Here is a 121,896-nt window from a genome sequence, read left to right on the forward strand (position 1 = left end):
AAAACTGTTGTTAGAAACCGTTGTTACCAGATTTACTCTACAAACCACTTTGACACCTATAAACTATTTCAGTGTGCAATTGAAATTTGTTTGTACGCTGATAAACCTCAAACGGCCCGATACGTCCCCTTATAAGATCAAGCATATGTGGAAGTAAGTAGGGGTGGCTGTGGACTACTTTTAAAACAATGCCACGTTGTCCGATACATGTTTGAAACAAGGTCGAAATTACACCCGGCCGGCATTATTTCGTAGGGGTCATTCCTATATTTACCCTATGTAAATATTTACGATGCGTTTTCTTATGTTAAAGTTTCGGTACTTGTTATACCGGTAAGTAAGAAATTCTTCCTGTGAAAGGCTACTAGTCACCTATCGATCTCCAGCATTTAATAATGGAGAACAGATCGACGATCAACTGGGATAGCATAGCGACTTTTATTTCGGGTTTTTCGCTCTAAACTACATCTTCTATGACCAACTCACTCACTCACTCACTCACTCACTCACTCACTCACTCACTCACTCACTCACTCAATCAATCAAACAATCAATTAATCAATCAATCGATCAATCAATCAGTCAGTCAGTCAGTGACACATATACAAACTATTGTGAAAATATAAATTTGGTATATCACACTGTTCCTATTCATTGTACTCATACAATCCATTGCAGTATTTATAAGCGCATAGGATTAACATTCACAGTTATCGCTATCGTTGTCATATCCAATTTCATACTTGGCCAAACATTCGGATAGTACATACCTATCACTCCTACTTCGATCAACGTTTTATTTTCATGGCACACTTTACAAGGGGAAAGTTTAACATTTATAGGAATTGCACCGCAAGTATATTCTACATGATATACAACCTTCACTTGTTATCATTAAAATAAATGCGACTGTTTGCACGTAGTCAGGACACTAATCGCCTACCTTTGCTTTGGTGGACACACTATACCATACGACGGTCGTATCACCAGTGATATCACTTTACCGTTCATATCACAATTCTTTATATACACGGACAACGATGAAGTTTCTCGTTGCAGCTATATTGTTTGTACCACTCCTAACATTAAGCATGGCGTTTCCGTCGTCAAGAAAGGTAGATGTACATCTTATTTACCGTTTGATTACGTTTAAAGGCACTGGAAAGTTTTGGGGCGCTAATATATAGGGTGAATTCAATGAAAGATAGTGTCGGGGATTGTTACACATACTTACGAAAACTTACAAATCACAGTTTTATAGTTCATCTATGGTTCTCATGCAATAAAGATAGTATTCGATGGCTACAACTGGAACATCTTTTTTGCATGAAAACGTCTTCTGTTAGTTGTCTTAATTGTTGAGTTTGTAGTCCCGTAACAACGTTTGTCAAAAATATAGAGACAGCCAGTAATAGAGCATTGGAATGTCTCAGGCTACTACCAACAACATTTTATTCCCTTATCAGGATAACCAGACGGGAAAAGCTGTTCCCGAGAAGGACAACTTTGATCCAACAAAAAAAGAAACAGTTTTCTCTGACAATACTGTGGAAGGCGATATGAGGTTGTCTGGTATTCAGAAAGAGGTATACGAAGAACTTACTATCACCAAAGGCGAGAAGAGTAAGCGCAAAGCTGTTAACACCCTGAGCGCTTTTCAGTTGTGGCCAGATGGCATAATCCCGTTCGAATACACTTCTCTCGGTAATCATTTCATCTTTTGACTTAAGTTTCTTCTTCTGAGTTGCACAAAATGCGTATATTACTTTGCTCGTTTTCATCATTGCATAATTGTTTGATTTGTTTGAAACTATCTAATTTGTTCGTTCGTACCAACCTAGTTTCCGCGCCCTTTCTCTTCTTTTTATTCGACGCCGTCGCGAACAAGTCGTTTCTATACCTTGGTACACTTGCTCGTTCTCTGTCAATAATCAAAATGTTGACGAAGTAAACTAAATAATCATATTTTCAGGGCATTGCGGAATTCAGTTTTGACTTGCTATAAATTGTAATGAAAACGTTGTATATAACTTATATGACCGAGTTTATTAAAACCGTCGACGGTTTTATTCGTATTTGCCGGCAGTCATCGATACTAAAACAAAAGCTTATATTTCTGGAAAATTCTACTTTGAAATTATTTTTGTTCTCCTTTTCATCCTTGAAGATGACAGTGTTAAGCCAAAAGTTGAAGAGGCTATGGCCACATGGGAGTCACACACCTGTATTCAATTTGTTGATTTTTCATCGTCTGGCGTCACTCACCAAGGAAAACTGTCATTGATAGAAGGAAATGGGTAGGTGACATTAAAATACACGAGTTTAATATTTTAAACTTCTGTCTGCATCATAACTATAGATGGTGGGTGACCCACTGTCGATCATTGATAGGATCCGAGGAAAAATATATTATTTCTGGGAGTTGTCAAATCGACAGGCGAACTATGGAAAATTCCTGGCAGCGTAGTATCACTGCGATACGAAAAGGGTATCGCAAAATGTATGATAATGTCAACGCACACAAACGTTTAATTGTCAAAAGTGAAAACTTGTGATTTTTATTACTCGGCTTACTGGCAAACTTCTACGTTGCTAAGTAGCAAGTATTACATAAATTATATTCAGAACTAGTATACAATAAACTTATAGACAAGTATACAAGCGATCTATTTCAGATCAAAATCGTGACGTAAGAAACGATTTTGGACCATTTCAATATAGTAAGAAATCCTCGGAAAAGTTAACAAGTGGAGTGAAAGAAATGTCGTTTTTTACAATAGTATGAATATACAAACTATACTCAACAACAAGGGTAGAAATGATGTACGCTGGTATTCAAGCATGAAACAGATGAAAGGTTAACTCTAACAGTTGATAAATAAATCTTATTTCGGTGATGTTAATCCTGTGGACTTTGCACTAATCCAGTCATGAAAACTATGAACAATTTGTAGCAGAGACGACACACCGAACGACCAATAATCCGAACAAGTATGATTCAGACTACATGATACCAAGGCGTAATATACCTGGCTGCTTTGTTTACAATAAACAAACTTCAACATCTGTGAAATATATACATTGTACATACATACATACATACATACATACATACACACACACACACACACACACACACACACACACACACACACACACACACACACACACACACACACACACACGCACCGATTAACGATTTTCTATCGGGGGGTGGGCAACTGGAGGTGGTGCCACCCAGCAGTGAACGACCAACGAATTCCAGAATTCCACACTATATATGCTTGATTTATATGATTTTTGTGTTCGAGATTTATCTTTCATTTGAAGATTGAAGACATTTCTTGAGCATGAAATAGGTACACCACTTTATCAATCGCATGTTTAAGGAATTTATAGACGAAAAATAGATCAATGTTTAGAGATTTGTATCGTTTTGGGCGGAACGTCCCTGTTCACCCCCCCCCCCCCCTTGTTAAACGTTCACTTGTCTACAAACAAGTGTCTAACAATCTCCGCAATACCTATCAAATTTAATGATAGTAATAAAAACCCTGACTTTGCCAAGTACTGCAGACATGCACATATCCGAGAATTCTTTCTCCAGGTGGTCTGTATTTACTCTTATGTCATGATCACTCTCCAGATCGTTATTGTCAAAGGTTGCTCAATTTATGTTGAATGGCTACAAAAGTACACATTTGCAAGAAGTTGTAAGTCACTACTCTTACAAATACACCGCTCAGTTATAGCCCGCACATTACGTAGTATTAAAGGTAGCTAAATGACTGTATGTTTCGGTTTCTTGTTAAATATTACAATGATATGATATCGATATGTTCGGTTGGTTGTTGGTACCTAGGCCAACACAGAGGTCTACTGAACACTCTGCACCTAGATGAGATGGGTCGATTGATGGCGTACACACATGTCCATTCTAAAATTCTGTTATGACAACGGTGTCAGAAAACAATGACAAAATACCCTAAGTACTACTTGTACTAAATATGCCAAACTTCAGTCATACGATAAACTACAGCATTTAATGATAACATTTCCCATTGACACTGCAAACTTTTTACATGAGGCCTCATGTAAAAGGTTTGCAGTGTCAATGTAGTGAGTCAAAGTCGAGAGCCGATTTGCAAAATGTTACCCCTCCCTGTAATTACTGAAGGCTCCCTTAGTTTCGTTTGAGAGATTCGTTTAAACAATTTGTCGGACGACTACGGTAGGTAAAAGTAGGTTTGGGTTAAAGATTGCAGTGTGCCTGATAATTTGCAGTCTGTAATTGCGTGATTTGTCGTCAAAAAGCTCACTAACACTGAAGAGTTATGAGTTTGATATCGGTGGTAAGCAACCAAGGACATAAAACCATGATTTATCACAATAGACCGACGTTGGAGAAAGAAAGTTAAATTTCAACCCACATCATTCGAGTAAACAATTGCCTTCTTTTGATGTTTGCGGCAGTTTCCTGTCTTTCTTTCTCTAACGACTATGGATAAATCAATTTAATAGTTCTCCACTTTTACTTAAACTATTTTGTTAAAAAGCTATTGTAAAAGTCCCACAATAAATACCACATTGATCAATATTTCCATTCCAATGTTTGGATTATACAGTGCGATTTTGCCGAACAAATCTTTATGATGATTATTCTACTATGGCACGCGCGCACGCACAGACATACATATACATACATACATACATACATACATACATACATACATACATACATACATACATACATACATACATACATACATACATACACATACATACATACATACATACATACATACATACATACATACATACATACATACATACATACATACATACATACATACATACATACATACATACATACATACATACATACATACCGACAGAAAGACCGACAGCAGACAGACAGACAGACAGACAGACAGACAGACAGACAGACAGACAGACAGACAGACAGACAGACAGACAGACAGACAGACAGACAGACACACACACACACACACACACATACATACATACATACACACATACATACACACACAAACAAACAAACACACATATTTGGCGACCTTGGTTGTTAGTAGTCATTTTGAGAACAAAAGTTTGATACCCTGTGAAATACGAAATTACTGGAACATATCCATAGAAACATTTATAAGTGTTGGAATTTGCACACTTTTCATCATATATAATATGTTGATATACATGAATATACATAATTATGTGATTTATATCTGCTACATAGCTGATATACGTGTAAAAAGGATATGAACTATATGTAGACATTAGGTACACACAGATTGAGTAAACGGTAACGACGTATGTGTTCTTGTTGTTCAGGTGTTGGTCAGATGTTGCCTTTATCAACGGTACTCAGGAAACATCTCTCAGTGTGAATGGATGCAAATCGGTAAGATAGTTGTAAAATTGTTGGAAAACTATAATAAGTAAATTCTTTTAATTAGAAAACCTTTTAGAAAACAATACATGATTTATGTACCTATGTTAAAGACACATACTTTTTATAGTTTTTTAATTTATTGCATTAAAAGTGATTAATCATTTAACATTAAAAAACATTTTAAAAACTGCAAATTTATATTATAGAAATGAGGCCATTGTAGCTGACTAAACTAAACTGTACCTGAAAATGAACCCCCAAAATTACCGAAAATCACTTCTAAAGTGCTTTCAATGATTAAAGTACAGTTGACTTAGTATTTGTGCCAACAGTGATGTATGAATTACATGTAATATTTTCTATTGTATGTATTAGACTAGGGTAGCTACACATGAACTTGGTCACATCATTGGACTCTGGCATGAACACACTCGTCCTGACAGAGATACGTACATCACAGTCAATGAAGAAAACATCGAGACTGGTGAAGCCAGCAACTTTGAAATGAAGGACTGGTCAGCTGTAGATGTCCATGATGTACCATATGACGTCAGCTCCATAATGCACTACGGCCCAAAGGTGGAGCACATAATTAACTAAGTGATATATCGAGCAACATGTACCACCATTGTGGGAAAGAGTTACATTCAAGGCGCAGAGGGCGCTAACATAACACATTTCAGTACAATTATAGTAGTACAGAAAAACGCATTTGTTCTCAAATAATATGAGAGGAGCGATAGAATTTATTGATCAATTATAACCATGACCATATTACATGTAAGCAATGACAGTTTCTCACTATGGTACACACTATACTATCATTTCATCTGCCTAACAATACTTTCACATCATGCACATAGAGAGTGTAGATGACAGGTAGTGTTCAAGTTCATTATTTGTAGATAATTAGTCAAGAAAATTGTGGTTTATGTGCCAAATTCTGATTGACGAATTCTACAACATATTTAGTTACAATTGAATTTTCCTGGTGTGATGGTTTTTAGTCTTCATTTCATTCTTTCAATTTGGTCCTCTCCCATTCTCTTTTTATCCGCCCTTCCATCTCTGACAGTCACTCTTTCTGTCACCCTTTGTTTCGCTCCCCTCTCTCCTTCCAACTCTCCGCCCGGTATCGAAGGAATTTATACAGTTATTGATCAAACCATATTAGAATGTACATCGTTCTAATACAACTGAAATGATTTATTGACTGTTTTTGTACACAATTGACAGGCTTACAGTAAGGACTCTACTAATACGATTACAGCCGTTGATCCTTTAGACCAGTCTTCTATGGGATTGCAGTTGGAACTTTCACATTTAGACCACAAGATCGTCAATTTAATGTATGGATGTAGTGGTAAGCTTTATTTATGTAGAGTTATGGGATAGTGGAGTCATGATGGGCGAATGGTTAGAGTGGCTTTGAATCTGCAAGTTGCAGATTCGAGCCCCGTCGCTGCCGTTTGTTTCTGAATGGCTAAAGTCCTTGGGCAAGATTTGAACCACGATTGTGCCCCAGTCAACCCAGCTGTATAATTGGGGACCTGGTAGGATAGAGGTTGCAATGTGAATGCTTTAATCCTATGCGCTTATAGAGCCTGCAATGGATTGTATTCTCCCAAGGGAGTTGAGGAAGTATAAAGGGCTGTTGTGCTGCTATAGATCAGAGCCAGGGATGATAATTGTGAAGTGCTTTGAGCACAGAGTCGGAAAGCACTATATAAAAACTAACATTATTATTATTATTATTATTATTATTATTATTATTATTATTATTATTATTATAGCAGATTTGTTTTTGTTTCTGAGCTCGTTCCGAGGTTTACAGCTGAAAAAAAGTAACGTTTAAATTCTTGCAGTTAATGTGTATATAGAAAGTACATTATATGTCTCTGTGTTAGTTTTTCGGAATATTCCAAACATCATGATTTTATATTTTGCTTCATTTCGTACTATTCGAGGTAATCTGCATTTATTATGAGTACACACCCCTCCCACACAGGAAAAAGGGCAAAAATCATTCATTAAAGTGGCAATATGGATGTGAAGTTGGTATTTATTTTGGATTTTAATTTACTTTACTATATTTTCTACTACAAACTACTTGAGAAAACATATACCAAGCTCTTGTTTCTGACTCAATAAATTGCAAAAAAAAATTAAAAAGTGCAAAATGTTTTCATATTTACACTTTTTTTTAGCTTTTTGCAATTTATCGAATTCAAACATGGACTTTGCCAATGCTGTTTCACATTTTTTCCAGTAAGAAAACCCATGGTACCTTAAATGTAAAAATCCAAAATAAATACCCCTTTGTCATCCAATGATTGACTCACAATGTGATCTAATCTCGCGTTCTATCTGTTTTTAATCAGATCATTGCACTTCACCCCCTACATGTTCTTGTGGAGGATACGTCGGGAAAGATTGCACATGTCTCTGTCCTTATGGATTTACCGGTCCGACATGTGACGATCTCACAACCCAACCAGGTAAGATTTTTTTTTGTTAGTGTGACTAGAGCAATTGGTCTGAAATGAATATAGTGATCAAACTAATGAGAGTCTGAGCAAGTGAATCACAGAACGTCGGAATTTGTATGATTTACAATGTGCTACCTACAATTTACAATTTCTGAACAAATTACAAAATGTAAAATTTAGATTTCGGTGAAAAATCTACAAGATTTGACATTTATTTTGTACAAATTTTAACATGTTTAATGCCAATTGTTATGTCAACTCCTCTAAACCTGCCTTTGTTCTTATAGACTGTGGGGGCAGAATCATGGTTACGTCATCAGGGACATTGACTTCACCTGGATATCCATCTAAGTATGGAAATAACAGAGAGTGTCATTGGTTTCTGGAGGTTAGTAACGGTTTAATAACAATATACAAAATTAATGTACAAATGTACACAAATGTATAAGAATCATTCTATGGTTAATGCATTTCTTAAGCTATCAGTACAACAATTAATACCTTCTACTGTAATGGTTTACATGATGTCGTTTTTATCTTGTCTGTCGACAGGCTGCGGAAGGTTCCATCATTTCCGTAACTTTTGACGATTTCCTGGTTGAGGCTGGAGGCTCTTCTTGTCCATTTGACCGGGTTGAAATACGGCACGTTGCACCCTACTATGATGGGCATCCTGCCAGGTAGGTACATGTATTTGACTGTGACATGACCAGATAAAACCATCTCTTCACAGACATATGTGTGGTTTTTTTTACCCAATTGAATCACTAAGAGCATCATGGGCATCCCCAAAGATGGGGTGGTCCCTAATTCAAGGGATATGATAATCCCCTGCTGGGACTGTCCTATTGGGATCCACAGACATGTCAGGCATGGTGGGACAGGAATACCACAGTCCTGATATGACAGGCCTGAATCCATCAGATACCCCCCTGTACATGTCATGTGGGTTAAAAACTGAAATAAAAAAATGTATACTTATTCATCGTCTTTGTAAGCAACCATCATTACTATCATCACTATCATCACTATCATTACCACCACCACCACCACCACCACCACCACCACCACCACCACCACCACCACCACCATCACCACCACCACCATCATCATCATCATCAGGAACACGTTATCATATTTCACCCCCACCCTTTAGCACCATCACCAATCTAATATCTATTATGTGTGTTTTATTTCACAGGTGGTGTTCAAGCTTACTGGATGGACAGTCAGTCAAATCTGTTTACAACACTATGTTTATTAGTTTGTTTTCGGATTCCTCTGTCAGCTACAAAGGTTTTACTGCTACCTATACACTGATCTAAATGATGAGTCTGGATGGACAGTGACTAAAGTCTGTGGCAGCACTATATTTGTTAGTCAAATTTTTCTGTCACCTACAAAGGCTTTATAATACTGTCTTTATGTTAATCTAAACCACAAAGATTTCAACTACCTTACATCTAACATACTATACCAGACCAGTAAAAAGTTGATTTTTATTGAAGTAGACCACCTTATACCCACTACTACCCACATTTGATTATTTTTACTCCAGTTGCAGAAACTTTCAGTTTTCATTGCAGGATTTCCTGGATTGTATACACGTTGGTTTCAATCATAACACACTGTAATTTACATGTGTATATCAATCAATCTTGCAGTCTCACTCTTCTTTTACACATTTTAACTATAACACAATGTACATCAAAAAGATGGTCCTTTCAGATGACGACTACTATCTGAAGTAGGTTAAAACTCACCCTGACCATAGATGCTGTCTATATCTCCAATCGCTATGTCCTGACACTGTATCAAGTAAACCTTTCCAGCATACATCATTTATATGTAAACGGTATAAATACAACAAGCAGGTACTCTGTACACGTGCTTCAAGAATAGACTGCATTAATCTCGACAAAGTACTGATGTAGTTCTGGGAAGTTTAAGTTGACTGAAAACAAATGTAATGTAAATGCACATGTAGTAGTAGTAGTAGTAGTAGTAGTAGTAGTAGTAGTAGTAGTAGTAGTAGTAGTAGTAGTAGTAGTAACTGAAAAGTGTGCTTTCTTCCTATATGTTGAAGCGATAGAATAATTTGAAATTGTTATGTTGTCCTGTGTAACTTAAGGTTATTATACCCCTTTTTACACTTGGCAGCCGGGCTTGGCAGTAGGCTACTCAGTATCAGTATCGGGTCAGTACCGTTAAACTTTACAGCATGTAAGCTGGAGGTAACTAGAAGAGCGCCACCAACGACTATATGTTGAAAGAACAACACATGTACACTGAATTCTGTCATATATTTTTAGACTTGGTAAGTTGGTATCTAGAATTTTCATATATTTTATGAGAGTAATAAACAGATGTGTAACAAATCTTCTACCTTATCTAGGCAGAAATAGTAACTTTCAGGGAAAACTAAATCCATCCATACAGTTAGCTTGAGTCTGTCGTCGTTTCCTCTTAAATAATATAATCCAATGTGAGATAGCGAGTAGTTACATAAGTGAATCAATGACTATATAGTATGTGATCTTTATTTTTAAATGAAGTTTGTGTTTGCAAAACTGAAACAATGGTACAAATTCCATATACACTCTACCTGTTGTTGTTTTTTTATCATATACACTGTACATGTACATTTCTTATGGAAATACCTTACTACTAAATAATTTTCTTGTAAACATAGTTATCAGGAATAAACTGCAGAAGAAACATATAATTATGTTATTGATTATATTAATTTTAAATAGATGCATAATTTGGATTTTGGAATACGTCTTGACACTTGATTTTCAATTGGATGTGAGGAAATGTGCGATGTGTCTTGACACTGGAGTTTGAATAGGATGCAGGGGATTTTGAGTTATACTGTTATACTAAACAGATTTTAAATTGGATGTGTGGATTTTGGCAAGTGTCTTGACTGGAATTTGGATGTGAGATACTCCTCCATGACTGCTGGCATGGAGTGGGTTTGTTGCCATGGCAACTCAAAGTGAGAGAATGGCAGATTTCACTTAAACAGTATATAAACCAGGTGTTGTTTCACATCATGATGCTATATGAAATAAAAAATTTAGATGTAATTTCAGACAATACATATCAGGATTATGTATATGTATTTCTTGCCTGTTGATAAACTAATGACCCCCCCACCCCTACCCCCACCCTCACCCCTTATAAATTATACCTTGTTGGTTTTAGTACACATAATTTTAAAAGAACTGACTGCATAGAGTTATATCTACATATTAATGAAAATACCGGCATCTTGCAAACTGACGTTAAATTGGACTTCTCTATGTGATAATACACAGCATTCCCAAATGTGCTCATTTATAAAGGCCAATGTCAGAATAGGACGAAAATTTGGGTGTGAAAGACAGTTGTCTGGCAGGGCTACACACACTGGGTCCTGAACTAAAAGAGGATCCTATTCAATCCAGGTAAGATAGTAATAATCCAAAACCGTGGGACTCAAATATGGGGTTTAAGATACCTTTGAGAGGAACGTAGATACATATTAATGTAATAAATACTCAGATAATGCCATTTTCTACATACATACATGTACCGATTAATCACACCTTTTCTGTGTCACTAAAGACAAAATATCAATGGAACCATATATAAGCACAATATTGTTGAAATTTCATATTTCGTTGCTGGCAACTCACAAAGTGAAGCAGATTGACATACAAACATCAAATCTAAATATATGTTCATTTATTTTGTAATACTTGTAGAAAACCAAACACTAGTAGTTTAGTTTCCAAGATAATGTATCCAGCCTCATATATCTTCCTTTGTATTCCACATCATGTAATCATAGTACTATTGGTGATTACCCAACATGCACTGCAACAAAAAACTTCTTAAAAACTGTCAAAATACTAGTAGTAAATGTTGTTTTCTATACCCCAGATTACAACAAAAGACAATTATCTATAAATGTATTTATTTTTTTCATCTTAAAAAGTTCAATACAAATATTGTTCTACTTTGCAGTGATGTGTTGTGGCAAGATAAAAGCTACACTTTTTAGCCCCCCCCCCCCCCTCCCCAGATTATGGATATTTGAGAACAGTGAGTGATGTTAGCAAAACAACTGTACAGCTAAAACAGTTAGTGTTCACCAGAAAACTGTACATAAAATACACATGTAATGATCACCACCCAATCATTTGGCAAGTTGGGGTTGTTGTTTTACTCACTAGATAAGAGCACATTTATTGCTGAACATAGCAGGATTGTGATTGAAGACAGTTTTGATTAAATTCTTTGACTTTTTAGACTTCCCTCAATAACAACCATGCTGTTTTCAGCAGTACAAGTGTTGTTATCTACCAAGTACAAAAACAACCAAGAAAACTTACAAAATGATCAACTTGACTGTAAATGCATATGTTACATATAATCTTCTGGTGAATGCTTTAGGTGTAAATAACACATGATACCAGATTCTTAAAATTAATCTAGCTTTCAAAGTAAGTCAAATGTTAAAAAATACAATAAAGAAGTTAATAGAACTTACTTTTGTAAATAGACAACAAAAATACATTTGTCTATAAGTCACTTTCATATCAAAAAGTTTATTATTCCCTACCTAAATACTGAAGAAGTTCTTACAGGAAAACAACAAATCACTTCCATGCACATATAGGCTATTAAATTAAAAAGGGAATGTCAGTGAAGGAAGCATAGTCTGTAAGGTTCACTGTGATGACGTGCCCTCACACATCGGAGAGAGGAGGCTGGTGTGGATAGAGCAATTTTAAAAGTTGAGTTGCCATGGTAAATGTCCACGATTTTGATGTTCAGATAGAGAGAATCATGATTGTGGTCACTCCTTCTCATTCATTTTAGCTGTATCCAGTGAATCTGCAGTGCCAACAGTCATCAATGATGAATTTCTACATCTGTCAGCTGGATCTGATCATAATGTTTGGATGCATCCATAAACTCTGGTTGACATCCAGATAAACAAACTACATTTGTGCATAAAACCTGTCATTACTACTTGGATATTCATCTATTTTATCCCACCTAGGTGTGTAATAAACAGAACAATCACAATCTTCCAATTTCTTGGTCGAAACGATGACCTTTGCTCCAAGTTCTACATAGTTCAAGTTCTACAATAAGTCAACTTTCTTGTAATATTTTGACCCTCTAGCATGAGGTAAAGTGCTATTACAGGTACCAAGGTACCAAGAACTGTTTGCCTTTAATTTCTGAAATTACATAAAATCTCAAGGTTAAGTCTGTACATGATAAATCTTCCTGGTCAGCCAATGAGTGACACCATCGTATTCATGCAACCTCAGTGAGCAAAGAATACCAGTCAATGTTCTTTGCTTGATAACATCTTGTTTTCCACTCACATATTAATAACAGTGAGAGTCAAGTGTGCTAAAATGGTTGTGACCAACTATGGTGGTAAAACTTCACAACTCTGTCATGTCAAAGTTTAGTTTGTGTCAGAACCATTGAAAATGAGTCTTGTTCATGAGATGCATATTGAAATCTACAGCACTGCTAAAGTTTTCACCACAGGCAGAACAAGTAAAAGCTGCCAAGTCACTGTGACATGCTATATGCATCATGTATAATGCAAAACTTTGATAGGTAATTCCACAGTGCTTACACACACTTTGCTCAGTTTCACCATTGGCTGTAATGCCTGTTTGACAATGTGTTGTATCTGGCTGGTGACTCGGACTTGAGCTGTTGTCATTTATTCCAGGGTCACTCTCAGTTGTGGCAGTAGACTGCAATGGTTCCTCCATTGTCTGTTGTTGATTTACCAACTCACTACTTGCATGTAAATCATTGTCTGTATCATGCTGTTCTGCATGTGTCTGATCTTCTGAGTCAAGTGTTTCTATCTTTACAATAATGTTCTGTGTCACTGTGTTTTCTTGAATATTAACAGGGGGTGGTTCTTCTCTTTCCTCAGTATGCACAGGACATCTGAGGTTGTCATAGTGATTAGCTTCATGCATTCTGCAATAAACTTTATTGGTGAATTCTCGTCCACAAGTCTTGCAAGCATAATGTATCCGACTGTGAATTCCAGAATGAACAGAAAGAACAGCAGGAGAAGAAAACTCACGTTCACATTCTGCACACCTGATTGCCATTGTCTTTGTCATTACATCTCTATTATGATTGTTAGGGACGATACTACACAAATGAAAAATACAAATTATGTTAATTAAACAATCCAAAGTATACATGAGCAATTTTTACTTTATGAAAAGGTTCTATTTACTAGAATAGAATTGGAAAGTTTGTCATCTCCTACACAAACACATACTAGTTGCTTTGTCATACCACACACTACAAACTAAGTTTTTGTGACAGAAAAAACAACAATCAGGGGCACAAATTATTCAGTTTTTGGTCAATATATGTAGGGGTATTATTGCCTTAGATACCATGATTTAGATAACTTATATTAATTACAGTGATTCAATACAGTATATTTTTGTCTCGGGCATAGGACCATGTACTGGTACTAGATCATCGAAAGGTATAGCTGTCATCCGGAACAAAATGATAAACGACACAAAACGATGGAAATAACTAGAGGTAAATAAAGACATCTAGCCGCTTTCACAGCATCAGATTGGGTGACATAACTTAAATAACTAAAGGCAGCTAACTCTGGAAGGGTGGTGAGGACAACAATCTGAGACAAGCGACCTGCTAGTTGTAAAACTGCCACCTGCACCTGTACTGTACACAGGGGCGTGTAATATTTCATAGATTGTTGTTTTCCAGGTCTACATACTAAATATAACAACCTTTTGATTAATATATATTCCTACATGTAAAGGGAAGATATATTTCTTAGTAGTATAGAGATTGATACATTTGTAGCAGCAAGATTCGTACGATATTTTCCTAAGAAAACGGCATTCTAAGCAATAACAAAACAACAATCTATGAAATATTACACGCCCCTGTGGTACTGTACTGCAAACTGCATGTACTGGTAAGATTCCACAGAGTGTGCGTTGACCCAAGGTCACATTCACAGGTCACAGATCACGAACAGTACGGTAACGGGGTTGTAATAAAGACAGCTTTTCGAGGCTCCTTCGTGTACGGACTAAAGTGCATGGTATATTCCACTTGGCCAAATCCGATCGCCCTTGTCGACAATAAATTAAAGGCCGAGTCTGCTGACAAGCGCTTGTCACTAGAACAATATGCTGCTGACAAGCGTGACCTTTGACACCCATTATGATGTGTTTTGGCGTCAAGTGTAAAACGTTCTTATTACCCTTGAAATTGATTGCACTTTATCACTTTATCAAACACCATCAGTTCTTAAAACTGTTAATTTACGTGTGATAGCTCCTGTTTTTTCCAACAACCGCGAAGTCCGCCGCGTACACACATTACATGTACACTTCACCGCCTATATGCTCCATGGCCATGGCCGCGTATGTGATGTAGTACTACGTGCAACGTGTCAACAGTAAAGGTAATTAATCTAAAACAACTAAAGTTTGTTGCATCAATAACATTCATTATTGTGAAGGACAGGTAAAATGCGTATAGTTTTTGTGGTGTTGCGTGGTCTTTTTTACTTGTTTTATCCCATGTGCAGTGATGGCCTCAAAGTAATGACATACAGCTGACGACAGCTCACCGGCCGCGCAAGTTAAACGCCGAATCGTGAAATAAACATTAAATCTCAAGTACTATTAAAGCTGGGGTGGGAAACTTGAAACTACTACAGGAAAACGACACGGTGACGGTATAACTCCATTCCGGGCCTTAATTGTGTCAAAGGTACGGGTCAGTACTATAGCGCACATGTTGACGTCGACCAGGCTGTAGTACACATGTACGCTCGGCGCTTGTCACGAGAACAATATGCTGCTGACAAGCGCTTGTCACCAGACACTCCGTAAATTTAAATACCCTAATCTCTAGTATTACGAGAAAATGAGAAATCGAGGCTGACAGGTCGCAGGTGGCAGTTTTCCAACTCGCATGTGGCAGGTGGCAGTTTTGTAACACGCAGGTCGCAGGTCGCTGTCATCACAGGTCTTCCATAGCTTTAATTGCATGCTTACCTGAGCTGCGATCAAAAACTGTTTGAAGCAGGAAAGTTTGAAGTTTATTGCGCAGCGCATATGCGCATGCGGCATATGCGCGCCCTCATTCGGGCATCCCGAAGATGTTCACGTAGATGTATAACTGATATAAGGGAGCGTTCAGTAATTATAAGGGGGAGGGCCAGAGGAAATCAGGCTCTGGGTTTTGCGTAAAATATGACCTTCCCTCGACCACATTGTGCTAAAAAGTGACCCACAATTTCCTTTCTCTAAAACATAGCCCTCCCATGTTTAGATATTTAAAAAAAAACATGGTTTAAATGCTGTTAGACCATGAAAAGGACACCAGTCCCAGAATCAATGGTCGGACTCAATTGACATTTTTACAGACTGTAAAGACATTGGTTATTTCCCAACTACTACCTCAAAAGTGAATTTGTGTGAAATTGGCACTGCATTAATCAATACCGGTGTTTGGATCTCAATGGCTGAGCTGAAAGCCAGAACACTAACTAGCTCATAGGCAATGTCTTACAGTGAAGTGTTGTAATGTGCAGATTATGAGCAATGTCTTACAGTGAAGTATTGTAATGTGCAGATTATGAGCAATGTCTAATTGGTCATGTGAACTATTGTAAGATGCTGTCATGTGAGACGTTGAAATATAAAACTGTTGTTGACAAATAAATCCAATGGTTGCATCTTGCAGTTTATTGATGGGGGGGGGGAGTGGTTGTCAGTTTATTTTCTTTCGGTGTATCATGTAAATGAATTCAACTTCAGCAAATATAACTCACTTTATGAATAAGGATAATCAACCTATTCCACAGACTTCAGACCACTGTTATGTTACAACTTGGCATAACATCACAGCTATGTGTCAAACCACCATCTTTGACGACAAAAAACATCAGTCATTAAATTACTAGTTTTATTCAAACCAACATGATTGGTTGTTACTATTTACATCATTACTCACAGTGATACACAAAGGAAGAATGTTGTACAGAATGACGTAATACAGTTAGCACAAATCTGTCTTTCTGTATGTCGACAGATTAATAATCATCATCAACAAAAAATTCATATATAGTACCACCTTACACCTTATGAATATATATGTAAATAATATAAGACTGAATGGATATTGTCAAAGTATGAAATGATACCCTCTCATGTCAAAATATGAATTTGAAATTTTGCATTCTTGAATCCTTTATAAATAAAATGAAGGATGACAGAGTTCATTCATTCTCCAAAGCATGTCAAATGAACCTCTCAAATCCGTTACATAAATTACTACATTGAGTGACGAGGATTAAAGTATATCATCTCATGGTAAAAATGTTTGACATCAACTTTCAAAAAGGATCCCCTTTTGATTTTAAATCTTGCTAATTTCATTCAGTTTTGTGAAGTTCAAGTCAACTTGACAAAATTTGCCAAATAGCATGCAATCAGCAGCTAACTGTACAAGTCTTTTTTACATTTCACAAAAAGTTAATAAGATGCAGTCCATGGGCATTGATAAAGTCACTCATAATTTGTGATGATGCAGAGTCCTGTCTTTAATTTCATATTCAGTGATTGATCTCAATGTTATGGTAAACATGTGATCCTACATGTTACTCTTGGTCTGTTGAACCCATCTACATCAAAAAGACTTTAGGCATGCAATCACCTACATTGTCCTTGACATATGAAAACATGCTGAGGGCAGCCTTTCCTTTCTCCCAAATTTCTTGCCTAAACACACAAGAACATCGTCTTGGTATGAATAACAAGCATAAGCTCAACTTTTGTGTTGTATAGTGTATTACTAAGATGATTAGCTTTTTAACATGGAAATACTTTGTTAGACTTTCCAGGGATGCAAATGTTTGTAGTGTTGGGTTTTCAGTATAATTAGCAATACTATTTGGCCATCTTAAGTGTGAAGCTAGAATGTAACCCTTTCTCTCTCTTTACCTTGAAAATGTTCATCAAGGTCAAAGGTGAGGGTAAGCATTTGGATGGTGTCCATAGACTTTTTGGAGATAACAGGTAAAATGTGCTTTTCATCACAAATATGGCAGCCATTTTGGTATACACTTCAAGGTCATGAATTTAGGTCAAACCCAAGTCATGATTAAAAATATTATCACTTGAAATGTTTGATTTGAAAAGCTATGGAGAAACCCCAAATTGACTATTTGACCTCAAAGAAGACTTTCAAGGTCAAAGGTCAAGGTCTTTAAAAAAAGCTCATCTTTGATAATGTGGGTGTAGGCACTTGAATGGAGTCACTACATATAACACCTGCAAAGTTATGATGCATATTGTGAAATTTAACAACAAATATGGCCGCCATTCAGACATATTTGAGTCAGTCATAAAAAAGTGATGTGCATATGTCCAACATAGCATGTTACCTTTGTGCCAGGTTTGGTTGAAATCAGTTGGCGCATGCCATAGATATAAGGGTAAACCATTCGACCATATTTGATTCGGTTGCAAAACAAAGTGACGTTCATATGTCTCACATAGCATATTACCATTGTGTCAGGTTTGGTTGAAATTGGTTGGTGCTTGCTAGAGATATGAGGGTGAACACATGCACGGACAGACAGATGGACCCCAACTTTAAGCATTCAAGAAATCTCTCTCGACATGCAATTTATTTATATATTAGCTTGTTTTCTGACATAAAATCTAGTAGAGAGCAAAATATGACATGATAATGATGAGTTTCAGAGCAGACAGACTATCATTGATGACATATCCGCTATCTTGTTGTCGTCTATTCCCAATGGGGTTAGGGAATATGTTCTTTGTTCGAAAACAAGTGTCAGTAATCTCTGGAGGCATGACTGAATACATACAAAGTTCTTCAGTGTTCCAGGAGTTTGTTCATACATCAAGAACAGTGCCCAAATACACATTGCCAGCCTCAGACTTCAGAAACGAACTTACATGTATCTTGGACAATTTTCACAGAGCTACTTTTGGACTATTCGGACATTGATCTTTAGTTGTTAAGATGTGTACATGCAAGATGAAGAATATGATGACTAACACAAGTGCTTATATGGTCAGAACTTTGAAAATAATGAATTTCTCAGATCTTGTGATGTCAAAAAACTTCCTAGTTGAAGGTCAATTTGAGGGTCAAGCACAGCAGTAAACATATGCATGTGTTACATATCAGTTACTTTGTATGACAACCCAAGGGTAGTTTGAAACAAATCAGGTTGAGAAAAGTTAAGAGGATATAGAATGAATTTTGATGGTTTGTCTATTTATTCGTCACTATCAGGAACATCCTCTTTACTTTCTGAGTTTTTTCGATAATTTCGCCTAGACCTAGCTAGACGGTTTTTAAATCTACAAAAGTCTCTCCAATTGCCATCATTTGTGGTACTAGTTCCATTAGTAGTTGATGTTGCAGCCACATCTCCATTGCTGTAACCATTAGCAGCATCAGAGTGCACTGCATCTGATGGTGTAATGCTGCATGTACTGGAACTTGAAGGATTCAAGGAGTTTGTTGTACTGTTTGTTGTGGTAGAATTTGTTGCACTATTGTGGGATTCTTTTGAGAGCGATGTCAAATCTACTTCCCCATTGCTAGTAGATTTTGTAACATTTGATTCAGTTTTACATGTCGGTGGTGATCTGTGTTTTGAATCTGCTGTGACTTTAGTCCTGTCGTTAGACTGTACACAGTCTTCATCTACTTTTTGTTTCTTATGATGACATGGTGGCGGTGAATGGTTAGAATCCTCATTACTTGGACTGGTCCTTTTTAACAAATGTGTTGCAACACTTACAAAATTATCAAAATTATTGTCACTTGATTCACCACCCCCATCTCTATGTGGTGTACTATTTTCATTAATTCCACTACCACTTGGCATATCCTCATTTGTAACCTCATTCCCATCTCCCTCTTCATCATAGATCCGTCGTCTTAGCAACCGAATACTGCGTCTATCAGAAGAAATGGCACTCCTTTGAGAGGTAACAATCTGTAGTTTTGCTTGAGTGTCCTCATCACCTTCATCACTTGTGTCATCATTCTGTTGGCTCCGCTGTGAGTTTCGTCGAGCCATTTTCTCTCTTAGAGCACGCCGACAGGCTATCCGCTGTCGCAGACTGATTAGGCTGTCATGCTCAAGGTGGGGACCACTTGATAAAAGTCGACTACTGCTATTAGAATCACTGTCACTGTGAAGCCAACGTCTGCGCCTTGTTTGTCTCTGATTTCTTGGTGAGCTACTCGGTACACTCTTCGAGGTGGTATGGTTGGAATCCTGATCGGAATCACTGCTGGTATCTCTTGTTTCAGGTACAGATAAAGTCCTGGTTCTCCTCAAGGCTGATGTTAATGAATGAAGCCCTTCTCTGACAGTCCTTTCAGTGCTTGCTTGCTGAGCTGCTAAGAGCCTACTTCTTTCTGTTGACTCATTAGTCTGGGATTGGTTATGCTGTTGACCATCCAAATCAAACAGTTGTCTAGATTCAGCCACAGTGTCACTGTTCTCATCACTGTTAATTTCAAATCTTAATGGATGCCAGGATCCATCGCTATCACTTTCACTTGAAACAAGACTCTCACTAGCAGAACTGCTCAGGTCTCGTTCCATCAACTGCATGTAGTAGAATCCCTCAGCACTTAGTAGACTATCATCTGAATCACTCAGACTACTCCAGCCTTCCACTTCCCTCTGCACCAAAGAATCAAAGAAAGCAATCATACGAGGGTCCTCACTGGTAGAATGATTGGTATAATCATGTGATAATCCCTGTCCACTGTTTAACACCAAATCAATATACTCTTCATGAGAGTACATATTTCTTTCTAATTCTTCCGGGTCTGGACTGCCTGATATATTACCTTTCCCACCTGGTAACTTAAATGGGCTCCATATCTGAAAGGTGGTTAGAAGTTATGAAATTAATACATAATTATGTAATACGCTAATGTTGTAATGCTTCAAGTAATGAAAAATACCACAAATAACACAAATTCATTTGATATCTTGCAAACATGAGTTGAAAGCATAACAATACAGTAACATGCATAAGGATTTGGTACAGACCTTGATGACTTTTTCAACTCCAGATGAAGCAACAAGATGAGTGTCAGGATTAAATCTAACTTGGTTAACTATAGAACGGTGTCCCTTCAGCACCATTTGGGCTTCACTCACCCATGGAACTAAAACAACAACAAAATTGTACATAAATCATCATTGTTTAAACTGGTGGAAAAGACAACAAGCTTGCTACAAGACTCATTGCAGTCAAAGAACAGAAACATCTGGTAGAAACTTGACTTTAAAAGATTATCAATATAATAAACATGTAATGATCATGTATTTGCTGAATGGACTAAAAATGGGCATGAACAAGGGTAAAGTTTGACCAAGCTGAGCCAAAGTTACACTGCCAAGGCCATATCCTAGATGTTTGACTAATGATTCAAAGGATTCAAGTTGACACGTTACACTTGGCTACAATTCCTGAGTCAAAACCCCCAATAAGTTGCAGTTTTTTATGGACCTTATCCCTAGCAACTAATAGCATAAAATGCTATGTATACTGGGAACACTTAAATTAGTTGGTCAGATTTTTCAATATAATATACCCTGCCACCATCCACCTACCCATGGAATCTCTAAATAAAGTAAATATTAGGAAACAATGCACATGTATTTTCACTTCTGTTTACTTTCATTATATATAGCTGCCCCCATCCCTGACACCACCATCATCACCACAGGGGCTTGTCTACCTAAGTTCTACAGAATGAATAGTAAGACAGCACTGCAGCTTGTCTTCAATATCTCTTGTAACACTGAAGTATCCATAAATGTATTACCTTCTAACGTCTCATCAGGTATTCGCCACACATAAAGATTAAAATCATCTGATCCTGACAAAACATACTGGAAATAAACAAAACAGCAATAAGTTTAGTTACCATGGCCTCTAATGGTAATATATCATAGCATACAAGTCTTATATCATAGCATATAAGTCTTATATCATAGCATACAAGTCTTATATCATAGCATACAAGTCTTATATCATAGCATACAAGTCTTATATCATAGCATACAAGTCTTATATCATACCATACAAGTCTTATATCATACCATACAAGTCTTAAAGCATAGCATACAAGTCGTATATCATAGCATACAAGTCTTATATCATAGCATACAAGTCTTATATCATAGCATACAAGTCTTATATCATAGCATACAAGTCTTATATCATAGCATACAAGTCTTATATCATAGCATACAAGTCTTATATCATAGCATACAAGTCTTATATCATACCATACAAGTCTTAAAGCATACCATACAAGTCTTATATCATATCATACAAGTCTTATATCATACCATGCAAGTCTTTGGATATCAGGTATAGGAATGAGTCAAATTACGAAAAATTACAACAGTCTAGCTCAATTTTTTGAATCATTACAATTGAGTTAACTTCAAATTAAATTTCCTAAAAAAAATCTACTTTGTGCAAACTAGCCAGAAATTCAAGCCATTTTTCATACTCAAATTTACCTTAACACTCATACAACTTTTGACTGAAGGGCAGTCATATTTGTCTGAAACAATATACGTTAGTACTCTAGTTGGAAGTATATCTTCAACTAAGACTTGTGTCTGTCCATTCTACTATTAAAACTTTCCTTGTATTCAATCTAAATAATCTTTTGCCTTTACTTACAACCAACGCCAAGATTTACACACACAGACGTGAACTGTTTGTAAATGCTGGACTATAGACTATCTGAATGGTTGAACATGCAGATACCTTGTGCAATATATGGCCAACAATAGAACCTACCGGTAACTAGTTTAAACAGCTGCAGAATAACTTGATCTCTATGTTCATTTATACACGTGCAGAAACTATCCAACCCCATACAGATATGATGAATAGAGTTTGATAACAATTACTGTGTTAGTTACCTGATCTCTATCGCCACCAAAGCAACAACTCTTCATAGTACAGGAGTTATAGTAACCAGAATGATCAAACTGAAGTAGAGGGACAGCATTCGTGATATCATAGAGAACTGGTGGCAGACGTCTTCTCAGAGCTACCAGTCTGTCACCACTGCTGTTGAACTTGACGCTCATAGCACTCTGCTGAGACATACTACCACCATAACGCATCAAACAACTACAGAAGAATAAAAATATATCATAAACATTTCAAAATCATCTCTTTTTTTAAAATTTCAAATGATGCTTTATATATCTGGCCAGAGCTTTCCAATATCTAGTTGCTTTGGCCTTAGTGTATATGTGTGTGAACAAAATGTTGAAGACGCCATATAAATTTGGTTGTTTTTCCATAAATTAACACCCATGGTGCATAATTATGGTCAAATCACAAACATTCATATCAAATTCTAAAGACCTAGATCATACCTGTATATTCACTCAATACTGTGGTTGTGCAATGCTGTGTACTTATGGTTATATTTGAATCATTTTCAGTTCTAAATTAAGCATGGAATATAAACATTGTACAATGCCTAGAGAAGCACTACAGAATTTTCAGTTTCCTTTCAATGAAATGAATAAACATCACCCATGAGCATATACATAATCTGGGAACAAACCAAACGTCATACCTTGCCACACAGAAAATAATAGTATACGTTGACACTGAATTAATATTGTAAATCTACACTATTGAAAAATACATACTGAACTGCAATATTGCAAAAGACTAAAAGACTGTGCTAGTCAGATCTGGCACGAAGATATCGAATCATCTCCTAGGCTTCGTTCCTACCACACTTTCAAATCAATGCTTGAACCAGAGAGATATTTAAGTTGTGTTAAAATGTGTAAATTTAGAACAGCACTGTCAAGATTTCGCTGCTCCTCGCATCCTTTGCAAATTGAGAGGGGACGACATGAAAACATTCCTGCTGACCAAAGATTTTGCAAATACTGTATTACACATAATTTGTACTGTATTGAGGACGAGTACCATTTCTTAGCAATTTGTCCGCTTTACAAGGACCTTCGTAAAGAAATGTTACCAAGGTGGTTTTGTTTAAACCCTTCCTATGATAAGTTTATTTCACTTTTGAATTCAGATAATATAACTTATCTAAATAATTTAGCTTCATTTATTTATTTTGCAATGAAAAATAGAGAGGAATCTCCCTCTATGAACTGAAACGTTTGTATTACTGTTTGCTCTTTGGGCCTGTGGCCTTATTGTTATGAAATAAACTGATTGATTGATTGAATATTGCAAAAGTGAACTATTACCTTCTGGGTGCTCTGATATCCCATAGTCCGACGCCTTCTTTAGAGTTTGCAGTTGCCAGAAGTCGAGGTTCTACTGGGTTGAACATCACAGCATGAAAGGCAGACGTGTAGTTTGCCAACACAAAGGGTTCTTATAAAAAGAGAAAGTAACACAAAAATCCTCAGTCTCATGATTTGTGTATGTTGTTTGTATATAATATGCTAAAAGTAGATATCTTGCATCAAAAAAACTCCCGATGTATCAGTAATTCCACAACAGCTTTCAATACTTACAGTATTTGTTAATTATACAAAATTTCACCTTTTGTGTAAATTACATTCCATAATTATAGTACTAAATGCTTGCAATTGGGAGACTGTATGATAATACTTGATAGAACCATACCTTGGCCACTGCGTTCTCTGATATCCCATATGAGAACACGTCCATCATCACATGCACTGGCAAACACATTATCATTGAAGGGATCCACAGCTAAACCATACACTGTGTCTTCATGCAGGAAAACGTCTAGAGTTTCACGGCTGAAAACAACAACACAATTTGCGATGTGATACAGATTTACAACATGATTTGAAATTTTATCAATTTAATGGGGCACTACGACCACAAGGACTAATTTTAAGGGGCACTTCACATGTGAAATGTGCTATTATGCCATACTCAAACTCTCTAACATGAACACTGCTTATGTATTATATAAATCAGAATTAGGTTCAGTTTATCTCAGAACAGGTCTAGCAGACCTAGAAAGATCAGATCTTGCTTGTCAATATAACCTGGTCTACACCAATTTTTAGACCTATGTGTCCAAAAAGATGCCAAGCAAAACATGAACTGCAACCTGTGGCAAATAATATACAATATACAGGTGCAATATGTTTGAACTCAAGATGGGGATATGACCAAAATTCACATTTCATTAAATGTGTCTTGTTATGCAAATTCTGACAGATCTGTACATCTGTGGTAAACAAGATCCATACATCTGTGGTAAACATGATCTGTACATCTGTGATTAACAAAATCTGTACATCTGTGGTAAACACTATACACACAAGTATACTTTAATATCACTATTCACTATCAAAATTCAAAACTGTGCATTACATTTTGCTTTTGTTCAAAACACAAACTTGAAAATTGTCACCTGAAAGTTTTGACTGCATACTTCAGTCTTTGACAACAGACTGACGTGATCTTACGGACACGTGAGGTTAATAAGGGGTGACAGATACCAATACGTTTGTATTGCCCTCCGATAACAAACACTGAAGTATGCAGTCTAAAAAATTCAGGTAACAATTTTCAAGTTTGTGTTTGGAACAAAAATATAATGTAATACATGGATTACTCAACACGGATGAATTTCATTTGAAAAACTATTTCTTGAATTTCATTAATTTCTTCATCAGTTACACACAAGTTTCAAAATGGTTTTGTACCATTATTATTCTTTTTAAAGGCAGGAAAGAAAGAGCTCACCTCTGAGTGTCATGGACTATGACCTTCTCATCATTGCCTGATGAGAATATTTTGCTATTGGTACTGCTGAATGCCAAACAGAAGATATTAGAATCATGTTCACCCTTCATTATGGCTGGGTCACCAAAGTCAGACAGTGTCTTCTCAATATTCCACACCAACACTCTCCTGTCATCTCCACCTATATATCATACAACATCATAAGAGTTGGTTACAAGAATAGTTAGAGAAAGGTATTTACCCTCAACTTACTTCTCATATGATACATAATGTAATACGCTCTGATAAATCTGAATAAGCAGGGATGTTGGTGATGGCCAGTATAGCCAATAAAAACAATTGGCTACTTTCCTATGTTTTGTTGACTACTTTTTCAGGAATTTATTTGACTAGTTTATTTCCATCAGTGAGTAAATTTATGTGTCTCAGTCATAGATTTTATGGGCTACGTTTCACACTTTACTAGCTACTTTTAAAATAAGCTACAATCAAGATTCTGATTGACTGAGCTAAACAGACAAACACAGACAGCAGATGCTGTAATATATCATGTGAAATACAGACATAATCATATGAAGTAATAGTAAAACTACAAACACTATACATGAACTGTTAATTCAGTTTCTCCTGATGGAATGAATAAAGCCGGACAGTAAAATACATGGTAATTACTTTGAAATGGTATTAAAAGTAGATAGCAACATTTTGATATGTTTCCCATGATCCACAGTAGATGGATCGAAATGTCACATTCGTTTTCAATTTACCATTCCAAAGTAACTATATTTTACTGTTCTATTGATTCAAGGAACCATGCACAATATATTCTCTGATGAATAAGGTGTTTCTCATTCTGTTTCTGACATTATCTGGTGTTTTTATAAAGCAGCATACATGTAGTGTCATTGACAGTAAATAAGATACCAGATACCAGTAATAATAGATGTTTTATTAAAAAAAGGTTTGTACCCACAGGTCAAATTTCATGAATTCACTAAAACAAACAGATTTTGAAAAAGAGAATAACAGAACCCACAAAAGGCTAAATAATTCAAACAAGGGGAATAAAATTTACATCAGACTTGACAAAACACATTTTTTTTTTTTTTTTTTTTTTTTTACATTTTTTTGGATTTGCCTACATGTGTGATCATGTACATATTGATTTGATGACAAAATGATAAAACCATACACTTACTCAGACACGATTTAATAATAAAGTAAATTATACATATACTATATTGATGATACGGCACATCTGATATGTATTAACCACAGACTTAAGACACCTTTTACACGTTCTCCATAATTCATGAGTCTGTATTTTCAAATGAATTTGGATATCATTTCTACAATACTTACCCTAGGCTGTATAAGTTACATTACTTTTATAAACTGAGAATTGTCATACATTCAAAGTAGATTTTGTAATTAACAGACCTGGACAAAATTACGACAACATCTGTGTGCTAGGGTCCCGATCTAAATGTTTATTTTCTTATTTTTGTAATGTTTCATATGAAGATATATCCAGTCTGTTTATGGTATGAATGACTATAATAACTCTCATCTAATTCAGCTTGTCCTACAAACTGTGGAAAGTGGGTAAGTACAGTTTGAAAAACTGATTCAGCTAGCCACACTCCCAAAAGCTGTTTGCAGAGTACCCCATGACTGATTAGATGCAGTGGGGAGTGATTACATTATGTCCGACTGTTTGATTTTTAAAACTTTCCACACCCACTAATCAGCTATTGTAGTACTGGGGTATTACAGGTTTTGGGAGTGTGGCTACCTGAATCAGATTTCAATCTACTTGCTACTGTTAGCAGGACAAGTTGAATGCATATAAGAGTTATCAAAGTCTGTCATTCAATGCCGTAAACAGGCCAAGATATACCATTCTGCTTATTAAAACATATTTTAATGATCACTAAGTAGTATTAGTAACATAGATATCTATGGCATTGCTTCTAGACAAACTAAATAAATGATTTTATTGCATAAAACTTAGGTTCACTCAGTTACCGAGTTCACATTGAACTACATATGATGAAAACACAGCAATACGGTGATTTTGTCCTCACTTGATGGCAGAAAATGACAACAATATACATACAGATGAGTTTTATGTAAGTATTCATTTCAATAAACAAAATGGTGTCTACGGTTGGACTATGTAACTTTAAACTTTGTACACAAATGCCAATCTATTCTTAGAAAAAAATAAAAGATGGCAACATATTTATTCCTATAGTTGAGTCTATGTCAATTGTCAAACTCCTTCAGAAAATCACTCATGAATGTTTGTATTAACATCATAGGCTACATGTGGTCATGGGGTTTTCACTATAAAAAGAGAAGAAATTACCCTAATTTTATAGTTCAAATATCATTCATTTATCTGTATAATTTGCATAATAAACAATCTTTGAATAAAGTCTTCATATTTTGTATATTCCATTTTTGAACAGGAAGTCCCATTTCATATTGTCATGACAACCTTCCATATCACTCCTATAAAGCCACATCAGGCCATTTCTTCAATCAGTGACTACATTGTGTATTATTTTTTAAATTTGCAATCCTTGTCCTATCCTTTTTTACAGAAACTGTCAAATTGTTGGAACTTGTGAAATTTTTCAAATACAACTTTGCAATTTTTGAATTGTAAAATAATTTTTTTTTTCTTCTGACACCATGTGACACAATTAAAATATTGTCAGGCGACTCAAGGGTCTCCCTTCCTCCTATAATGAGGAAACCATTTTTGAAAGAACTTGTCTTGATGCAATCTGATCCAGTTCTATTTTCTGATTGTTCTGTAGTAATATGATTCTGAAAACACAAATGCAAGCTCAGATTTTCAAGAATTATTTTATGCAACTGCATGGACACTGTAGATGAATAGACTCTAACATACAACATTACCTCCCCCCCCACCCCTGAATATTTGTACACTACATTTTACCATGAACATAGCTCATATCACTTGTAGTTGTACACACAACATCCACTCCACTGTACATTAGGCTGCCATGAAGTAGGATAACAAAGAAAGGTGAAAGCTACAGCAATGCAATGACTGTAAATATAGATATCCACTTTGATATCATTCTTGCACTATCATCACAACAATTGTGAACTCATTGATACAAACATTTTTTTGCCATTTTAAAATAATTCATAGTTTCAGCAGACTACAAATTAGAATGACTTATGCATATTCTATTTTTTGTAATTACTTTGAAGTTTGTGAAAAAATTATTGGAGAACTGGCTGATGACTGGGGCAAGACTCGCGTATTAAGTTGGGCAAAGTCACATGACTACACTTCTGAAAAAATTATACATTGATAAAATTGAATCAATATAATATCACTAGTATGAGTAAACAACTAAATGGGTAAAGTATAGGTATTATGTAAAGGGTGACATTTGATTGGGGATTATTCATAAATACCTGATTTGTAGAGCTTTTCAAGTGACAGTTCTACATTCTATTGTTGCCAAACAAGGATAAATAACTGTGCAATGTTAGCTGGGACCGCTCATTATGACAATAAAGTTATTTATGCTTTGTACATATATGTAGATGCATGGATTAGGTTTTGAAGCAGCTGTTTAACAGTTTTTTTCCTTGGCGTTTAGTTTTCCTACAAGTATTAGGAAGTATTTAGATCATGACATGAATACTCATCTCTATCACAACCATGTTTATGTCAAGAGTGAAATTTGAAAACACAGATATCCTTGTTCATCCGCCCTCCCACACGAGTACACACACATGCGAAGAAAAGGGGGAGGGGTATACTTATATATGAGGGGGGGGGGCAGCAAATGGTGATCGGTCGAGCTAAAACAAACTTTATGTACGCATTGGCGAGCGAGCTCAACAATATATCACGAACACCGTAGAGGTTGGAAGAGCTCCAAACAGCCATGTGGAAAAAAACAGCTAGCAGCCCTGTTACACCAACCTGCAGCTGTTGCCGACTACATCAGCATGGCCTGCAAATTGAACACGGGTGTTGAACCATCAATCTCACCCCTTGGCATATATAGAGCATGTTCACAGACGCAGCGTGCTCATAATCAACAAACAGTATTATTGGTTTATCTAGAAACGAGGTTCATGCAACAGAGCATAATGTTTACCTGAAACGAGCAGCTCGCCACCATTGTTGCTGAATTCAATGGCATTTACACATCCATAATGGCCCGTCAAATCTTTCCTGTACAACCCTTTACATCGTCGAAATCGTTCTCTCGTAAACTGTTGCGTGGTGAAGGCACTGTCAGTCTCTTGTCGTCGAAAAGAGTACGGGACTGTGGAAAATCGTGTGATGAGGCGGTCTGTAGGCATCCTGAGCCAATGTTCGCTCAAATTCCGACAAATCGAATAATTATCATCTGATAGCTCCACGAGTGAGCAGCTCTGTCTGAAAATAAATAAAATGGCGATATCGGTTGTACGCAAGTGCGAGCCATGTGACGGATAGCAAGGGTAACTTTCGGGAGCTTAAATGTGTGGCCCTCCCGACATAAAACATATTGTCTATGTTTTTATATATTTTAGAAATGGAGCAGTATCCTCTATTTGTGCACAGATAATATAAAATGTAGTTAAATAACTGTAAACAGTTTTACGACATCTTACTCGTTTTACGGCAAATATTTCCATGTGGGCCTCACGTGGTTTAAAAAGTTATTCAAGAGAGCCAATCAGACAATCTACACACAGTTCATCTTTGTTTGTTATTTCTTTAGACTTTGTTGCCTATTTTTCCATTATAGCACATAACGTTAACATTTTTTTTACCACGGTTAGCCTATAGAAGCGTAAAGAGAGTGGGTAAGCTCTTACGGGCTGGCAATATTACCCGTTTTCAGACTGCTTCCCATTTAGAGAAATTCAACATTCATTTCTATATTAAAGCTTATCAGGTAGTCAATAAGTTTGTCGGAAACTCTAGTACTACAGTACTAAAAATGAAGTAGTAACCTTATGGACGACGGAAACACAATCAACTTAATTTCAAAAAAACTTTTGACACCATCGAACACGAAAATTTATTGCACAAGTTACATATTAACGATATAGTAGCGGTCGGCCGCTAAACTGGACTCATAGTTATCTTTATGTATAAATAGCCTGTTTACATCGCGATCTGTGATTTTGTTTGGCTGTCTTACTAACATATTAACCTGAGTGAGACAGCGACACAGATGGCGATTTAAACAAACTACTTTACAAAGCAAAAATCCGTAATCGGAAAATCATCGAACCCAAAGCAAATCCAGTGTGTGGTGCCTCTGGGACTCAATTCTTGGCCCGAGCCTTTTTCTTATTCTTATTACATTGCAACCCCAGTAACAATGCTAACGTGATATCGAATCATCTCTGACGGTAAAGAAAGATCTCGAGATTCGGTGCAGGATAGCACTAGACTGTTTCTGGACTAGTAACTATTTAAACTCAGTCGGACTCTTTGCAATTGATATAAAGTTGTTTTGATCATTGAATTCCCCAATCACTTTAACCTCAATATTATCAAATAAAGAGTTCATAAATGTCAATAAATGGTGCATGGCTAACAAACTTATACTATTAATGAAGTTGATTTCATATTGATTAAGACACCATAGAGCTGGTAATCTTTATGTTGGTAATACGGTGATAGAGGCTAGAGCGCGTTTTATCAGCAAATTTCTATTGAACCCCCCCCCCTCTCTCTCTCTCTCTCTCTCTCTCTCTCTCTCTCTCTCTCTCTCTCTCTCTCTCCTCTCTCTCCCTCTCTCTCTCTCTCCCTCTCTCTCTCTCTCTCTCTCTCTCTCTCTCTCTCCCTCTCTCTCTCTCTCTCTCTCTCTCTCTCTCTCTCTCTCTCTCTCTCTCTCTCTCTCTCTCTCTCTCTCTCTCTCTCTCTCTCTCTCTCTCTCTCTCTCTCTCTCTCTCTCTCAGAAACAAGTTCTATAAGATATTTATGACAATTACATTGATTCCAGCTACAATCTCATTCCCAGGATGACGTTCGTCTGGTGTTGGATATTAATTGTTGACAATGATACAGAAGTCAGCAAACACAATTAGTACTAACCATTGATCTACAGTGGCAGGCACTATTACTGAATCCAGTATCAACCACAGCTTGAGTTTTAACAATCGAAAGACAGATTCTCGATAATAACATTCTGGAAGTGCCACATAGAAAATAATTTTACCACATTTTACACTATGTTTAGAAATTTTGGCCAATACATATCAAACTCTACTTGAACCAGTATTCCTTATTCCGCTTCATTACATTTTCTCACTTCATTGCACCCTCTGAACCAACTTCCTTCAATTTAATATTTTCAACTCTTCAACAAGTTTAATGTCCTTGTATATATTAAGCACTTTGATTTATCAATATATATGTTTGCGTATATCTGTGTGCATGTATGTGTGTATGTATGTATGTATGTATGTATGTATGTATGTATGTATGTATGTATGTATGTATGTATGTATGTATGTATGTATGTATGTATGTATGTATGTATGTATGTATGTGTGTGTGTGTGTGTGTGTATGTATGTATGTATGTATGTATGTATGTATGTATGTATGTATGTATGTATGTGTGCGTGCGTGTGCGCGTGTTGTAGTGTGAGTCGAGTTAGAGTACATTTATAACGCTGTGTCTATGTATAGTATGTGGGTGGGTGCGATTGTGTGTGTGAACATATAATTATATAGTCCATGGTGCGAGTAAGTATACTTACATTAAAAACTATTTTTTCTGCATCGTATTATGAACACTTTTCATTATGAGTTATGTATATAGATGTATGTATGTATGTATGTATATATATATATATATATATTTGTGTCTGGGGTGGACGGTGCGGTATATACACGGACCACGGTGTGTATGTGTACCTGTGTTTCGTATCTTTAGACTTACTGTCAAAGTGTACACATAACAGGGTCCTTTTACAGGTGTTGACAGGGTGTTTTTATTGTTGTTGGCGGGGCGTCATGACACGACACGTCACGTCACGTCACGTCACGTCACGTCACTTGACTCATCGGCACTATTCTAAATACCTGTCATATTTTATTAATTATATTTCTATCTTAATTTGATAAATAACAATGCTGTATCAAACTAAAATAAACATGATATGTGATCTGGGCCTGTAAGCTTAGATAGATCTCATGTAACAGAGAGAGGGAGAGAGAGAGAGAGAGAGAGAGAGAGAGAGAGAGAGAGAGAGAGAGAGAGAGAGAGAGAGAGAGAGAGAGAGAGAGAGAGAGAGAGAGAGAGAGAGAGAGGGGAGGGAGGGAGGGAGGGAGGGAGGGAGGGAGGGAGGGAGGGAGGGAGAGAGAGAGAGAGAGAGAGAGAGAGAGACCTTCATATTGGGTAGTTGCATAAACCCATTCTAGAATATAGGGGTCAGTAACGCACCTTTACAATATTTTAAATAGTTGAATTTTATATCTTCATTCTTTGGTCATTCACATTTTCATAATAAACCCCCATAATCCATAATCTTGAAGCGCGCATACTGTAGGTAACCCTTTTTACGTCAAATCCTAAGACTTCGCAATGTCAAACTATAAGTATTCATGATATGATTGTTATGATTCTTAACTTTATGTTTCAAAAGGCAAAAGAAAAAGAATTCCCGAAAAAAAGCAGAAATAAATCTTTATTTCATTCATGTTGTCTATTATAAGTCAGTCAAAGTCATACTTTCTTCTCTTTCATTACGTTCATTTTGATATCCATATCTAGAACGCTGTGTTTGGTCTTTTCGCCATCCATTCCCTAATGGAGGGCACATTCTCAATTCTATCCACAAGTGAAGACAATTTGGGATATTTTCCCAGGAAGTCAGGATTGAGTCGTTTGATACTGTCTCCGAGACAACTATGGAACTTCAGATCTGCCCATGTTAACTGCAATAAGTAGAGAAAGATGTATAGAACTTCAGATCAGCAAATGTTAAAGGGTGCGTGGCACTTTAGATCGATCAATGTACTGCGTAAGATAGATATAGGTACTACGTAGAACTTCGATATTTAATCAGTCATTAGTCGAATTCACCATTATAAACTTATACAATTATTATGAACAACTGACATTAGCCCAATGATTGAAGAGTTGAGTGACACTTTAGAATCAAATTGAAGAATAAATGCTGGCCATGATTGTTTTCAATTTATTCGAGAGTATATCATTAACTGATCCACTTATTAAATCTACTACCTAGCCTATCTACTAGTTTGGCAAAGTCCTGGATGGGTTTCTTAGTAATTTAGAGGGGGTAAAGAGAAATGTGTTTGATAAAAAACATTCACCTTATTTCCGACAAAGAATCCATCGCCTCCATTGTTAGCTGTCAACAAACGTTCCAGATTACCCATACAAGTAGAAAGGGTACTTTGAGAGTCGAACACCCTTCTAAAGACTTCCGGCTGAAAGAACAAAAATATAGTACAGTACAGTACAGTACAGTACAGTACAGTGCAGTGCAGTACAGTGCAGTGCAGTGCAGTGCAGTACAGTACAGTACAGTACAGTACAGTACAGTACAGTACAGTACAGTACAGTACAGTACAGTACAGTACATGACATGTCATCGACATACAAAGTTAATAGAGATATATTAGTTGCTGACATTTCTATTTGAAACTTACAGAGTTTTTACACATAATACAAAAGTTCATGTTGTGATTCCAAAGTTTGCGACTTGAATTGTAACTTACAATGAATTGAAGTATTTATTTACACCCCGTACTTTTAACTTTGAATAGTAACCTTAATGTCTCGACTTATTTTTTCACGAATGATCAACACTTCATCAACTTTACATCCAAGCTGTGGCTTAGCACATGAAAATTCCCGATTAGTAAAAATTGATGAAGTCTATACTGAAATCAAAGAAAATGTTTTGAATTTTTATGACGTGCAACAACAATACATTTGAATGATGATTTTATAATTCTTATTTATTTTGAATAATTAATCGCGCACTTACTTTATTTTCCTCAGCAGTAAAGAAATAATTCTTAATTCCTTTGTCAAATCCACCTTCAACAGCATCAACAATCATATCAACTTGTGCCTTTTCCAAGTTATTCTCACCAGCTAGACCTATATACAGTAGATACAGTGCTTGATAAGGGTTCCTCGTGTTTCATTTACAAATTGACCCTCTGAAGATACATGTACGTACATGTTAAATAGTTCAGTTGACGTTCCCAAGGAGTATGTGTAGTATATTATTCCGTGAATAACAAATTTATGATTTGCCAATGGAACAATGTATGATGGGTAAAAAGTAAAAGTATGCTATGTGACGTTGATAACAGCACAGTTTAAGTATATACACACATTTTATTCAAAAATAAGTTATCAAGAAAAAATAACAATGAATGCAAGAACAAAGCTTAATTGTATGCAATGTTTTGCTATGTAATTCAATGGACCTAAAAGTACAGCAAATATACACACTCATTTTATTTAAAACTAAGGTTTCAAAAAAATAATATTGACGACAAGAACAAAGCTTGCGATAGGCTAATTGTCATAGATATTGTGATGCTTTGATGACATTGAAAGTAATCAAATGACCTTAAATTAAAAAAGAACAATTGAAATATTGTCAACTTTCGCTTACCGAATTCATTGGCGACATACCGGGCTATTGCATGACTCTGGTATAGTGTAATGACGCCCTCAACTTCCAACATGGGTACTTTTCGAAAAAGAAAATCTGGAAATTTTAAAGTCAGAGAAGATTACACATGAGAGTTATAAATGATTGAATACAGATACAGATTGAATATAGATTTTGAATACAGTACAAGGAAAGTTACAGTTGATCTGTAAAACTGCTAACATGTCAGCCTGTACCACGGAATTCACTTTTGATAACACTACTCGATCACATGTCAGCCTGTACCACGGAATTCATTTTGAAGCAGTGAAAAGTCAAATTTGAAGAATTTACTTATAAAAAAATTTGCTGTACCCCTACTTGGGAACAAAATTGTTGTCTAGATGTTCTTGAAAAAAAAATTGCTGTGATGGTGGTTGAAAAAAAAGTTGTTGAGTCCAAATCCTCCAGCCCCCCCCCCCTCCCCCAATCAAATCAATTCTGATTGTTAGATCGCAGAGGCATCCCTGATAGCATACAACTAACAGGTTGTCTGTATGTAATTCATTAATTGATTACTGATTATATAAGTTTTTGTTAATTATCATTATTATTGTTGTTGTTGTTGTTGTTGTTGTTGTTGTTGTTGTTGTTGTTGTATACTATTAAAGTGGCACTAATTTGAAAACCTGTTCATTTCGCAAAACATCAGTTGTGATATTTGTGAAATAGAGATATGCCACACAACACAAATATCATGCGCCTGCAGTAATTACAAGTGGGGAAGGCCCCGATGTGATCGGCGGTGGGGTCAGATTTTACAAATCGGTTCTCGGGGAGGAAGACAAAATGAGAGGGAGGGTCACATTTTAACTTTTACTCATTGTATTTTCTAATTTTTCATTATTTTGGAGTGCTACACCACTGCCATCGTCGTACAGTACATGTAATATCATATCGTGAATATCAGAACATATTAATCAAATCATTGCTGACAACCTTGCAATGAATTTAGTTATGTTGTGATCGAGGAAGAGAGTGTGTCACACTGGAGGAGAGAAGGGAGAAACTGTGTGGTAAGACGTTGGGTATAATGCTGCGGAGTCACGTTGGGATGTTGACCTTGGTCCCGACAACGTCGGTAAACAGTTGTCTTTGGGGTCTTCCCTTTAGCTCTCAGACTGCAAAATTTACATCCAAACACATGTATGAATTAAGGCTAGGGTCAGAGTTTACGGCAGGGGGGGGGCTGTGGAGAAATGGGGGAGGGCATGAAAAAAATGAGGGCTGAGAAGCAGGTCACTTTTTTACGCAATATACCGCACTTGCCCCTCCCCCCGTTTCATACTGAAGGTTCCCTAACTGCCAATAAAGTGGGAACACGTTTTAACATGACTATCTTACACATAGGGGCGTGTAGACCGGGCGTGTAGTATTTCTTAGATTGTTGTTTTCCTTGTCTAGAGTCTAGATATGACACCGTTTTGACTTGAATACATTTCCCCTACATCTACGGAAAGAACAGAAAGTTATCTTATTGTATAGAGCATAAATTGATACATTTGATCGTACACTACACGCACTATGCATGCTATGGGTATGGCCAGGCTGAGGTCACATCGAAAGGTCAGTACTCACTTGGTTTTAAGTCCACCCATTCTCCGGTCACGGGAGAAGTTCCTGAGAAATATATACGGCTATCTTCATATTCAACTCCAGCTGCAGCAAATAATAATCTTGTATCTTCTGCACGAGCTTTCAGGTTGAAATAAACGAGTTTGTACTTTGGCATTTTTTTCCGATAGACTTAAATCGACGAAGAGACTGATTAATACGATACAAGGTATGATTTGTGAAAGAGCTATATAGTTGTCAGGTCAGGTGACTATATATACATGGCAGGTACTCATGCCCAATATCAATCAATAAATCAATCCAAATATATATTTTAAATTATAAAAGGGACGTCCTGAAAACTTTTTAATAATCATTTTATAAATTTATGGAAGGTTGTTTGGGTTTGAACTTTAGGTCATTGTACATGCTTCAGCGTGTGTAATAGTAAAAGTATATTGAAAACAGTGAACAAAAATAGAGATAAAATAGTCCCCATTGCAGCTTGAAGGTCTGCACAGCTGTTCGCACTACAGAATTCATATATTGGAAAGTGTTTGCTATAGGAAAAGTCATGGTTGTTTTGGAGTTGTTCACGATTTACTTAAATTATGATATGACATAATTTTGGACTACCTTTGTTATATCATTCTATTAAATCCTGATAAAACCTGATATTCTCAATGAGTAAGCATGGTCATGATTACTTGGGACCACTGCTGCAATTTAATATTTTTAGCACCAAAATAACAAACGGTTTTATGTGTAATTAAAGATTTTGAAATGTTCATCCTACCATGGGATACCCGTATCTATATCCTGTTATTAGTTTCAGTTGGTCACTTTGTGTGATTGTCATCACTATGAACTTTATTTATTGGAGGTAGAACTTGACTTTTTAAATTGTACTTGCATACCATGGTCACAACAGCATCGATATCATAATCCAATTTCAACTATTCTGTATACATACATACATACATACATACATACATACATACATACATACATACATACATACATACATGAAACACATTTTGAATCTTTGCAAAGATAAAGTCGAGGTACAAATGTTTATATTCAATGTATGATAGTTAATTTTGCCATTATGTTTTTAAAAGTCTAGCTTAGAAATTTAGCTATCGTGTTCGACATACAAACGGCCTAAGGCTTGTCAAAGTATTAAGAGCCAAATCTATGAACTAGAGCTTGAAAGAGTATCCTCAGTTCGTATCATGTTGTCAGATAATTAAATTTTCTTCTCTTTCAGGGCATTACTTTTGGTACACAAGACTTGTAAATCTAGAATACCGTGTCTGGTCTTTTGGCGACCCATTCCTTAATAGATGGTACAGCCTCAATTCGTTCCATAAGCGCAGACAGTTTTGGATATTTCCCCAGGTAGTCAGGATTGAGTCGTCTGATGTTGTCCCCGATGCTACTGTGGAACTTAAGATCGGCCCAGGTTAACTGTAATAGGCAGAGAAAGGTGCATAAAACTTCAGATAAACTCATGTTAACTGCAATAGTCAGAGATAGGTAGATAGAACTTGAACTCGACCAATTGTAACTGCAAGATGTAGAGAAAGGTCCCAGAGGAATATACATCTTAGATCTTCATCTATTTGTAATTGGTCGAATTCATCAATTAAGCAGTTAGTCTGGATGACCAGACTGTGGTTTAAGCACAATACAGTGAGTGAAGGTATAACTCGTAACGATACTGTATAGGAACTAGACTTAGCAGTCGTTACACTTGAGCCTCTTTGCTGGCTCACAATGTGAAGTCATTACAATTTGATTTCACCTAGTCGTCGATGGTAGTCTTTAGTAATTTAAAAGACTGAGTAAGGGATATAGACATGAGAAAAAAGCATTCACCTTATTTCCGACAAAGAATCCATCGCCTCCATTGTTAGCTGTCAACAAACGTTCCAGATTACCCATACGAATAGAGAGTTTACTTTGAGAGTCGAACAGCCCTTCGAAGATTTGCGGCTTAAACGACAAACAAACAAAAGAGCAATGCACTACATGACATAAACGTTTGTTTAAAAAGATCATGCTGTTGTGATTACAAAGTCTTCGATGTCATTTCTGACTAAAACGGCAGAGTTATAACTTACAGAAAGGTTACATTAATTTTAATTCCAACATTGAAAAGTAACCATGATATAATATCTCGACTTTCATTCATGTCAGTGCTTTATTAACTGTCATCAACACTCTCTATCTAATCAAAGTGTATTCAACTTGATACCACCACAACGTGACCTAACTCAAACGTTGCGTTTTGAACTTCAATTATCTCTATTGTAAATGATCATTGTAAATTGTAACTGATATTACAATATACAATAAATTGATTATGAAACCCACCTGCTTGTCTTCATGGGCAAAGAAATAGTCTCTAATCCCATTGAATACATCTTCAACACCACCTACAATCATATCAACTTGTGCCTTTTCCAAGTTACTTTCACCAGCTAGACCTATATACAGAAGATACAGTGGGTTTCCCTTCGTATGTTGCATGTTTTATGTACACAATTACTATGTTTATTTATTTGTTTGTTTAAGGTCAACGTTTCCCTAAATTTATGGAAATAGAAATATCAACTGCCTGTAATGAGTCACCCATTTATGCTGAGGGTTATATGATATGTACTGAGATACCCTGAAATGTGATATAAATCCTACATGTTTTATAGATTCCAGATAAACTATAAAATACATGTCCTGGAGAGTCATTATCATCCCTCCCTTTGTAGAAAGGGATGAAACAGGTGGCCACAACAGCTGATATTTCAGTCTTGATAAACCTGTTAGTTTGATTAAAGCAACCTTCAACTCCAAGACACCGCCCATGGCAGGGAAACTGACTCCCGTCGATCCACCCCACCTAAATTACATGCCTCGGGTCATTCTAGTCGACAACTGTCACGACGTTGTCATGCTTTGGTGACATCGAAAATTATCCAATAATCTTTCAAATCTTAAAGAACATCACCTGTGGCATTCACTTACCGAATTCAGTGGCGATATACCGAGCTATTGCATGGCTCTGATATAGTGTAATACCGCTCTCAACTTCTAGCATGGGTACTTCATGAAAAAGAAATTCTGGAAAAACATGAAGTTAGAGAAGAAATTTGAAAACCACATTTCAAAAATTGACTGTGTTAAATAAAGGCAAAGGAAACATTCTATCTGTCTGTCTGTCTGTCTGTCTGTCTGTCTGTCTGTCTGTCTGTCTGTCTGTCTGTCTGTCTGTCTGTCTGTCTGTCGCTTGACGACGCTCGAAATCACAAAGCCACAAGTGCATGTCTTATAAGATTCAAACATATTCCATTATCTATCCATGGTTTGTATACTAAGGGAGCCTTCGCGGGGGTGGGCCAGGGAATTTAGGGTATGTCTGAGCTATAAATGTGACCCTCCCCCTACTCCTTTTTCTAAAATGTGACCCTCCCCCAATCCCAAGTTCTAAAATCTGACCTTCCCCCATCTCAAAATAACACATTCACTGATAGATGGATGGAATTATGTGGACATATTAAAGGGACAGTAGCTGTAACTTTTGATGATTTTTTCAGTATGTTTGTTTTGTGTATCAACTACAGTTTTTAGTTTCTCGTTCTACTCAATTGAACGCACATTGAAACACTCCTGTGTTTGGCAAACGCTTGTAAACACAGCCTGTATATGTACAAACTGCATTGTTATTTTTGACAAGTGAATTTTAGTCTGGACTAAAATTATCAACAATAACTACACTTTACAATTTACATATATACAGGTTGTGTTGACCAAATACAGGGCATTTCAACATGTTTTACAGAGGAGTAGAACAAGAAACTGCACTTGACACACAGATATTGCAAAAAGATCATCAAGTTACAAATACTGTCCCTTTAATGAATTTGATTATACGACACATATTTCTGCCAAGCACAAATGTCACCATACTTACTGGTATACGTACATTATTCTTTGTTTATAATTGATATCGAGATTTCCATGTGGTACACACTCTCCCCGATCGAGTAACCTGTAATAACTCTAAAATCTCAGTATCACTTTGTGCATTGCATTTTTTCACTACTCTCACTGTCACTTTCCTTAGTGTCACTATCACTGTCATTCAATACATTGAGGACATCATCATCATCATCATCATCATCATCATCATCATTGTGAAGTCAGGGATGATAATGATAATAACAACAACAAAATTGAGACAAGGCAGTCTTCTAGTCCTGAAACTTCTGATTAAAAATGCAATTGGTTGTCAAAAAGTAAGTGATCTTAAGCTCCATCCACTTCTGTTGTGAGTTGATCTTCTTCTACAAATCATGGTGTGAGCGTATATACATGCATAGAGTAAATGTTGTAATTCGTTTTCCATAATATAACAATTGTTGTCATTCCACCTACATTATAGGGTGGCGGCTGTCATCCCATTTTTAACCAGATTTAAACTGAATGCCTCCCGTAAGGGAATCACTAATTATTCAAATAACTATTAAACTAAAAAAACTATGGTAACAAGCTTTTTTTGGACAAGCGTGCTTTCTTAGGTTAATGTATGTGCCAAATTATACGGAATTTGAAGAGTGCATGATACTGCTTAATTATTGAATATCGTTCATTATTCAAAATACTCATATAAAGGTAAAGGTTGTAGCAACAAACTTCATAGTACAGGTGCGTATTATTATGGTTGATATATGTATCATATTATATGAAATTTGAAGCTTGCATTTTAAAGATACAGCCTAGTTACCTAAAATCATTAATTATGCAAATTTTTCATTAAAACTGTAAGCTATATCAACAAATTTTATGGGACATATCTGCTTTGTTATGGTTAACGTATGTACTAAATGATATTGAAATTTAAGTATGCATTCTTATGATATATCTTAATTACCGAAAATCATTAATCATGCAAATTAGTTATTAACACTGTAAGGTACATCAACTAACTTAATAGGACATGCACAATGATTAATGTATGTACTGAATTGTATTGAAATTGAAGTATGCAGTCCTAAGATATAGCCTAATTATCAAAAATCATTAATTATGCAAATTATTCATTAACACTGAAAGGTACATCAACAAGCTTTACAAGACATATGCGATTGTTATGGTTAACGTGTGTACTGAAGTATATTGAAATTGAAGTATGTATTCTTAAGATATAGCCTAATTACCGAAAATCATTAATTATGCAAGTTATTCATTAACACTGTAAGGTACATCAACAAACTTGATAGGACATATGTGTTTTCTTATGGTTAACGTATGTACTAAATTATGTTGAATTTGAAGTATGCATTCTTAAGGGATAGCCTAATTACCGAAAATAATTAATTATGCAAATTCTTCATTAACGCTGTAAGGTACATCATCAAATTTTATAGGACAAATGTATGTTATGTTTAACGAATACACTAAATTATATTGAAATTGAAGTATGCAGTCTTAAGATATTGCTTAATTAGTTGATTTCATTGATATGCAAATTTTCCTAATTAACATGAACAGATCTCGCTAAAAAAACTAATCAGGTCTAGCCATTACCCCAAACATTATATGTACTATATTTCATTATAATTGAGCCAGCCGTTTTTAAGAAAATGGTGACACAGACAGACACACACACATACACACACACACACACACACACAGACGGACATATGACAGACACACAGACAGACATCCCCCTTTTAATACCTCCCGTACCCTTACGGGAGGTAAAAATATTGTAGACAGTGCTACTAAATGTAGCAAAGGGTGTCAGTTCACCTTTTTCATAGAGTAAATGTTGTCATTCGTTTTCTGTCATATTTTGTTTGTGTATCTTTATTTATTTGTTTTTTTTTTGTTTGTACTACGGTTCCTGGGGTCCCAATGGAACGGCAGCCATTTTTGTCATAAAGAATTGAACTTTGAAGTCCTGTCATGTCATAATTGTTTGTATGCGGTGGTGGTATGAAAGTGTACCCCTTTTAATATGCGCTCCTAGAAAACTTGTCCAAGTCGAAACGTCATTTGTGATAGTTGAGAAATAAAAAGACAAACACTCATGGTAATACTAACTATAAAATGCGACTCGTTTGAAAAAGGACTCGCACGCCCTTCGTATACGTACGTACTCATAAATGTATTAGAGGAGATCTCCTAATACATCCATGGTAACACCCTGGTACATCCAGGCCACAGGCATTTGTTTCCCGAGATATGTATCAGAATATTTCTATCAGAATACATTGACGTATTTTAGCCAACTATATATGAAAGGGACTTGTTTCTGTTATCGCGCAGGTCCACTCACCGCGAAAGAAAACACTTTCGCGGTGAGTGGACCTGCACGATCACAGAAGCAAGTGTAATTTTACCCCTTTCATATATAGTTGGCTAAACACGTCTATTTTATCGAAAATATCGACATTTTATTGTATTCTGATAGAAATAGTCTGAGACATAACTGCCTGTGATCCAGGCTATGCTTACTTGGTTGTAAGTCCACCCATTCTCCAGTCACGGGAAAACCCGAGTAATGTATACGACGATCTTCATATTCAACTCCAGCTGCAGCAAATAATAATCTTGTATCCTCTGCACGAGCTTTCAGGTTGAAATAAACGAGTTTGTATTTTGGCATTTTTTCCGATAGACGTAAATCGAGGAAGGGACTGAATCCAAAGTACGATTTAAAGAGCTAGGAGTGAAAGGGTTAGATAGGTTAGGTGACCCTAGTGAGATGTATGGCTTTAGGGACTGGACATAAATTACAGGTGGAGCGGTGTTTTTTTTTTCAAAAGACCGAGGCATGAAAAATATAAACCCCAAATCGTCACACAAAAAATCCTGACCCACCCCCTCTACCACGCATGAAAAAAGTGACCCCCTCCCGCGACAAATTTTAATGAGTTCACAAATACAATTCAACACACTAAGTTTTCCTGAAACTACGTCTTCACTGCAAAACATAGTAATGTCAGTAGTAATAAATGGAATGGAACTCCAAACACCATCAATATTAAATAGTGTATGACATTGCGTTTACCATATAACCAACTATTGGTTGTTAGATAAAGTTTGTTAATAAGTGGAAGCATTTCCCAAAGCTGGTTCAAACTTGATTATTTTGTAAGTTATAAAGAGTAGTTTTGGAGGTTATAGTTTGAAAGGGTTTGAATAGCCTAAAATCGGCTTTAAGAGTAAAAAACCTCCATGGCTTCTAGGGGGAGACCCCCTATGACCCCCCCCCCCCCATGAGGTGGACACATTCCAGTCTCAATGCTCTTCCCCTACCTCTTCCAGTCAAGTTGCTATCAAACTAAATTTCACACATAGTTCAACCCTATGTAGTTGCTTTTTACATGTTGGTGGTGTCTTGTAGTGCTTAGAAATTATTGTCTAAAAGTGTCTGAATAGTCTCAAGATGGACTTTTCACAGAGTAATAAACCTCCAGGGCTTCTAGGGAGACCCCCTAGGACCCCCACAGGTGCACACGTCCCAGTCTCAAGCTCTTCCCCTACCTCTTACTGTCAAGATGTCATTAAACTACATTTGAAAAATATTTCAACCCTTTTTACATGTTGGTGTTATCTTATAAAGCTTGTAAATTATTGTCTGAAAGTGTCTGAAATAGTCTCAAAATGTAAAAATCTTCCAGGGCTTCTAGGTGGAGACCCCCTATAAGAGTGTACATATTCCCTTCTCCAGCTCCCCCTACCTTTTACTGTCAAGGTGCTATTAAACTCCTTGTGGAATATATTTACCCTGTGTAGTCAATAATTATAATTATGATAGTGCTAACCCGGGATCTTATAAAGTATTTGCGAGACAGTCAAGCAGTCCACACTGAGTCAAGATCAAAAAATACCTGTCATGTGAATATTGTATGTGGGGGGGGGGGGTGTCATCGTGTTTTAGAATCAAGTGATGGGGGGGGGGGGTTCAGCCTGTTTTGGGTTTTACATATGGGGGGGGGTCAGTGACTTTTTGTCGGCCCGATGGAAGAATCCACCGACCCCCCCCCCCCCAGGCTGGAGAAACTGACCGGTCCCTAAAGGTCAGTTAGCCAAGAGACTGGTTTTTCAAGGTTACTGCAGTTAAAGACATCAAACAGAGATGCTAGTATTTCGACCATAATATGATCCGAAAGGCTTTTTTCAGCCTTGCTTTTAAAGGCAGAGGCCAACCAACGTACATTAAAGACTCAACAGATTTCATAAGAAAACTTTAATTGGTTGAGATCAATGAAAACGTAACACTGGTTGCCCTGACTGGTTGCTATTGATGTGGTATCAATGTACACCAACACGTTGCACGTTGCACTCTGTAGAATACAAGCCAATATTACGATTCCTAAACCGCCAACTAAATGTGATCCTCATAGTCAATGGGGGGGGGGGGGTCACTTCAGCATTGTTCCTACGTAATAGAGATCAAAGACCGAAAAAGGGTAGAAAGCATGGTTTTCTAACCTATTAACCTATAAAGTACATGAATGGCGTTCAAAAGTTTGTTATCGTGGCTTCTGTTACTACCTTGTCTCAGATATTAGTGTCTGGCATAAACGACTTAAAACGTACAAACAATGACTTAGCACGTATTATTCAGGGGTAATGGTAATGAAACACTAATGTAGGTTGCACTGTCATAGACATGAGGTAGATAGTGCAGTGAAAGACCAGATAGTCGACGAAAGCCCCTCCTTGGTCTATGACCCTCTTACTAGTACATATACAGTGGAACAATGTTTTAATCTCTGCAGTCTCTTTCTATATCTGTTTTGGTTTTCACCATAGATAGAAAAAATACCGCCAATGGCGTTGTAGCACAACTGTACAGTTTTTAAAAATGTTTATCCATATGCTAGTCCATGCTAACAATAGGTGTTCATTTGCTGAATAACTATCCAGTTGCCTATCCAACCATGTATCTTTACGATAAATGCTATCATTTGGCTGTTGCTATGGGTGTGGTCATGTTGTTAGATATATTTGCATACATTTATGTATGTTTTTGTTCACTTATGTATGAATTCCTGATATTGTCTTTGCAATACACGTGATCATTTGGCTGTTGCTATGGGCGTGGTCTTGTTGCTAGGGTATTTGCATACATTTTTTGAATGTTTATTCAATTGTCTATTAAACCCCATTGTTATCTTTGTGAAATACACCACCGTTTGGCTGTTGCTATGGGCGTGGTCATGGTTACTAGGGTATTTGCATACATTTTTTGAATGTTTATTCATTTGTCTTTCTATTCCTGTTGTTATCTTTGCAATACATGTGATTATTTGGCTGTTGCTATGGGTGTGGTCTTGTTGCTATGCAAATTTACATACATTTTTTGAATGTTTATTCAATTGTCTATTAAACCCTGTTGTTATCTTTGTGAAATACACCACCGTTTGGCTGTTGCTATGGGCGTGGTCATGGTTGCTAGGGTATTTGCATACATTTTTTGAATGTTTACTCACTTGCCTACCAGATGATGTTGTTATTTGACCAAAGTATACTACCATTTGGTTGTTGCTAAGGGTGTGGTCATGGTTGCTAGGGTCAATTTTGTCAAAAAAAATTGACGAAAATCTGCAGAATACCACTTTTGGAACCATCTCACCAAGTTTCAGACTCATTGACCAAGTACTTTTTGAGATATAAGTTTTTGACCAAAAATGAACATTCTTACACCTAATTTGCATATCACTCATGAAATTATTGTATGCTTAATATATCTTCATCCATACATCCCTAGATGCATCCCCATCAAATTTCAGCCCAATCTGCTCAGTAGTTTTGGAATTATAGATTTTTAACCAAAAAGACACATTTTTAGCCCTAATTTGCATATCACTGATGGAATCATCATGTCATGAACAAATCTTACTTTACACTTCCTAAAGAATCTTCCCACCAAATTTCGCACCAATCTGCCCAGTAGTTTATGAGTTTAAGTTTTTTGACCAAAAATCACATTTTTTGACCCAAATCACACACCTGTGATGCGATCATTTTGATTTGAACAATTTCCCAACTAGACACCCAAGGTAATGGACCCACCAAATATCATGGCAATCGGTTCAGCAGTTTTTGACTTTAAGTTGTTTACACACACACACACACAGACAGACAGACGCCGGGCGATCCCTATAGCACTACTGAACCTCAGTTCAGTTGTGCTAAAAAATCTGTTCAACATACACCTAACATTAACACATCACTTTGGGTAGGTAGTTAGACTTTTAAGCAACTATTGGAAAGAGCATATAAAAACAAGATATAAGCTTTATATATTGAAGGTAAAATATTTGAGAACATTATACTTTATTCAGTCATTTTGATTTAGTCCTTTGTTTATTGTCTGTATTGCAAGCAATTTCTTACTATCAGTCCTACAGTTTGGGAACAACCCCTCCACCAACAAGTGACACTGCTTTGAATCTTATTACAACTTTAAACAATAAAATGTTCTTTGTCAGACTCACACACACACACACACACACACACACACACACACTGACATCATTTACCATCCTTATTGCATGCTTTGATATTCTCCACTTCAGCAATGACTTAATGATAAACTGTTCACAGACACTGACACACATACAGACCAGTTTACCATTCCTGACACTGACACACATACATACCGGTTTACCATTCCTGACACTGACAGTTTACCATTCATCAGTTGTACTAAAAACACACAAAGCAGGGTTTGTGAAAAATGTTTTCATTTCATATTTATTGTCTGACTCCCTCAATGGTAAATATACTTACAAAAATGAAAATTGTTTTGTTCTGTTCCTTTTATCCTGTAATAATGACAATAATAATAACAATAATAATAGACAATAGATAGATAGCACAATATCAATTATAATACAAAAGAAACACAAAATATACATAAAATACCCCAATACGTTTTGGGGGTATATATTGAATGAGAAAAAGGCAACTAGTATAGTTATGCTGTTTTCCCTTTTGGATGATGGAAGGGCCATTCATTAGATAGTCCTCTTCTGACCTAGTAAGGCAGTCTGAATACAAGTTAAACTTCAAACCTGCTGTATCTGTTCTGTTGTCTGACTGTAATTTTTTAAATACTTTGAATATCAATGCTTATAGCAAATTTTCCCCTTGACTTTTACACATGCTTTCAGCAATATTGAAGATTTTTTACATCAACTACAACAATTAAAGCTACTGTACAAATACATGTATATTGGTGAAATATTACAACTATACATTAGCTTGGTTTTTTTTTTTACCCAGATTTAATATAAGCTTACACATCTGCAAGCATTTCTATGATTATCATCAACCAAGTGCACAGTATCAAGGAAAAAACAACTGTGCTATCACACCTAGCACAACATTCACAGCAATTCTATACAAAATCTTATTTCAGGTCTCTCGCTCAGCAAATATGTTTGTTACCTTGGTTTGAACTTTACGACAGTATATTACTGTCAAAGGATTAAGATATAGAACATCTAAAATCATAATAGAACTGTACCAATGATATCATTTTGAACAAAAAAACTACCATTAGATAGCCACTTGATATTTAGTATACAGTGTAAGATTGCATTTCAATTTTCAGCAGTTTCTTTGAGTACATAACACACATATGTTTGCATCTGATCTGACACAACATCGATAACTTACATAAAATGTTGCCATGACAACTTGTGAATACAGGATAAAAGCATGAAGTAAGCCATGTTTAAAGAGAAAGTCATGTTGGTCCCTTATTTTGGAATCTCTATGTGAAGTAATGTAAATGTTGCATGAAAGATAGACTTGTGTAGAATGGGTGAAGTCTAGTAGAAATAAATCAATTTCAGAACTGGACAATAGTTGTAGGAGATTGTGATAGATGTTGAGACTATAGTTAACAATGATCAAAAGTCCTACCAGTTTTGGCTGGTTATAGTACTGCCTGCCACAAAATGTACAAGAACTATTATACAAATCCAGATATATGTGATGTCAGATAAGAAAAAAATGGACACATATGTATGTGATGTCATGTATGGACAAGATTTATATATTTGCATGTGATGTCAAATATGGACAGTTCTGCCAAATACAAAGCAAATGTACATATTTGCATGTCATGCCAAATATGGACAGTTCTGCCAAATATAAACAAAATTTACACATTTGCATGTGATGCCAAATATGGGCAAGATTGACACATTTGCATGTGATGCCAAATATGAACAAAAATCTATACAATTTCATGTGACGTCAAATATGGACAAGTCATACACATACTGATGTCAATTCCAGAGAGAGAGAATGGCTAAATATTGATACAACGTCAAATGCAGTCAGGTAATCAGCATATCCTTATGACATCACAGCTCTTCAAAACATGATTGTCTTTCTATCACAGTTCTCCACTTGTACACAGGTTCAAATACATGTATTATAACACTAAGGACAATTTCAGCTGGCAATGTTGACAAGACTGGTCCCATTTTAGCTAATTCACAATGCACCAGTTTTCCAGAGCACAGAATAACAACACTTCAACTTGACTTGACTTGTGTCTAAACACACACATTTTTTTTGTACTGTGGGCAAAACCACTGAGAGTGACATATGTTGACAATTTCAATTACCATAACTATAATAATTAGAGTGAAGTTACTTTGCAAAGGACTGACTTTTTGTTTTGAGCTCAACACAGTAACCATTCACATGACATTTCACATTATTGATGGAATTCATTCCAATATCCACCTGTACACATAAGTCTGAGAATGAAGAAGTTGATAGCAAGAAAAGAACTTCACCAGGAAGAGGAAGGGTTTTAGTAGATAATGTGGTTTAACCACTCTCAACTTACCCACAAAATACAAAGGCCTGTTAAAATCTCACAAAACAGCAAAGTTTGTTACCTTAGTTTTGAAATAACACCTTCAAAAGATAGTTTCCGATAGATTTTCAGAATAGAAGAATCCAGCAATGGATTTGATGTCATTTAATAAACATCCTTCCTTTCTGCTAGCATGTGCCAATAAATATCCTTGCTTTATGCTAGCATACTTTCAATTTTTGCGAGTACAATTTCAAGCTGCCAGCTTTCCTCTCTTCCTGATTTAACGTTTGTTTTATCTGTTTTTCACTGACTGGTATAAAATCATGATTTGACTGTAAAAGACATAATATTCTATAAAACAGAACACAGAAGTGTATGGAGAAGGTTGATACATCCTGATATGAGATAGGTGTTGATATTCCTGCTGCACACAAACTGTTGAACATGAACTTGACAATGCACTATACTCACAGGTATCGATCTTACACATTCATCTGTTAAAATAACATCTCAAAGGTAAAATATCCAGTTCGTTATCAAAACGTTGTTCAGCTTCATGATTGGTGCATTAAGCAGATGTGCATATGTAGATTAGGGTTTCATTGACCAATAAAATGCAATATAACTACATTATAGTCTTATTCTGGACAAAACAAAGGCAACAACACATAAAGAAATATGTTAAGTGGTCTGACTTAACACAGAGTACTTCAACAACGAAAATAAACATACTGAGTACTATGAAAATGAAATATAGACAACTAATAATTACAATTCTGAACTTTAGAGTTGCTATTCATATACTATTTAAATGCAAATTATTTTTTTTTGAAGTTTATCTGACCCATTCCAGCAACCAAAAATGCAAATTTAACTTGAAACCTTACAACAAAATATACCAAAACTAAATACACCTTTCTTTTTCCCAACATATGATCCACAACTCAGAGAAGTTTTGTAAATTACAATTAAGTATTTCAACGTTCATATATATTTTTTTCATTTTTTTAGGAAAATCACATTATTGTTATCATTTGGTCTTCACAAGAATTGGAAAATATATTTGGAAAACTTTTGCCCACTGCACTTTTTTAAAAACAGATTCACGATTATAATAGTAGTTAATTGAAATCAAAGAAATATATGCAATGTAATTCTAAATGCTGATACCTGAGGCAACAGCCAATGCTCTACTTGCAAAGATGGTTGCCACCAACAACAGTTCACTGGGAATTTACATAATATACAAAAACAAAAGAAACACACTATCCCAAAACTGAGGGCAGTCACACCAAATTGTTGAATATGGAGCTGTATATAGTTGAGGTATATGTGACATATTTTTGTCATTTTTACAGTCCATTCTTTTTCCATTTTTTTCTTCATATTTTAAATTTCATTCAGGTTATAAGTGACTTATGAAATATCATTCCACATATTTCAATAGAAATCTCCCCCCTTTGAGCACAGTAATCAAAAGCCTTTGATTTCACATACAAACATGTACACAATATATTTTCAACAAGCCTAAATATTACAAATACAAGTCAAAAGCCCTGAAACAATTTATTGCGTTCTTTGAACTGGACAAAAAAAATTATCAAAATCTTGGTCAAATTGAAAATAATCACTACCGTAGCCTTCAAATAGAAGTTCAGTAAAAGTTCTTGTTCCAGACAAGAATTCACTCCTCACATACACTAACCATGACACACCATTGTGCCAATAACTGATTCCATTATCCTCAGACTGTTTTCAGATTCACCCATATTCCATTAAGTTCTTCCCACCAACTTCCCTCCAAGCTTTGCAATAGCCCTGCTTCCCATCCACTTTCCATGCAAGCTACACTATCTGCCTGACTATGTAGTCTTCTTCCAACTAACATTTCTATCAAGGAATTCTGTAAGTTTTATTCCTTCGGAAACATTGTGTGAAAATTCAAATTGCTTTTGATCCCTTGCATTCTTTCTTGACAAATTTGGTCCTCTATGCCTAAACAGATCATTTACCAGCCCTTCCCATCAACACATGCCTTCATGTGACAACGACTGGATCTTCCCACAAAAATCTCTGACAAATGGAATGACTTCCCATCGCGAAGCTGTGTGTGTAACTGGAAGGATTACTAGCTCTTCCTCCATGATCCTCTCTATCTAAGTGGAAGGACCACTAGCCCTTTCTACTCATGATCCTGTCTAACTGAAAGGACCACTAGCCCTTTCTACCCATGATCCTGTCTCACTGGAAGGACCACCAGCCCTTTCTACCTGTGACCCTGTCTAACTGGAAGGACCACTAGCCCTTCCTGCAGTGATCCTATCTAACTGGAGGGTGTGCAAGCCCTCCTCACCGGATACTGTCACTGGAAGGACTACTAGTCCTTCTGACAATGTTACAGTTGCCTAATTCAGCTTGTTTTCAAGGCACATACTGAACACACCGAACTAATTCCATCCGTGGCTACAGACACCTGTAAACTATTTTATAGCTTATTGCTTGTATAGATTCTACTCAGTATTGACTGCTAGTATATCCCTCTCAGATCAGCTCCAAGTGTATTATGCATTTTGCACAATTATAGGCTTTTATAAAACTCAACCATAAAACCCTTGTTTTCTTTTGTATTTCCTAGTGTGGTGTCTTTGATTCTATTGCTAGTCTTGTCCTGTATTAAAAATCTTAATGTTGGTAATGAGAGTGGATAGGTTGAGTTTCAAATGTCTGATTTAGTACTTGAGTTGAATGACTCCAGCATTGCCCTGTTGCCCATCCATGTAGTAATCTCAGATAAAAACCTGTCCTATTTCTACAAACACATCCCCTTTGTATAAAGGTTACCCTGAGGTTTCTCTCTAATGGAGTCTCAATCATTCAGTTAAGGCATCCAGGCCCTACTTTGGAAGTGTTACACAGACAGAATTTAACATCTTCTCTGTCGTGATTCATTTGGAACAGTGCTAGTTTGCATGTTTGGCAAGTTGACATCACAACTGTAACTGTTGTTGCTATAGGAATTCTTTTTCAAGCTCTCCTATTGTTGGCTTCTTAGGAGGATTTTGGTTGTGCTGTACAAGAGGTAATGTGACATCTGCACTTTGACCTTCCATATCAACGTCCAACAGTGTTTTCCTATAATTTGGTGGTGAGGCTGACTGAGGTGAGAAACGTACCCTTTGGTAAGCATTTGCCTCACCAGCTTCTACCTTGGTTCTGTTTAGTGGCTTCTTGACACCTGAAAGAATCAAACAAGGCAAGTTTTCATTATTTGACCTTACAAAAAAGTTCACAGCTGGATTTCTTTCTCAATTTTGTATTGACAGATCAATTACATTTTCATAAACAAACATTATACAAAAGTTATAATAATTGAATGAAATGCTAGAAACAATATAAATACAAACTGTCTACAGTCTAGGTAATTTTACAAATGGGGTTACTTCATGTAAACTTCATAAAAGGTTGCCTCATTCTAACTCATTACACATTTTGTAACACTTCATTTGAGTTCTATCATAACAAAACATAAATATAATTTTGGTGTCATAATAACTGAAGTATTATGGCTGCCACTTCCTCTATCTGGAAGACTAACAACACAAAGAAGTCACTGAGAGAACTTGTCTCAAACAAAGAATTTGTTGTGCTGATTTGAATTACACCATGACAGAACACCATGACAGTGTTTTACAGTGCAAGTGTAGCATACTCTGGGTATTTGGAGGAGTGCTTGCAATGTTTTCTACAAATATACTTTTTAAGAGCATACCGAGTGAAAGTGGAGGAGAAAACACCACAAGCACAGGTGCAAATACCTCTGAGTACTACAATGGCACTCACATGGCATGGAGATCTGTTGCTATTATATATGTTTACTGAAACAACAAATTTCATAAAGATATACATGTGACGTGCACTCACACAATTTTGTGCACATGGAATGAACATGCTTCATTTACATACATGATTACATTTACACAATAACATTTTGTAACTATACTTACTGGTTGGTGTTCTACTTGGTGAAGCCTTGGCTGCGGCACTCGATGTTGAATACCTGGATGGAGAGGGGTACCTGGAGGGTGACTGGTACCTCGTCTTGGCTACCTGTGGCCTAGGTCTTGGCTGGATATCTAGGGTACGTGGCCTTTCTGGACCAAGAGCTTCTGGAGTCAGAACTACAGATAGAATACAATATCAGTTGGTTTAACTCATGATTATGTGAATAACACAAGACAAGTCAGCCATGGTAGTATTGGTATATTGTTACAAAAAGGACGTAGCAAAGATGTAATATTTTACACAAATTTGCCAAAGTAATACCCCATAGTTCTTGAATCTGGAGTTGACCGAATAGACAAATTCCACTCATAAATTGTAAATTTTACAATAATAATAGTTTTTTGTGTTTTTAATATTCAGTTTTTTTCTTGTAAGACAAGATTCTAAATTATACTAAAGACACACAGTTGTACAATTACAAATAAGAATACAAGATACATCATACATAATATTCAATTATACCAACTATACATAAGACTACAGTATATTATGGTAACAATAAATAATGATCCTTAACTTCTGAATGTTGTTTCAGTTTCCTTGCAGTGTATGCAACATGATATGCATTGTCTAAGCATATACATGTAGTAGAATTTTCTGCATACAACAGCTTTGTTCAAACTTACAAAATTTGTTTACTCTGATATCAAGGGCCTTGTCTTATTTATTTATTTATTTATCTATCGGATAACCAACAGGAGCTAGTCCCATTTATAGGCTCCTTTGATTCAGTGTTAGTGCAGAAGGAAACCGAAGTACCCGGGGAAAACCCTTATTGTATGGTAGAGTCCAACTGAACAACACTCTTCTTACTTACAGCGTGGTAAATTTAATCATACCCAGAATGGGTTCAAACTCTGATCACAGTGGTAAGAGACAAGTGGTTTAACCACTTGGCCACTGACAACCAAGTCAGTCTGATTACAGTTCTAAAAATACATGTAATAAACTCATTTGTATTTTTCCCTACCTAGCTATACAAACTGATATATAGGGGTAACAAATAAGAGAAAAGTTTGCAAGTTTGACAAACATGTGTAACATTATAAGTTACCTGTGCTACTTCTTCTTGGAGGAGGTGGAGGAGGGTCTCGCAAACCTGGTGACCGATCCGTTCCATTCCTTGGTGTACCAGTATCATCCCTTCGTGGTGATGGCACATAGATGGGGCTACTACTATCAGATGGGGTTCTCTTGTGTGAAAAACTGCTTGCACTCCCTTCTGATGATGTCCGTCTATGAGAGCGAACTGGAGGAGTTGGTGGCTGAGGTTTCTGGTTTTGTTGTTGCTGCTGTTGCTGCTGCTGCTGCTGCTGCTGCTGTTGTTGATGCTGCTGCTGCTGCTGTGCTTGGTTTATATGTTGTTGTAGCACTTGAGTTGCGTAATCATTAAATTTAAGGGTTTCTTCCTCATCCCTGTAAGTAAACGCAGCATTCTCTTTAACAGTTATTGGAGTCCTTGGGTGATCAAACACTGAGTACGATGAGTCCTGCTTCTTGTGCTCTGGTGAGGAATGTTCTGATGAGAGTGGTGACCCTTGTATCAGTCTAAGTGTAGACGATGCTGATGGTGTAGGCGATGCCCCTACCATATCAAAATTGACTTGGGAATTCCTCTTGGCAGAATCTACTTCAAATGCTGGTCTGTGCATTGGACTGTCCTCTGGATTTTCATCATCAGATATGGTCAGAGGACTAAAGCGATCCCTTTCTTTGTCTAATGCCCCACTTTGGTATATTTGAAGGTTGACTGTCCTAATGTCAAAACCGACTGCTACTGAGGCAAGGATTGCAGCTGCACCATACAGGCCTATGTTTGTCCGTTTTTTAGCTCTCTGTAATGTGTTACTTGGTGATCTGTCATCACCCTGTGGAATGTCTTTCCAATGCTTAGGCATCCCAAGCTCCTCGGGCCATTCATCATCTTCAAATTCTGTAGGAAATGTAGCAAAAGAACAGCTCAACATATGTACGCTAAACGTGTCTATTAAAGGCTCAGTTCGGATTAGGATCAACATTTACGTGTTAAAAACAGTTGTCCAGCAGGCAACCTACACAATAAATTGGTCATGAACAAAAGAACCATCCTCTATAATCCTATATAATATGGCTCCACTGATAAGATAAACACTTATGTGAGAAAAACAATACTACGGTACTGACAACAATAACAATCTTTATTCACCCATTGTTGATAAGTTGGCAAATGAGCAGCACCCTAGTGCACTAGTTTTGAAAAGCAGGAGGAAACTAGAGTAAATGGATCATAACCTGTGTTGTTTGGCAGGGTCAAACTGAACATCATCCTTCTTACATACAGACCTTGTTAATTTTCAATCAAAACCAGTCATCACCAGGCAAGTTCCAACCCAGACTGCAGAGGTAAGAGGTGTATGAGCTAACCACTCGACCATCGACAACCCCTGGAACACTGAGACACTGGCATTGAAACCCTAGCTTTTGAATGAGTGCATTAATGTGTTTGGTACAGTATTTTTTTCATCTATATACCACCACTATTAGACTTTTCATATACATGTATATACACAACTTGTTGTATTATGATATACTTGTATACTGCATATAGTTCTACTTTATCATAACAGTGATATTTCACATACCAGCTTCCTGTACACAGCTAAAGACCGGCGTTGGCCCATAACTCCTGAGTGTTTTACCAAGATTTGGGGCACTGGTTGACCACTGAAGGTTACCACCATCAGAAAATGAACGCATCTTAGCAGCTTGCCTTCGTTTCTCCTTCTCCTTCTGATGGACACTACTAGGCCCCCAGGTCTTGCCTTTTACCTGAGGTTTGAAATTAGGTGGTACTACAGGGAAAAGAAGAAACAAATGAAAATAATAGCATGTTTACAATCATGACAATACAACACACATACACTATTGTAAACCCAGTTTAATATACCTAATCATGATCTGCTTTTCCCCCAATGTAAGTTTAGCCATCTTTCCAGTCAGTTTCCAGTCAAAAGAACATGTAAGTCAAAATGGGAACAAATCATGTCAGTTCAAATAAGACAAATGGTTGTCAATATTGGTAATGAAAATTTCAGAAAAAATACTAAAGATATACTAAAGAGATATGTTTACATACCTTACTAGATGAAGTTAACTTTAATAGTATCACAATATGTCCAAATACCATACTTCCTTGTCAGTTACTTCAAACATATATATCAATAGTCTAGGCTTGGGGCTGATTTACATTTAATGCTATTGCCCTTTGTCTAGCGAGGTACTGATTTACAAGCTATTAGATTTGGCAAAGGACTGATTTACTTACATGCTATTGCCCTCAGTCTAGGCAAGGGACTGGCTGGAGGACTTTCAGGTGTATTTGGTAATCTAACACTTCTCCTTTCAGGAGTTGGAGATGGTCGAACTGTTATCTTGTGTTGGAAATCTGGAAGGATTAAAAGTTGGAAAATTGGCATTGTAATAACAACGTCATAAACAGAGCTGTATGGCGGCTATGTATGCTAGTATGACACCATGTTAATTTGCTGCCTGGGATGCTAGTCTGGAACCATACATGTATCTGTTACAAGACACTTTGGTGTTTTTATCTATACACTCCACGACAAGAGCTTTATTCTGGGGTCATTACTCCTCACTTGTACATACATTGAGTGAATGACCTACAATTACATGGGCATTTACCTTCTTTTTTTTTTTTTGAGGGGGGGGGGGGGGGGGGGGGGCTACCAGTATGATATTTGTCACAGGTACATGTGAATACCATACTTTATCAAAAGCACAATTGTCCTGTTGTTATTGTGCCAAAATGGTCATCCATCTTGCAAAATCATTGATTCACAGGTTTACAAGTCAAACTCTTGAAACCACAAATACTATACTGTAAGTTTTCTGTATTTTTCATAAAGTTTGAAAACATTGGTATTAAACTGAATGTGAGAAATTTAGAAATACATGTGATATATATATAATGACAACTTTTATTTATACTGGATAGTTCTTGCAGCATATATAAGGATTTATCTCCCAAGAACTTCAGTGAGGGCTGCCCTCATAGATTCAGTGTTAAAATCCTAAATCATCGAGTATATTTTCTACCAGGATTTCTGGCAATTGTCTTTTAGAAATCTGGTTTCATCTGGAGACCTGAAAAGACCTTATATCCTAAATAAGGTACTACCATCATAGTAACGACAGAAAGCTGCCATGTGACAATGTCAGGAATGTGTATAAGTTCCAAACTACAGCTATTTGTCTAATAAATGGACTTATGTCAGCTTTTTTTGGTGGAGCTGCTCCACTCACTTCCTGTTGACAACATTCTTGTGGTTTTTCTAAAATGGACAAGTAAGATTGATCCTTATTGAAAACAAATGGACATGGGAACACACACACTACATGTATATATGTGTGGTCAGTTTATCCTTAATATCATTGAACTCTCCACAACCATGAACTTTCACTGCTTGGCCTACATCTTTCAAAGTAGGTTTCAATGCTATTTTGGTATAAATCCAATGATAGAACTAAAGGGATTTTAAATTTTCAAAAAGTAAATGGCAATAAAATGAATTTGAAGATTCAATTTTGCTATCATAGGGATTAAACAGATGAATTTGTGGTTGGTAATAGAATATTTTAGATAGTTGGTACATCAACTATGATATTTATTAAATTGAGTAAAATATGACAAATCCTATTTTTGTGACTAGCACACTGTATATGTTATATTTCTTGTAAGTAATCCTTAAATTTGAAGTATTCTGAGGAATATTGCATTTTCATTATTTTTGGATGAAATACACTACTAACTTATGTATAATGTGAAAGAAATATGCAAATGAAAATAACAAAACCATGTCTGGCCAGGAATAAATTTGATCAAATTGTTTCTGCAATAAAATTCAGATTAAAATTACATCAAGTCTGTGGATCTCACAACTGCCTGACATTATAAACTTCCTTTATGGTGAAAAGTAGTAAAATAGTAAAAGTAGGTCAAAGCTACCCAATTCTTCAGGATATCTTATCTCTTTCTCTCCCTCAAAATTAATGGTGAAATTTTTCCTAAAAAATCTTCCTAATTAGGGAGTTCTAAATTTAGATATAAAAATGTCAAATGTTATATACAACAAAAAGGACACTCAAACATGCCTATCTCTTGTTAGGGCTTCAATTTCTGACAAATCTGCACAGCTAGCAGTACAGCAGTCTTTTCATCAGCATGGCAAATCAGAGAATGACTGCGAGTTTCAATTATTTGGGTAAATCTGTTCAGAATCATTGAAAGGTTTAATAGTTGAGCAAAGAACACTGTGAAGTCTCTAGGGTGATGATATTTCAATACTCAAGGAGAACAACTCATGAATGAACAGTTATACAATAACAAGTGTGAACATTCAGTGTTCTCAAGGGAACCAACCAACATCTTATAATAAGGCATGAGAATAAACTAATGATGTTGAGGTGTCTTCTTTTCAGTCAATCTTACATATGCAGTGATGTAAGGAATAAGTCGTAGACAACCACTCTTACAGCTGAAAAAGCTGTGATACACGAGTGTGAGTGGGTGGGGGAGGGGGTGGGTGTTTTTTTTACCTGACCTCTGACAATTATGTACTCTTGCTGTTGTATGTTCTGAAGTAAATCATGTCACCTATCTGTAGGTAAACTTGTTCTTTATTCTATACATACATGCACAATGTATGACATCATAACCACAGTGTAAACATGAAAAAATAAAATTGAGTATGGACTTAATCTTTAGGATGTACGACATCAAGAATAAGTCGTTATACATAACAAAAGTGTCCCAATAAATGCTTCAGTCATAGCTATTGTTGCCTTAGAAGTAGTTTACTCAGAACACTTTGTAACTTACTTTGTCAGAATTATATTACCTGCAGCTACATGACATGTCAATTGTGTTTGAGAGTGAAAGCTTTTTTCTGCAATGGCCTACGGCAATGCTCAGTGTAACTTACCAGAAGGCATACTGATTCTCTTTGCACCATCTTTCTTTAACTTGAGCCTACTTTTCTTGAACTTGCCCTTGCGTTTCTTAGGGGTAGGCTTCTCTTGCTCTTGTTGTAATATCATGATATTTAGTTCACGTTCTAGCAGATCAATCTCTCGCTCAGCAAGCTCCTGTTCTCGTCTCTTGAGAAATTCCTCTTGATATTTCTGTTGGATAGCAGCTCTGGACAGCTCTTCTTCTCTTGACCGCAACTCCTGAAAAGATGATTGACAAGACACAAAAAATTGGCTATTGGATGGCAGAGAAACAGTCTATCAGAGACAATGATTGCACCCATTTCCAACTGTCCCTCTGTGCAATGTCTGTTGAGGCCAAATTAAACCATGCTCTTTTGATGTTATATTTCATAATCATCGAAAACAGTTTCAACATTCTACACTTTTGCTTGATTTTCACTCTTGTGAAACATTGTTCAATTAAAACTTACACTTCTTACATATGGAAAACAACCCTACCTTCTCTTTCATCTTGAGTTCATTGAACATTTCTTCGATCTCTTGTCTCCAAGTTTCTTGCATTGAATGGAATGATTCTTGAGGTGTGTTGATAAATGCAGAATCAGCGATTTCATTGAGCTGGTCCAGGATCTCTCTGAATGAAGGTCGTTCGTGTGCATCTGCATTCCAGCAATCTATGACAACAAAAAGTGGTGTCATTCATCATTAAACCATAAAATATCATAGATGTGCTGCCAACATCTAACAATGACAGTCACATAAGAAAGTGTCAATGATATATAAAGTCTACAAAAATCCACACTTGAAATTCAAATAGTTTGCAAATGTTGTCATGAATTTAATATTTCAATGCCATGAACACCTAGAAAACAACAGACAACAACTAAAGTAACATATACTTAGATACACTATTTTATCATCACTTTCAAGGGAGAACATGTCCTTTTTTCAATAAATTCCACTCCAACTCATTACATAGACATTTCACCTTGTCCTGTATTTTAAGTTCAGTAAAACAACCAAAGTGAGGAAAAGATGTTAAAATGCAGTCCTACAAACAGTCTCAGACAGACACAGACACAGACATAGACACAGACACAGACACAGACACACATACATCGATGATTTGGATTCCTTTCTTTTTGCATATTGTATTCAGTGACTTACCCTCCATAATTCTTGAAAAAGGTAATGGACATGTAGAAGGTATAGGCAGTGTTAATTTATTGACAGCAACACCGTAGGCCACGGCTAATCCATCAATCCCTTTGTAAGGAAGTTCACCCGTTAGTAGTTCCCATAGTAATACTCCGTAACTAGAAGAAGAAAGGTAAGGAGAGAACAACAAAATAAGGAAATGAATAACAGGTCCTATGAATGTACATGTACATAGCATCTAATCCTGTCCACGCATGGACTCTATGTACCTGTACATAGCATCTAATCCTGTCCACGCATGGAATCTATGTACATGTACATGGCATCTAATCCTGTCCATGCATGGAATCTATGTACATGTACATAGCATCTAATCCTGTCCATGCATGGAATCTATGTACATGTACATAGCATCTAATCCTGTCCATGCATGGAATCTATGTACATGTACATAGCATCTAATCCTGTCCACGCATGGAATCTATTTACATGTACATGGCATCTAATCCTGTCCATGCATGGAATCTATGTACATGTACATGGCATCTAATCCTGTCCACGCATGAAATCTATTTACATGTACATGGCGTATAATCCTGTCCATGCATGGAATCTATGTACATGGCATCTAATCCTGTCCATGCATGGAATCTATGTACATGGCATCTAATCCTGTCCATGCATGGAATCTGTGTACATATACATGTATCTAATACTGTCTATGCATGGAATCTATAATACCTGTACATAGCATCTAATCCTGTACATGCATGGAATCTATGTACATGTACATGGCATCTAATCCTGTCCATGCATGGAATCTATGTACCTGTACATAGCATCTAATCCTGTCCATGCATGGAATCTATGTACATGTACATGGCGTATAATCCTGTCCATGCATGGAATCCATGTACATGATGATGTCTATGGCATCTGAACCAGTACAAAAATATACAATCTTTGGGTATACTTTGCTTTCTTTTCTTTTAGAGTAAACTCCTTCTAATGTCACAATTTGGCAATTCTGTATTTATTTATTTATTTATTTATTTATATATTTATTTATTATCTACTTCTTCTCCTAAATTAGATAATTGGCTTGGTAAAAGGGAAAATAACATATGATTATGAACACAGACCTATTTAAGATATTGAATCTCCTGATGGCTAATGGTACAGAGCTCATGCTATACCAAAATTACAGTATTTGGGGCAGTTGTTCTGATGCCCAGATGGTAACATTTCAAAACAGGTGTGTATTGAATAATTTGTGTCAGCAGTGATTCCATTTGCCTTTAACACAGTGTTGCAATATACATGATCAGTGAAGTATGACATTTCTGCAGTGGTATGTGAATTTTCAAAAATTTATAAATATTTATAAATGAAAGCACAGATAAACAACATATGTCTTGGCCAATACTGTGCCTCAAGGGTTATTTATTGTTTATAGCTTGTCCAAGTAAAAACTTGTCATTTCTTTTGGCATACATATACGTGGCTGAACTACGTTTATGTCTTGTGTTGCACACCTCTGCAAGTGTTAAGGTGTATGTACTAGTGTGAGGAAAGAGTGGCACATAGTTGGCTGACACCTGTCAATTATGTATAACATTCCCTACTATATTGTAATTCTGCCTACTACTGAAGTCATTCCCCTTGATAAGTCCTGGTACATCATGCACATATTAACCTAGATCCCATCATCTTGGGAGTTAGCAGTATTAACATTTACCTGTTATCATTTTATAACCACATTTAACATATTTCACATAGCTGGAGATTTAGCAACTAAGTTGTCTGCAACCTCTTCATTGTCTACACTCTACATGTACAAAATGTATGTATGGTGCCAATGTGATTTGAAATAATGGACCCCTAGTAAAATCACACTGACTTTATATGTAACGCTAATGTACGACTTACTTATTATTCATATAACAAGAGACTGTTGATCAGACATATAATTTTTACACAAAATACCTATAAATTTTTAATTGTGATAGAACACTACATCATAACATGTATCATTTGGCCAAGAACAAATTTAAATGGCTTCTAATAACAGTGCATTCACACAAAATATCAATGCTGTCGGCACTTTCATTGAAGACGAAGACATAAAAACTGACTGACACACAGCTGAACTATAGGCTCTGCATCATTGATAGAGCAGCTAATAAAAAATGATAGCTATGAATTGATGTTTTCTACATTCCCTTTCAAAAGACAAGAATTGTTGTGTTTGAGTCAGTAAAGTCTTTTTCAATTATCTATATTACCTGCATCACTGTCTTGACAAACACCTGTTAGTATTTTATCTCTGCTTTGTTATATTCATCCTTACATAAAACTGTCCCCAGGTTATATATTCTACACATCCAGTTTTTATGTATGATTAGTTGATTACTAGTAATACAATTTGTAATATTAAATGTGCATCGGTAAATTCAAACACAAAAAGGCTATTTAAAAATATCTCAAATAATTTATCAAACAACTCTCACATACATTGTCCTTACTGACATGATTGTGAGGGGGTTATTTTATCATCTACCTAACTTTTGCAATTAATGTTTTAAAAATGTCCAATGGGACATGCAAAAATAAGATTACACAGTGTGGAAATCTGTTTGTAGTGTTCTGTTACATGGTTTATGTGTTTTCTCAACGTTCGCCACTCTCATTGTACAACCCTGGTCTACAAAACTCAGTACTCCGGCTATGGAAATAAGTAATGTGCAATGGATAGCTGTTCACCAACTAAGAGTTTCTTACCTCCAAACATCGCTACCCTTTGAAAATGTAGATGCCTTGATGACCTCTGGGGCCATCCAAGCATAGGTCCCTGCCGCACTCATACGGGTAGTCTTGTAGATTTCTCTTGCTAAGCCAAAGTCAGTGATCTTCAAAGTCTTATTGCTCAGATCAGTATTGTCTAGTTTCTCGCTAAGTAGAACTGCAAGATAAAAATGTGAAAAATGTAGTTGATTTTTATTCTTGTACAATCTATAATTACCAGCATTCTCATATTTGTATTTCACCACACTGATATCGCCATACTGGATGTGTAAAATAAATCATTTAACAATATCTATTTGTGCTGTACATTTGTATGTGTGTTGTATAATTTAGCTGTATCAGCAGCAGTGTCTATTTTGTCTACAAATAGATGTATGTGTGTGAGTGCTCTTGCTATTTATTATACAAAATAGTTATCCAAAACGAACAAAGACATGCCAGTGGTTGCATTGTATAGAAGGAATCTGACATGAACCAAGAAAAAGATGGATGGCTGTTCTTCCTGTCACATACTTTCACAATATGACATCGCATACATATCTATTTAGAATTGTTGAGCTGGTGATTGTGATGAGGGTTTATTCCTTGGTGCAACTCTTGAAGGTGTAGTGTTTCATTTTTGTAAGTTTTACACTTCTTCAGTGAACCTCAAATGTTTTTCATTTCTGCAGTATAACTCAGTCAGTGTGCCCTCCAAGCCAATTTGATGCACCATTGGCATTGAATCTTATGTACAGCAATTTCTCGTGACCAACCATATTTTAGTGTTCCCCATTTCTTATGGTGTGATGACTCACAAGAAATTCTGGTTCTGATCATTTTGATTTCATGACAAAATATTTTGTCTTTGACACACCAGTCACTGTCGCATATACAATATAATTCATTGACACAATTATTTGGGATGTATAAGGGAAGGCAGCCACACTAGGTGTTTTACAAAAACTTCCATCACTTTGCAGATTATGATTGTTGCCAATATTACCCTTTGACATCTTTCATAGTTTTTTGCCATCTTGAGTAAAGGGTCAACACATTTTAATATAGAGTTACAGTAACTACATACCAATAAACATTTGAAGTCTTACATTTTAACCCTGATAAAATAGATTTCCTGTTACATGTAAATAAAGTTTCAAATAATGTACTATACATGTGAACTGTATGACACTTTTTATTTAATGTCAAAAAACGTTCATCCTTTGCAACATTCAATATATATTGTCTTGAGTGACTAGGAGTAGGATCACTTCAAATACAAATTTTACACAATTTTCACACTTCATATAAATGAATCCATCCAAAAAATCATGAGTTAGCCAGATGGGAGCACTATTGGTACATTTTGATGAGGTCAATGCTTTGATTGGATCACCAGGGAAATGAAAGGGAGACCAGTCAACAACAGAAACTGTAATCTAATACATCTACAGGCCAGCACATGTTAGCACAGGTCAGTCTGTGATTGTGAGAAAACTTGTGAAGTAAATGTGGTGGGCAGACAACTTTTCTTTCAGCTGGTGCCACAGTGTGATAACTGCCTATAACTTCATTAGACTTGTCCAGGGTATAAATCTACTTTGGCTGCAAATGACAACATAGAAGGCAACCTCCATCATTATATGCACAAGAATATTGGACTTTGGAAGAAAACATAATTTTTCAATGTTTTGGCAAAAACATGGTTACTTTAAGTGTACAATACAGGAAATTAAAAAACAATTACAAAATGTACATTAGGAGTGCCTGACTATCAAAATGAAAACACGAGATGTCTAGACATTTGAAATAAATAATTCAATTCTAAGATTTGTTTGGTTTCTGAAAGCACTATCAGCAACAGCCACCAAATAGTGTAACTGTGGATGAAAAATAATATCTCTGGACACTAGAAATAACAAATTACTTCTAACACTTGTTAGGAAGGGTAATTAGTGTTAAACTCCTGTGACTTTTATATAAACAGTGGTAAATTGAGTACAGCTGGAACATTCAACAAGTTTCACACAAGCATACACAACAGTCTGCATGCTGTTGTTTTTTTCAGGAATATGCAATTGTATCGGACTAAAAAGAAATAGTAATAATCCAATAGCAGAATAAAAGAACATATATGAATCAAAGGAATGTAATTCAGACACTGACACAATGAAAATATAAAAGACCTCCTGGGTAATAAATTCCACAGAATATGTGTGTATCACACTATCAATTCAGAATACATGGGTCACATTGAATGGTGACAGTACTGATACAGACAAAATACAAATCTGGTGAAAACAGCTTTACAGATTATAGTTTCATTCTTTGAAATATTGTATTTTGTAATTTCCCTTAGACAGCTGTTCTGACATTTAACACACAGATATGATACAGCTTTGACTTTGCCATAATCATAATGTATGTTTTGACCTACTTTGCTGTATTATATTGAAAGCAGGCATGATAAGTTTAAGTGTACTTAGGTATAAGATCAAAGAACAACTGACAGCATGATACAACAGTAAGATAATAATAAGGACAACAGTATCCTGGTAGTTGTGGAATGAGTGCCACCTCATGCTCCAATCACTAGTATTACAAGAGTATCATATGTTTGGTAGATCAAGTGAACAATGTGCTGCCATATGATTTATTTTGTCAGGACACTGGGCCGTTTGTTTTGACAGCTTCTTTTTACCAGACATATTTCTTGTTTCAATGACATATAACTATGAACATACATGTGAGTATGTTTAATACAGGTCTTAAAAGCTGTTCCACTTGACGTATGCAACAACATCTAAGAAGGAATTATGACCGATATTGCATAGTTGCTTTTGTTTGCCAAAACTTTTTTCGTTGATAAAGTTGAATATTGCAATATGAAAAGCTGTGTCAGCTTAAAAAGTACTGTTAAGTGTTATTAACAATAACATATTCCACAATTTCTCAATATTTTAATGAATATTTTTTAAAAGCTTTTGATCAAAACTGGCACTATCAAAACATCTGTCATATCAGAAACATTCACAAGACTCACTCCAACAGTAAAAGAATGTCGGTTATATAAAGTCAGCTCTATTATATTGTGATTATTTTTAGCTGAAAACTGAAGGAATCCTACCTCTGTATTACAAATTTAGCAGTCACATAATGTGAACACTAATACAGTCTCACCACATACATATGTACACTATCTGTGATTGCAAAACACACAAGGGGTTTGGTGCAGCCAACTAATCAAGCAATGTATTAACAAACGTTATCTACAGTTAGCTACATGTATATTACCAGTATGTCATTTCATATACATTCAATCGTAACAGGTTTTTGTAGGTGGTCGATATTGTGGTGCCATGTTGTTCATTATGAAGCTTGTCTCCACAATGTTGTCCTGTGGTGTTATAGTATACTACAAAATGGAATTACATTACTTCAGTCATTTAAAGGACAAATGCAATCGTAAAACCATATGTTTAGCTCTGTGTCCTAGAGTTAAAATTATCAAGGAAAAAGTAGAGTTGACATGTAAATACAGGAAGAAATGAATAGGTAAGCAAGTGTCCTGCTCAATTTATCATAACTTACTGATGGTTATGTGATAAACTAATTACCTTGGGTACTGGAGCAAATTATTTTAAGATAATTTGCATATTTTTATTTTCTATTCTCTGTTTATTTGATAAATGAAAATACACCCATTATTTTTTTTCATCATTGGCATAAACTCTGAAATGCAAAAAAAAAACCCTCCAAATGCCAACTTTTTGAGTTAGTGCAGGATACTACAAGATGCTCATAATTTATTCATACTGCAGTCTTATTTATTACTTCTCCTGGTCAAAGGTTATGACAGTCATGCAAATTTGAGGTGAAAAGAATACATTCTGTATTACTGATATCTACCTGTATCTGATTTAGATACTTCAATCACCTCTAGATCAGATTTATGTGTAGTATTCTATCTTCCAATCCTTCATATACACATTTTTGTTCAAAATTTATGGTAAACCAGCAATTCATCACTGGTGAACTATAACATTTTGTACAATAGCTCCTTACTATGTCACACATGGCTAACGCTTGATTTTGGACAAGTGGTTGGTAACCTAATGGTCTCCACATTATTCTATTGTCCACTATTGTTTGTTTTTCAACTTGTTGCTGTGACACAAATGCTGCCAGTTATTTTTATCAGTTTTAACATACAAATGAAAAGGGTTCACACGTTTCATTCCTGTTAAAATAAATGTTATACACCTCTTTCAATCTTATGTCTACCCGTGACATAAAGAAACCCGACTTATTTGTGAAATTTGTCAGTATGGACAATGTTTGTTTTTGATACTGAATCTTGGATATCATCAGCCCTTCAAGTTCTTTTTACTGTAATGTACTAACTGTCGGTTTTTTATTGACAAGTTGCCCACGGTTTGCTTGAACCCCAAGTCTTGCCAGCTTTACTGTATTACCAACAAATATGACAAATCAGTTGGAGGTAAATGTCAATGATTGAAAAGGGAACAAATATTGTCAAAAATAATAGCTTTCAGTTTGGAAAATATGATTTCAACTTTTATTCTGAATGCCAACAATAAAACTAGGTTTATACCAAGATCTGACCTGTTCCTTTTTCAGTGTGAATTCATTGTTAATTGATTTGGGCAGTAATGCACATTCAGGTATATTGTCAATGGAATCTCTAAGGGTCTATTGTACATTCTTAATACTGAATACACTACTACGGTAAGTTCAATACAGTCCAATTGTGAATAGTGCATTGATGTTCCAATGCCTATATTTGACCTGACACTGTGACAATTGACTATTCCAAAATGGCGATATACTTAATATAAAACTTTATAAAACTTTTTCTTTTCATTATAGGTTTGACTTTTTTTCAAACAGTATCAAGATGAGCATGCATCTCTAAAAATATTTCACTAACTTTGGTTTCCTCCACAGCATAATACAAGGCCTATCAATTTGTAATAATTCAGTGAAAAATTTATGTTAAGTTGTTGTGTAGTATTGGGGTCAATGTGGACATTTTTGAAACGAGAGAAAAAATATATTTCATCTTTATTCTCATTCAAAATGGCTATTAAAACTTCACATATCACTGTGTCTAAATAGAAAGACTGAAATTATGATTCTTTTAGGGGAAAAGGGAGTATATCCATGTATGTGTATATTGCTGAGAAACGAGAAGACAAATACCCCATTATTTGTACAGGTCTGAAATCACTGTCAGTATCATTATATCTTTTGATTATTACACAAATTAATTCCTATTTTGTGGTGTAAGCTTCATAACAGGGAAGATGGTAAAACACTTTTCAAGTGCCGACCAAAAATCTATTTCTGTACACCACTTTGGGTTTCACTCTGACATAAATAAAGGTCTTCACTGCCAACTTTTTAACTTCTTCTACTGTGATTATTGTTAGCAACGCAATGGTCAAGGACAAAGCACACATGCAGCACACCTGAGTGATTCTAAATAAATTGAATTAGCAATTGCTGCACAGTGACTTGTGTGATTTTATGCATTTTGTCTACATACATAGTGCCCTTCTAAAATAATTCCACACATGCAGCCATTCTATGAGCAGTAAATAGAATGATTTTCATACACAGCCTCTACGTGAACAAATTCCATTTATGTAGTTGACATTTGTAAATTATAGTCCCTACTTCTATTGATGTTGAAATACTGTAAATTATTGATAAGTAAACTTGGGTAAAAACGATTATTCACGAAGATTGACATTAACAAAGGCACCTTTATGAAGATTCCTGACTGGGATAAAAATGGTGGGAATGTGTGAAAATTCCTTGTTTTGTTTTAGTGTGCTGCACTAAAACCCAGGTGTGCCTAAAATATTGGATTGGTTCATACCTACGTAGGTTGTTGTACTCTATACATCTATAGGAACAATAACACATGTACAAGATAACAATAGACAAGCTATAAATTGTACAGTATAATAAATAAGACTTGAGTATTTATCCTCCACACCATGGCCAGTATACTCTGACCTTTACAGTGGAAAGCCACCTTCCTGATGACAACATTACAATGATTTAGGTATCATAACACAGAGTGACACTAAGTTGGCAACAATCCGGAAACTGTTGTTATGATGCCTGTCTATTTTATAGAAAACCTATCAGACAGTCTAAATCTGGTTGTAACTTAGGCAGTATGCCAGCAACATAATCTACAAAACTAGTGCTTGTATTTTCTGAATATATTAGAAATGTATAGATAACTAGTTTCTATGCACGCACGTCAATTGAGATTTATACTACATGTTATTGATGTCAGTATGTAAGTATATGAATAGTTGCAAGTGATTTGATATAATATCATGTTTAATTGAGCAATTTGATATCAATTGTGGAGCAGTGACTGTGCTTCACCCTTGCAATCTGCATAGGAGATATAAATCAATCATTTAATATCATACATATCAACTTTAGTTATTATCATAGAATCATAGCCAAGGGGGCTCCCTACATGGATTGGTGCTATCTACAGAGAGCACACTGTATTGCATATTAATGTACTGTACTACGATATACCAATTTGAATTATATCTACAGATTTAATATGAGCATATACAGAATGAGAATTCATGCAGTGTCATGCCATGCCAGGATTGCTAAGGTTACAATGAAATGGCACTTTCATAAATCATTGCATGGAAACTTGACAGCGCAGATTAGTTCAATTCTCTTTCAATTTATCTGTCATTTTAAACAATTTTATTATCACAAGAAAATATGAATATCAATGTTTCAGTATACAATATTATATAAAATATGACAAAGATTTATCTGTTTCCACAAATTTGTCATAAATTCAATTCAAACCTTTACCTACAAATTACACATTTATGCAAAGCAACAAAACAGTAGCAAATAACAGACTGCCTCTGAACTCATAACTAATACAATATTGATGGGGGACAAGTATTATCAGTTCAAAAGCTCTACTGCATTTGATTACCTATGTTATCAACATATAATATATTAGCATTCAAAAATATAGATAACATACATACACATACATAAATACACACACACACACACACACACACACACTATATATATATATATATACAAACATATACATGTACATATATATGTGTGTGTGTGTGAGTGTGTTTGTATACTGACAACAATGTATACATGTATATATATACATATATATATATATATATTACAAATTCTGTCACCAACTATTGTCATATATATATACATATATATGTTAACAGTTTATATATACACATATTATATACATGTATATATAATCTCCATTGTATGTTTCATTGCTATTATTAACCATATATTCTATGCCTTACCAAGGACTTATGTGGTTTGACCCTATGAAGTTGTGGTACAGACAAAGGCGATAATGTTGAGTTGTCCTTGGTGCAATCATTACAGGGACCTTGGAACACATACATATTTATGTATACAATGACATGTACATTGTTAAATGAATGTCATTTTGTGATGACTGATGGTGTGTTGTAAGTCATCCTTCATACTTCACATCATATAATAGCTTGACCAACAAGCAGTACCAATATACAATGTGCTATATATATATATATATATATACATGCATCTCAGTTTCCCCCAGTCTAATAATCCTTAAATAACATTATAAAATTACAGACAATCTTACTTAAATAAAATAGTAATTTTAACACACATAAGCATCAAAATAATTTAGTGTTATCAACAGCAGTGAAATCATTCAAATCTTTACAACTTCATATATGATCCTAGTTTAGCTTTCTAGATCAGTAGCTAATCATGTTAGACTTTACAAACAGTTTGAGACAATGCTAAATATTCAATAATTTCACTTTCTAAATTAGCATCTAAATAAAATTATCAGGCAAAGTACCTAAACTGGATAAACCACAGCTCTGTATTTTTACATGCACACATGTAGCTTGTACATGGTTCGTACATTGTACATCTCAATAAGATGAATTCCCAACAGTCAGTATTGAATTGTTTATTTCCCAAGATAAAAAGGGATAAATATGTACATATGAAACTTTGAAAGAAAGAAATTAAGGATCATACATATAGTATAATGAGGGTTACAGAAATAGTTCTGTCTGAAATAATCTAGTCAGAAACCCTGAAATGACTTTTTCAGTCCTGTGGATTTTAACATCAGCTACTGCCACTTTCTGCAATATAAATCATCTACAGACAGCCATTTTGACTTATTCAGGCTGACAATTGAATTGCTGGATAATTGTAGTTTCCAACATTTGATGGTTGATCATCTCAGATTTCATAAATATCCTTTTTCATGATTTTCCAGAAGTACCTTCAAATTTCAATGAAGGGTTTCAGAGCTTTCCAGTAGTATGTGGACACTGGTATTAGTAATGATGATGATGAGCTGTTTGTATTTCTACAAGTAGGAGTAGTTGTACTGTAGTGTTATACTAATATTGTAAGCTGACATGGTGCTGGCACCAAGACACAACTTGTCTTTGTAATCTTGCCTTGCGCTGTGATACTTGATCCATACAACACACAGTTCACATAAAGGTCATCTTAACCTCCACATGCACATGTACAAGTACGTTGGCTTCTTGCATCTGATCATTCTTGCATATGTACTGAACTTACTTAAAGAGATAATTTTGTACTATTAAAAGGTTTACACAAAGTGAAGGATAGTGCTACAGTAGGTACAATGTAAAGAGTTGAATTCAAGCTGTGGATTCAAGCCAGGGAGTTGAACTGATATATTGGAGAGCTGTGTAGTGTGAGATGACTCAACATAAATCTGATTCATACCACTAACCATGAGTAACTACTGCTATAGACTTGCATGTATGTATGGCTAAAGTTAGACCTACAAGAAACTACATCTACCCCCTCCTTTTGACAAATGTGTACAACATAAATGTACCTGTTTAAAACAGGTCAACCAATGCTATGTTATTATCACTCCCACATCGTTAACATTGTTAGAATTCTTAGCTGTCAAAATTGGCAGACAGACTTAAAACCCCTTGTGAAATTAGACACATTTGGCTGTGTCCCATGGGTTGCACCACATAAACAGCTACATGAATGACATGCATATACTTCATTTAGCACCTTTGAAAATTTGCTGACCACATCTAAATTAGGTCACATCCTTTACTCATTGTTTGCTTTGCAGGTTACCATTGATGTTGGGTGAAGAAAAACACAACCTCAAATGCTGTGTTTACTGTACAAATAGCCAAAGATGTATTCCTGCACTACCTGGTGTATCAATACTGTAGGGGGGGGGGGGGGGGTACCACACATTACAAGTACGACATGGCATGAATGTTAAAACATGTACATGTACATGTACAAACAATTAACTTCCAAAACTTATTCTCCTTCTCTGCAATTTTCAGGGTTTTCTTTTAAAGTAAACATACACATGTTAGGACAAGCTTATGAGTTCTGCTGATCGATCAGCTGTTTAAAAAAAAAAGTCTGCTTGTTTTTTCTACTTGAGCCTGATTATTGTCCAGGTAGGTAGGCAACAAAAATACATCTAGGTCCCTCACCTGTACATAAAATGTTATGTACCCATACTTCAAAAGAAAGTCTGCCTGTTATTTAAATAGAGTTTGCAAATATATATTGGGTCATCTGAGAACCACACATGGCGCCATTTACATTATTTGTACCTAGAAGCCTACATATTTGTACTTCTATGGTAACCCAGACCCCTATACAGAATTCTGACAGACCATATATTTAGAAATGACAATATAATAATAAATTCTGGTGTCTAGACACCCACATACAAGTGTATGTTAGCAAGTGCTTGTACAGTCTTACAATATGGTCAATTTTGATTCACTCTTCTAACAATATATGTACATGTATATTGCCCTTCATTCATTCTATCATTGTATGAGTGTGTACAAAATGTGTATGTATAATAATTGTACATCTAATGCCTCACTAAAAAATTAAAAGTTGAGTTTATGTGTACACAATTTATGGCATTTTCATCCTTTTGCACAGGTGAAGGTAGTCACTGCAACTAATTAATTACAACTGATTATGATAATGATGATGATGAGGAGGAGGAGGAGGAGGAGGAGCAAGAGGAGGAAAGAAGAAGCTTTGGTGATGATGATGATGATGATGATGATGATGATGATGATGATGATAACGTACTTTCCACCTATAAAACATGCTACATGCAGTACAGCTATGGTATCAATCCAACAGGTTGCACATTACAATACAACTCTACCAGTCTAAGACTATTTCCATTTCAGATTGGCTTCCAGCTATGTGCATGTACTTTATTAGCCAGTGGTATAGTCCATTTTCTGTCAGGACTCCCTTCCACCATGATCCATTCCATATCCTATCCTTTTCACCTTATTGTCACAATTGACCTGGCAGTACATTTGTTGACCTTGAACTTCACACTAAAGTGAGAAATGCATCACTGTCACTGTGCGCTCAGTGTTGCAGATCTGTGTGGGAAATTCATCAAACCTGTCGATTAATATGGTTTTGAACCCTGTAAAAAAGGCCATGGGAACTGTCATCTTACTGCCATATTACTGGCATTCATGATTGGATGTATAATTTATCATTATGAAGTGGCTGGGAGAGTCTGATTTTACACCATACTGTACAGCACTGGGTATATCATTTGTGCATAGAATTCTATAACAAGGCCAGGGGAAGTGTCATTTTAACCAAAAATATGCCGCCAGTATTTACCACAATAAAAAATATTGCCAGGGATTCTTCATAAAATAGAAAACTCATACAGAATGATACCATTTAATATTTGTAATATTTGTTTTCAAATATAACAGTTCTGTTGAAAATGCTATACTTACACTCGTTCCGTTTCATTACATTTTAAATATCAATTTCAATCCTAATTCACTGTGTCACAAAAATTTGGTTTTAAAAATACACAACCAATTAACATATGACAGCTGTGTTTTTACAAAACATAATAACTGTCATTGAAGTGTATCTCACCACTAATCTCATTAGAATTTTACATCAAACTGATTACCATTAATCATTAACTGGCCTACTTTTGTGTACTGCATATGCACATACACTTGGAATGGATCAATATGAAAACTAAATTGTATGAAAATATGTCACCACTTACACATATTTCTTAGCACTACCAGTAACAATGGCTTCTTTACAAAATTTCTATAAACTATTTGACATATTAAAATGTGGAATATTGACAAATAATTTTTCTCTATGTGTGTATGAGTGATTTAGCAAACAGGATACAAAAACACTGGCGCACCTAAGTTAATTGCATGACCTGTGACCCTTCACTTCATCTCACCGTCTCCACATTTTGTGGGCTACAATGCTTACTGCCTGACTCCACTTCATGAAATATTAACATGATGGACACTCGATAAACTAGAGATCGTCTGGCCACTCGACTCCAACAGTGATGGATGATTCAACTCAGAGATGTGATCATGTCATTGTATCTGCCTTGCAGTATCACAGATTTGTAACATGTGATCATGTCCCGTATCTGCCCTGCAGTATGACAGATTTCTGAAATTCTTGATAATTATGATGAGATGTCAAAAGAAAAACACTTCTACACCATTGAACAATCACAATTTCTTTTTTTTAGCAAAATAGCTCCATTTTTCTCTTAAATGTTTTCTAAGTAAATTCAGTCATACAATATCAGTTTTTCAAAAGAAGTCATTTGGGAAATGTCAAATTTAATGTGTACCATTCTTTCCATTCAAAATACATCTATGCAAGATTACACTGTTAGCTCTATGCATAATAACATCTATGATATTGGAAAGCATTTATCCTGTAAATTGTATATTGAATTAAGATGGAAAAAAAAAACAGTTGATGGGATGACCAGTCCATACATCAATATTCACATCATGGTGTTCATGTGAAAAGCCATTAGTTAAATCTGATTACAAGGCAATAAAAATTAACACAATGCCTGTTTCATAATCAGTAGCTATAACCTACCTAATTGATTTTACAACTAAATACAGACAATGGGGGAGAAGGCATAGCCATTCAGTAAACAAATGAACAAGTTGAACAATACACACAATTTTATTTTTTTATTTCACAACCAGTCTCTTAAAACCACAGCTATGATTGAAGTAGCTGACAGATTCAAAATATTATATTGGCACTTAGTGTAGCAGTATTTAGCAAATGGACAATTTGACGAAGCCTGTCAACCTGTGACAGACAAAATGTTACTCGTAAACAATTAGAACCCTTGGTCATGGTACAAGAACTACGGTAATATATTGGCATATCTGCATGAAAAATATTCATTGTTACAATATTGTAATTTGTCACCCTTCATGTAAAATATAAATGGTTGGAAAAACAATCTTAGTTTTTTTCTCCCTAGGCTGACACAAATGTGAAGAGAGTCAATCAAAACTAGTCGCTAATCTGTTATCACCTAAACTTGTTTCATTTCATTTGTACTTGTTGACCTCTGTCAGTGATTCTTTGTACATAAGCATAAAGTAGATATGAAACCAACACTTCAAACTTTATGTGTCTGTCAAAATGTCTAACAATATTAAACACAACACAAACGTAACATGTTTGAATGTGTCTCTGCAGCTGCATAATACCACAACTCCAAAAAAAAGACACAAAGTACAGCAAACGGTGTCATCTACTATTGGACTTTTTGTTCTCTTCAAAAGCAAGGTCATATAAAGATGTCTACATTTGTTACAGTGACATTTACCATGATTTGTATGTCTGCCTAGTCAACTATTAAGAATTAAGAACAGCTGTCTCACCTACACAAAACTAACATAGACACACAAATACAAAATGTACAATTCTACTTTTTATCGACTTGGATTCCTGACTGCTGAGTTCAAAACACAATTTACATCACTAACTAACTGCATGTACAATCATGTATGTAATCTCAATATTTATTTCCCATCTTTAATGTGACAATCATCTACATGCAGATTGTGCTTGAATCTTATTCTTTCAGATAAATGTATACACATTAAAAATACTGTTAAAAATATGAAAATAAACACAAACAAGTCTTCTTACAAGACACACCCCCTTCAATACTAATAATACCTAAATACTTTATTTCTGTGATGGAATAGATTTTTTCCCCCAGACATTAACTATTATGGTTAAAACTTAAATGTACGGATACTAGCAGAAAGGTTATCTCAGACTCATAATAAAGAAGTAATTACAATCTATCCTACTGGACTTGCTGGTGTTTTTAATTATGAATGGCCACAATTTCACATCACATCTGATAACATATAACAGATACTTGAAATAAGTCTCTGTCTTTCGTGTTCTTCAGCTACTCTACAAATGGGAGCTACATTTGTACATAGCAAAGCAATGTTCATATAACTGTACACACTTTTTTATCTGTTGAATCCTTTGATTTTGATTGAGTTCACTCACACATAAGTCTAAAAATACTGTGGATGGCACAATAGCACGGATTTGCTAGTGTCACACAAACAGATTTGAAAGATACAACAAGGTTTATACAAAGACCATGAACAAAGCTGACACACAATGTGTGTTCATGCAACTAAAAACCCTTTATCCACTATAACAATCTACACTCAAAGAGAACATTTTGAATTGACCAGGTAGCATCTTTTACTAAAAGTCTATCTGTCCAATGTTGAAAAAACTCAGTATTTCACAGCAGAGTGTACAAATGATTATCCATTGCCAGCCAAGAACACTGACTTTGTAAGACTTATACATTGTACATGTACCTTCGTTTGTATTATCTGCTCAATACAGGTATTTGTGACAAAATATCTTAATTAAACATATAATGATAACTAAGTAAAAGAGGTAGTCTCTACAAATGACAAATGTTGATTTTTTATTTATCTCTCTATCAAAAACAGGTTTGACCTAACTTTGCTATAAATAAGATGTGCATAGCTATATTTAAGGTGAATAGCTCCTTGTAATGTCGCGTTTAGATTTGATATCAAAATTGCCCCAATGCAACAGTAATCCTGCTCCAAGAAAGCAAGAAATACAACAAATATTTGTGCAATTTCCTCAAACCTTTCCAATTAAGAACAATTTTATCTTTTCTCTTATCAAATATCAGCTTCCTCCACATTTATTACCTTGGTTGTTATAGCAACCATGAAACATACAGGGTTGGGTTCTATTGTTGACAATTACACCTACATACATACATATATCACATGTAGGCTGAGATATGCAACAAAACAGGAAACCCTTGAAAAGTTTCATGCGGATATACATAGCCATCAAATACCTGTCTTACTGCTAAGGTACATATTGTATACTCCTTCTCTCATTGTTAAATGACTAATGAGAAACACAAAAGGGTAATACAGGAAAATATAGAAGAGGTGACGTGTCTCGTCTTCTGGTAATTGGCACTCAGAAATACACCACAGATAAAGGGATAAAACTGTCACATCCAATATTAAGGTCATACAGATAACACTTTGTTCATGTATGCATGGTTGCAACACATACAATTACGTACTAAACTATGTACACATTTGCTCAGACACACAGGAAACCTCTAAAAGATTTCAGAAGTACAACAACCATTTTGACAAAAAACACTAAACTGTGTACATATTTTCTCACCTAGGAAATCTCCTCTCAATGATTCCAGAAGTACAACAGAACTTCTGAAAAAGCTATAATCATGAATGTACCATACAGAGTTCTGTTGGTACTACTATTTCTTGGATAATTTATTGGAATCATTGTAGGCCTTAGACTAAAGGCAAGAATCAAAGAAAACTGCTTTAATATTCTGAAACCCTACAACAATCTTTATGGCTTGGATATGGGTTTTGCGGACCGAGGTTGTATGATGGAAGGGCCTGACTTTAGGAGGGATCGTACGCAGTACTACCGAGGTCCGCAAAACCCACTTCCGGGCTGTAAAGGTTTTATCATAACCCCATGTAGTGGCATGGAAACATAATTTGAATTGCATAATCACATAAATTGACACTGAAATATTATTTTACTTTCAGAAACGTCAAAATAGTGAAGAAAGTAACAAAGCCAAATCACTGAGCGAACAGATATCAACAAGCGCACCACTCGCCATATTTGGGCAAAGTGTGCCGCCCAGGTTTGATGCGCGTGCTCTCCATTTAATTGTATTGGAATCGATACTGGGTATATGATAACAACATATGAATACTGTACACTGTATTTATACTGTACCCTTTCTTGTTATACGATAGACATGAATTAATACAGCATCACTAATTCATAAAAGTTCTCTGCTGGGATTATTCATCTTTTAGTAATGATAGAATTTATGTCAAGTCCCATACATAAATATGTAAAACCCCATATGCTGATAAATGCTAAATATTGTATGACAGAAATATATTATTCCTTTGAGATGGTTTTCATCATTACACTAGGGTTGTACATATATTTTGTACATGTAATGTTATGAAAATATGTGTCCACTTGTCAAAACAGATATCAAATTTAAAGGAAATGAAGAGCTTGATTGTTTGTGATGTTACATACATATATGGTACACCACCCTAGTGCATTAATTAACATTATAACAAGGTTTAGGGGGTATTTTGAATAACAGTGAAGTGGATGGATAAATTTGAGATGATTTTCTCCTTATTCAAAATATGCGTTCAGTGACCCATGGTCATCCAAACTGCAAAAGTGTTTTTTTATGTTAACACTAATAACAGTCCAATAACAGCATATAATAAATAGTTGATCAAACTCTGCATAATATCAATACAGCTATCAATTCATATAAGTAGGAATACACGTACATGTAAGTATTTCAGCAGAGACGTAAAAAATTTGAATTTTTTTGATCGGCAGTTCAAACATAGTTCATGTAATTTGAAGTCACATTTCTTTCCTAACTGACATTATTACCGTGTTTCCTGCTGGGTTTCCTACAACTCTGGGCATCCCAGACATTTTACATTAGAGGATCAAAATACAGGTCAATACTCTCTGGTGTAATGAGTAAATCATGAACCCAATCCACTACAACTTTCAACATTATTAAAAACTGAAACGTTAGTTAATAGTTCTGTTAAATATACTGGGCGTCCTAACACTCTCTGCTAGAGGCAACTTCACATTTATAAAATTTACGATAAATGCAAAACATTAAGTATTAATGAGTCACACACACGCTCATATACATGTACATGTAGATGCATGTTCAGGACACTTTCTAAAGGGTTAAAGGTGATCTCCCATAGGTATCTTAAATTCAGGACTGTCTCACTGCAAGATGAGTTCAAGATGTGTCTGTGTTTACACAGGGAATCAGACTGCTCAGCTCTGACTCCTACCTGAGACACAACTATGGTTTTTTAATGAATTCTGTCCGTAGATACTGAAGTAGACTTTAGGCGTAATTTAAATGTGGTGTGATGAGATTAAATTATATCACAAATTTCTAACCTTACAAGTTCATCAAATACTGCAAATATGGTGAGAATAACTTTAATAAGATACATTTACTTAATTGTTTGGGAGAAATTTCTGAGCTGTAATCATGTAAACGATATGATTTAGCTTAGCATAGCATAAAAAATTCTTGTCACATCAGATCCATTTCCTTTCTATAAAGCCGGACTTCCACTTGCATATATGTTTTAGGGTATGAAGTGTCTATTTTCATACTTAGTTACATGTACATGTAAGTTTTCTTACTCTTTTGTACCAGTTGACTGGGCCATTAACAAATGACAATATGACAAACTTTTGATATTAGAATGATTTTCAAATAGATTGGTCCTCCCAGTTCACACTATCAGTGTCCTATTTTCTAGGACAGTACTAGTATCTACAAGGAGAGGTTTGCATGGATTTCACACTGACATGGTATCTATCATACACATGAACACAAAGCATTGTAGCCAGAATTTGGAGACAACAATACATACAACTTATAATATAAGTATACTGTTTGTGCACTGTGTGTATTTGGACATGTACATCTACTATGTTGGTACAATGTCAGGCTATGTCTCCAATAAACCCAGCCTTCAAGTATATGTAAAGTTTAAAGTAGGCTTATCTTTGACAGGGTACAGCTTTTTCCCACACAACTTCAAGGGTGACAATTTATCACAAGCATCTAATTTTTTAAGAGAAATGTCTCTGTAGTGTTGTTAATTAAGCATCAAATGTGATTCCTAACCACACAAAAAAAGATTGAAAAATAGGGTTTCACATGTAATATCACTGAATCTTGCTTCTACTCCTGCGCTTGCCTGCCAAAGTTCACCTATATCACGGTACAATGGAGTCTAATCAAGTCATGACAGTTAAAAGGATTATCAATTTGAGCTGACACATTGCCTGACTGACTGTGTCAAAATCAGAAATGGTCACACCTTTCATGAGATGGAAAAGCCAAGTAACACTGAACTCACAATTATTTATAGATCATAGGTGTATTTTGGGAAAAGTGTTACATCTATGTGTGATTTTCACAAATATTGAATATTATGAAACTAATTTGCTGACATCTATATTTAAACTCAATGCAAGTTGCCAAATTTAGCTATAATTTATTTGAAGTCTAAACATTGGGACAATGGTGTGAAAATAAACCTGTAAGCTTGAACTTTCAACTATCCCATTTTTGAGTGCCAGTATTGTATAGATATGTGTGTGTTTCACAGAAGCCATAATGGAATAAATAGCTGACATCTGCACCTGTTCAAATGTTCCATTCTTATATGTTAACTCACTGGAACAGTTTTGATTTGTCCATCTCAATAGATAAACCTTGTAAACATATGTAATTGTTCACCATGTTGTCTTTTCAAATTATCCTGATCATCAGGCAAGTCACTTTTTATAATTTTACAACATAACCTATGAAAACGTTTGCATTTATATGCTTTTTTCTGATATATGTTGGCTAGCCCTATGTGAGTAGAGGAACTAAATCACTGTGAAAAGCCTGTGTTTGCTGGAGCTAAGGAAATGCTACTGATGCAAATATTAGCATATGAAATGAATTCCTCTTTGCAACTTCTAAAACCACTTATATCTATTCTTGATGCCAGGTTTGATTTGAGTGCTACAATTCCATGGAGTAATAACTGATCTTTGGCCGTCTGTGCATTGATTCTCAATAACAAGAAGTTATATTGAAAATGCAGGAAATACATATGCTAGCTTTAGTACTGCTATCAACTTAAAAACATATTCTAGTAGATGTAGCATGAAAGTGTATCTGGTCTTCTGGTAGAGATTAGTGGACAGCTGGACTACACATGATATGGGAGGCCAGTAGTACACAAACCTCACGGATATCTTCTCCCATATATCTATTCATAAATACGATATGAAATCTTGAAATGAATTTTTAGTTTGTAGCTCTGATCATGCACTGACATACCGATATTCCCAAGTTAGTGGGCAACAAGGCTCAACAAAATGACTGAGTGAATTGAAAAATTGAAGTGGAAAATTGAAAATATGACAAGCGACCTATCGGTCAGACTAGCTCCGCTGTTTTTTTTTAATTTAATTTTTTATTTTGGTGACATGTAGAAGTGGTTCAGGTCTTCAGCTCTTCACTATGCAGTTTTGTTTTAGCGATGCAATAAAGTGGTTAGTGGTTTCATATGATGTCTCACTATAAAACACATTTTACACAGAAGTTGGTAATGTATTGTACTTTTATACCATAGTCACCATTTTATGACAAAAATCTACTGTTATGAAAAATTGCACAAAATCTCAGAAAAAAATGACTGGGAAATGCACACAAGAAAAAGAAAAAAAGAGGATTTTGAGGTTGGCTATAAATAATTCCAGTGTCTTACAGCTGTAACCCTGGAAAATTTTAATGATGAATGAAATAAACTAGGGATCTAAAATAATTTTGAGGCAATTTGAATTTCAATTTTCTAACAAATTTACAAAGTCAACAACATTCAACTTGTACTAGTTGTGGTAGATATATATAGGGAAGAAATGTATTAATCGCCATCTTAGTTTCCGTACGGCGACAATCTCAAGTACCCGGAAGAGAGTCATTCTCAGCCATACGTTACAGTGGTAACACTCGTTCATGTTCGGTTACCTTTCACAAAGAAAACACAATGAAATGGTTGAAATGATCTTTTTTTTTATTTCTTTTCATCACAACAACAAAATCTGCGTGATCAAAAGTGTTGTAAACTAAACCAGAAAGAATTATCGGACTGGCTAAACTTCCCGATGAACTGGAGTAAGCAACTACTTCCAAGTAAGCCTCGATAGTACTATAGTACGTGAGAAAATCGTCTCAAACTAGCGATACAACTTTCAAAATATAACTTGACATGTCTTCATTTGTTAGAGTTATACAATTCAAGACGGGTTTTCACTCGAAAACAACAATTCTGTGAATAATGACACTCTGAACGCAGCGATTTCTCGGACGATGTTACCACTGTAACGTATGGCTGACAACGACTTGCTTCCGGGTTATGGTTAGTCCCTCGTGCATACGGGTGGATTGTCGGCGATTAATACATACATCGTCTGATATTTTAATTCACAGTGTTTCTTGTGACCGGCGCCTGTCAGCAGACTCTGCCATTTTTTTCATCATTCCATTGTATTTAAACCTTGTACTTGACATTTCGCAATATTTATAATTCTCAACAAAATACCTCAACATGCCTCACTTCGCTCGTACTCAAAGCAGCCCCGCGCGGTATGATCACTGACACTGATGACATGATGAGAGAACCTTTTCGGATTTACATGTAAAACGGGGAAAGATACGCAAAACATAATGCAAAGTCTGCAGCCAAATTAAAGTTGTAATTATTTTTACTTGCCAAATATTTGCATTTTGTAAAGGCAAGACACGTTCATGTCGTTTAACTTTACATGTGAACTGTCGGCCATAACTTCAACCGCATGCCTGGCATGCCCTTCCTTACGCAAGTTGTCTGAATTCTGGTTCACTGTCATTCCAAATTGCACGACAATATAGAATTAACCACAAGTTACATGTTATCTGAAAACATCACACTTTTATAGTGGGTCTGAAGTGTGATTTTAGTGAGTACCAAGAACGTCCTGTGTTGATACTCAAGATACTTGCTGTGGAAAATCGCTCGGTCAAATGAGGTCACCTACAGCTTCTGGTCGAATCAGGATAGAGTATGCAAATGAGGATGTTGCGGACTGGCTGATTATGTAGAAGGGTGCAGAATTGGATTTGAAGTTTACAACCCTGTTTCGAACAAACGCTTGTCATTTGGGCGCCCAATGCGTAGAATTATGACTATAGCACATATTAAATTGCTTGTTTGACGTCAATAGTGTCTTTTGAAAAGTGGCAGTTTACTTAAAGTCTCGTCGACTGATTTCCAATATGGCGTCGGTCATTATGCTCATTAACATATTCATTTTTTTTTCAAATTACAAAAAAAAAATCATGAAAAATAAAAATGAGGATGTGCTGACTTGAAATTAACAAATCTGAGTAAGCTACCCCCTGCGCATCAACACGCCAGATATCAAAGCAATCTAATAAGAGGTTTTCAAGGAGTTGATGAAAATGACATTTTATGAAAAAAAATCATAAAAAATTGAAAATGGCACAGATCAACTTGGCATGAACAAATCTGAATAGCCTCCCCCAGGGAACATGCACACCAAATATCGAAGAATTCCGACTGTCACTTCCGGAGTAGATAGTAAAAATATAAAAGTTTGACGGACACCTATGATTCACTCTACTCTCTATACCTCAATACCCACCTATACCTAAAGCTACGCTTTCAGCTTTCGCTGACAGCGGAGCTAAAAAAGAGCATATATGTCCAGTACAATTTAATGGGGAAGTTTGAAGACCTACATCACATTGTACATAATCAACTCTTCCCAACCAGAAGCCACAAAATAAATCAAGAAATTCACTTTTCCTGGAAATATTTACAAAAACTGACTACTATTACACCAAAGTATTTGCATGAAACAACTGATGAAGAATACTTTGCTAATTTTTGTCTCAAATGGTGTCAAAATTGACACAAACATTTTTTGGGGAAACATGAATTTTGTTTGGTGCGAATGTAGCTGTAAGAAAGGGTACTGCTACATAGAATTTACAATGATTCATATACACATTTCAAAACATCCATTAAGCTATGGTCATGTGTACTGTAGATCATGTTTTCCTTCACAGATGAGTGTCAACCATTTCAGAAATAGAATTATCATTGATTCTTCATTTTCCTGTACGCCCTATATATCTATTTGCCATGAAGGCAGAGTTATCATATTTTATGGGTCATTCATTGTGAATAATGAACAGACTTTCCCAATGACATTTCAAATATCGTAATCTTAAATTGTTACTGTTTGATGTTGGTTGATGGATAGACTTTATACAAGAATTCTATCAGAATGTAATTTGGAATAAACACATGCTAAAAATAAACAAATCAATTTTCTCTTCTGTATTTACACATACATGTACATGTACATGTAAATAACAATCAACACAAGTGACTTATTATGGATAGGCATTATTAATAATTTGTATTTATTTTTCATGCTTTGGCTTGTTGTTTATTTCTTCATTTGAAAGCAGGTGTGGAAAAGTCCTTGTACATAAAAAGTACAATGCATTAATCTGAAGATAAATATTTCTGCCCAGGGCTACTCGGTCTCTTAGGTCAAATAAAATGAATGATCTCGGTTATGCTTTCATACACAGTTATGTGAAATTGACTAAAAAACAATTTCAAAACAAATGCTGAGGTCACAATTACATACCTTTCAAAATTAGACAGGTTGATATATATGGTGCTTCATACAAGATGTGCACAGAATACAAACTGTAGCTAGTAGTAAACATGTTTGACCATCATTTGCCACTATTGTGCATAAAAAATAAAGTGAATGTCTTCTTGGACATTAAAAGGTATATAGCAGAGGAAGTGAATAAATTCCCTACAGTTGAGGTTAATTATCAATTGATGTGGGACAAGGTATATTGGTTAAGACTACTATGGTTTTAACACAGCAATCCTAAATACAATATAAAAGACTGAAGGATATTTGATGTGGAGTATATATGATAAAAAATCAATTCCTGCTCAGAAAAATCTACTAGCCAATTAGCCCATAATGCAGTACAGCTAATAAAATCAGACAGAAGTGAATGGCCATTACCAGCCATTAGTAAGACTGTTACCTGACTTAGTCTAGTTATATCATTTTCACACATTAATGGATATACATGTATGTAGTATTTTAAATATGATCTTCTGTCAGGCAGGTCTACATCATTGTACACTAAATTCTACATGCACAATTATGTATGTCTATCTATGTTCTTTATCTCAATTTATTGTATAAGGAAACACTTTGTCTCACTGGCAAAATTTAGATTTTTTTTTCAACACTGAATACTGAAGGAAGTATTTCTATTATGTAAATTTGGAGAGAAGGTGCTCATTTCATCATTTGTAATGATATCAATTCTGATTCAATTTTCACTTCTTGTGGCTTGCAAGGAGCTGGTCATTTTTAATACTAATTTAGGCTGGGGTAGGGGTCAATGCCTATAGCTGACCATCACTTTTCTGAATACATTCATATTTCAAAGTGACCTCTCCCAGGCCAACATATTTAGTCTACATCACTCACTGCAAGCAAAATACACATGTATTCATGACCTGACCAAAATGTTATGGTAAAATTATTTCAGTTTGTATAAAGTTTATATGAATTTAAATTATTTTCATGTTTTAAACTGTAAGTCAAGATGGCAATGTCTTTTGTATTCTCAAAGTTTCTTTGGGAGGCATCACCCTCCATTCTTGCAAAATAGACCCATTTTTCATGGTGTGTGTGTCTTAGACAGAGGCAGAAAGAGGCCTGGGGTTTATGGCAATGTCCCCCTTGCTTCCCACTCATTAAATATAACCAAACCCTAATGGAACTCAACTGCAGTTTTGAACTGCTACTGGATCTTTCAACAGCAATGTAAATATGTCATTCACACTGACAGGTTACAAGATTGTTTATGTTTACATCCTAGTGTAAGCTAGGATAGTTGCCTAATTACATCATTTCCTCCCAGCTCCCTTGGACACAGACTAAAATATACAAATTTGGTACACTTGACCTCACATTCCAATTATACATGTACTTCCTGGGGCATTGGAAGAAATTATAAACCAGTCCAGTACCAAGCCATCACCTCAGCTACCATCACTATTGACATATGACCCTAAGGTATATTCAAACAAGTAGGTATATCAACTACCAGATTACAAAAAAACTGTAAGAAAGACTAACATGCAGAGAGTATCACTGTCACACTATATCAGATTGTGGAGCAGTTCAGAATTCATGCATGGTGTTTACTACATTATCTGTATTGTTGCACTGCAGTTAAAGAGTAGCTTTGGTAGTTCACTTCAGCAGATATGTGACCATAACAAAGGGCATTTGGTTTTATGGTATTGTACACTACACTACACTAGCACAGAGTAACATTCACTGGTCAAATATATACTTTTCAGAGCATCAACCAATATAAGGCAAAGTTTTCAATTCTTACAAGTGGTTGCAGTTATAACACAGTAAATTCTATTTTCCAAAATGCTGATTTCAGATTTAGATATGACACAAAAATTAAACAGGTGGGGTATACTATAATAAAACCTACATCCTACAAGCATTCTTTATCTATGCTGTCATAATGACTCAATGTATTATACCTTGATTTTAGAACAAAAACCTGCAACAGCTGTGTTACCCCACCTACTTTTATTTTTAAAATGATGTCATCTACATTTGCATTTGTATAGTTCCACTCAAGCTGCACCATTAACCCACATCTTGCAATCAATAGATATGTTAATAAATATCAAGTACATGTACACATATTTATTTTTGTAAATACTGGAAAGTATTATCTTTGTACTTGAATGAGTTTTCACTGTCAAAATGATTATTTCAGTGATTGCAAAAGGGACTACGCTGGTGAACCTGTCACAAACATGTCCATGCAGAACAAATATCACTACACTGTAAGATAGGGCTTCGACTGGACTCCACTCTCAAATAATACGGCAAAGTTGAAATCATTCATGTACATGTTGGTATAAAATGATTATATGCAGTCAAAGAAATCAATGGATCATGGAGTACAACACTGTTGGCACAGTGTTAATGCTAAGTTGGGTCTCAGTTAGGTGTATGCTGTACAACAATGAAGCCATCAAAGCATTTACTGAGTAGGGTGAATGCAGATTAAAAAATAATGCTTTTATCTGTTCATGTAGGTCATATTGTAAACGATAATGTGGTTCTGACAACCATACCTAGGTTTTCAAGCATGACCTATAACATTTGTAGTTTACATCATGTGACAGTATATACACCCTCACATGGTAATATTTAATAATTTTATATTACACTGCTTGCAACAACTTCTTTTATAACTTTCAGAATAGTAACACAGCGCTCTGTCAAATATAGGCCATACAATTCAAAATATTGAACAGCAGTCCTCTTCTTTAGGTTAATAATACACATGATAACACTCCTCTCCTTTAGGGTAATAATTATACCCATAACACTCCTCTCCTTTAGGGTAATAATACACATAACACTCCTCCTTTAGAGTAATGATACACATAACACTCCTCTCCTTTAGGAGGGTAATAATATACATACAACATCCTATATAATTACACTTAGCACTCCTGTTCTAGAGTAAAAATACACATAGCATCTCACACTAGGGTAATAATTAATACATGTATGTATTATCATATACCTATACATGTATCAATCATTCTTGATGACGTTTTACATGAAATATCTCGTGATACAGGATATCAAAGGGAAAGGATACCTTGTGAATTCACTATGTTTAATGAAAGCTTTGGTGTTCAAACATGCATTTCAAAACAATTATGAAAAAGTTACCTTGAAAGTCAACCGAAGGTAGACTATTATATTATAACCATTTTGTTGACACAGGTTGATATACTAAGCAGACTCTGGTCTGTATGTGAACATCACCTGACTGGCACGCTGTCATGCAACGCATGATTCTGACATAGATTTGTAATTTTTTTGTATATCCCGAAGGCATATGATAAACCAGTTATTACCCAAATGATATTACCTCTTCCTTCATTTCTATTAATGCACGTGCCATTTCTACAATGTGACACTCGTCTTCAAACATGTGTCACTACATGGAAATGGCATTCACACTGATATGATGAATGAAGATGTGATAATGAGTAGTAAGCGCCTGTGCTAGGGCAATAATACACATAACACTCTAGGTCCTGTCACAGAGTAATAATATCCATGTATATGCCACCCTTGTCTAGGTTAAGAATACACACAATACACATATCCTACAGGCAATTTTACAGATAGTATGCTCACTCTATGCAATTACCACTCATGTCATTGGTGCAAATTATAAGCACAGCCTTCCTGTCCAAGAGAAAATCATACACATACCACTCCTGTTCGTGTGACAATTTCTCACATTACATGTCTATCACAGGGGACAATTTCACACATTGCACAGCTTACACCCAACCCAGGGACAATTATACACATTGTACACCTGTCCTGGGGCAATTATAATACATATAACATATTTATTCTAGGGGGCATTTTACACACAACCTTTCTGTTGTGGGGCAATGATACTACATGTATGCTACTATGCTATTAACATAGAGCTATAGTCATATGTGTAATTATAGACATAGCTAAAACTCCTGTCTCAGCGGTTATGTACAGATATAGCACAGCAGTCCAATTGGCAATAAATGTAACATCTCTGTCCTACATATGTAGAGGTAATTAAGAACACAACTCTTCTGTCCTTCATATATGGACAGCAGTAGTAATACAAAGAGTATATCAGACACTCCTGAAAGGACCGACACAATCAAAACTATTGTCAAACTTGCACTACTACTAATAAGCTAATTTGCATTACAACAAAACATGAACATGAGCTTGACAAGCAGACAAAAAATCAATTTACCTTTTCCGTTGCTTTTGTATCTCTTTCAATACCAGCCTTTCATATTAAAAGAACACTATTGTTCAGAATGTATGACTGTGTAATATTGTTTTCTTCATTGTGTTCACTTCCTATGTTTCACCTGCTTGTACACATAAATTTGAACTTCTTGCCTACTGTTGCAATACCTGATTATGAGTAGTTCCTCCTACCAGGGACTTGGAGGTGTGATACCCTTTTGATTCTTTTGATTGTAGTATATTCTTTTTCCTGTTCTGTACTAGTGTATTAGACTGGTGTTTATGGACAATCAGAGAGTTATGTTTAGTATATCTATTTAAGGTTTTCTTTTTTGAGGATTCACCACAATAAGACCAGCCCTGAATGGGTGTGATATCCACCTTACTGTTCAGATCCCTATTCTTTCCATCTCTAACTTCTTAATTTGAGGTGATTTTTCAATCCTGAAGATCAATGTGTATTGATTTTCTTTGCAAGGAAAATATCTCTAATAATTTTATTTGGCGAGATCGTTCTAATCATGGCTGTATTACACATAGTGAACAGTACTACATCCACATTGAGATTCGATTATCAGTATATCAATCTCTGTGAATGTAAAAATGACATGTTTTGATTGGTTACAATGTAGTGTATATTTCAGTGTTAAAAAAAAGTATATGTATATTATTTTAAAAATACTTACCATTACTAGATTTTAGATCACGATGAATAAGAGGCACTGGTGCTTCATTATGTAGATAGTTCATACCCCGAGCAATTTGTAATGCCCAATCTACCAGGATATCTGGTGGTATTCGTCTACCACCACTTAGTATACGGTTTAGAGCTCCCCCTCTGGCGTACTCTAGAACTAGGCAGAGGTTTGGCGGTTGCATGCAAACTCCTTTCAATTGTATAATATTGGGGTGAGATAACAACCAAAACAATTTGGCTTCTTGTCGCACATTTTCAATAGTGACACTGATTTCTTCATCCGGATCTTGTCTAGCAGCCTTAACAGCAACCTCTTCATCCCTCCATAACCCACGGAAAACTTTCCCAAAACCCCCAACACCTATAACCTCACTCAATGTGAGTTCATTAAATGATATTTCGAATGGTACATCTGCTTTCCTGTTGACACCGTCCCTAAGAAATGGTGCAGGTCGCACATGACCGACATAACTACTTGGGAACACACCAATTTTACTGGAATTTTTCACCTTGCCAGTCCACCAGCCATCGTCACCTGAAATTTTGTGATCTTTTGAAAGCACCTCGACGTGTTCTCCCTGTCTAAAAGTAAGCTCATCATCGGAGGTTGCCAAATAATCGAACATAGCCGTCCAAAACTGGTTGACACCTCCATCGTTACGTCTCCTTTCCTCACCAGTAATGACCGCTTTGATCGGATCCATTGGGGAAGTTATTGTGACGCAGGGCATCCGAAAAGCTGTACCCTCTCAGGAACCGCCTGAGTAGCTTCACTACGGTGTCAGTGTATACGTACATACGATATGAACGGACTATCACTGCATGAACAGAGCCTTACGGAGATTGAACAGGGTTCGGAGACACACGTCCCTTTTCGCGAGCAAAGTAACAAATAAGACTGGCGTCCCAACTTTCCCTGACAATTTTAAATACATCACAGGTATTAGGCGACGTTAGGCAGCATTAATCTACGGTTTAAGACCTTGGCAGATGGTTATAAAGTCCGTTGGAAAGCGACCACCGACTGGATTCTACAGAGGAGTCCGCCATCTTATTGTACTTTGACCTGTCTGTAAATACTAGGGCGTCAGAAATCTTCGCGCTGTGGTTGGTTATTGTAAAGCATGTGACCTCGGTCACAAAATAAGCTTTGAAAACTTTCTGCACATTTGCAATCGGACAGAGCGCTAATAGTTACACTTCTTTTGAACAATATAATACCTACAAATGATTCTAGCATGGAAATTTACTGATAAACAAAGGAACCAGTAACTTCATAAGTGACACACTTGTACCTCATTCTCGACTCACCTCATAGTGAGGCCTGATGGGAAAATTGTCACTTTGATCGGATACAGATATAAGGTGAAATCAAAATGGCGGAAGTAAGATGAAGTATCAATCGCAATGTAACACAGAATCAGTGAATTCACTTCCCGGGGAAGTTCTTTTAATTCCAGTCGATCAAGACGTTGAAAGTTGGTAGAGGATGGGTTCACACACCTTGGAAGTACTACGACAAGGCCTGTGGGCCTCTATGACGGGCGGCTGGTTCTTCGATCCCCACCAGAGTATTTTTTGCAACACCTTTCATCTTTACCTGTGGCTCTTCTTATTATGTTTTCCTTTTACATTGTATCTGGTAAGTATTCCAAACAATAAAACGACCATTCATAGTTAACATGTCTGTCCAACCAACTTGACAGATACTGAAAACAATCAGAATGGTCATATGTCTACGGCATCCCAAATGAGCAGGACCTGCACTGCAGATACTCGCATCATGATATTCATATTTACCATTGAAACATGCAATTCATTATGATGTTCACATGTGTTTAATGTCACCATAGTTGTCCCAGAAATTAAAGACACCTTTGTATTCCTTGTATTTATTGAGACTCTGGTCATGTCATCTTTAATGGTTGAAGAATTCAAACTGGTATAAAAATACCACTGAATGATTCCAATATTTCCCTACAGATTACTGTAATATAATATTTCTACATGTATGTATGTGCCATGCATGCATTACTGCCCTTGACACTCTTAAATTTAAATTTGGTCCCCTTTCAACGTTCCTCAAAAGTACCGAATCGATTTCGTGAGACTCCGTTTGATCTGTCAGGAGATGTTAGCTTTGTGGAGGAGTTATATGTTACCGACTTCTTGTCACTGACTGCAACACTATAACTTAATGCTTTGTACTCAACTGTGGGACATTCACCATGATTCAGTTTTGAGATTGGACAAAAAAACATATTAGAGTTCCAAAATACCTATCAAGTACAAAATTGAAAACCAATTGTACCATTGATTAGTATTGCTAAATGTTATGTTACATGAATATTGCTGCAAAAATTTATTGTGAAATATGCCTGTACAATGTTGGGCATCATTGACTTTTACCCCAGTCTTGCTACAAACATACAGAGTGCTCCCTGATGTCACCCCACAGTAGAAATACAGTTCTAATCCATTTTAAAACTGATCAGTTAACAAATCAGGTCTATACCAGCTTACACATTTGATTTCTCTCATTTTATTCAAGCACAATACTTCATACCTTTGGTACGAAATAAATATATTTTACCAGGCAAACCTTTCATGAAAAACCTATTCAGGAAAAAAATGAAATAGGAATACATATGATTTTGTCATGAATGCATTTAGCAGATTTATAGCACAGTAAAGAATTTGCATTTGTGTGCTTCACATCCAGGATGACCCTTCTTATATGAGTCAATGTATTCTGAAGGGTAGGCTAATATTCAATGTGAAGGGTAGGCTAATATTCAATGTGAAGGGTAGGCTAATATTCAATGTGAAGGGTAGGCTAATATTCAATGTGAAGGGTAGGCTAATATTCAATGTGAAGGGTAGGCTAATATTCAATGTGAAGGGTAGGCTAATATTCAATGTGAAGGGTAGGCTAATATTCAATGTGAAGGGTAGGCTAATATTCAATGTGAAGGGTAGGCTAATATTCAATGTGAAGGGTAGGCTAATATTCAATGTGAAGGGTAGGCTAATATTCAATGTGAAGGGTAGGCTAATATTCAATGTGAAGGGTAGGCTAATATTCAATGTGAAGGGTAGGCTAATATTCAATGTGAAGGGTAGGCTAATATTCAATGTGAAGGGTAGGCTAATATTCAATGTGAAGGGTAGGCTAATATTCAATGTGAAGGGTAGGCTAATATTCAATGTGAAGGGTAGGCTAATATTCAATGTGAAGGGTAGGCTAATATTCAATGTGAAGGGTAGGCTAATATTCAATGTGAAGGGTAGGCTAATATTCAATGTGAAGGGTAGGCTAATATTTAATGTCATTCACAGGACATGATTAGCACCTTATAAAATGGTACAGTGACATTCATTTGCATGAAAGTATTGTCTTAATATCAAACTCCACTAAGCTGGAAGCCCACTGAAAGATAATGCAAATGTATGCCTGAGAGTAGGAACAAATGACTGACATAATTGATGTAATGTCAAAATTACTTTATTGGCTTATTAAACTAATTGACCAATAGAGTAATTGAGATACATGTATTGTTTATGATTATTCAGAAAAAAATAACAAATTGATAACTAGCAGACTGTTTTTCATTAATTTTTGCTTTTTGAAAGATACTTCAAATAAAACCTTTACTGGAAACAGTTCAACCCCTTTACATGTAATTAGGTAAAGTAGTAGTAAGAACATGTCAACTACATTTTGTATATTTAGTCATTGATGGTAATGTGTACGCAGTCAATAGCTTGATGTATGAACATTGTAGATGATTATTCAAAAAATTTACATAAATTTGTGGGATGGTGATAAGATTTGATTGGGCAGCAAAGGTTCAGCAAAAATAAAAGAAAACAGTCAGTCGAAAATAAGAGGGAAAAGTCTAAAAATTGTTCTTCCAGAAATAGCTACGATGGCTTTAATCCATAGTTACTTGTACATATCATTGTTTGAGTGTTTCTTCTACAGTCCATTTCATACAATGTGGTTATACATAGTCACATAGCAACTTGTATAACTAAAATTTGTCACTGTTTCTTTACTTTTCAGGCAATACCACCAAGTGCTGCAGTATGGACACTCTACTGTGGATTAATAGCAATTGTTTTCATAGGAATAAAAATAATCAATTTTCGTTTACATAAAATGTTTGACTTTGGTGAGGTTGTTAATGATTCAACCAACAACAATGATGCCGATCCTGCAAGGGATGAAGATGAAGGATTTAGGAGTACTGATGTGGAAGCAGCACCTACTTCAATCACCGGTAGCCATGACAACCAAGATGAAAATCAAAATAAACCTAGGTGAGCAAGGATTCATTTAATGACATTGTACTCATTTTATGTGAAGACTGTGAAAGACGTCACATGTTAATGTTGACAGCAATGAAGGGGCTGGCTGCATTTTGAAATCTTATCTTTGGTCATTGTTAACTACCTCATACATGTATTACTGGACAAGGTAACAGGGACACGATGATAGAACCTTGGAATTTCAATTCCACTTTTTGATGAAAAATTTTGTTAAAAGCATCACCAGACCATGTCTTTCAACAGATAATCACTAAAACTACCATTTCATCCATACTAAATAATAAATAAATTACCAATTTAGTTAATATAGTATGGACAGCTGAATTGATTGTAAATTCACTTGTATACATTTGATCGACAAACCATATGAAATGTTGCTTAGTGATACGGCTCAGCTAAAATGTACAAGCCCAGACCTACATCTCAGAAACTAGACAATCTTAAAAAATATTTATTTCATTTTGCTTAAGGCCTACGGTTACATAAACACCATTCTCGCAAGCCAGAGTTATTATTTCTACCACTACATTTTGAAGAATGTTGCCATAAAACAGGCCGTGGTTTGCGACGATGCATAAACACATAAATCATGTGTGTGTATTTGATGCTAATATTTCTGCTGTATCTCAAATGGTCGTAAATTGTCTGAGATGATTAGTCCAGAAAAATGGTAGTATAACCTTTCCTTATATTTAAATTGCACTTGTAACTTTGCTGTCCCCATTATTCTCATCTTTCTCATTTCAAATATTTTTATCTGATGTGTTTGTCTATTCTTACAGTGAAACTGAAGATGGAATTGAAATGCAAGAGATGGCTTTCAAGAGAAGTATCACACCTCCATTAGGATGCAGTTCAAGGAATTCCTATAATGAGGAAATGGCACGAAAGGTTAGCTTGCTTTAATACTTGATACAAAAATAATGAGAAAACCACAGCAATTGAAAACAATCAAATTCTGATAATTTAGATTAAATTTATGAAATATGGATAACATTATATAGACATAGTTGCATGCAACAAAGAATGCATTGAATTAGATAGAAATTAAAGTGAGTGAAGATACACTGTAATTTGTATTCTTTCCCATAGCAAACCGAGCTAAATGAAAACAGTGGAACAGTTGATGGCGATACTTGCAAGGTTGAGGTGCATCCTAAAGAAGCTTCATACAGCTCAGAAGACACCCTTGTGAAAGCACTGAATACATTAGACAGTATAGAGAGAGAACTTAGACTTTGTAGTTTTTCAGATAGATCTTCTCAGTCAGAGCTGGAGCAGTCAACATCTAGCTTTAAAAGACCAAGTAGTGGTGAGTCAGTCAATACTATTCATATGACTAAAGTGTGTCTGTGTGTGTCAGAGGGTGATGGGGTGTATGTACGTATGTATGTACGTACGTACCTACCTACCTACCTACCTACCTACCTACCTACCTACCTACGTACATTCATACATACATACATACATACATACATACATACATACATACATACATACATACATACATATATACATATATACATGCATGCATGCATGCATGCATGCATGCATGCATACATACATACATACATACATACATACATACATACATACATACATACATACATACATACATACATACATACATACATACATACATACATACATACATACATACATACATACATACATACAAGTGTTTCTGTTTGTGTCAGATGGCAGTGGGGATGTATGTGTAAATGTATTTGTGTGTATTTGTGTTTGTGTGTATTTGTGTGTGTGTGTGTGTGTGTGTCACTGTGAAACTTTATGTCTTAAACTATTAAAGAGATATGTGAAATTTGTTTTAGAAATAGATGTTAAATGCGGATGATTGTGTTATTCATAACTTGGTGAATTGTATGTCATTCCATTTACATGAATTTTACATATCTGTCCCTATATTGTGTGTTTACTCTAGTTGAAGGCTCAGTAGATGGAGGTGGAAATACACCAATTCCAGGATGTGTAGAAAGTATGGTAATGATTGAAGAAGGTCCTCAACCCAAAATCATCACAACTATGTTGTCCAACTCTCCCCTCAACTCATCTGGTAAATATATCAGTCACAACTATATTGCCAAAACAGAATTGATTAACATTAGGTGGGCAATTCAATCTCATCCCCCCCAGAGATCTCTGATCACTGAGCACGCAAGTATTACTTTTCCTGAAAACCACTTTTGTTAATTCTGAAATTACAGAAAGTGAGTTTGGAGAGGAAAGAATGCATGAAAATGACTAGAAATAACTCATAGTTGAGAAAAAGCGTAAATGTTATACTTTATGTTCATGCAGCATATGAATTATGATCAAGTGTATCATTGCTGTGTATAGTTGTCTTTTATCTTCTTATTTATTCACTATACAGTTGACAGTCTAAATAGAAGTGTACATGGTGTAGCCACTAAGAGCAAGAAAACTGGTAACAAGAGACAAAGGAATACTTCATCTTCATCTAAGAATAGGACAAAGCAAAGTGCAAGCAGTCAGAATGTGATAGAATTAAGTATGGTGAGAGATAATGGCAGGACGTCCAGACTCAGCAGTACTGATTCTATCACCCCTTCTTCCAAAAGCTCTGCATCTGTGACCACAAGGAATAAATCCAAATCAAGAGGTGGAAAGCCTTCCAAGAGAGACTTGGAAGTTGTTATTGTGGACCTAGAGAGTAGTAAATTAGCTGACAAGGCACTAGACAAAGATTTAGACAAAGAAGAGACCTCAAGTCTACTTTCAGGGATCCTAGCAGCAACTCAGAGAGAAAGTTTTAATAAATCAGACCTTGATATCAGAGATTGTCTAACTGTTAAGAACGATGCTTTTGAACTTGAGCAGAACTCTGATAAAGAAGAAGATAATGAGAAAAGTGAGAGCACTGATATAAATTTAGATGTAGAAAATAGCCAGCAAAAGTCAAGTCCAAAAGAAGTTGTAGTTCAAGTTTTTGATATGTCAGAGTTGGCAGAGGATGACAAGATAGACAGTTCTCTGTCAGATACTGAGTTGGAGGAGACTAGTGACTCTTATGTGATTTTTCAAAGGAATAGTAGCAATAGAAATTCTAGAACTAGTCTTAAACACAGAGATTCATTTGGAACAGAAAAAAGCAAACATTTACAGAAAAGGACAGATATTTGTGTGGAAGGAGATACGGATAGTTTGAATATACCGTCTACAGAAAATACTCCTGTTGTATCTCGATTAAGTCCTGTGTGTAGGAATTCCAGTATCTCTTCAAGTGACACTTCTAAAGAGTATGTGACTCCTGCAGCTAGTAGGCCAGCAAGTGTATGCAGTGAGCAGGAAAATGATACTACTTTGGAGAGAACTATAGAATCTGACTCCACACTGCACGCAGAACCATGTGTAGAACATATCAAAAATGAAACAGACACAAGCCAAACAATTGTTGCTGGATCAAAATCTGATTTGGAATTAAAAAGTGTGAGTAGTAAAGACAGAAGTTCTTTCACCAGTACATCAGGTATGTCTGGGATTGCAGCGTTATTTGCCACAGACGATGATACCTCAAAATCTGGTAGCAGCAGCTCTGCAGGACTACATTGGTTGTTTGAAACAGATGGTGATTCCAGTGAAATTATCAAAAATGGTATGTATACAGTCACATAGGACAGTGTTTAGGCTGCAGTGTTGTACCATTGATTAAGGTTTTTCATAAGAAGTCCTCTGAAATGTTGATCCTTATATCTCTAGCTACTTTTGCATTATAGTTACAATGATATAAAGGGGGGTGCTGTTTTACCCCACGTCTGTCTGTTGGATGGTCTGTCTACGTTGCATCGAGCAAAAACAAACTTTGGTACAAAATTGAACAACTCTTTTTTGAAATAGCTCAAACAACAGTACTCTGATTTTGAATCAAATACATGCATAATAGTTAGCCTAACTAGCTCACATCAAGTTTCTTATGTGCAATTCCTTGCCCATCTTACAAACTGTGTATGTGTAAATGTAATAAGCAATAGCATGGTATTATGTAAGCCTTTCTCTTCTAGGGTTTATTATGAAGAAACCCTGAAAATAATGGATGTTTCGCTCAGAATTCTAAGCCATATGTATTTCAAAACATAATACTGACAAAATGTATACATTAATACACATACACATGTACACAGTAAAAGTTTTGTGATTTTTGTTGTCAGCTTCTAGACCTACATCTGAAGAAGTAGACAGTACAGCTACTACAGAGGATAGTGAAAATAGTCTTAGTGCAATGCTGAGGAATAGAGAAAGTGAAGGTGCAATACCAAAGAGAAGATCAAGGCGGAGGACTAGTCTAGGTAAAGTATCAACTTGTATAAAATGTGTGACAAATGATGACCCGTAGAGTTTAAATATCAGATATTCAGATTTGCAAATATGGTGTCAATAAGTCAATATTGATAAAGATTTATAATACAGCAAACAGATATGTAAATTCGTCTGTGTTTTTAAACATTGTATAAAAGTACACTTCTGTTCATAACACAAAATTGAAAATTGCTACCTGAAATTTTTGACCATATATTTTAGTTTTGTTCAGAGATTAACCACTGTTTCAGGTAATTAAACTATGTTCAATTTTGTGTTAGAACAGTTTACTTAGATAATATGTATATCTCCCAGCTTTCTATGCTGATTCACAGCACACAAATAATCAGTGCAGTGTGTAAGTGAATGCCTGTGGTGAACTGTATATATACAGGTTCATTTCATATCTTCACAGAAGAAATTGACTCTCTAGAAATGGAACCAGAAACTTCCAGCAGTATATTTAGTAAATTTGTGTCTCGGATGCTTCGAGAACAGTCAGAGAGGCCTTCTGAAACTGGTATGTATAGTATTAGTAGTAACTTTTGAGCGTGATTTCATTTCACATGTAAAACTAAGTACAAATTGTATAGATCTACTTGTATTCAGGATTTTATAGGCTGAAATCTGAACATTGAAATAGTGGATAGGAAACTAATATAAAACACTGAAGAGTTTCTGGCTAGAATCTTCACCATCGACACTTCTTTCTGAATATGATTGATAGCCAGATAGCATTCAACAAATCACAACGACAGTTTTATAGTGAAATGTTGAGACTTCACTCAATCAATTTATCATTACTTAGCTTCAGCAAGGAGAAGGAGAAATCCTAGGAGAACAGACAGTGGGAGCAGTCTTCAAGAAAGAGGCCAAGTCAGGAACAGAGGAAGAGATAGAGAGAGGAGAAGAGACCGGGATGATAGAGGAGAAAGAGCAACACACTTGAGGAGACGACTAGCAGAGCGTAGGCGACGTAGACAAGCAGACATGGGCAGAGATTCTGTACAAGCAAGCAGTAGTGCAGAGTGTACAAGACCACAGAGCGATGACAAGGAGAGTGAGAAAGAGAGAGAAAAGAAAGCCCTTCCAGACACTCCCATATCAGCGTTGACATCTCTGAGTGCATCAGATGGAGCACATGTAGCAATGAGACATGATGATACCACATCAGGTGCGACACATTATTTCCAAGATGAACATGGTATGTTGAGGAATTTAACGCCCACATTTCACTCTGCTGTCTTTGTCATTTCAATGAATGACACCATCATTTTTGTTGCATTTTTCCCTTTTTTAGTTGATTTTATTAGTTTTATCCCCAGTGGGCACTGTCATGAGGTGGCTATAGGAATGACTATGTCCATCTGTCCATACCCAGCCCTATCTCTGCCACCCACCCACAACTCAATTTCAATCAAACCTGGCACAAATGTGCATAGAGGACATATGCACATCACCATAGGGGACATATGCACATCACTTTATTTCTCAACCTCTACAAATATGGCCCAACAACAGTCATATCTGTCATGAAAATTAACATTTTCAACGATAACTCCAGACGTTGAATACACACAGATTCCATTCACATGTGTACACTTTGATGTAAGATTTCTGTTGAGATCTTGACCTTTCATCTTGATCTCCATTTCAAGGTCAGATAGAAATTTTCACAATGATTTCATAAGTTTTGTACATAGACATGATACCAATTCAATGATCTATACACATTTTGTTAGCGGTGAGGTTTCTAGTCAGACACTGAATTTTGACATTGACCATCATCTTCAGATCCAAATTGCAGTTTGTGCTAGAATTTTTGAAGTTTTGTACATGGAGACACCATTCAGGTTGTAATATTATAAGGGCTATGCTTCCTAGTAAGACATCAACCAGTACATGTGACCTTCACATTCATATACAAGGTCAAGTAGCAATTTATACCTTTTGAACTTTTGCAAATATATTATATAGACATGATTCAAATGCCTACACCTGTGTTATCTGAGAAAAGCTACCAAGTTTTGACTGAATCTGTCTCATATGTGTGTCATATTATCTCATTATTCATTTTCATATATTGCTTGTCATGATGTCATTAATTTACATAGCTTGCCAGCCAATTGTAATGCCCTATTTCAGATGCCATTGAACATTACATTAATGTTTTGTTTTGTTTTTTTTGGGGGGGGGGTTGCCAGCCAATTGTAGTACCCTATTTCAGACACCAATGAATGTTACACTAGTATAGGGGTGGGGGTGGGGGTGGGGGGAGATACTGTGTCTTCACCTTCACAAGACTTGCTTATATATGTATACACATTCTTTTTTTGGCAATTTTTTTCATCAATTTCTTTAAACCTACATATATGCTTTGTCTGTGTTGATTTTTTTGCTTGTCATTACTTCCGCTTAGCCTCAAATTTCCATACCATAATTTTAGACATTGACTAGTATAGTTACTAGTAACAACTTTGAACTATTAATGTCAGGATTAATGTGTAGATCGTAGAATACAAAAAAATGCATTGTTGAAATTACCTTTTGTCATTACAATTCCTCAAGTACAATGTGAACAGCGCCCTCTTGTAAAAACACATGTAGATCCTACCCATGAGTGTGAGGTGTTAGTTACAATGCTAAGAATCAATTGATGGTACACCAAATAAATATATGTTCATATAATTAGACGAACGATTTCAAAAACTCTTGAGCACAAACTTTTTCTTACAACAATGTTGTACCATTGAACAGAGGAAGATTATCTTAGGAATTACAACAAGTTAATTGCAATTCAGATACAGTATCTACAATCTCTCTGATCTTACTTGTCATTATATGTTGAATTGCAGGGAATTGGATGTCTTATACATTTGGGGAAGACAGTAGTGGGCTTGCAAGTTCAATCACTGCTCAACCGTTGGATTTTCCATCCTCACCGATGTGGGCAGATTTCCTGAATGAAAGAAGGTGAGTACTGTGTTTTCATTGGTGCCCGTACATGTATGAGAATAAATGAAGGTGAGTAGTGTTTTCATTGGTGCACATACATGTATGAAAAATCAGATTAAATGAAAATGAGTACTGTGTTTTCATTGGTGCATGTACAAGGAAGGTGAGCACTGTGTTTTCATTGGTTCACATAAATGTATGAGAAATCAGATTAAACGGAGGCAAGTATTGTGTTTACATTGGTGCACGTACATGAGAAATCAGATTAAAATTCTTATTGAGTAGGATTCTCAGTTTATTTTATTCACTCATGACATATCTACTTTGCTTGACTGTCCTTTGTGTCTTCCTTTGTGTATGTGTTGACATATCTTTCAAAAGCATACTATTACTACATTGTTTTGGTGAAAGCTACACGAATAATATTGTTATGTAGAAAAACATAAACATCTCAATTATACCAACAATATGCTTTTGAAAGATGTTGTTTAATTAAATGGCTAACAATTCCTCTCATGTAGAAGATTTGTACCAATTGGTCAATCCCGATCAGCATAACAGTAGAAATAAAATGTAATACATGATTACGAAACACTTTGAATGAAAAATTTACCAATTAACAACTTTTGAAATGTCTTGATATGTAGTCATCTAAATGCAAATACCAGCATTTCACAATCTTTCACTAACACATTTCGTAATTTGATTACCCAGACTTTCAACTAGTAGTGACTCCAACTCTACCGTAGTAATAGAAAGCAAACCAGACCAACCACTCAGAGACACAGACCTTGAACAGGAAAGAAGAGCTTTACGTCAAATCTATGGTGATTTATTCAATTACCACAACGATGAGCAGGAACAAAGCTCTAACAAATCTGATATTCCAGAAGTCCCAGTCGTACCACCAAAACCCAAAGTGGTCCATAACTATAAATTCAAGATTTTCCCCAAGAAGTTTATCACAGTGACTTTTGACAGACTCACCTTAATGGCAATACTTGATAGGTAAGGAAGTATACATAGTAGATATTGTAAAGATGTTGAAATGCTTCATTGTGTTATATTGATTATGTTCATGAAAAATAGGGTAAATCAATGTCTGTCTCAGATGAAAAAGATACATGTGTCATCAATTCGGTGTTCTTTTTAAAAATTTTAAATTAATATATTTATGTTTTGCTGTATCCATTATAGAAATCCTTCTACAAGATAGTCCTTAATACATGACAAGGCAGATCAATCTGTTCTTTGTCTCTTTGCAGGAATCGATCCTATGGTGAAAATCTAGCTGGTATAACATTAGCAGTACTAGTAGCAATCTTAGGCTATTGTCTTCTCATGAAAGGTTTCTTTCAAGATTTCTGGATATTTTGGTTCTGTTTTGTCATAGCAAGTTGTCAGTATTCACTACTAAAGGTATGTAAACCAGTCAAATACTATGAATATATTTGTTTGGGTATTCAAAAGATTTTGCGGAAATTGCATCGTGCAAACATTTAGACTTCAATGTACTTCTAGCCACATTACTATTGTGAGTTAACATTGATTCACACTTAACCAGGATAAACCCTTTTTATTATCTGGGAAAATGATTTCATTTTGTGATGATTTATTTTGGCCTAATGATGGGTCAGGGAAATAATCCGTCATAAGTTTTGAGCTAAATTACTTAAGTTCACAACAAAAGAAGAACATATTAATGAATAAACTTTGAAAGAAATACTGCAAGTCTGGAAACAGGGTATATAACTTATATTACAAGATTTATTGCAAATCACAGAAGGGCATAATTTGGATTACCCAGCATTGAAACAGTGATTTAACCTTAAAGTTTAAACCTTTGATAGAAAAGCACCATATGGTGAATTCCATGATTCCAAAGTGTAGTGTTATTGTGTCAATATTTCATTAATGACACTGAAAGGTACAAGTTTGATGTTCTTGACTTCATACCAGTAATGAGCTATTGTTGTCAGTCTCTTTCATCTTTCCTTCAGAATGGTTGTCAATAGTAACCTTCCTTTCCAGATATTGATAACTTGCCAAGTCCTTGATCAGGCTTGAGCTTTCATACATCTGTTGACAAAAACTGCAGTATTTTCCAAGTTATGTGTTTTCGCACAATAATTAGTAAGCTCGTTAGTTTCATAGAGATCAGGTAAAATGTTGGGCACTTATATCATTATATTATATTATATTATAATCATGTTTTGTCTGTGTTTCAGAGTGTACAACCGGATGCATCATCTCCTATGCATGTAAGTTAGCATTGCAATATTATCTTCCAGGTCTATGCAAGTTAGCATCAAAATATCATTTGCTCTAGGTTGATGTGTTGAAATCAAAACGATATCCTTCAACTGCCCTTCAGAAGTCTCTTCTGTGTGCAAAACATACTACTTTTATTTCTGCAGTGTTTTGCCCTTTCACCTTAGTAAATTCAAAAATGAATCCAGTATTTTGATGTCTGAGTGAACATACATTGAATCCTTTTAGTACCTTGCTCTGCCTACTGAACTAGTAACACAGATTGTTTATGATGCTTTGAGATAAAGCATAACTGCTATGTGATGTTACAGACATGTATGATTATTTCTAGAATGAGTAACTTACAAATGAATCTGGCATATAAAGGGAATTAAGTGGCAATATCATCCTTCTCAATGGTAAACTGCTGACATAACACCTAGAGATAAGAATATTTTACCAGAGCTGTATCTATAATTATCTATAACTACTGATGATATGTTTCCTTTTAGGGTCACAATCGTGTGATAGTATTCAGTCGACCACTGTATTTTACTGTCTGCTGCAGCCTGGTGCTATTGTTAGATTATTGCAGTCAAACTCCACATTTGTACCAAACTAGATTTACTTTATATGGGATGGCTTTCACCAGCCAACAAGTACTTCTATTTTTTAGAGATTTTTTAATCGGTAAGTCAAGTTGATGAGACTCGAAATGTATACATGTCGTCATGTGAATTTTGATTTACCAAAAACCAAGTCTATGTGTTTGTTTGTGTGTGTATGTGTTTGTTTGCTTGTTTGTGTGTGTGTGTGCGTATGTGTATGTATGTCTGTGTCTGTGCGTGTGTGCATGTCTGCACATATTTTTTTGTGTGTGTATGTATGTTGATTCTGTTCCCCTGCTATCTGAAACCAACAATATCTAATGAATAAGTATGATAATTAGTTAAAGTTAAAGTTAAATTGAAATCTATGGAGAAATGATGTAATATTGTAGGATGTATAGTGATAGACTGCAGTAATACTTGACATCAAATTTGATGATTCTAAGTACTATTTACTTAACGGAAAGTAGGTAAATCTTGCATATTTATCAGAGAAATGTCAGATTAGTATCACTGTTACTAGAGGTAATAGGTGTAAGATTTTATGTAGTGAACACAGTTCTAAAATACTGTAACACTAGCACAATATGATAGAAATCATATTATTCTGGTATGTCAAAATAAACCCATATATCTGCCTCATATCATGTTATTTCATGGTTTGAAATAGTCATTAAAATTGATGTAATTGTTCTCTTTTTCAGTGTTTATTTTATGTTTTCCTATCATATTCTTGGTGGGTTTACTTCCTCAGTGCAATACTTTCACTATATATTTGCTGGAACAGCTTGACATTCACATATTTGGTGGCAATGGTAAGATCAATATATTTACTGACTTCGTTGGTCATCATGAATTGTAGGATAGATATGTGCTGTGTGTGTGTGTGTGTGTGTGTGTGTGTGTGTGTATGTGTATGTATGTGTTTGTGTGTATGTATGTGTGTGTGTGTGTATGTATGTATGTATGTATGTATATGTGTGTATTTGTGTGTCTGTAAATATTTTTAAGGATTATGCATTTGTTGGCAGTCCAAATTTGATGTTTCAGTGACATGAATACAGACGTAATGCATAATGACCAAACATATTCATCAGCTTGGTTTAAACACAGAAGCAGTTCAAATTTTCTTTTAGCATTGAGCATAATACTATCAAAAAAGACAAAACAATTTCAAGAGACAGGTCTTACGTTATAAATGTGTCTAAGACAACACAGGTGTGATCATTGTATTCATGCCAATATTCACAGATTAATCAACTTCTTTTGCAGCTACATCCTCACTTGGTGCTTCAATTTACAGTTTTTGTCGAAGTATTTTAGCTGTAGCTGTTTTGTATGGATTTGCCTATGCAGCTGTTAAGGTTAGTATTCAGTAGTATTTTGGTGATTCTGTCGTATCAGTAAGGAAATAAATTGACAAGTAGAACTTAGTGTACAAAACCAACTACACAATGTTTGCAAAAATTTACTGATTTGGTAAAGTGTGCGAGAGAGAGAGAGAGAGAGAGAGAGAGAGAGAGAGAGAGAGAGAGAGAGAGAGAGAGAGAGAGAGAGAGAGAGAGAGAGAGAGAGAGAGAGAGAGAGAGAGAGAGAGAGAGAGAGAGAGAGAGGGGGGGGGGAGGGGAGGGGAGGGGAGGGAGGGAGGTAGGTACAAAGATAGGTTTAGGCCTAGAGTGTGGTATTTTATGAATTTATTAGTAACCAAACAATTATGTCATAATATCACTTTTACACCATACTGCCATGTATGAATATCTTATTAGAAAGTTCTTACATATATTATAATACCATACATGTAAGTATATATAAAATAGAAATGGTACATGGGGAGATAAATTGATATTAGTCCCCAATATTTTACTGCACTGTTCAGGATGATGCTTCTGACATAAGGGGCCTTGTCACTACAAGTCAGATAGTAATGACAAGACCCTTATGTCATGCGTATTTCCCAACTGAGGGAAAAGTATGAAACCTATATGCCAATCACTGCAGAACTTAATAAGTTGTCCATTGTCAGGACATAGAATGATCAAGATAGAAAGCCCATATTTTCTGATTGAACACATACAATTGGTTTGCTTGTGGTATATAATACTGAATATTTTGGTATTTGATTGCAGGACACAGAACAGATGGCACAGAATGTACTGTATTCAGTCTTCTGTGGTCTTCTTGTTGCCATTAGTTACCATCTCAGTAGGAGTGCATCTGATCCAAGTGTTCTCTGGTAAGACATTTATACCCATCATGTCTTAAAGTATAATCGTTGTTCATCAACTTAAAACTCGTCTTTCTTTTACGAGCAAGAACTCAACTCATGTCAGAAACAATATATTAATGTCAAAATGTGGTGAGGTTTTCTTTTATCTGTTTTTATAACAATCTTCAAATTATTATATTGAAACAAATAGTTTTCAAAACAGTTCTAGATAATTCTAGATATTTCTTGCAGACAGAAAACCCATGTAGGATGATTACAGGGCAACTATTTCTAACTAGAACTTCTAACCTAACTAGATAACTAGTTGTCCTATTTTGACATCATGGGTGTATTTATTACATATGAGAACAAAAACAGCTTGAATCTTTTATTATGCAATGTTTTGACCCAGCTGAGTGTTCATTGTTGAACTTTAACCTTACTGAAGTATTTATTGCTGAACTTTGACCTACCCTATGTAATTATTGCATCATTTAGGTCACTTGTCAAGAAGCATATCTTTCCAGAGGAAAACAAAGAACAAACAACTGAAACAAATGACATCATAGATCCACTGCCAGGCAAACTTCAACATTGTGTGGTAAGAGACATATACCTTCCAGTTCATATGTACAGGATAAAAATGTCAAATCAAATCATTGAGGGTATAATACTTATAGTCACCAGAACAGAGACTTTGACAACAATAAAATTCCTTTACTGTGAAATAGCATCTTACCAGGAAATAGTGTTTTTTCTGTTATATGATAGTAATCCCAAAATTTGTTTCACTTTGTTTTTTGTATGTGTTTTATAATTTATTTTTTATGAGCTTGTACTCGAAGTAAATAAATAAATAAATAAACTAGATGATGTCATATAATGACTAAAATTTACATGTGAGAAAAGTCTTTTTGAAGTTTTGAAGTATTGTTTGCATTCTAAAGTGAGAGACTTGTAGCATGTACCAGGCATATGCATACAGGGCTACATATAGAAAGTGAATTTCATATGGAGTATGACTCCTTCTTGATGTCCAAATTTCATGCAGTGACTGATGATTGATTTTGAATTAATTGTTTCCTTTTATGTGATTGGATTTCAGACCCAGAGACTACAATCTGATTTAATTGTATGCACTTTAATAGCTATCCTAGTCTTTGCAGTCCACGTCAGTACTGTCTTCAATGTCTTGCAGGTAAAGTATTTCAGAGCTGTGTCTATTGTTAAAGTGTATACTTTGAGGTTTGCCAAAAGTCCTAGCATGTACAAAATGTTGAAAGATATTCAAGTATTCTGTTGTATACATGTACATGGTCACTCTGAAATGAGAATTTCAGGCCGTCAAAATCCAACATTTTGGCACCAATGCTATGTTTTAACTATTAATATGACTTTGTAACATTAGTTCACATCCTAGATTTAGTGACTTACCATCCAGATTTGACTTGTTACTGTATATCTGTGTCATCTCAATGTCATCTCTTTTTCCTTTTCTCTTTCTATTTACAGCCAGGACTAAGCAATATTTTGTATATTTTGGCTGGAATTGTTGGTTTTACATTACATTATGTGGTCCCACAGCTCCGTAAACAACTACCTTGGCTATGTGTTGCCCACCCTGTTGTCAAGTCTGCTGAGTATAGTCAATTTGAAGTACTAGGTAGGTACAGAGAGAGAGGGGGGGGGGGGGGCAAGGGGGGAGTAGGAAAGATAGTTACAGTACAGTCTATGTATCTACACATATTTATGATAGTGTGTTATTTTATGTTGAGTGTAATTGTGCAATGTAGTTAGTTCCTGTGATGCAATAAAGATGGTGGAATACATATTTGTATTTCTGCCTGTGTCTTAAATCCTTGAACTACTTCATGATAAACCACAAATCAAATGGTCAGTACTCAATCAAATTCATACATGGCAATGTAAGGAGGGAGGAAGACTATCAAGTTCCCATCTGGAAATTTACAACTCTTTGTACAAAAGTAAGATTAACTTTTGTTTCCCAACAGATGCAGCTAAAGTTATGATTTATGAAAAATTACATGTATGGGCATGTTTGGTAGAACGTAACATCATCTATCCATTGGTCTTTCTAAGTGCCTTAACCACATTTGCCAATTCAGCTGAGATCATTCAGAACTTTGGACCTTAGTAAGTATTACTTTGCATGGTTTATGTCAGCCCAGTAAATGCCAATGTTTATGTCAGCACAGTAGAAACGACCAAGCAAACTTTGAGAAGGAGGTCTTGTCTTTGGAATCTGAAGTATCTGATAGCAAGCTTTGATTGTGTGAATGACCTTAGAGAATGAGAATGTAAACTGTTAGAAATTCTCATGAGACTTATAAAGTGTGGACATTTGAAATACAAGGATTGAAAATTTCATCAGATATTAAAGGGGAACACCACTCCAGGAAATAAAGGCATTGCCATAAACTTTTGATACTGGATTTCAGATCACATAAATTTCATTCGAATTTCAAGAAACACCAAGGTGAATCATGTTTCATATTTATTGTTCTGTGACTGCCTCATGGGAGTCAGCAGGCATGCATACATGTTAGATGAACACTAAATATTCATGACTTGTACATACATATTACCTTCAGATATATAGTTAATGTAAATGCCTTTATTTCCTGGCGTGGTGTTGCCCTTTGAAGTAGTACTTAGGTAAGAAATCCTGTTGCATTATGGCAAGGATTTGGATAATTGATTTGAGTGGTAGCACCTTTATCATCATTATAACTCTGAATTTCTAATGTATATGTATGTTATTTTCTCTATTACAGTGGTAGTGCTGTTATCATTACTATGTGTGGAATGAAAGCATTACGGATGTCTTTTTCTGATACCAGTAGAATGTATTGGATTGTTGTCTTCACAGTTCTCTTCTTTAAATTTGATTTCCGACATAGTTCAGAACATTTCCTCATTGATTTCTTTTTTATGTCAATACTCCTTCTAAAGGTAAGAACCCTTTCCATGTCTTGTTGACACTGTGTAGGTAGTATACACTGTTCTTTTTGGAATGTTATCACAAGAGGGCTTTAATACAGACCTTCAGTGGTTGCTAGTTTGTGACCAAGAAACTGGATTCTTTGGTGTTTTAGCTGTTTTCATGCCATTTGAGTATAATCATCAATTTATCAAGATGGTGTTGAGTAATTATTAGATGGTTTGGTAGCTAAGTTCCTTTATTCAGGTAGAATACTATGACTATAGTAGGTTGTGAGACATGGGTTTTTATGTGTTTGATTTTGATTGTGATTTCATTGTTTGCACATTAAGTTTTATTCAGCAGACATCGATTTGATGTTATGTCTCTGTGAGAAAAGTGATTGGTATCATAACTGAATCAGAAAGAAAGATTTCAAGTCAAAAGAAGTACAAGATATTTGACAGGAGACGATACTAGTCTTATAGTGATGAGAAAGTGAAGTGATTGTTATGAAGAAGGGAAAGTGCTGTCAAGTAAGAAGGCTACTTATCAAAATACATCACACTAGTTCACATGTTTTATATGTGTTTCACTAAATGTATTTGACTTTGTTCTGTTACTCTACTTGCAGATTTATGAATATGTAATGAAAATGCAGTTTGTTATCACATACATTGCACCATGGCAGATTACCTGGGGATCAGCTTTCCATGCATTTGCTCAGCCATTTAGTGTGCCACGTATCCTTAATTAGTATACTTCTGTGTTCCTATAATAGCTGCCATTGGTCAGAATCAAATCACATGACATATTTTAAATGTGAAAGTTGTCATTGGTTGGAAACTAATCACATGACATATGTGAAAGTTGTCATTGGTTGGAACCTAATCACATGACATGTGAAAGTTGTCATTGGTTGGAACCTAATCACTGCAAGCAAAGCTCTAGGAGCAAATGATAGCAAGAATATAAAAGCCTCTACTCTGTGTTTGTTTTCCAATGAGAGTGCGGACACAACACTATTAAACATGGCAAAACTAGTTTAAAATACATGATTATCATTCTGAGTGGTCAGAGTAATAAACAGATTGTCACACATGCTCAGGCAATATCATATACTGGTAGTTTGTCTCTCTATCTGGCACTTTATACCAAAACCTGTCTTCAGCTTAATCCCATAAACCTAGTGAGATGATGTCATTGACATCGGTATTTAGTTTGGTTTAATGTTATAAATCTCCAGTCACAAAATGATCCATGTCAGATTGAGTAGCTTAGAGGTAGTCCAGGTGATAATAACACCAATATGAATACTTGTATGATAAGTTTAGATATTCCTTGACAGTATATGTTGTACAGATTCTGCCATGTTGTTTGTACAAGGTGCCATCTCATCCTTCTTTTCTACACCACTGAATCCTTTCCTAGGCAGTGCAATATTTATTACTTCCTATGTTAGACCGGTCAAATTTTGGGAGAGAGATTACAAGTAGGTGCAAGTATTTTGAACTTTTATCTAAGTTATGTGTTGACTCTATTTGCCTACTAATTTAACATGGTGTCTTTGAAAATTTCCACATGGTAATGTTAAAGGAATTCACCTATGTCCTCAATGTTCATTGAGTTGTTGTCACAAGGAAAATTTTTGCCTTATGTGTGTGTGTGTATGCATGTGTGTCTTTGTACTACCCCAATCTTTTTGTCTGCACTGTCTGTCTGTAACATTATTTCTCAAGAATGGCTGGATGAATTTTTTTTTAAAAAGGAAACTTTGCCTGAGGATTGTCATTTGTATATTTGCTTTGTTTGTACTGTGATATGCCATTATATGTATGAATATGGTACTTTGTATTACATGCAAACATGCAGTAAGAACCTGCAACCCTCAGAAGGAGATTCATTTCATTAATAGTTTGCTATGAATTTTTTATATACCCAGTAATGTGTATCACTGTAATTATTGCCAATCTTTCTAATATTTAGCACCGAACAGGCTGAGCTTTCAAAGAATTTACATTTTGATTAGTTTTTGTAACAACTTTTCCTTTGATCATTCTGATAACTATTATAAATGTCTTTCTGTCATATTTAGCACAAAACGTGTGGATCACTCCAATACCAGGTTGTCATCACAGTTGGACAGAATGCCAGGTAAGGGAGATCTTTTGTATGTAACTGAAGTGTCATTATTTACACTTGTCCACTTTCCATTGTGCAGCATTATTGAGGAATGTGTGAAGTCATAATGAAGTGAATTTTAGTCTTTGAAGGTCATCCAAGTATATTTAGTTTAATTCACAAAGCCGTAGTCCTTGCTGAATTGTCTCATTAATATATTCTTTTCATGGTGTGACAATAATTTGAATTCACATTGTGTTCATCTTTTCAGGATGTGATGACAATAATCTGAATTCTATCTTCTATGAGCATCTGACAAGATCTTTGCAGCATAGTTTATGTGGTGATTTAGCCCTGGGTAGATGGGGTACAATAACACAGGGGGACTGCTATATCTTAGCATCTGACTATCTGAATGCACTGGTGCATATCATTGAGTTGGGTAATGGCCTGGTGACCTTTCAACTTAGAGGCCTAGAGTTCAGAGGTAAGAGGTCATGTCATTCATTGGTCTTGTACTGCATGCAACCATTCAACTGAGATGCCGTGAATTCAGATGTACAACAGTTCCTAAATAGTTCCCATAGTCCTGTTGTTTTCACAAATATTGGCCAACTATTATATATCAATATATGCAGAACTCTGCAATAAATCCATACAGTGGTATTTGTATATGGATGAATTTCTTTTTCCAGTTAGAAGTATTTAATTAATAGATGCATTATTAGATACCAATATAGTCAACTTGAAAATGTTCATCAATAAGAACAATTATTGACTTATGACACAGGAAAGAACATTGTAGTGTATTGAGTAACTTGTAACTTGTCACCATATTAAACAGTGCAATGCAATGCACCAGACTCAATGATACATACAATTTAATATTTGGCACATTTGCAGAATTTTCTCATTCAGAAAATATCAATGTTTATAGTACTTTTGTCTGTGAAGACTGACAGAGAGATTGTTTTGTCCACAGGGACATATTGTCAACAGAGGGAGGTAGAAGCAATAACAGAAGGTGTGGAGGAAGATGACGGTAAGATAGAAAATAGTAATTGTAATATCACTTCAAATAATCACCATTTGAATGTTTTGTGTTTGAATCTAATAATTCAAATGAATAGCATAATGAGTTACAAGATCTAATTAAACCATTTGATAAAAGATTGATAACCTGTTCAAAACAGACAGTATTCAAGAAATGATAGCTAAGACTATACAAGGATTTCTCCTGGTACTGTATAGGATTTTTTCTGGATTGTAGCCCAACCAAAATGTCACTTATTAACCAAAACCATTTAAAGAATGGATGACTTTCAAAGATTTCATTTTTATTAAAAGCTGAATTGAAAAACCAAGTGTTCATTGGGTTTTTGTTTGTTTGTTTGTTTGTTTGTTTGTTTGTTTGTTTGTTTGTTCATGCATGTTCATGTTTTGTTTTTGTTTTTTGAGGTGGGGGGGGGGGTTCAATCCTTGGCTACCATTTGTACATACATAGACTGAGTGACATTTCTGAACAAAAATTTGAATAGTATGCTTACAGCTTTGCTATATCAATGCACATGTTTGTAAGACAATTGATCTATAAGACATCACAGATAACTTTACCTTGATTTATGTGAACTAAAACAAGTACATTCTATTGTAGGATGCTGTTGCTGTGAGCCAGGTCACTTTCCTCACATGTTGTCTTTCAATGCGGCATTTAATCAGCGATGGTTGGCATGGCAGGTGACGTCAGCTAAATACGTACTAGAGGGTTATAGTATTAGTGATAACAGTGCTGCATCTATGCTACAAGTATTTGATTTGAGAAAAATCCTTATTACATACTATGTCAAGGTAAGATTTGTCAGTGTGTTCATTTTCTTTGTGTAGATACTGTGTAGATGTGCTGTCAAGGTTAATGACAAAATCAAACTAAAAATGACAGAAACTCATGTATGTACAAAATTATTTAAGAAGTATGATATGACTGTCTTTTACTGAATATGTTGAGATTAACCTGTGACTGAAAAAATTGTAGTCAGTTGGTCGGTCAGGTAGGTTTGGATGGATGGGGCTTAGATCTTGGGGAAATGTGTCTTTGACAAAGTCTTGTCTACTTGTATGTTTACAACCCTTTTTGTAAAGAATGCAAGACATGTGTGTAATGACTAGATTTCTGGTTTTTAAGAAAAACTCTGATATTGTTTTGATAATGTTACATTTTTCATAAAAATCATCTTAAATAATTGATTCACTCACTCATGAGTAAAATGTTCAGATGTGAATGTGTATTCACCTACTTTGTTGTCATCTTATAATAATTGTATATATCTATTCAACAGAGTATTATTTACTATGTTGTGAGATCACCTAAACTTCTACAATGGATAGGTGATGACAACATCCAGGAAGCTCTTAAATCTTGCCTTGATAAAAACTATGCAGATTGTGACCCAACATTTACACCAAACATTGATGAAGACTTTGATCATCGTAATTTTGGAATTTCTCGTACTAGTTTCTGTAATACTTATGGTGAATGGATACAGTACTGTGCAAGCAGAAGACAGGAGGTACAACTTTGTTTTGTTTAATCTTAAAGTTAGCAAGTTTTGTGATATGTGTTTCAAATTCATTGGTTCAATAGCGATAGTGCTGTGTCTCTGAATGTCTGTCTGTTTGTCTGTCTGTCAGTTTGTGTGTCCATGTCTGAAAGTCTTCCAAACATCTCTGAGACTGTGTCCATCAGTGGCCAGACTAAATCTAGTGTCCACTAGTGTAATTATTGACAAGTACAAATGATTTTTCAAAACATATCCGTAACTAAATTCCAAGTGAAAGAAGAAATTTGTACTAGAGTCTTACTACAAATAATATTCATGAAAACTACTGTTACAGTTCAAATTTTCAGAAAGCTATATTTGCCATCTGTTACACATCTAAATATTTGTATTCTGACCACATTCTAGACAGTAGAAGCTACCAGAGAGTCACCCCTTGTAACCCTTTGTTTTGGGTTGTGTGTACTTGGTAGAAGAGCACTTGGAACAGCATCACATCATCTCTCAGCAAGGTAAGGATCTCATTGGTTCATATTGAATCATGTGACTAAAGCATACTTACATTACAGTTGGTTCATCTCGTATCATGTGACTAGAGCATACTTAGGTCATAGATTATTGTCATATCTTATCCACTAGTACTCTGGTAGATGGCTTCACAAATTAGGCTTATAAATCTCATCAATGTCTTAGCTCATTATGGAAGCCAATACAAATGTGAATCTTTGTGCTTGGAAAAGGTATTGTGGCAATCAGGAACACAACATTCGGATGTCATGTTTATATTTTGATGTCAATTTATTCATGAATGACACCTGTCATGCTACTCAGGAACACATGAATGTTATGAAACTCAACTTGATAACTTACTTGCAGTGATAACAGTTTACTAGTATTTCATTCATACTATATATAAATACTACATCCATTTGTCACACCATGTCTATATCATTCTATATCTTCTAATACCGTTTCCTCTTCATTCTTCACCACCTCTCCTAGTTCGTGTTTTGCTGTGTAAGTACAGTCAACTTTCCCTTTATTCTAAACTCATATCTTCCACCATAATACTTTCTATCAATTCATTGTAAACTTAACTTTATATTGGGTAGTTGAAAACAAGACATGTAAATCAACAACTTATGTATATTATTGAAGGAGTGAGATATGTCATTTGTTACCATCATAATTAAACCAGAGCACATGTTATTGAAATAGTACAGTAGTTTGTTTTAATCAATGGAGTTCTTCTAATTTAGTTTACAAAGGGTTACAATGAAAAAAGGGAGTGTTCACCAGAAGACTGTACATAACATATACATTTAATGATCAATGTCAATCATTTGGTTATCTATCAAGTAAAACAGTAATCTAAATTTGCAAAATAATTGACTTTGCTCATAAATGTATATGTTACATAGTCTCCTGGCAAATACTGCCTGTTTTAGCTGTAATGTGTGCCTACGTTTGCCTTTAAATGAGATACACATACGTGGTGTAATTGTGAAATATCGGGGAATAATTACTTTTCACAAAAAATGATATAAACAAGTAAGAAAGACTATATTTGCCAGGATTAAAAATGAATAACTTTTGTGTGTGTGAAGTACCCCTCAATGGATTAGTACTAGTCCTAATAGTAGAACAGATAGATGTATATATTAGAAATCAATTTACGGCAATGTATCACTGCATCCTTAATTTTCATATTGCACCTGTACTTCCATTCAAACTAGATAGTGTTTGATTTTGGGTCCACACACAAAAATCAGCGCCCTTAAAACAATCACGGTCTCAATCTATTACTGTGCTACTTTTGGATACAATTGACCCCTAATTTACATGTACATTGGCTAATTATTACTATTTTAACAATTTCCAGTGAATACATTGCTGATTGTCTGATCCAAAAAATAGTATTCTGGTTACAGCTAGTGTCACTTTAATTAAATGTAAACCATTATAAAGGCAGAATCATGCATGGTTACAATCATAAGTCAATTCAATATACTAATTTTTGCTTTCCTTTATACCTGAAACAGTTTGGAATCATTTCTATATGGACTACATGCCTTGTTTAAGGGTGATTTCCGTATAACATCCCCACGGGATGAATGGGTTTTCAATGATATGGAATTATTGAGAAGGTGCGTAGCACCTGGAATCCGAATGGCCCTCAAATTACATCAAGTAAGTACTGACTTCATTATGGCAATGACTTTTATGGCAAAGAGCGCCCTCAATTGACAGTGATGTGTATATTATAATAGTAGTGTTATCAATGGATGAAGGATGATTCATTTAGAGTTCATAACAAATGAGATAGGTCTTCAACTTTTGACAACACTTCAAATCATGAGTTTTTTCACATCAAAATAATCACTTTCATTTTACTAGCAGTGAGTTTCACTACTGAATATATACCCTACTAATACCTGATGTCAAACTCTGCAAATAATCATCAGACTATTGACCTAATAATATCTACCTTCTATCTTACCTTTCATTTACATAGGATCACTTCACATCTCCTGATGAGTATGATGATCATAAGATTCTGTACGATGCAATTACCAACCATGAAGAAAACATGGTCATATCACACGAAGGCGATCCTGCCTGGAGAAATGCCGTCCTCTCAAATATCCCATCATTATTAGCTCTCAGGTAAACTCATCAGTACTTACTATGTTAATGAAATATGTGAAGACCATTCTAAACTTTCACAGTCATTCCTGTAACATAGAGCAATATATTGGAAACTACAAATAGAACTGTTGTACACCCAATAACAGCCATCTTAAAACAAGGCATATTCCAAATACATGACTGGAACAAATATTTGCAATTGACATGGATTATAGTAACCATGCTGTAGAGTAGACTAGGACACCATGGATTCCAGGCTACAAATAGCCATGTTGTACTGTGGAACACGACTGTATATGGATTCTAGGATACAAAAAGCCATGCTATACAGTACAACAGGACAGTATGAATTTCAGGCTATAAATAGCCATGCTATACAGTACAACAGGACAGTATGGATTCCATGCTATACTGTACAACAGGACAGTATGGATTCCAGGCTACAAATAACCATGCTATACTGTACAACAGGACAGTATGGATTCCAGGCTACAAATAACCATGCTATACTGTACAACAGGACAGCATGGAAAAGTTGCTGTTTATTGCCAGGATTTCACTGTCAATAAATAAGCTAGTCACAATCGTATACATTTAATTGTTGATATTTTTTTATTTACAGGCATGTACTGGATGATGGTACAGATGAATATAAAATAATTATGTTGAATAAGAGGTACCTTAGCTTTAGATTGATAAAGGTAAGACACATAATGAATTGTGGAATTGATTCCATTGTCCTGACAAAGTTATTGATATGATAACACATGTGGTTGAATTAGATGTAGCCATCCATGGATAATTTCCCATGTCATTTTTCAGTTCCAAAGTTGGACTGATTCCTACAATGTAAATTTGCAAGTTATGTATATATATGCCAATGAGGTAATATTGTTACAGACATGTTCCCACCAACTTATTATTGTGTAACAAATCAATGTTAAGCTCTAGACAATTATGGGGGACTGCAGTGTGCTGTGTGCAGTAGTAAACTTGTTGTACCAAGTAGAACATTAGTAAGTATATAGAAGAGTGGACCAACTACAATGTATACAATAGAGACCTGTATGTATACAAAATAGTGAATGGTGGATAAGGTTAGGTTTAGGTCTCGATTTCAATTCCCAAACCTAAACCTGAGTGTATCTCTTGCAATAAATAAGCAGTGTCCGTGGACTTTCTTGCAATTTGACCACCAGAAATTGAACTTACAGTGGACACTGAAACCATGTTGTTTTGCATTTAGTTCTGATTGGTGAATTTTTGTTTCTTAGGTGAACAAAGAATGTGTACGTGGACTATGGTCTGGCCAACAGCAGGAATTAGTCTTCCTCAGAAATCGTAACCCAGAACGTGGGAGTATCCAGAACGCCAAGCAGGCCTTGAGGAACATGATCAACTCATCATGTGATCAGCCAATCGGATATCCAATCTATGTGTCGCCATTGACAACATCCTATGCAGAGACTAATTCACAGCTACGTGCAATATCAGGAGGATCCATTAGTTTCAAGGGAATCAAAGAGTGTGTTATCAAATATTGGACAAGGTATGACATGTACAAATGAACAAGAAAATCCTCAGACACCCTCACATTTGTTTTGATTGCTTATTAATAATTATGATTTTGATGTGAAAATGAGTTCAAAACTATGAAATTAGAATGACTATACTAGAATTATTTGGAAAGTTAAATGATGACACTATCACCTCAACTGTTAAGTCTTGTACTATACTTTAAAATATCAAAAAGTAGTTACCGTGGCTTTGAATCTTTACATGCAAATTACACTCTTATTTCTGCATCAAATCAGTTTGACTAACTCACTGTGATTTTTGAAGTAAATGAGTACCAGGGGTACTATGCAAATGGCTTGAAAACACAATTCGTGATTTGACTTCGTTAACAAACTCAAGTGATATATAAAGGCCCAGAGAGACATAATCATGGCTTTTGATCACGCGCACGCCAATCAAATTACTGATCTATTATGCTAAAGTGAAACGTCTTGTGTTATTCTTTGCTAGGTTACTAGAACGATGTGGTGCAGGCTGCAGTAGTGGTGGAATGACACAAGGAGATGCAGACACAAGTGCAGTACCTCAAAATGTAGCTCTGAGTGTTGCTGTTACAGGTGAGATATACTCTAGTGGCACTTAGTTTCGCAGTTTGAGTAAAAAATCATCAACTCAGTGCTATTTTGTGTGGAAACTGAGAGAGATGTTATTTTTTAATGTCAGTCACAGGTGAGATCTGCATAGCTGTTTTGCAGTTAGGGTAAAACATGTTTAACAGGTATTTTGTGTAGAAGTTATTTCTTAGCACCAAAGTTTCACAGTTTCAAATGAGATCTACTGTACTGCTCTCTGTACACTCACTTGGACTTATGCAATACTGTACTAGGAAATCAAAATCACTCAAATTAATGTAAGCTTAGTGCAAAATGAAAACTAAATCTGACCACTTTGAATTCAAGCCATATAGTGCTTCCAAATAAAGCAATTGTTGACTTTTACAGATGGCAGTGGTAATACAGGAACACTTCCACCATCTGCTAGATTAATGGGACTAGGACAACTACAGGGTGATGAGTCTTTACGTGGTATCCCTGAGTCTGGTACTCCACTCCAACAACAACTACAAGGCAGTCTTAGCTCTGCTACCAGTGCTAGTATACTGACTGGTAGTAAACGTAATAGTGCAGCTCTTCTTTACATAGCTGGTCTACTGCCGGATTACCCAAGTCAGACTGGAGAACCTGTCCTACAGAGAGTTAGGGTAAGACTTTTGTACACCATACTTGATCAGAAATTCAATTGATACTCATGACAGAAATAGTAAGTTACTGTCACCAAGGTCTGCTCTGTATTGCTGTAAAATGAGAACATACCTTTATGTGTGTGAATACTGTAGTGTGAGACACCATAATGGATTTATACAGTAAATTCTAAAGGGGAACTCTGAATAACACGGGTGGATATGCTTGTCCTCCATTTTATATTTATATTTATTTTATGTTTCATGGCCACAAAATTTGAAATTTCAATTTTACTTATCAGTACTTCTAATTAGTGTAACCATTTTAAGCTCTATAGTATTTGCACATTTTGTTCTAGCTAGAGAGTCAGACTGTAGTCATAGGGATGCTGTAAGACCCCCTAAGACAAACGTTTTGTATTGATTTCCATGAATGAACACTATTCTACATTGCTGTATATAGAATATAGGTTTGTAACTGTTACTGTTTGTTGACTGTCATCCACAGATAACAGATCCCAATGTTGTGTATGACAAGTTAAACACAGGTAGATATCTACAATGGCCAGATGAACAAATGAGAAAACATGGTGGGCGTGACTACTGGAAGGACTGGGTTATCACAGATAGCATGGAAGGAACAGTTGTACATCGATGGTTACCCTGTCACCACGACCCTGGCAAAAGGTCACATCTAGATAAAACAATACTGCTTGTACACATCGAGGATAAATATGTACCTATTGCAGAGTCTGGAATCAGTGATCTTGGGGCTGAGGTATAGCACTGACGTCGTGTCAACTCAGCCTCTCTTCAGGTTATTCTGTATGTACAGGGTCAAACAAGTTTATTAATGTGTGCAAGGTCAAAAGTGACCAAATCTATGAGGGGAATTTACTCATCAGCCAAAACAGAGAAGTTTTTTGAATGACATATCAACAAATTACTCAGACATGATCATGATATTCAGAGTAATTTACACATTCTACTAGTGCCTTGCTATGTTTTATCACAACTGTATTTGTCACAAGTATTTACAAGTCCAGTGCTCTTTGTAGATACATAGTTTATATATGGTCTTTTTCATCATTGCTGTACTCACATGTCATGCACATGGTCCTCATCACCCATGCTATGTAGAAATAACACCCTCTCCCTTACTACTGTTTGATAACTGACACACCTTCCAGCCAACCGCAACCCCTGTGAAACAGCTTAGGAACGCCAAACTTGTAATATGTCATAAAGTCACAAGTACTTGTTAACAACTTTTGTTTTGTATGGTGTAAGCAAATGAAACTCTACACAGGGTTGTTTATCAAGAAAGAACTGTAAGATTTATGTGTTTTAAAAAAAAAGTATTGGCCAGATTTCACTCTGACATCAACAATTCTAATCTTGAAATGTTTCTAGTATGTTGAATGACATTAACAGCTTACATGTAAGTTCACCACATAAAACAAACA

The 121,896-nt window shown here is 35.6% G+C and overlaps 5 protein-coding genes across 5 annotated transcripts; 2 read left to right on the forward strand and 3 right to left on the reverse strand.

Annotated features, from left to right (window-relative positions):
- The first annotated feature begins 1,091 nt into the window (after nucleotides 1-1,091).
- On the forward strand, nucleotides 1,092-9,224 carry LOC144446061 (blastula protease 10-like). The gene is made up of 10 exons (XM_078135757.1): nucleotides 1,092-1,115; nucleotides 1,467-1,623; nucleotides 2,168-2,297; nucleotides 5,350-5,419; nucleotides 5,786-5,989; nucleotides 6,647-6,773; nucleotides 7,792-7,908; nucleotides 8,187-8,287; nucleotides 8,452-8,579; nucleotides 9,056-9,224. The coding sequence occupies exons 1-10, from the start codon at nucleotides 1,092-1,094 to the stop codon at nucleotides 9,222-9,224; spliced, it is 1,227 nt and encodes a 408-aa protein (XP_077991883.1).
- A 7,857-nt stretch (nucleotides 9,225-17,081) lies between these two features.
- Nucleotides 17,082-30,201, reverse strand: LOC144449464 (uncharacterized). The gene is made up of 8 exons (XM_078140003.1): nucleotides 29,927-30,201; nucleotides 25,770-25,950; nucleotides 24,669-24,808; nucleotides 24,284-24,413; nucleotides 22,961-23,174; nucleotides 21,844-21,910; nucleotides 21,062-21,180; nucleotides 17,082-20,890 (listed from the first exon to the last, which is right to left on the reverse strand). Exons 1-8 carry the CDS (start codon nucleotides 30,132-30,134, stop codon nucleotides 19,259-19,261), a joined length of 2,691 nt encoding a protein of 896 aa, XP_077996129.1. The 5' UTR covers nucleotides 30,135-30,201; the 3' UTR covers nucleotides 17,082-19,258.
- A 3,347-nt stretch (nucleotides 30,202-33,548) lies between these two features.
- Nucleotides 33,549-43,760, reverse strand: LOC144446070 (uncharacterized). The gene is made up of 10 exons (XM_078135764.1): nucleotides 43,556-43,760; nucleotides 40,061-40,156; nucleotides 39,413-39,525; nucleotides 38,915-39,031; nucleotides 38,345-38,503; nucleotides 36,824-36,923; nucleotides 35,441-35,536; nucleotides 34,799-34,914; nucleotides 34,119-34,235; nucleotides 33,549-33,716 (listed from the first exon to the last, which is right to left on the reverse strand). Exons 1-10 carry the CDS (start codon nucleotides 43,704-43,706, stop codon nucleotides 33,549-33,551), a joined length of 1,233 nt encoding a protein of 410 aa, XP_077991890.1. The 5' UTR covers nucleotides 43,707-43,760.
- A 7,223-nt stretch (nucleotides 43,761-50,983) lies between these two features.
- LOC144449856 (mitogen-activated protein kinase kinase kinase 9-like) lies at nucleotides 50,984-91,760 on the reverse strand. Its single transcript, XM_078140415.1, has 11 exons — nucleotides 90,710-91,760; nucleotides 63,891-64,071; nucleotides 61,119-61,267; nucleotides 60,450-60,625; nucleotides 59,942-60,188; nucleotides 57,265-57,384; nucleotides 56,582-56,791; nucleotides 55,291-55,893; nucleotides 55,015-55,230; nucleotides 53,894-54,076; nucleotides 50,984-53,133 (listed from the first exon to the last, which is right to left on the reverse strand). Exons 1-11 carry the CDS (start codon nucleotides 91,449-91,451, stop codon nucleotides 52,907-52,909), a joined length of 3,054 nt encoding a protein of 1,017 aa, XP_077996541.1. The 5' UTR covers nucleotides 91,452-91,760; the 3' UTR covers nucleotides 50,984-52,906.
- A 430-nt stretch (nucleotides 91,761-92,190) lies between these two features.
- On the forward strand, nucleotides 92,191-121,214 carry LOC144448651 (pecanex-like protein 1). The gene is made up of 36 exons (XM_078138932.1): nucleotides 92,191-92,362; nucleotides 94,787-95,043; nucleotides 95,835-95,951; nucleotides 96,168-96,364; nucleotides 96,995-97,126; nucleotides 97,445-98,668; nucleotides 99,240-99,392; nucleotides 100,202-100,591; nucleotides 102,243-102,360; nucleotides 103,057-103,350; nucleotides 103,608-103,761; nucleotides 104,571-104,603; nucleotides 105,105-105,282; nucleotides 105,905-106,015; nucleotides 106,473-106,564; nucleotides 107,327-107,433; nucleotides 107,905-108,007; nucleotides 108,512-108,604; nucleotides 108,919-109,069; nucleotides 109,419-109,560; nucleotides 110,202-110,379; nucleotides 110,982-111,090; nucleotides 111,710-111,839; nucleotides 112,443-112,501; nucleotides 112,740-112,955; nucleotides 113,451-113,510; nucleotides 114,123-114,316; nucleotides 114,805-115,035; nucleotides 115,432-115,535; nucleotides 117,066-117,213; nucleotides 117,539-117,690; nucleotides 118,295-118,373; nucleotides 118,947-119,221; nucleotides 119,701-119,807; nucleotides 120,192-120,451; nucleotides 120,939-121,214. The coding sequence occupies exons 1-36, from the start codon at nucleotides 92,210-92,212 to the stop codon at nucleotides 121,212-121,214; spliced, it is 6,777 nt and encodes a 2,258-aa protein (XP_077995058.1). The 5' UTR covers nucleotides 92,191-92,209.
- Nucleotides 121,215-121,896: the final 682 nt, after the last annotated feature.

The sequence above is a fragment of the Glandiceps talaboti genome, chromosome 2 (assembly GCF_964340395.1).
Source record: "Glandiceps talaboti chromosome 2, keGlaTala1.1, whole genome shotgun sequence".
Lineage (NCBI taxonomy): Eukaryota > Metazoa > Hemichordata > Enteropneusta > Spengelidae > Glandiceps > Glandiceps talaboti.

Bases quoted from the DNA above. Each gene is read 5' to 3' on its own strand.
- LOC144446061 (XM_078135757.1), top strand. From the start codon at position 1,092: ATGGCGTTTCCGTCGTCAAGAAAG. The intron at 6,774-7,791 runs GTAAGCTTTATT...GTTTTTAATCAG, and splicing joins TTTAATGTATGGATGTAGTG to ATCATTGCACTTCACCCCCT. The intron at 8,288-8,451 runs GTTAGTAACGGT...GTCTGTCGACAG, and splicing joins AGTGTCATTGGTTTCTGGAG to GCTGCGGAAGGTTCCATCAT.
- LOC144449464 (XM_078140003.1), bottom strand. From the start codon at position 30,134: ATGCCTACAGACCGCCTCATCACACGATTTTCCACAGTCCCGTACTCT. The intron at 24,809-25,769 runs GTGAGCTCTTTC...TGTTGTTTTCAG, and splicing joins ATAGTCCATGACACTCAGAG to CCGTGAAACTCTAGACGTTT. The intron at 23,175-24,283 runs GTAATAGTTCAC...ATTCTTCTGTAG, and splicing joins GATATCAGAGCACCCAGAAG to TTGTTTGATGCGTTATGGTG.
- LOC144446070 (XM_078135764.1), bottom strand. From the start codon at position 43,706: ATGCCAAAATACAAACTCGTTTATTTCAACCTGAAAGCTCGTGCAGAG. The intron at 40,157-43,555 runs GTAAGCATAGCC...ATGTTTTTCCAG, and splicing joins ATGGGTGGACTTACAACCAA to AATTTCTTTTTCATGAAGTA. The intron at 34,236-34,798 runs GTAAGTGCGCGA...TTGTTCTTTCAG, and splicing joins TTACTGCTGAGGAAAATAAA to CCGGAAGTCTTTAGAAGGGT.
- LOC144449856 (XM_078140415.1), bottom strand. From the start codon at position 91,451: ATGCCCTGCGTCACAATAACTTCCCCAATGGATCCGATCAAAGCGGTC. The intron at 57,385-59,941 runs GTAAGTTACACT...TAATCCTTCCAG, and splicing joins GAGAATCAGTATGCCTTCTG to ATTTCCAACACAAGATAACA. The intron at 53,134-53,893 runs GTTACAAAATGT...TGATTCTTTCAG, and splicing joins AACACCAACCAGTAAGTATA to GTGTCAAGAAGCCACTAAAC.
- LOC144448651 (XM_078138932.1), top strand. From the start codon at position 92,210: ATGGGTTCACACACCTTGGAAGTACTACGACAAGGCCTGTGGGCCTCT. The intron at 95,952-96,167 runs GCTTTAATACTT...AAATGAAAACAG, and splicing joins ATGGCACGAAAGGTTAGCTT to TGGAACAGTTGATGGCGATA. The intron at 106,016-106,472 runs GTAAGATCAATA...CTTCTTTTGCAG, and splicing joins TCACATATTTGGTGGCAATG to CTACATCCTCACTTGGTGCT.